Source organism: Nomascus leucogenys, chromosome 17, assembly GCF_006542625.1.
Source record: "Nomascus leucogenys isolate Asia chromosome 17, Asia_NLE_v1, whole genome shotgun sequence".
NCBI lineage: Eukaryota > Metazoa > Chordata > Mammalia > Primates > Hylobatidae > Nomascus > Nomascus leucogenys.
Genome location: NC_044397.1, coordinates 93,740,406 through 93,856,120, shown reverse-complemented (window position 1 = coordinate 93,856,120; position 115,715 = coordinate 93,740,406). Strand labels below are relative to the sequence as shown.

General features: G+C 57.7%; 3 protein-coding genes and 1 pseudogene across 3 annotated transcripts; 1 reads left to right on the top strand and 3 right to left on the bottom strand.

The window, feature by feature from the left end:
* The first annotated feature begins 7,845 nt into the window (after positions 1-7,845).
* Positions 7,846-44,056, top strand: CSNK1G2 (casein kinase 1 gamma 2). Its single transcript, XM_030795919.1, has 12 exons — positions 7,846-8,119; positions 31,750-32,201; positions 41,010-41,050; positions 41,146-41,215; positions 41,306-41,454; positions 41,578-41,812; positions 41,884-41,969; positions 42,040-42,124; positions 42,205-42,353; positions 42,460-42,543; positions 42,618-42,724; positions 42,842-44,056. Exons 2-12 carry the CDS (start codon positions 32,015-32,017, stop codon positions 42,894-42,896), a joined length of 1,248 nt encoding a protein of 415 aa, XP_030651779.1. The 5' UTR covers positions 7,846-8,119; positions 31,750-32,014; the 3' UTR covers positions 42,897-44,056.
* On the bottom strand, positions 19,383-20,295 carry LOC100585597 (annotated as a pseudogene).
* A 3,224-nt stretch (positions 44,057-47,280) lies between the features above and the next one.
* Positions 47,281-78,803, bottom strand: BTBD2 (BTB domain containing 2). The gene is made up of 9 exons (XM_030795916.1): positions 78,401-78,803; positions 59,295-59,414; positions 54,943-55,099; positions 52,661-52,766; positions 52,008-52,205; positions 49,629-49,821; positions 48,996-49,083; positions 48,668-48,814; positions 47,281-48,485 (listed from the first exon to the last, which is right to left on the bottom strand). The coding sequence occupies exons 1-9, from the start codon at positions 78,796-78,798 to the stop codon at positions 48,324-48,326; spliced, it is 1,569 nt and encodes a 522-aa protein (XP_030651776.1). The 5' UTR covers positions 78,799-78,803; the 3' UTR covers positions 47,281-48,323.
* A 25,318-nt stretch (positions 78,804-104,121) lies between these two features.
* On the bottom strand, positions 104,122-113,641 carry MKNK2 (MAPK interacting serine/threonine kinase 2). The gene is made up of 12 exons (XM_030795918.1): positions 113,268-113,641; positions 113,031-113,132; positions 112,850-112,947; positions 110,203-110,282; positions 109,824-109,897; positions 109,459-109,563; positions 109,300-109,355; positions 109,127-109,222; positions 108,541-108,735; positions 107,708-107,872; positions 106,803-106,846; positions 104,122-106,524 (listed from the first exon to the last, which is right to left on the bottom strand). Exons 2-12 carry the CDS (start codon positions 113,128-113,130, stop codon positions 106,281-106,283), a joined length of 1,257 nt encoding a protein of 418 aa, XP_030651778.1. The 5' UTR covers positions 113,131-113,132; positions 113,268-113,641; the 3' UTR covers positions 104,122-106,280.
* Between the last annotated feature and the right edge of the window lie 2,074 nt (positions 113,642-115,715).

Below are 115,715 nucleotides of genomic sequence, written 5' to 3'. Positions count from 1 at the left end.
CCTTCCTGCGAGGCATGAGTCTGGCCCCTGCCCCCGGGCTCCTGACCCTCCAGCCAACCCGGCCTCGGAATGAGTGGCCCTGGGCCACAGGGCTGTGGGGACACCTCCAGCTGTAACACGCCGCAGGACCAGGAGGTGAGCAAGGGGGGAGAAGCTTCCAGAAGGCTTCCCAGAGGCTGCGACCCTAAGGCTGGGCCTTCAAGGATGAATGGGGCTAGAGTGGGAGAAGTGCTTCCTGGACAGAGGATGTGGGACTGTCGGGACAGTGGCATCCCTAACAAAATACCGTAGGTGGGGCAGCTTAGACACAACAGAAATTTACTTCTCACAGCTTTGGAGACCATGGAGGTTCAAGACCAAGGTGTGGGCAGCTTCGGTATCTGCTGAGGGTCTGTTTTTGTTATTTCGTTTTTTTTTTTTTTTTTGAGGTCACAGTGCAGTGGCACAATCTTGACTCACTGCAACCTCTGCATCCCAGGTTCAAGCGATTCTTCTGCCTCATCCTCCCGAGTAGACAGGATTATAGGTGCCCGCCACCAAGCCTAGCTAATGTTTGCATTTGTTCTAGAGACGGGGTTTCACCATGTTGACCAGGCTGGTCTTGAACTACTGACGTCAGGTAATCCACCCGCCTCGGCCTCCCAAAGTGCTGGGATTACAGGCGTGAGCCACCGCGCCCGGCCCTCACTCTGTATTTTTAGCCTCGCTAAGGCTGATCTTGAACACCTGGTCTTACGAGATCCTCCCACCTCAGCCTCCCTAAATGCTGGGATTACAAGTGTGAACGTCTCTTATGTGAGTATAGGAATAGAACAGAAGGGGCCGCTTCCTGCCTGCCTCCTCCCCCAAACCTACAGCTGTTTGGGATTTACTGCGAGGCTGGGAGATTTTCTCTCTAGAGGATGGGACGGGAGGGGACAAGTTATCTTTATAATGTTCTTATTAGATTAAGACCTCCAAAGAGTGCCAGGCACCTTGGCTCACACCGTAATCCCAGCACTTTGGGAGGCCGAGGTGGGTGCATTGCTTGAGCTCAGGAGTTGACGAGCCTGGGGAATATAGCGAAACCCTGTCTCTACAAAAAATTAGCCAGGCATGGTGGCGCGTGTCTGTGATTCCAGCTACTGGGGAGGCTTAGGTGGGAAGATTGCTTGAGCCTGGGGAGGTAGAGGCTGCAGGGAGCCAAGATTAGATTGTGCCACTGCACTCCAGCCTGGGTGACAAAGTCAGACCCTGTCTCAAAAAAGACCCGGCTGGGCGTGGTGGCTCACGCCTGTGATCCCAGCACCTTCGGAGGCCGAGGCAGGCGGATCACCTGAGGTCAGGAGTTCAAGACCAGCCTGGCCAACATCGTGAAACCCCGTCTCTACTAAAGGTACAAAAATCAGCCTGGCATGGTGGTGGGCGCCTGTAATCCCAGTTACTCAGGAGGCTGAGGCAGGAGAATCGCTTGAACCCGTGAGGCGGAGGTTGCAATGAGCCGAGATCACGCCACTGCACTCCAGCCTGGGCAACAGAGCGAAACTCTGTCTCAAAATAAATAAATAAATAAATAAATAAATAAAAATAAAAACGATAAAGACCCTCAAAGGGGCTGGTCTCACTCCCCCACCAGCTGTCCCCAATGACGTCCTCATGATTAAAGCTGAAATGAATCAGGAACATGTGGACCACATTTGAAGTGGGTTAAAAACGAGAAAGCGAGGTTGGCCGCAGTGGCTTACACCTGGAATCTCAGCTTTTTGGGAGGCTGAGGTGGGAAGATTGCTTGAGGCCAGGAGGTTGAGACTAGTCTGGGCAATATGGCGAAAGCCCATCTCTATTAAAAAAAAAAAAAAAAAAAAAAAAAAGCCAGGCGCGGTGGCTCATGCCTGTAATCCCAGCACTTTGGGAGGCTGAGGCGGGTAGATCACGAAGTCAGGAGATCTAGACCATCCTGGCTAACACAATGAAACCCCCTCTCTACTAAAAATACCAAAATTAGCCAGGCGTGGTGGCACATGCCTGTATTCCCAGCTACTCGGGAGGCTGAGGCAGGACAATTGCTTGTACCTGGGAGACGGAGGTTGCAGTGAGCAGAGATAGTGCCACTGCACTCCAGCCTGGGCGACAGACCGAGACTCCGTCTCAAAAAATAAAAACAATAAAATAAATAAATAAAGCCGGGCGTGGTGGCTCACGCCTGTAATCCGAACACTTTGGGAGGCCGAGGTGGGTAGATCACCTGAGGTTAGGCATTCGAGACCAGCCTGGCCAACATGGCGAAACCCCATCTCTACTAAAAATACAAAAATTGGCCAGGCACGGTGGCAGGTGCCTGTAATCCCAGCTACTCAGGAGGCTGAGGCAGGAGAATTGCTTGAACCTGGGAGGTGGAGGTTGCAGTGAGCCGAGATCCCGCCACTGCAGTCCAGCCTGGGCATCAGAGTGAGATTTTGTCTCAAAAAAAAAAAAAAAAAAAAAAAAAAGCTGGGCACGGTGGCTCACGCCTGTAATCCCAGCACTTTGGGAGGCCGAGATCACGAGGTCAGGAGATAGAAACCATCCTGGCTAACACAGTGAAACCCCGCCTCTACTAAAAATACAAAAAATTAGGTGGGCGTGGTGGTGGGCACCTGTAGTCCCAGCTACTCGGGAGGCTGAGGCAGGAGAATGGTGTGAACCCGGGAGGCAGAGCTTGCAGTGAGCCGAGATTGCGCCACTGCACTCCAGCCTGGGTGACAGAGCGAGACTCCGCCTCAAAAAAAAAAAAAAAAAAAAAGATCCCAAATGATTAGAAATAGGTTTATTTGAGGCTGAGAGTCCTATGCTGGCAATTTCTTATTCATTCATTCATGATCCTGTGGGGGCTATTGTTAGCCCCTAATTTACACACAAAGATGAGGAGGATAGAGAGGGTGAGTGAGCTACCCACAGTCACACAGCTTCTGGCTAGCACAGCCCCAGCCTGGACCTCACTGTCTGCATTCTTTCAGTTACATTCTTTTTTCTTTTTTTTTTTTTTTTGAGACGGAGTTTCGCTCGTTACCCAGGCTGGAGTGCAATGGCGTGATCTCGGCTCACCGCAACCTCCGCCTCCCGGGTTCAAGCGATTCTCCTGCCTCAGCCTCCTTAGTAGCTGGGATTACAGGCACGTACCACCACACCTGGCTAATTTTGTATTTTTAGTAGAGACAGGGTTTCTCCGTGTTGGTCAGGCTGGTCTTGAACTCCTGACCTCAGGTGATCCGCCCGCCTCGGCCTCCCAAAGTGCTGGGATGACAGGCGTGAGCCACTGTGCCTGGCCATTCAGTTACACTCTTTTACGGGGGCACAGCCAGAACTTAGCACTAAGGTACACATACCTCTGAAGGTAAGGCAACAGTTCCCACGCCCCAAACTCCAGATGGAGAGTGAGAGTTTGAGAGCAGGTATCCCTGAAGGTCAAGAATGGGAGAGAAGCTGGGCGCGGTGGTTCATGCCTGTAAGCCCAGCACTTTGGGAGGCCAAGGCAGGTGGATCACCTGAGGTCAGGAGTTCGAGACCAGCCTGGCCAAAACGGTGAAACCCCGTCTCTACTAAAAATACAAAAATTACCCAGGCATGGTGGTGCATACCTGTAGTCCCAGCTACTTGGAAGGCTGAGGCAGGAGAATTGCTTGAACCTGGGAGAGAGAGATTGCTGTGAGCCAAGATCATGCCACTGCACTTCAGCCTGGACTCCTATAATCCCAGCATTTTGGGAGTCCAAGGTGGGAGGATCACTTGAGGCCAGGCGTTTGAGACCAGCCTGGTCAACATAGTGAGATCCCTGTCTCTACAAAAAATTAGCCAGTCATGGTCGTGTGCACCTGTAGTCCCAGCTATTTGGGAGGCTGAGGTGGGAGGGTTACTTGGGCCTGGGACGTGGAGGCTGCAGTGCGTAGTGATTGCGGCACCACTGCGCTCCAGCCAGGCAACAGAATGAGACCCTGTCTCAGAAACAAAAGAGTAGGGGAGAAGAGAACAGATAGGGCAGGGAAGTCTCAGGAAACAGAACTGGGATTCTGAAAATTCTGGGAGGTCTGTGTTCATTCATTCATTCACCACGTATGGCCACCGCATTCAGACTGAGTGCCTGCTGTGTGCCAGCCCTTCTGCTGGGTCCTACAGGCCTGGCTGGAGGAGACTGATATGAAACAAACACAGCCCTTCGCAGTGTGGATCTGGACAGAGAGGACCCTGACGCAGTGGCAAAGAATAGCAGAGCAGGTGCTTGCACTTCTCCAAGGAGTCACATTCCACCTGGATTGACGGAGCACAGGGGTGCAGTGAGGACTGTCTGCCTCTCACATTGCTGCAGGACAAGAGCCAGAACGGGTATCTCACAGGGTTCAGTGTAGCCCCGACAATGCTGCCACTCAGCCCTCCCATTCTGGTGGAATTCTCCTCCATTTTTCTTTGCATTCCTATCTGGCTATAATACCACGGGACTGTCATAGGAGATGATAAAATCTTCCTCCCAAGCTTATCACATCTGGTTTTGAGCCTTTAGGGTTCGCCTTCCCTCACCATCCCACCAGAGAAGGTGTCTTTCCCTCAGGCACTGTGCCACATACCATCTTTTTTTTTTTTTTTTCCGAGAGAAGTCATGCTCTTATCCCCCAGGTTTGAATGCAATGGTGTGATCTCGGCTCACTGCAACCTCTGGGCCTTGGGTTCAAACGATCCTCCTGCCTCTGCCTCCCAAGTAGCTGGGATCAAGTCGCCTGCCACCACACCCATCTAATTTTTGTATATTTTAGTAGAGATGGGGTTTCACCATGTTGGCCAGGCTGGTTTCGAACTCCTGACCTCAAATGACCTGCCCGCCTTGGCCTCCCAAAATGCTGGGATTACAGGCGTGAGCCACTGCGCCCGGCCTTTTTTGTTTTTTTGTTTTTGAGACGGAGTCTCACTCTGCTGACCAGGCTGGAATGCAATGGTGTGATCTCAGTTCACTGCAACGTCCACCTCCTGGATTCAAGTGATTCTCCTCCCTCAGCCGCCCGAGTATCTGGGACTACAGATGTGCACCACCAGGCCCGGCTTATTTTTGTATTTTTAGTAGAGACGGGGGTTTCACCATGTTGGCCAGGCTGATCTCGAACTCCTGACCTCAGGTGATCTGCCCACCTCGGCCTCCCAAAGTGCTGAGATTATAGGCATGAGCCACTGCGCCAGGCTGCCACGTAGCATCTTTTTTTTTGGAGACCGAGTCTTGCTCTGTCACCAGGCTGGAGTACAGTGGCGCAATCTCCGCTCACTACAACTTCCACCTCCCGGGTTCAAGTGATTCTCCTGCCTCAGCCTCCCGAGTAGCTGGGATTACAGGCATGTGCCACCACGTCCGGCTAATTTTTGTGTTTTTACTAGAGACGGGGTTTCACCACGTTGGCCAGGATGGTCTCGATCTCTTGACCTCGTGATCTGCCTGCCTTGACCTCCCAAAGTGCTGTGATTACAGGCGTGAGCCACTGCGCACAGCCCTCATTTTTAATTTTTTTTTTTGAGGCGGAGTCTTGCTCTGTCACCCAAGCTGGAGTGCAGTGGCATGATCTCAGCTCACTGCAGCTCCGCCTCCCGGGTTCAAGCAGTTCTCTGCCTCAGCCTCCAGAATAGCTGAGATTACAGGCACCCTCCACCATGCCCAGCTAATTTTTATATTTTTAGTAGAGTTGGGGTTTCACCATCTTGGCCAGGCTGGTCTTGAACTCTTGACCGTGTGATGTGATCCACTGCCCTTGGCTTCCCAAAGTGCTGGGATTACAGGCATGAGCCACTGTGCCTGGCCTAGCATCTTTTTTTTTTTTTTTTTAATTATTATTAATGGCTAGGCGTGGTGGATCACTCCTGTAATCCCAGCACTTTGGGAGGCCGAGGCGGGCGGATCACTTCAGGTCAGGAGTTCGAGACCAGCCTGGCCAACATGGTGAAACCCCATCTCTACTAAAAATACAAAAATTAGCCAGGCGTGGTGGTGGGCGCCTGTAATCCCAGCTACGGGGGAGGCTGAGGCTGGGGAATCGCTTGAATCCGGGAGGCGGAGGTTGCAGTGAGCCAGGATCGTGCCACTGCACTCCAGCTTGGGTGACAGAGCAAGACACTGTCTCAAAAAAAAAAAAAAAACTTACAGCTTTTTTATTTTTTTAGACGGAGTCTTGCTCTGTCACCAGGGCTGGAGTGCAATGGCGCAATCTCGGCTCACTACAACCTCCGCCTCCCAGGTTCAAGCGATTCTCCTGCCTCAGCCTCCAGACTAGTTGGGATTACAGGTGCTCACCACCACACCCGCCTAATTTTTGTATTTTTAGTAGAGACGAGGTTTCACCATGTTGGTCAGGCTGTCTCCAATTCCTGACCTCAGGGGATCCACCCATCTCGGCCTCTCAAAGTGCTGGGATTACAGGCGTGAGCCACCGCGCCCGGCCTTGGCCTTGGCCTTATTATTTTTTAAGACAGTCTTGCTCTGTCAGGCAGGCTAGAGTGCAGTGGTGCAATCACAGCCCACTGCAGCCTCGACCTCCTGGCTGAAGCAATCCTCCTGCCTCAGGCTCCCAAGTAGCCAGGGCCACAGGCATGCATCACCACGTCCCGCTAATTTTATTTTTTGTAGAGACAGGGTCTCTGTTACTCGGGCTGGTCTTGAACTCCTTAACGAAGCCTCCTCCTCCCGCAGCCTCACAAAGTGCTGTGATTACAGGCGTGAGCCACCGCGCCCGCCCCACACCCCACCTTATAACATCATCTGAAATCATTACACAGGGCTCTCTCCTCCCCCTAGGACCAAGGACTCCCTAGGAAACGATGCCAAGAGTCTAGCTCACTGTTCTATTCTCAGAGCCACTGGCAGGCACTTAATACATATTTGAATGAATGTGTCTCCTCCGACTTTAAAAATGCCCCCACCGGGAGGTGCGTGGGGGATGTGGGGAGGCCGGAAACCATTTCTGCAGCTGCCAGTCCCCTTCCAGGCCCTGTCATGGGGTGGAACAGGGCCTCACTGTGCAGCGCCTTGGCCTGTGGGTCCCCTCCCCACGTTTCTTGCCCGGTGCAAGCCGGAAGGCAGGCAGGTACAAGCAAGGACTCGGCTCTCCGCGCAGAGCCCCAGGGGAGCGGCCGGTGCTTGGCATGGCAGTCCCCGCAGTGCATTTGTCTAGCTGCCGGCCGCGGGTCCGGGGCCACTTCCCCTCTGCTCCTTGCTGATGTCACGGAGAATGAGGACACCGGGGCACCCACGCCACCGCTGTTCTCCCCCTGAACACGGAGCAGTTATTCTAGAACTGTTTTCACCTCCTGGCCCAAGAAAGCCAGATGGAAAAACCCTCTTGCCCTTAACCAGCTCATTTCCTGGCCAGTCGCCCGTTCCATCGCCTGTCCCGGAAACCTTGCGGCCTAGCGCGCCCAGCCCGCCGCCTCCCCGCGCCGAGCCCGCCACCGCCCCACGCACTGAACGCCCGGCGGCGCCGCCCGTCCGTGACGTCAGGTGGCGAGACTGTGACGAAACACATGGCGGCGGGGCGGTGCCAGGTCGACGAGCCACGCGTCGCCATGGCAACAGCGGGCGGGGAGGGGGGGCGGCGGAAGCCCCGCCCCTAGGAGGGTGTGGAAACCGTTCGACCCCCTTCCCTGCCCGCGCGCGTCCCCGCGGCCACGAGCTTTCGGTGTCCCCCGCGGGCAGCGGCCCGGCGGCCTCGTAGCGGCCGCAAAGCGCGGTGGCCGTCGCGCGGCGCCATGCGTTGTCGCAAAGCAGCGCGAGAAACGCCCGGCCGGGCGTTGGCCCCGCCCCGCGCTGTGACGTCGGCGGCGCGCGCCCCCGGCGCCCTGGCCGCGGCTGCGCAGTGGGGCGCGTATGGCCGCCGCCCCCCGCTGGCAGACGCTGGCGGCGTAAGGCGCGCGGGCCCCGGAGCGGGCGCGGCGGAGCGCGGTGAGCCCGGCGCCTCCCGTCCCGAACATGCGGAGGCCGGCCCAGGCGGCCCGGGAGCCGGAGCGGGGGCCCGAGCGGGCACCGGAGCCGGAGCGCGAGCGGGCGCGGGGCCCGGAGCCGGGGTCCGCGCTGCGCTGCTGAGGCCGGGCCGGCCGCCCAGACGCTGCCCCCGGGCCCGGCCACGGCGGAGCCAAGGTAACGACGCGCGCGCCCGCCCCGGTCCCCTCACCCCTTGCACCCTGGCCCTCGGCGCCCCCAGTGACCCCTGGAGCCCCCGCCCCCACACTCAGTGTCTACTGCCCCCCTGCGCCTTGCCGACCCCGCGCCCAGGACCCCAGCGCCCCCCAACCCGTCTAACTGCCCCCCACGCTGACCCCCACACTCAGGGCCCCACCGCCGCAACACCCCGCTGACCCTGCACTCGGGACCCCGGCGCCCCCCACCGCGCTGAACCCGCGCTCAGGACCTTCAGACACAGCCCCACGCTGACCTCCACACGCAGGAGTCTGCCGCCCCAGTGACCCTCACACTCCAGACCCTGCCCCGCCGCCCCAGTGACCCCCCACTCTGCACCCCGGTGACTGTCGTGCTCCAACTCTCCTGCCCTCCGCTGAGCCTTTAGTCCCCACCCCACCTCCCGCTTTCTTCCCCCACCCAGTGCTCAAGCCCACCGCCCACTCACCCGCGTCCCTCACGCCTCCCCGAGTTCTTGTCCCGAGGCCCCTGCCCACCTGGCCCCATCGCCTCCTCCTGTCTTGGCCTGGCCCCTCCCCACGCAGCTGTGTCCCCGTCCTCACTTTATGGTCCTAAAGCTCTTGAGGGGGAGAGCAGGGGGTGGTGGGGGGGAGGAAGGTGGTCTGATCCGCAGGGACCTGTTGCGGCACTGCCTGGGAACTCCCGGCTGGGCTCACTGCCCCCTCCCCCTTCCGCTGTGGCCACCGGCTTTGTTTTCCGGAAACGCACGGATCAGGGAGGGAGGGGGAGATGTCTGAGCAGGGCCTGCGGTGGCCTCACCGATCCCCGATCCCCGCCTGGCTCCTCTCTCCCAACTTTCTTAGGGGAAGATTTTCCGTCGAGGGGCGTGGGGACTGAGAGGACATTCGGGGACTGTTGCGTCTTGAGCTAGAATGGCTTTGGGACAGCTGGTTCTTATTCCTGTGGCCTCCGGATGGCATTGTTTGTAGGAAGCGGACCGGAGGGTTGTCTGTGTAGGTGGAGTCCAGCATCTTCTCCCCGTTACGCTCCACCGTGTGGCCCAGGGCTCCGGGGCGGTCCACAAGGCCATGTGGTGGGGCTCTGCCTCCCCACCCCAGGACATGCAGGAGCCTTCTTGGTGTTTCCTGGCTCCCGGAGGCCCTGGTAGCTCGTGGGTGTGGGAGCTGAGCAGGAAGGTACAAAGGCTCCCGTCTGGGGGAAAAACCCAGCCGTCCCGCCAGGGGAAGGCGCTCGGATTAGGGAGGGGGCTGGTGGGGGTGGCAGCTGGGGATGGAAGCACCCTGGGCTACTCTGCCCTGCACAGCCCAGCCCAGCCTGGGGTGCGTCTGTGCAGAGGACAGACTGTGTACCAGGGCCCCCAGGTTTGAAAGGGGGAAGTTCGCGGTTGTCACTGGTACTTTGTTTTGTTTTCCCCTGTGTCTCCACCAAAACGAAACGCTCTGGGCTGGGCTGACTGATGAGTTTCCCAGACAGGCAGCCCCCGGGAGTGTGTGCAGGCACGCGCACGCCTGCCTTGACGTCTCTAGGGCCCAGAGTGTTTTGCTCAGTCCCCCACAGTGAGCTCTGAGAGCCGCTTCTGCACAGATGGGAGGGAACGGGAGACCTGCATGCAGGGGAGCCGGGTCTGGACGGGGTCCCAGTGGGAGGGCCAGGTCTGTGGGTGAGAGGCCAGCCGTGTGTCCTGCAGGACCGTGCGGCGGGCAAATGAGGTGAGATGTTGGAGGAGCTGGCTCTGCTCCCTTCACCCCGGTGGGAGGTGAAACCCCAAGTGGTCTGTAGTGTCTGGATTTACTATGCCTGCTGTGCGTTCGGACCTCCTTGTGTGTATAGGGGCTTCCTGTCTCATTTGAACCTGCCTAGTTCCTCTGAAGAGGATGAGGGAGCAGCGCCTCATTGCCTGGGCTCTGGGCAGGTCTGGGAGCCAGGCCGTTTGCAGGACGGCCCACGATGGTGCAGCACTTTGTGCAGACAGATTTTGTGGAATTGCTGATTTGGGTTTCTTCTTTTTTTTTTCTCCTCCTTTTTAATAATGCAGTAATTACTCTGAGCTACAAAGGAAGTAGGCGAGGGTTTTTTTAATTGAAAGTTCCTGTTGCTCATCCCAAGCTTAGGGGAAGCCAGTACGCCAGCCATTAATTTGGGGATTGGGGTAGTCCTGTTGGTGTGCCAGGCACGGGGGGGCGGGGGGCACTGTGTCTGTTGGGACTGGTGGGGGGTTAATGTGAGCCTGAGTGGCAGGCCGCAGCGCCCCAGCAGATGCGTCCGCAGAGCCACTGGGACGGAGGGAAGCTGAGCTTAGGGACAGTCGGAGTTGCTTGCCCTGGGACATCTGGAGAGGGGGATCCTGTTGAGCGTTTGACGTTGCCTCCTTTCTGCATCCCCACCCAGCTGCCCGTCCGTCAAGGCCTTGACTGAGGCCTGGCAGAGGGCGGGTGGTGGGTGGAGGCAGTGCTGTGGGTGCTATTGGGGCCGAGTGCCAGTCACAGCCTGGCAGGGGCTGCGGGCCTCGGGTGGCGGTGGGCAGGCCAGCATGTGGGGCTGGCTGACTTTCTCTGAACCCATGTGAAGGAGGCCCTGGCCTGAGTCCTGGTTAGTGTCGTGGTGGTGGCAGGCAGCTGTGGGCTTCGTCCTCAGGTCAAGTCCCGTGTCCAGCTAGGGCTTGGTGGCCATGTGCGTGTTGGATCGAGCTCTGGTGTCAGGCATGCCGGGTCCGCCTCCCCCATCCCGCTGATCTGCAGATCTGCAAATGCTCCGCCGGCAGCCACAAGAGAGAACCTGTTGGTTGGCGGCCTCTGCAGTCTGGAGGCTCCCCAGGTCGGGAGGCTCTGCTTCTGCTTCTTCCTCATTCTGGAGTTTTCTTGGGGCCCGTGCTGTGGGGCTTCCTGGGAAGTGGGTGGAGCGCCCATTTCACAGATGAGGAAGTTGAGGCCTACCTGGCCTGCTTGGGTAGAGGAGGAGGTGGTGTTTCCCGAGGGCTGACTCCCACACCTGTGCTCCTCTGGTCACCCGCCGTGCCAGTGGGAGCAGTGACAGCGAGGGGTGGTGGCCCTGCGGCCGGAGGACGGGCCTCACCGCCTTCCCCATCCTTTCTGCTGGCTCTGTGTCTAGAGGGCTGTGCCGTCCTGTGACTGGCACGTGGGTGCAGCCGTCTGCTGGGTGGGTCTGTCCCGGGAGCTCGGCTGGCCTGGCTGGGTGGGGGGAACCCCTTTGTGCTACCTCAGCGAGGGCTCAAAGTGAGGGGCTGGGAGCACCAGAACGGCGTATTCAATGTACTGCGGGCAGCCCTGCAGTGGGCAGGGATTGAGTGAGGGGTGGGGCCTGCCTGGCTTCTGGCAAGCCCCCCTCTGGCGGGCGGAGCCCAGTGAGCCTCCTTCCCTTGCCCGGTCCTCCTGTGGTGGGGCAGGAACCTCTAGCACCCCACCCTTGCCTGCCCTTTTTCTGCCCCCCTTACCACCCACATCAACTTGTCACCAGCAAGGGCATGAGACAAGGCAGGACATGCCCTGGAGGGCCAGCGTGAACTAGCTGTGCCCAGGAGCATTGCCCATGCTGTCCCCCAGGCACTGTCCGGAAGCCCTGCTGGGTTCTGAGTCCTACACGCTCCGCAGCCCCTTCTCCCCCTGTCCAAAGTCTCTGGCCACCACCACTGCTTGGGGCCCTGCACCAGCCTCTGTGCCCGCAAGGTGCCGGGGCCCCTCTGCAGGTGCAGCCTGAGCTGTGTCCTGGGCCCACAGGGGAGCCGCGTCTCAGACCCCTGGGCCTTACCCAGGCTCCCCCTGCAGCACTCAGGAGGCCCTGGCGCCCGGTGTGGCTGACTGTTGGGGGCGCGCGTCTGAGGTGTGGGGATCGTCTCCCTCTCGCTCAGAGCCCCCAACGTGTCCCCTGCAGCGGGAATCGGGGCAGCCCCCTGCCAGCCCTGCCGAGGGATCCCTCCTGTCACCCTCAGGCGTGCTCCTGGGTGGCCCAGTGGCCTCCCTGCACCATGAGGCCTGAGACAATTTCACGTCACATCATGTTGAAAACAGCCAGCTCTGGCCAGGCATGGTGGCTCACACCTGTAATCCCAGCACTTTGGGAGGCCGAGGTGGGCAGATCACCTGAGGTCAGGAGTTCAAGACTAGTCTGGCCAACATGACAAAACTCCATCTCTACTAAAAATACAAAAATTAGCCGGGCATAGTGGCGTGCATCCATAATCCCAGCTACTTGAGAGGCTGAGGCAGGAGAATTGCTTGAACCCAGGAGGTGGAGGTTTTAGTGAGCCAGGATCGCGCCACTGCACTCCAGCCTGGGCAACAGAGCAAGACTGCGTCTCAAAAAAAAAAAAAAAAAAAAACCCAGTTCTCCCTTGATATGCATCTGCTGAACTTACGGGGCACGCTGGGGTAGAGCAGTGGGTCCCTCCCTGGAGAGGCTGTGGGGTGAGGACCGAGGCTGTGGGTGCCGAGTGGGGCAGGCAGCCCAGGGGAGTGGGGTGAGAGATGCTGGTCTGGCCGGCCTGACCCGTGGGGTATGACTCTTGTCACGGCAGATTCCTTCCAGGAGCGGAGGCCACGCGTGTGTTCCCGGGAGAGGTGGGAAGTGTGTTCCGCCGCCTGTCCTGGGGAGGTCACTCCCATTCCACACCTGCAGGGGGAGCTGCCTCACCTCTGTGTCTCAGGCTCCTCAGAAGAGGGGGTGCAGGTGGCGGCAGTAGGAAGAAAGACTGCATGAGGGTAGGGGTCACGGGCCAGGGCTGGCCCATCGCTATTTATTTATTTATTTATTTATATTTTTTTGAGACGGAGTCTTGCACTGTTGCCCAGGTTGGAGTGCAGTGGCCCGATCTCGGTTCACTGCAAGCTCTGCCTCTTGGGTTCACGCCATTCTCCTGCCTCAGCCTCCCCAGCAGCTGGGACTACAGGTGCACGCCGTCATGCCCGGCTAATTTTTGTATTTTTAGTAGAGACGGGGTTTCACTGTGTTAGCCAGGGTGGTCTCGATCTCCTGATTTTGTGATCCGCCTGCCTCAGCCTCTCAAAGTGCTGGGATTACAGGCATGAGCCACTGTGCCCGGCCTATTCATTTATTTATTTAGAGATGGAGTCTCGCTCTGTTGCGCAGGCTGGAGTGCAGTGGCATGATCTTGGCTCACCGCAACCTCCACCTCCCAGGTTCAAGCGAATCTCCTGCCTCAGCCTCCTGAGTATCTGGGATTACAGGCACGCGCCACCATGCCCAGCAAATTTTTTTGTATTAGTAGAGACAGGGTTTCACCATGTTGGTCAGGCTGGTCTCAAACTCCTGACCTTGTGAGCTACCGCGCCTGGCCTATTTATTTTACTTTTTTGAGACGGAGTCTCATTGTGTCGCCCAGGCTGGAGTGCAGTGGCATGATCTTGGCTCACTGCCACCTCTGCCTTCTGGGTTCAAGCAGTTCTCCCACATCAGCCTATTGAGTAGCTGGGATTACAGGCGCACGCCACCATGCCTGACTGGTTTTTGTATTTTTAGTAGAGACTGGGTTTCACCATGTTGGCCGAGCTGGTCTTGAACTCCTGACCTCAGGTGATCCACCTGCTTCAGCCTCCCGCATAGCTGGGATTACTGGCGTGAACCACTGTGCCCGGCCCTATCGCTATTTATAAGGCAGAGAAAATCTTAGAGGTTTTTTTGTTGTCACCAGCGATGTTTCGTTGATGTGTAATTGCCTTTGGAGGCTTGAAAAAAGTTGTGCTTAAAGGTAATCCCTCAATTATCTGGAAACTTCCATCCTCCGGAGTGAGGCACCCCAAGTCCCAGTCTGGATTCGTGGACAGAGTCCCCGCCCGTGAGGCCTGATGGCCAGTCCTCCCCCCTTGGCCATGGTGCTTCGGGCCCTGTTGCAGGTGGGACCCGCCCTCCTTAGGGACCTTGTTTCCCAGGTGACTCCAGGTTGCTCATGTAATCTGCGGTGACCTCTGCCCCTTCCCATCTGACCTCTGTCCCCAGGAAACATGGCAGGTGTGCGAGGGCTCGTCCCGTCCGCGACAGCTGTACCCCTCGGGCTTCTGCTCCAGTGGTCCTGGGGCAGGGCAGCCGGCGCCGGTGCCCAGGCTCTGCCTTCAGACAGTTCCCTGAACGGGAGCCTGAGAACAGCGCACGGGACCAGCGTGAGGACACGGACTGGCCCGTGTCTGCCCCTGACTTGCTGGGTGTGCCTTTGAGTTCCTCTGAGGGTGGGTACGCCGAGGGGGATCCAGCCGGGTCCTGGCCACGTGCGGGCCAGCCAGAGCCCTGGAGCCTGCAGGTGGGCTGGGACAGGGCTTGTGGCCGCAGGGGTGGTGTGCATGTGCCCTGGCGTCTGCACAGGTGTGTGTGTGCCGTGCCATCACGCTGGTCAGACCTGTACGCCGCGGAGGGGGGCACTGTGTGGGGCTTGCTGCCTGAGCCCTGGGTGGACCGTGGCTGCCCCATGAGAAGTTGTCAGGGACCTCCACTGCCCCTCGGACCTCGCCCGCGGCCCTGGGCAGTGGGTACGGTGACGTCCTCGGGCCCCCTTGAGTCAGCTCGTCCTCCTTGTGCCCGGGCGCTGGCCTCTCCTTCCTGTGGGCACACAGCCCTGGTTCCTATGAAAGCTTCATGGGCCGGGACCCCGGAAGAGCTGGTTAAACCCTGGCCCTGTGAGCAGGAGGTGTGGCTTCGGGGGGCGGCCGGGCCCTGGCCTCAGACTTGATCCTGCACCGGAGGGAGCCATTCTGGGAGGCCGCTGCCCCGGGCTCTGTCCCGCCCCCTCTCATCCCCAGGGTGCTGGCCAGAGCCAGGCTTGCAGCATTTCTTAAAATTAACCATCCCAGCCGGGCGCGGTGGCTCACGCCTGTAATCCCAGCACTTTGGGAGGCCGAGGCGGGCAGATCACGAGGTCAGGAGATTGAGACAATCCTGGCTAACACGGTGAAACCCCGTCTCTACTAAAAATACAAAAAAATTAGCCGGGCGTGGTGGCACATGCCTGTAGTCCCAGCTACTCGGGAGGCTGAGGCAGGAGAATGGCGTGAACCTGGGAGGCGGAGTTTGCAGTGAGCTGAGATCGTGCCACTGCACTCCAGATGGGCGACAGAGTGAGACTCCATCTCAAAAAAAAAAAAAAAGCAAAAAAAAAAAAATCGATCCTATCACACTGACCCAGCTCACTGTCCTCTCACCAGCCTGGTTTCGGGGTGGTCCTTAGAGCATGAGCCGCTTTTTTTTTGGTCGAAACATAATCCACATTTGGTAAACTTCAGCAACGTGTGCACATAAGTGGTTTTTGTACAGCTGACCCTTGCGCAGGGTGGGGTTTAGGCAGCAGCCCCTCATGCAGTAAAATCCCCGCGTATAGCTTTCGAGTCCTCCAGACGCCGCTGCCGACAGCCTGCTGGTGACCAGAGGCCTCGGGAGGACACGTGGTCCACACACACATCCCTTGTGTGTTGCGTTAGGTGCTGCTGCGTTCTCACAGTGAGGGAAGCTGGAGCCCAGAACGTGTGGAGAGAAGCAGAAGGAAGAGACACCCTGTTTGCTCTTCACGCAGTGGAACTGATGCTCATGGAAGCCTCCGTCCTCCTCGTGTTCACGTTGAGGGCTGAGGAAGGGAGGGTGGGTCTCGCTGTCTCGGGTGGCAGAGCGGGAGGGAGCCAGGAGAGGCCAGTGCCCTCAGGGCAACCTTTATTGGAAAAAATCCATCAGAGTGGACCTGTCAGTTCAAACCTGCCGTGGTCAAGGCTCCTCTGTGTGTGCAGCCACCACATCTAATTCCAGAGTGTTCTCATCACCTGCAAAGGGAGCCCTGGCCCCATCAGCAGTCAGCCTTCCACACCGTCCTTTGCAGAACCTTCCCAGCTTCCCAAATTGAGACGCTGTCCTGGTGAAACGTTCACTCCCTTGCCCTCTCCAGCCCCTGGCACCCCCATCCTACTTTCTGGCTCTGTGACTCTGAGGGCTCTAGGGACCTCCTAGGGGTGGAATCACACGGGATGAGGCCTTGTGTGTCTCGCGTCTCTCACTGAGTGTGACATTCTCGGTGCATCCGTGCCGTGGCCCGCGTCCGAGCCTCGCTCCTGTTCGTGGCTGAGTCGTGTTCCGGTGAGTGGGTGGTCATGTGATAGATGTTTGCATGGCATCCGCGTGTGGCTGCTGCGAGCATCCGTGTCCGGTTCCCATGTGGCCGCGTGATCGTTCTCTCAGGTGGACGTCTACCGCTGGTCACATGGCAACTCCCGGTTGGACCATTTGAGGAGCCGCAGATCGCCATCCACACCTGCACTGTTTGGGTCCACTGTTTGGGTTTTGGGGACTGGATCTCTGCACAGCGATGACCACTCCCCTCTTCCGGTGACTTGGTTTCTCCCAGCGTTTCTCTTGTCCTTCTGCCCAATGCCTCTGGCCTGCAGGGCATCAGGGACCCTGCTGTCCTGATCCCCACGCCATCTAGAAAGCCAGGGGTCCTGCATGTGCCTGGTGTCCCCACTGCCTTGTCAGGCACAGGGCCAGATCCTGCACCCTGTGACGAGCATGGGCAGTGGGACAGACAGACGGATGTGCTGCCCGTGACCTTCACCACAGCGAGTTCAGAGGCCGGAGGCATCCAGTGTCCATAGAGTGACCAGCAGGCCCCGGCTTCACAGGATCATTGAGGTGGCCCTGGCCTTTCGAGGCCACAAAAATCAATGTTTATTTTTATTTTATTTATGTATTTATTTATGAGACGGAGTCTCACTCTGTCGCCCAGGCTGGAGTGCAGTGGCGCGAGCTCTGCTCACTGCAAGCTCCGCCTCCCGGATTCACGCCATTCTCCTGCCTCAGCCTCCCAAATAGGTGGGACTACAGGCGCCCACCACCACGCCCGGCTAATTTTTTGTATTTTTAGTAGAGACGGGGTTTCACTGTGTTAGTTGGGATGGTCTCGATCTTCTGACCTCGTGATCCACCCGCCTCAGCCTCCCAAAGTGCTGGGATTACAGGCGTGAGCCACCGCGCCCGGCCATCAGTGTTTATTTTTAAGTAGCAAAAGAGAACTCAGCAATGTTGGAGAAGTTGAACATTACAGCAACATCTGAAGAAGGCGTTCTTTCACAAACCTCAGATTCCAGGAGATGAGCACTGTCCGCTTTTCAGAGAAAATTGTCCGAGGCCTCTGGGAGACAGGAGGGGGTGTGCTTAGAAACAGCCAAGGCCTCCTTCCATGTTGGGAGGGACGGGCCTCCCTGGGCGGGCCCGGCCTAAATCCGCTGCTGCCCACCAAACACCAAAGCGCCTTCTTGTGCCCCAGAGGCCACCAGCGCCCATCCCCCCGCCTCCCTCCCAGCCAGCGTCAGGTGGGGACCTGGCCGCTGGAAGGGAGGTGTCACCTGCTCTGGGGCATCGAGGAGGGGCGGGCTGTGGGAGTTTTGCTGGAGACCCTCCAGGTGGGGGTTATGGGGTATCGTGGCGGAGCGTGTTGGGAAGTTTTGGGTGAGCTGGGCATGTATTCGCCTTGGTGCCCCCCATAGGTCCCTGGGTGATCCACGTGCCCAGTTTTCAGGGGAGACCGTGGGGGTCAGAGAGCTGGCCAGGCGGGTGGTCTGTGTCTGTCCCCTGCTGTTGAAATGAGGGGAGGTGAGAGGAGATGCCGTGTGCCTGGGGAGGCAACATTTTCTGCCATTTGGCCGGTTTATAAAAATCAAAGATGGCTGGGCACAGTGGCTCACGCCTGTAATCCCAGCAGTTTGGGAGGCCAAGGAGGGCGGATCACGAGATAAGGAGATCGAGACCATCCTGGCTAACATGGTGAAACTCCGTCTCTACTAAAAATATACAAAAATTAGCCGGGCATGGTGGCGGGCACCTGTAGTTCCAGCTACTTGGGAGGCTGAGGCAGAAGAATGGCATGAACCCGGGAGGCGGAGCTTGCAGTGAGCCGAGATCACACCACTGCACTCCAGCCTGGACGACAGAGCGAGACTCCGTCTCAAAAAAAAAAAAAAAAAAAAAAAAAAGATGGGGGCCTGCTGGGACCGTTTGATTTCTTCCCATTTAGACCCTGGCAGATCCTGAGGCCGGCCGCCTGTGTCCCCTTGGTCCTCCGGGGCTCCTTGAGGCACCAGCTGTGGTGTGCATGATGGACGGGGGTCCCAGTTGGGGGGTGTAGCCTCCTGATGGGCCAGGACGGGGCTGCTTGGGTGCCCTCAGGATGTGCAGGCTGCCCGAGAGGAAGTGGTGAGAGTCCACCTCCCCACCTTCCTCTTCTCTGCTGTTTTTTTTTTTTTTTGACGGAGTCTCGCTCTGTCCCGCAGGCTGGAGTGCAGTGGTGCGATCTCGGCTCACTGCAAGCTCCGCCTCCCGGGTTCACGCCATTCTCCTGCCTCAGCCTCCCGAGCAGCTGGGACTACAGGCGCCCGCCACCACGCCCGGTTAATTTTTTGTATTTTTAGTAGAGACGGGGTTTCACTGTGTTAGTGAAGATGGTCTCGATCTCCTGACCTCATGATCCACCCGCCTCGGCCTCCCAAAGTGCTGGGATTACAGGCGTGAGCCACTGCGCCCGGCAATTCTCTGCTGTTTTCTGACTCAGCATCGTGAAACATGACCTTAAGCTGAGAAGTGGTGAGATTGGGGCCATCCTCATTTCCACATAAAGGCCGCGTTCCTGTTTACTGGGGGCTAGGACTTGGCATGTCTTTTTGGGGGATAGCCCAACCCTTCTGTGTGAAAGGGGTCGTGATGGTCATTGCAGGACAGCAAGGACACCTTGGCCCCTTGGTGGGCAGTGGGTGCAGGGCTGGACGAGGGCCCAGGGGGCAGAAGCTAGTGTGCCGATAGCGTGTGTCATCTGCGGCCTGTGAGCACTGAGAATGCCCGTGTGACGGAGGGCGGGGTGCTTCCTCGTGCTCAACTTTTTTTTTTTTTGAGACAGAGTCTTGCTCTGTCGCCAAGGCTGGAGTGCAGTGGCGCCATCTTGGCTTACTGCAGCCTCCACCTCCTGGGTTCAAGTGATTCTCCTGCCTCAGCCTCCCGAGTAGCTGGGATTACCGGCGTCCGCCGCCACGCCCAGATAATTTTTTATTTTTAGAAGAGACGGGGTTTCACTATGTTGTCCAGGATGGTCTCAAACTCCTGACCTCAAGTAATCTGCCCACCTCGGCCTCCTAAAGTGTACATATCTTTTTAATAACAATATATTTGACGATGATTTAAAAAACCCAATCCTTGAAGGCCCTTGATAAAAGCTGAGGTGAATAGAGGCCTGACTCTGAGGGGCACGCACCTAGCAAGCGTCGCCTGGCGCACAGGGCCAGGAGCCGAGTCGTGCAGGACTGGATGGAGGCCAGGGGATGTAGAAGACCTGGGCAGCTCCCCAGGACCAAGCCCTCTTGCCTGGGGCTCCACGGGGAATTAGGCCGAATCCCGCTGTGCCCTTCACGCTGCAGCCCTCGTGGGGATCACCACAGAGGCAGGAGCCGGCAACCGAGGTGACTGCCTTCGGGTGGAGGGAAACCGGGGTGGGACATCGCCTGGCGGCTCCCACACGATGAGGGGAGAAGGCACTCCAGTCTGGGTGGCAGAGCGAGACTGAAAAAAAAAAAAAATAGGAAATGTAGAAACGCAGCCCACCCAGGTTTTCCACGGCTGTTCACGGTTACGCTTCTGGAAGGACCAGTGTCCTCTCAGACCTAGCAGGATTCCGATGGGAGCCACCCCGGGTCCCACTTGCCCCCGGGACCTGCCGTGGGGTGCCTGACTGCCTGCATGCTCCCCCCACTGTGGCACCACTTGGGGCCGGGGACCCCTGCTCCCCTGGCAAGACCGAGTCAGCTCTGCCCCCGGGCCAGGGTGTAGGAACCAGAGCTGAGGCTGCTGAGGTGGATCAGGGTTGCCGTGGGGGCCTGTGCACCGTGGGGGCCTGGGTGGGGGTGTTCTCACTTCCCCCACAGTCTCGAAGGCCGTCTTTGTGTTGGATTTGATGCAGATGTGTCCACTTTGCATTTGTTGATGGCGTCTGAGGCTCTAGAGTCCATGGCACCCATGCCTCCATTTGCATAATCTGAACTTTGGGAAAAATGCCCCTGTGTGGAGAAGTTGCAGGGACAGTGCCCTCCGTCAAGGCTGCAGGTGGCATTTGCTATGTGTGTCCGGTGCTGGGTGAGTGCCAGCTTTTCCCTGGTCAGCTCTGCCCGTGGTCCTCACCTGTGGTCTGTGCCATCACCAGGGCGAGGCTGACCTGTGGGACGGGGTCCCTGCGCAGCCTCGCCGCCCCCGCATCCCCCCAACAGGGTCTGGTCCCAGCTGCCATTGCGCAGCCTTGCTGCCTCCCCCCAAGTCAGGGTCCGGTCCTGGCCACCTTTCTGCGGTTGCTTGTGGCCCTCCTGTGTTCTTTACCTGGATCCTTGCCTTTGCTGATGGCAGCCTGTGACGGCTCAGCTGCGTTCTCGGAGGCCAGCTCTCCTTGTGGGCGTCTCTGGTGCAGTCGGTGCAGTGAGGTTGGCTTCTGCCGTGGATGGGGCCTTCTCGTGGTGATGACAGTCGCCCTTGGTCTGGTGTCTGCAGTGCTCTGAGGACCGGCCCTGCCCGTCCCTGGCGTTCACTCCTCAGCCTCGTCCCATGGGGTGGGTGGCTTCCCTCCTCTCCCTGATTTGTGGGGTGTTTCTCTTTTGCACCCGATGCATTAAACCCATTACCGGCCTAGGTCAGCCTCAGGTTGGTTTGTCCCAGCCGCAACAGCTCCTGCGCCTGTCCATTGTGGAGGGCGCCCTTCCGTCTGCCCTGCGTCACTGGGCTGGGCCTGGCCCCACTCTGCTGTGGCCCTGGGACTGGAAGTATGTGCTGCCCTGGTGTTCGGGGGCTCGTGGGTCCTGGGGCGCTGCAACCCCTCATTCTCTTTCCTTGGGGTGCAGATGAATCGGGGTGGCAGGGAACTGAGCCCACAGTGGCCAGCCCCTGCGGCCCCAAGTCAGAGGGCAGGGCTGGCCTGGACAGAGGGCAGGGCTGGCCTGGACAGAGCTGCCCAGAAGGGTCTGCGGCTGGGTCCACATGAGTCTAGGTGCCTCTGAGGGCACTGGGACGGGGGTGGCTTGCACCTGCCCAGCCCAGTGAGGTCCCTGGCCTCCCTTCAGCTTTGCCCTGGGCTCTGGGCTGAGGGCTGTGTGGTGATGTCAGCCTAGGGACTGTGACATCACTCAGTGGAGACAGTCAGAGAAGGGGGCACCTGGGGCCCTTCCCGGGGAACTGGCCCTGGGCCCAGACCAGATGGAGGACCCCAAGAAGAACAGGGCAGGTAGCGGCCTGGGGCCAGGGCTGGGGAAGGAGGTGGGAGCTGACGGGGAGAGAGCAGCCCCTTGTGGGGATGGCTGCAATCCCCTCGTTGGCGCCCGGGAGCCATCCTTGGCGTGTGACCCGGAGCCGGCACTTGCCCCTTGGGACGGAATTGTGGCTGCGTGGGTTGGATGGAGGCTGGGTGAGGATCAGCATCCCTTCCTCCCTCCCTGGGATCATTGCTTTTCGCTGTGGCCCTCAGGCATGGCAGGGCAGGCCCCCAATCCCCAGGCCTGCGTGGGCACAGTGGGTGCCCAGCCTTCATGTCCCCACTTCCTTCCAGGCCCCGGCCTTGTCTGGCTTCCCTTGGGCACCCCCTGGGGTTCGGAGAGCCCCAGAAGAGGCCGGGCTCTTCCTCCTTGGTGATGGACGGGTGCTGGGCCCTGACCGAGTGGTGACCGCCTCCAGGGAGTGGTCTGCGCCCTCAGAAGCTGCTGAGTCTTGGGGTGGCGGCTCTTGTAGGGGCGGGGGAGCTGGGCACCCGCCCTGTGCCCACGGAACACAGTCCAGGGTGGCGGCCCTGCCTGTCCTCTGACTGTACTCCTGCTGCTGCTGCTGCTGTGAGGGCCTCAGGTGCAGGTGGTGACCGTCGGGGCCACTCCTGAGGTGGGGGACGTGGGCTGGCGGCCACCGTGGGCAGCAGGTATGCAAGCAGTGCTCCTGTTTTGCACTGGGCTGCCCTACACCGGCTGCGAGTCAGCACCCTTCACTGAGTGAGGCTCAGGCTGAGGCGAGGCTCCGTGGGGCGGGCGTGTGCCCAGGGCAGGGGCTTCTCCGTCCATGTCAGGCTTAGGGTGGGTGTGGCTGGGCCCTCCCTCTGGTGTCTGCCCATGACCCCCTCAGAGGGGCTGTGGTGAGGTGCTTGGAGGCGTGATCCAGCCCTGAGTGTGCAGGGAGTGCTCAGTGGACCCCCGTGCCACTGCTGTCACCAGAGAAGGCTGCTGCCCGGCCCCGGGCTCCATCTGCAAAGCCGGGTGTGCATCTGTGTGGCTCAGCTCTGCAGGGCACAGTGGGGTTTGCTCCCAGCCCTGAGGCCGGGCACAGGGAGGCCAGTGCTCGTCCAGGGGCCCAGAGAGAAAGTAGCAGCCCCCACCTGCCTGGGCCACAACTGCCAAGACCACTGTATCAGAACACACGCCAGCAGGGCAGTCTGCTTGGTAGCCGGGCGGAGCGGGGTCGGCACACAGCCTGGGCCGGCCTTCACCCCAGCTCCCAACGGTGTTGGGTCCCTGAGTGCAGGGCCTGCCCCTTTCTCATCCTCTTGCCTCCAGGTCATGGGGCAGGGGTGCCAAGAGCCCCTGCGGGAGCCAGGACCTGAGAGGTGACGGTCACCACCCAGACGAGTGGCCAGGGGTCGCACAGGGAGGCTTCCAGGGGAATGCCAGGAGCAGTGGGGCCCTAGACCCAGCAGTGGGTAGACCCAGCAGGGCAGTGCTCACGTCGCAGGTTCTGGAGGGTGGGGCTTGTTATCTGTGCAGGTGCAGCTGGGTTGGGGATTTGGTGCTTTTTGCTCTGCAAAAGCCGGAACGCGCGTAGCTGAGCCAAGATCAGACAGCATGGTGGCTCATGCCTTTCGCCCCGGCTTCTTGAGAGGATGAGGCAGGAAAATTGCTTGAACTTGGGAGGCGGAGGTTGTAATGAGCCGAGATCGCGCCACTGCACCCCAGCCTGGGTGATGGAGCTAGATCCTGTCTCAAAAAACAGAAAGAAGACCACACGTCCTAGCCCGCGAGGCCACTCTGTACTCAGACCCGGCAGCTGTGGCTGCAGCACAGGCGCTCACCCTGCGGCACTGGCCCTTTCAGTGGTTGGTGTTGACCCTCCACGGAGGGGCTGGGTGGGGTGTGTTCAGTCCCATCTGGGTGGACTGAATGTTGGGGATGGGAGAGTGTTTAAGGAGGTGGCCGTTACAGACTCCAGCATCAGGAGACATGGGGCCGTGGGTCATGCCCGCATCCGTGGGGGCTGTGAGACAGCCGTCCAGAAGCTTCTGCCTCCGGGCCAGAAGGACTCCCCAGAGAGCTCCAGGAGGCTCGTTCTGGAATTTAGGGCTCAGCCTCAATGAACCTGACCAGGTGGCGGTTGATTGGGTTAATTCAGTTCATTAATCACACATCACTCACGGTGTCTTAGCAGAAGGAACTGACCAAGCCAAGTGGCTCACCTGGAAGAGAGAAGGAGGGAGAAGGTGGGGATTCTGCAGAAGGAAGGCTGGTGGTGGCGCCTGCCTTTGACGGTCGTGCCCTGATGCTGCGTGGCTTAAAAGGTGCCACCCGGAGATTGGTGGGCGGGATTGGGCCTCTGGGGGACCCCAGCTGTGGAGAGGGCGAGGCAGGGACCGCTAGAAAGAAAAGCAACCTGGACGCAGGCCCCACCTCCCTCCAGGCAGCCCCACAGGCTCGAGGGCCACTGCGTCAGGAGGGATAGCCTAGATGGAGAGCAGGCAAGTGGCCCTGTGCCCAGGAGGGTGCCTTGCCCAGCCTGGAGGCCCGCGTGGATGAGAAGCAGTGTGTGCCCGGGAGGTCACGTGGGCACCACAGACAGAAGTGGAGCCGGGGGAGAGATGTCCCGGGATGCACCAGGCGCTTGTGCAAACCAAGTGCTAAGCAGAGAGCAGCCTGGAAGAGAAGGGGGCTGCCCCGAGCGGCTTGGGTGGCCGGGCTTGTGGGAGACCTTGGGTTTGCTGTTAGGAGGGACAGTGAGCACAGGCGCCTGTGTCTCTACTTCATGTTTGTCCTCACTGAGGGAGCCGAGCAGATGCCTTTGCCCCTGCAGGTCCCCCATGTCCCCTCGCCCGGGGCGCGCTCCACAGGCCAGGCCACTTTCACAGCTCACCAAACTGGCAGAGACTGGAGGGTGCGCAGGACCCCGGGGAACAGGAGCCCAGCAGGGCCATCTTGCAGGGCTCAGCATTGGGGGCTGTGGGGTTGGTGCACCAGGGCAGGAGAGCTGCCCAGCTCCTGCCAGATGTCGAGAGGGCCTCAGCTCTCCCAGGCGCTGTCCCCCCGTCCCCCTGTCCCCCCATCCAGGGCCACAGCAGCCGGTGTTGAGTGTGGGTATGAGCTTTGGCTCTGGGTCCTGAGCGTCCCCTCCCCAAGTTCCCCCGTGGCTTCCCAGCCTGCATCTCCGTCCGCTCCCAGGGTGTGAGTTGGTTTTTGTATTAATAACTGAGGTGTGACACCCGGGCTGTACCCGGTAGCTGTGTAACTCACGCAGCTCAGCGCCTTCAGCTCATCGTGAGGCCGTGTCTCTGTCCGTGCCCTCTAATAGAGGATATTTTCATCCTCATGGTGAGAAGGGATAGATTTGCTTTCCTCGTGAAGTCGGTGACGTTTGCTTTTCAGGTCCTGCTTGGTGGCCTCCAGCCTCTTGTCCTCAACGAGGGTTTTGGCAGCTCCCTCTCTGTGGCCTGTGAGTGTCCCCACTCCCTTGTCTGGAAAAGGGCCGGAGCTCTGGGGCTTACAGAGAGGGTGGGCGTGATGTCTTTCCTGACGCGGCATCAGGGTGTCTTACCTGCCTGGACACCTGCCTGCGCAGGGTAGCACAGACCCTACAGGCTGCGGCTCAGCCCCCAGGACCGGCCCTACCTTTAATGCCACCCTGGGTCGCCACATCCCTGGGTACACATTGTGGGTCCCACAACCCCGTTTGGGTTCACGGTCCTCCCACAGTACTCTCAGAACTGGGGAGTGAGAGTTTATTCCCTGCTGTTGTGAAGGGCGTAACCTGGGGGAAGCCAGGCAGGCAGAAGCCCCCACCCACGTCCAGGGCCCTATGTAGGGTCCGGAGCTTCCCTGCCCTCCCTGGTGCCAGTCCTGACCCTACCACAGCCGAGTGTCTGCCTCAGCACAGGGGCGTGTAGGAAGAAAAGGCGTTCTACTGCTTAGGAGATAGGTACATCCGGGACCTGGGGCCTTCTCGCCCTCAGCCCACAGGGAAGGTCCCCTGGATGGTGCCTGCCCCTTCCCCCTCCCTACCTGGCTTCTGCATGTACTCCCCCGAGATGGCCTACACGTCCTGCTGCTTTCTGGCAGGGGAGAGCTGAGGCCTGTGTCTCCAGGACGCTGCCTCTCGGGCAGCCTCCAGCCCTCGTCGAGAAAGGCAGACAGTGTGGCGCGAGCAGGCTGGCCTCGGGCAGGGTCTCCGGGCAGTGTCCCCTCGGGATGTTTGCCGTGCTGGATCTCACATCCGGCTCTGACACACTGCTGTGGCCCCTGCGTGCCTGCACCTGGGGTCTCCATGTGTCTCTGTACACCCGTGTGGTTTTGCTTTCTTGTGGGATGGAAAATCTAACAGTAGTCAGGGCGTGGTGGCTCACACCTGTAATCCCAGCAGTTTGGGAGGCTAAGGTGGGTGGATCACTTGAGGTCGGGAGTTTGAGACCAGCCTGGCCAACGTGGCGAAACCTTGTCTCTACCAGAAATACCAAAAATTAGCCAGGCATGGTGGCACATGCCTGTAATCACAGCTTCCATGGGAGGCCGAGGTAGGAGAATCACTTGAACCCGGGAGGTGGAGGCTGCAGTGAGCCCGAGATCGCGCCACTACACTCCAGCTTGGGCGACAGAGCGAGACTCTGTCTCAAAACAAAACAAAATGCAGGCACGGACATTTCAGCGCCCCCTTCCTGTGAATGCTGAGAGGGTTTCCAGAAGAAGGAGAATGTTCCCATGCCGGCGGCTCATCCACGTGTGGGCCGGCGTGCGGCGGGGCGTGGGCAGAGGAGAGGCGCTGGGCTGCAGCTTTCTCTCCTGTGGATGCGTCTCCCCGCAATGGTGGTCCTCTGCGGAAGTCCCCCTGTCCGTCCCGTTGGCAGCCACAGTGGAAGGACAGGTGGATGAACGGGCTGGGACCGGGACAGCCCAGTGTGACCCCAGCCCCGGCTGTTGCTGTTGTGGCATTCTCACTGTCAGGGGGCTGTTCCCTGTGGCTCTCGTGGCTGTGGAGGGGCGTGGATGGGGCAGTCCCTGTGGTCAGAACCTGGCCGTGGCGGGTGGAGGACTTGAGCCCCGCTCAGTGGTCAGAGCTGCTGCTCGTTCCCCACACAGAGGTGTCGAGTGGAGCTGCCTCCTGGCTGGGGTGTGCGTCACCCCGAGTCTCCAGCCCATGCTGAGGAGCCTCGCAGGCAGGGTCCAGCAGCCTATACTCCAGGCCATTGCTGCCCGTTTCTCCAGAAGGCCCCGCTGGTGGGTGGTCCCAGGAGCTGGGCCTCAGTGGGGGATCCCAGGACAGTGGAGCCTGGGAGGGGCCCCAGTGTTGAGGTGTAAAGGTGCTGTCTGGAACTAGGGGGTGTCCCCGAAGCAGCACGGCGCCCAGTCCCTGTGCTGGAAGAGAGATGAGCTGCGGTGGGGGGTGGGGGACTGCGTCTCACAGATCCCTCTCCCAGGGCACATGAGGAGATTCCTCCCCCAAAACGCCCAGGAAGGAAGTTAAATTTTAATATGGGTCTGGTTTAGAGAAACTAGGTTAGCCATGCGTGGGTGTTTCTGGATGTTTGGGCAGTAAGGAGAGTCGGTAGCTCAAGACATCCACTGGCTACTAAGCAGGGGTGAGGGGCACTGACTGCTGTCCTTTCTTCAGCCACTGCCACTCGGTCACATCAGTGTCTCCGGCCACCTCCCTCGCGTCCAGCATCAACACAGCACTGCACCCCTGACCCAGTCCAGTGGAGAAAACTCACATCCAAAAATAAACCAGGAATCAGCCAAAAAATGCGAATTAAAAGCACACCCTGGCCAGGCACGGTGGCTCACGCCTGTAATCCCAACACTTTGGGAGGCCGAGGCAGGCGGATCACCTGGGGTCAGGAGTTCAAGACCATCCTGGCCAAAATGGTGAAACCCCGTGTCTGCTAAAAATACAAAAATTAGCCAGATGTGGTGGCGGGTGCCTGTAGGCCTAGCTACTCGGGAGGCTATGGCAGAGAATTGCATGAACCTGGGAGGCAGAGGTTGCAGTGAGCCGAGATCGTGCCATTGCACTCCAGCCCGGGCAAAAGAGCGAGACTCTGTCAACAACAAAAAAAGCACACCCCCAGCATGGCTGTGCCCAGAAGCACAGAAGTGGGGTCACCACAGCTCACGCCTTTAATCCCAGCACTTTGGGAGGCCGAGGAGGGAGGACTGTTTGAGCCCAGAAGTTTGAGACCAGCCTAGGCAACACAGCAAGATCCCATCTCTACAAAAAAAAAAATGTAGCCAGACATGGGGGTCCATGCCTGTGGTCCCAGCTACTCGGGAGACTGAGGCAAGAGGATTGCTTGAGTCTGGGAGACAAGTTACAGTGAGCTGAGATCGTACCACTGTGCTCCAGCCTGGGCGACAGAGCCAGACCCTGTCTCAAAACAAAAACAAAACTCACAGAAGCACTGGGGTGGGTGTGTAGGAGTCAGACCCCCGGGAGCGGCAGGTGGAGGATGACTCGGTGCAGCCACTGTGGAGATGGCCTGCCGGCTCCTCAAAGACACATACAGAGCTCCCATCCGACCCAGCAAGACCACTCCCAGCTACGTACCCAGGTGGAGTGGAAACCCACGGCCACGCAGAAGCCCGTGCGCAAACACAGCCGCGGACTCCAGCAGCCGGACGGCGGCCACAGCCCAGATGGCCGTCAGCAGAGGAGGGGACGTAGCGCGGGCCTCCACGCACGGGAACACAACCCAGCCACGAAAAGGAAGAAGCTCTGACTCAGGCCACGGTGTGGACGCATCTTGAGGACGCCAGGCTCAGTGAGAGACGCCAGACACAGAGGACGTGCCGTGTGTAATCCCGTTTCTATGAAATGTCCAGGGCAGGCCCAGCCACAGAGACAGGGAGGAACACGGTGGTTTATTATAAATTTTCCATGAAAATAAAATATACATTACTCTCTTGGGAGTTTATTATAGCCCATTGATAATTTTGTTGTTGTTGTTGTTTTGCTTGTTTGTTTTTTGAGACGGAGTCTCCCTCTGTTGCCCAAGCTCTGCCTCCTGGGTTCACGCCATTCTCCTGCCTCAGCCTCCCGAGTAGCTGGGACCACAGGCGCCCGCCACCACGCCTGGCTAATTTTTTTGTATTTTTAGTAGAGACGGGGTTTCACTGTGTTAGCCAGGATGGTCTCGCTCTCCTGACCTCATGATCCGCCCACCTCGGCCTCCCAAAGTGCTGGGATTACAGGCATGAGCCACTGTGCCCGGCCAAGTCTTCGTGTTTTTGAGGCATGGTCTCACTGTGTCGCCCAGGCTGCAGTGGAGAAGCAGAATGACAGCTCACTGTAGCCTCCACCTCCCGGGCTCAAGCGATCTCTCACCTCAGCCTCCTAAGTAGCTAGGACCACAGATGCGCTCCACCATGCCTGGCTAATTTTGTTTATATTTTTGTAAAGATAGGGTCTCCCTGTGTTGCCCAGGCTGGTCTTGAACTGCTGGCCTCAAGCACTCCGCCTGCGTCAGCCTCCCAAGGTGTTGGGGTTACAGGCAGGAGCCACCGCACCCGCCCACGACTCTCATTATTGAGAAATACATTTGTAAGGCTCTAGGTGCCTGTAGGTGCTGTGGAGAGATTCTTCTGATGGAGCTGGGGAAACTGGGGAAATTGAAACCCCCGGAAAGGCTTTGCCGTTCTAGAGGCTGTGAAGGACACGCACGATCCATGGGAGGAGGTCACAGGTCAGGATTAGCGGAAGTTTGGAAGAAGTTGATCCCAGGCCTGAAAGATCACTGTAAGGGTTCAGGACTTCAGTGGAGGAGGAACTGCAGAGGTTTTAGAAGCAGCAAGAGAACTAGAATGAGAAGGACTTGGAGATGTGACTGCATTGCCGCCTTCTCACGAGAAAACTTTAAGATGTGAGGAGTTGCCTCTGAAGGGTGAGCAGGGGAGTTGCTTCAGCTGCGTTCTAATCCCAGTGAAGATTCCGTGAACCTGGTGGAAATGAGGACAAAGGACTTGGAACTGCCCGGAACCTCGTTTGCTGAAGCCGCGGCCGGGTTGAGAGGACCGACTGCAGTTCTGAAGGACGTTCTGCTGTGGGTAATCAATGCTGTCAGACAGCATCACACCCCACAAAGACATCTTTCATGAAAGGAAGAGTCCGTCGCTGTGGCCTACTCTTTTGTGGTCATACTTTAAGAAGTTGCCCCAGCCTCCAGCAGCCACCACCCTGATGAGTCAGCCTCCGTCCACATAGAGGCGAGACCCTCCCCCAGGGAGATTAGGGCCACTCACGGTTCCGATGATCATTACCATTGCTTAGCAGTAAAGTATTTTTATTTGTTATTTATTTAAGATGGGGTCTTGCTGTATCACCCAGGCTGGAGTGCAGTGGTGCGATCAATAGCTCACTGCAGCCTCCGCCTCCTTGGCTCAAGCGATCCTCCCGCCTCAGTCTCCCGAGTAGCTGGGACCACAGGCTTTCGGTACCACGCCCCGCTTAATTAAAGTGCGTCCTTTGTTTTATTAGACACAATGCTACTGCACGCTTCCTAGACCACGGTATACTGTGAACGTAACTTGTGTGCGCACCAGGAAACCAGAACATTCGAGTGGCTGTTGCCGTGCGGAACCCCAAGGCACACTTGCGATCACCACAGGGTGTTTCTCGTACTGGAACGCAGGGGCCACGTCCAGTGGGGCAGTGTTTGTGATGCCGGTTCCTTTGTTTCTGATGTGGCTTATTCAGCTGGGAGTTCATGTGCTAACATTTTCGGCGATGGCTGTGCACCCATGGCCCCTCCTCACCCGCGGCCCCCACGTCCTGCCAGTTGGCAGGAAACCTCTTCCCCTGCACATCTGGGGCACAGTAGCAAACTATGGTCCTGCTTCTTCAGTGAGGGTGGGGCTTCTGTCTGTCTGGAGCCCTAGAATGGGGCCGAGGGTGGCTGGGGCCTGGGTCAGGGAGGACCCGGCAGGATCTGTGCAGACAGGCGGGTGGCCTGTGGTGGCCCCGGGTGCAGGGTTCTTGGCCTCCTAGGCAGGTACCTGGCTTGAGGGCAACAGGAGGTGACAGCCACGTCCCTGGGGTTGCACTGCCCGAGTGCCCATTTAACACCACAGCCTCCACCCTTCAGTTCTGCAGGTGGGGCTCCCCCCTCCTCCCTCCTCCCCAGGCTGCCCCGACCACCCTTCAGTTCTGCAGGTGGGGCCCCTCCCTCCTCCCCAGGCTGCCCCAACCACCCTTCCGTTCTGCAGGTGGGGGCTCCTTCCTCCTCCCTCCTCCCTCCTCCCTCCTCCCCAGGCTGTCCCGAGGCTCCTTGCTGGGGACCGTCCTGCCTCCTGTCGGGGCCTGCGCTGAGACTGGGCTCCATGCCAGCCGGGGCTGGCTGGCCCCCTCGCTCTAGAGAGTGACCTGCACAGAGTCCCCTCAGCCCCCCATGAGCCCCTGTCCAGCCACGGCGTTTCTCTGTGGGTGGCAACAGGCTCTGGGGCCCTCAGTGGCCCTGGGCTCGGGAGCATTTAAGGTGGTGCAGACGCAGTGAGGGGCTGTGGGTTGGGGTCCCACCATCCCGGGAGCAGGGACTGCGGGTTCCTTCTCAGGACCAGAGGCTTCTGTCCTTTCCTCTGGGGTAGAAGTTTGCTGGCTGCCCCGTGCCCAGCCTTGCTTAGGTGGCTGTTGGCTCCGCTGGTCCCTCAGGCCCCGCCATTCCCTCCTCAGCTCCACTCTGCGCCGAAGGGGCTGGGTCGGACCCACCCTGGCATCGTCACAGCCCCGAGTGGCGTCCAGCCTGTCCTGCTCCACCAGTGGCTGCTGGAGAAGAACCCGAGCCTGGGTCAGGCCCTGGGGGCTCCTGCTCCTGCATCAGTGCCTGGCTCGCCAGGGCCTCCTGCCCTCTGGCCCGCTCTCCCCGCTCTCAGCGTCACCCAGTTGCCATGGGCAGGGGCAGCTCGGTGGCTCCTGTGTCCCTGCCTTGGGCCTGCCTGCTGTCATCTGCCTCCCTCCCTCCTTCCCAGAGCAGCCCTGGGCCTGGAGACGGGGACTGTTGTGTGGCCCCTCTGTGTCTGGGGGTGGGACTGCCCCCCTGGCTTCAGGATCCTCAGGGTCTCTCCCCGTGATTGGCAGTCATGCCCTCCTGGCAGTACACTCTCCCACCTGTGCCACCCACCCACCCATCCCGCTTTACAGAAAGCCCCCTGAGCCCTACCCTGTTTGTCCCCAGGCAGCCACGCTGAGACCTCTGGCCTCTGAAGTCACGTGGTATGTGCTTCCCAGCTGGGTTCCGGGCAGGGACGGTGCTTATCATGCCCCGGCCTTCAGAGCTCCATCTAGCCCAGCAGTCTCCTGGCTGCATCCTCAGTGGCCCCGCGGGGGCCTCGCCCGCGCTCACCTGTGCCTCTGTTTCTCCACAGCTGTGAGCCGTGAGCTTTGAGGTGGTGGGACCTGTCAGCAGAATGTCTCCTGCTCCCGAGAGTGACCCCGAGGCCACTGAGATGAGCACTGCGGCCTGGCCGGCCCGAGCGCCTGCGTCTCAGTAGCTGGGAGCCGCGGGCCCACGCCTGCCCACCGGCCGCGGTGATGTTCTAGCCACGGAGGAGCCAAGACCTCAGGTTTCCAGAGACTTGGGATTTGCACAGCAGCAGAGTCACCGTGGAGAGGCCAGGGTATCACAAACTTATGGATTTTGACAAGAAAGGAGGGAAAGGGGAGACAGAGGAGGGCCGGAGAATGTCCAAGGCCGGCGGGGGCCGGAGCAGCCACGGCATCCGGAGCTCAGGGACCAGCTCGGGGGTCCTGATGGTGGGCCCCAACTTCCGCGTCGGCAAGAAGATCGGCTGCGGCAACTTCGGGGAGCTCCGCCTAGGTGAGGCCCTGCTCGGTGGCAGGTGGGGGCGGGAGGCTGCTGGCGGGGCCGTCCGGGTCACCGGAGCCTCTGGCGGGGCCGTCCCGGGTCACCGGAGCCTCTGGCGGGGCCGCCCGGGGTCACCGGAGCCTCTGGCGGGGCCGTCCCGGGGTCACCGGAGCCTCTGGCGGGGCCGCCCCGGGGTCACCGGAGCCTCTGGCGGGGCCGCCCGGGTCACTGGCAGGTGTGTTGAATCATCAGTCCATCATGGTGCGAGTGCCACTTCCCTTCGAGGAGGTTCTGTGGGGAGAGTGGGTTTCTGGCCCTGTCACCTTTTTGGGAAACAGTTCTGTTGGGAGGCAGGTGGCCCAGAGCAGGCCAGGCCACGCCGCAAGGAGCCTGATGTTAAGTCGTGAATGACTTTCACGGCCCGTGTCCGCGCTGGGCAAAACCCTGGCCTTAACTGTAGGCGCCTGCCCGGCACTCAGCTCGTGGGAGGTCTCGGCCAGCCCGGAGCCTGCGTCAGGTGGCTGGAGTGACTGTTCTGTGGTGATGACACTGCTGTGTGCCACTCCCAGCTTCACCATGTAAAAGGCTGCACCTGGCCCACCTGGCTCCGTCCCTTCTGCTCACACCGACCTCTCCCAGGTTGGGGTCTGATTGCCCGGGCAGGCATGAGGAGCAGGGCAGAGGACTGAGCCTCTCACTGGCCAGGGGCGCCTTCCCTGGGGTGGGGGTGCCTGAAGATGACCACCAGGCCTGGGAGAGCTCTGAGCACCTTTGGGGCCGTTCCCAGTCCATGATTAGCTGTGCCAGGGAGTCGGATCATCCCCGGAAATGTGGTTAAATTCATTGCTGGTGCTGTCTGAACTGCGGGAGGGCATTTGGCGTCTGTTGCTGGGGTTGTCCGGGGGACCCAGGTGCACCCCCAGTCAGTGTCTGTTGTGGTGGGAATCGGGGTCCCTGGGAAAGAGTGCAGGATGGGCAGGTCCGGGAGGCCATGGCAGTGGATCAGCCTCACGTGGGCACCCACGGCAGGCGGTACCGGAATCCGGACCCTCAGCCCAATGAGGTGGTCAGATGAGGGAAGCTGAGGCCCAGGCAGTGGGTATGATGTGGCTGCATCTTCCAGAGTGGCTGCCCAGGGGCGCAGGAGCATGGGCTGTGGCCGTCTGGACCCCAGGCACGTTTTGTGGCCCCGCGTCCCACCTCCTGCCTCAGTTTGCCCACCTGTTAAATGGGGATGAATGGCAGTTGCCACTCACGGGCAGAAGTGGGGTTCAGCAGGCAGTTATGCGGCAGAAGTGTGTGTCCTATGAGTCAAGCAGCTTCTCTCAGGCCAGGGCAGCTGTTGGGGTCACTGTTGGCTGCTTCTGTGTCCCCATTGGTTGCACCCAGGGCCCCCGGAGACCGGTTTGAGACCCCACCCGAACCAGATCCCACCCAGCCCTTGGGGAGGCTGCTGGGATTCCACCTCTGTGCGCAGAGGCTGGGCCTGGGCCACGACGCCTCACTGCTGGTCCGACGGCCTGTGGCTCGGGAGGCCCGGGCTCCGTTTCTCAGCCAAGAGACTGAGCTTTTCCCGACAGGAGCTGTGGCCTCCCAACCGTGTGTGTGCATGCTCAGACACACGCAGACGTGTACACACGTGCCCACAAACGCACATGTGCACACTCAAGCACACGCACACAGGCACAGCCACAAACACGCGTACACGGGCACACAGGCACATCTGCACACACATGCCTGGAACAGCCCCGTGACCTGCAGCCTGTGGGGTATGGCCTTTGGGAACCTAGATGGCTGTGTGGGTCCTGTGCTTGGGTGGCGGTTGCAGGCCCCTGAACAGTGCAGGTCCCCGTAGGCAGATGAGAGTGACATGTGGGTGACGCCAGCTTTTTTTTTTTTTTTTTGGAGATGGAGTCTCACTCTGTCGCCCAGGCTAGAGTGCCGTGGTGCAATCTCGGCTCATTGCAAGCTCTGCCCCCCGGGGTTCACGCCATTCTCCTGCCTCAGCCTCTCTGAGTAGCTGGGACTACAGGCGCCCGCCACCACGCCTGGCTAATATTTTGTATTTTTAGTAGAGAGGAGGTTTCACCGTGTTAGCCAGGATGGTCTCGAGCTCCTGACCTCGTGATCCACCCGCCTCGGCCTCCCAAAGTGCTGGGATTACAGGCATGAGCCGCTGCACCCGGCCTGGTGACGCCAGCTTTTACTGAGTTGTGGTTTGCGCTCTCTTCAGCCTGGCATTTTGGGCGCTGTGTGCTTCGCGGGCAGCCGCATGTCGTGGTTTCTCGGGTGCCGGGAGGCCGTCCATCAGAGGACACACCAGCCCTTCTTCATCTGCTCCAGCGCAGGGACGCTTGGCTGTTTCTGGATTTGGGCCCTTCTGAATAGAACTAACTGCCCAAACAGAACTGCATAGCACTGGGCTCCTCGAGCACTCCACGTCCCCAGCACTCAGGACTGTCGGTGGCTTTGGTGTTGAGCCTGTTGTGTACTCCGGTTGTTGAGTGTTGTTCCATTGTCTAGAATGTTCTAGAATGTGTCTTTTTTTTGTTTTTAAGGTTTTTATCTTTGATTTAAAATCTTGACTGTGTTCTCCTTAGATGAGGCTTTCTGTTTTTATCCTGCTTAGGATCCACTGACTTCTTGGATCTCTATGTTGGTACTTTTTCAAATTAACTTTGGAAAAGTGTGAGCCATTATTTCATGAAACGTTTTTCCATCTCAGCTTTGTTTTGTTTTGTTTTTGAGATGGAGTTTCACTCTTGTTGCCCAGGCTGGAGTGCAGTGGCACTATCTCGGCTCACCGCAACCTCTGCCTCTCGGATTCAAGCAATTCTCCTGCCTCAGCCTCCCGAGTAGCTGGGATTACAGGCATGAGCCACCATGCCTGGCTAATTATTTATATTTTTAGTAGAGACGGGGGTTTCACCATGTTGGCCAGGCTGGTCTTGAACTCCTGATCTCAGGTGATCCACCTGCCTCGGCCTCCCAAAGTGCTGGGATTACACATGTGAGTTACTGTGCCTTGCCTGCTTTGTTTTGTTTTGTTTTTTTTTGAGACGGAGGCTTGCTCTGTCACCCAGGCTGGAGTGCAGTGGCGTAATCTCGGCTCACTGCAAGCTCTGCCTCCCAGGTTCATGCCATTCTCCTGCCTCAGTCTCCCAAGTAGCTGGGACTACAGGCGCCCGCTACCATGCCCGGCTAATTTTTTTTGTATTTTTAGTAGAGACGGGGTTTCACCGTGTTAGCCAGGATGGTCTCGATCTCCTGACCTCGTGATCCACCTGCCTCGGCCTCCCCAAAGTGCTGGGATTACAGGCGTGAGCCACCGCGCCCAGCCTTGCTTTGTTTTTTTGAGACAGTCTCACTCTGTTGCCTGAGCTAGAGTGCAGTGGCGCGATCTCGGCTCACTGCAACCTCCACCTCCTGGGTTCAAGCAATTCTCCTGCCTCAGCCTCCCAAGTAGATGAGATTACAGGTGCCCGCCACCACACCCAGCTAAATTTTTGTATTTTTAGTAGAGATGGGGTTTTGCCATGTTGGCGAACTCCTGACCTCAGGTGATCTGCCCGCCTCGGCCTCTGAAAGCCCTGGGATTACAGGCGTGAGCCACCACGCCTGGCCGACCCCGAAAGTTTTAGACCGACCCAGCCTTGCTCTCATTCCCGGGTTCTGGTTCTGCATGTGACAGGAGTGCTTTGCCCTGTCCCCAGGTCACTCAGTCCTGGCTGTTTTCCCTCTGCCTCTGTGCTCTCTTGGTGTCAGGCTGTGCGGCTGCTGCTGCTTGTTGTAAGTTTACTCTTTTTCTGCAGCCTCCAACCCCAGAAGTCCATGTGGTGAATCTTTGATTGCTTAGTGGCATTTTTCGGTGCCGTCTGGTTCTCCATTCGATCTCAGCTGAGATTTCCCATGTGCACATTCACTTTGGCCATCTGTTCCTTTAAATCTTTGAACATGTTTGTGCTGTTTCTTAGTCCGTTTTGTGCTGCTGTAACAGAATGTCACAGACTGGGTCATTTATTTTTATTTATTATTATCATTTTTTTTGAGATGGAGTCTTGCTCTGTTGCCCAGGCTGGAGTGCGGTCGTACGATCTCAGCTCACCATAATCTCTGCCTCCTGGGTTCAAGCGATTCTCCTGCCTCAGCCTCCTGAGTAGCTGGGTTACAGGTGCCCGCCACCACACCCAGCAAATTTTTTTTTTTTTTTTTTTTAGACGGAGTCTCGCTCTGTCGCCCAGGCTGGAGTGCAGTGGTGCGATCTTGGCTCACTGCAAGCTCCGCCTCCCGGGTTCACCCCATTCTCCTGCCTCAGTCTCCCGAGTAGCTGAGACTACAGGCGCCCACCACTTTGCCCTGCTAATTTTTTTTTGTATTTTTAGTAGAGATGGGGTTTCACCGTGGTCTCGATCTCCTGACCTCGTGATCCACCCGTCTCGGCCTCCCAAAGTGCTGGGATTACAGGCGTGAGCCACCGCGCCCAGCCTAATTTTTGTATTTTTAGTAGAGACGGGGTTTCACTGTGTTGGTTAGCCAGGCTGGTCTCGAACTCCTGACCTCGTGATCCGCCTGCCTCGGCCTCCCAAAGTGCTAGGGTTACAGGCGTGAGCCACTGCACCTGGCCAGGTCATTTATAATGAACAGAAATTGATGGGCTCACTGTTCTGGAGGCTGGTGAGCCCCATATTGTGGGTGGCATCTGGCAAGGACCTCTTGCCGTGTCATCCTGTGGTGGAAGGCAGGAGGGCAAGGACCAGAGGGGGGCTGGATTGGCCTTTTAGTCAGGAACCCATTGCCCTGCTGATGGCATTCACCCATCCATGAGGGCAACGACCCAGATCCTCCCACTAGGCCGCAGCCCCAGCAGTGCTGGATTGGGGACCAAGTTCCCAACACGTGACCCTTGGGGGGTGCATCACAGACATAGCACTGTGTGGAATGACGTCTGTGCTGCTGCTGACTTTCTCCCTTGTCACAGTCACAGCCCCTCACTCACCTGTGGGACAGCCTCACTGGGCGTGGCCGTGGTGTGTGCCGTGAGGTATGGAGGGTGTGGTCTCCCGTCTTGAGCGCTGAGTTTGTCCCCGTGGCTCACCTTGTTTCTGTCAGGGTTGGTTTCAGCGTTGCTGGGGCAAGGCTGAGGGTAAACATGAGTGACTCCAAGGCCAGGGAGCCCTGCGCCAAGGTGTGGACCTTTTGGGTTCTCAGCTGAAGTAGAGAATCCAGGGAGGACCCCGCACTCCAGCCGTTGGAGCCGTGGCGTCCTCCCGCCTGTGTGTCCCCTGGAACCTTCTGAGCCTCTCTGGAGCTGTTCTCTGCCAGGCCCCGTGGGCTCTCCTGCCCTCCGCATGCACCGCGAGTACTGCCGGAGGAGTCCCCTTCGGCTTTCAGAGCCCAGAGCACCCGACCTCCTCCAGGAGTCTGCAGATCCACAGGCCTCAGATGCTGCCACACCCACCCAGCGCACACCCAGGTCTCTGCCATGCCGGCCGCACACAGCGGCGGGGGTCAGGCGAAGGTTTCTTCCACGGTGCAGAGTAGAAGAGCCGGGAAAGACCCCATCACCATCAGATGCATCAGAGCTTCAAAGGCCCACTCGTCAAGACGCTGCCAAGAGCATGAGGCCAGCCAGGCGGGGGAAGATGTCGGCGAGCATCCGCCTGACCGTCAGGGAGCCACAGCTGGATGGTACATGGACAGACAGCAGAGGGACAGCGTAGCACACAGGCCAGGGCTCGGCCTCATCAGCCTGGGGGACAGACAGCAGAGGGACGGCGTAGCACACGGGCGAGGGCTTGGCCTCATCAGCCTGGGGGGGCGCAGCTCAGTGCTTGGTGGTGGTCAGCACGTGACCGACACTTTGCCGGAGAAGGGGACAGCTGCCCGCAAGAAGAGCTACACAGCCGTGTTCGCCAGAACTCCGCTCTGGAGAGTCAGAACTGGAGATGGCAGGGCATGCCTCAAGGGCGGATGGGCAAACCAAACCCCATCCTGTGAGTGGCGGTGCAGCACCAGGCGGGAACACGCAGCACGCCACGGCGAGGAGTCCACCGCAGGGGCAGCCTTTTGGGTGGGGAAGGGGGGATGGCTGGGGGGCAGGGGGCTCTCCCTCTCAACAAGACTGGGCTGGTATAGGAGCAGGCAGCTGCCATAGCGGGCAGCTGCCTGTGCTCGCCAGACAGGGCTCTGGAGATGCAGGCATCCCACTGTGAATCCCACCTCCGAAGGGCAGCGCAGGAAGGACACACAAACGCTGCACTGAACCTGCAGCTGATTCAGGGGGCAGCGTCCTGGGCTCTAAAACTTCCAAACCTGGGGCAGCGTCCTGGGCTCTAAAACTTCGAAATCTGACCAGGCGCAGTGGCCCACACCTGTAATCCCAGCACTTTGGGAGGCTGAGGCGGGCGGATCACCTGAGGTCAGAAGTTCGAGACCAGCCTGGACAACATGGAGAAAGCCCATCTCTAGTAAAAATACAAAAATTAGGCAGGTTGATGGTGCCTGCCTGTAATTCCAGCTACTCAGGAGGCTGAGGCAGATAAATCACTTGAACCCAGGAGACAGAGGTTCCAGTGAGCCATGATCGCACCACTGCACTTAAGCCTGGGCAACAGAACGAGACTCCGTCTCAAAAACAAAAAAAACTTTGAAATCTCTCTAAATATAAGATGGACCAGTGGATGGTAGCTGTGAGGATGTACCATGTGGCAGGTTTAGTTCTGGGGCCTCGGCAATGAGTGTTGGGTGTTTGGGGCACGGCTCCTGTTGTTTTACAAGAATTTCCTAATAACATGTTACACTGGGGAGAACATAGGAGGGGAGCCCATTTGTTCTGAAAACGCAGGGACCAGCCCTGGTCACCGGCTCAGGACTGGAGGGAGGCACCTGGTCATCCCTCATCCTCACGATCCTGCACCCTCCAGATGCCACGTTCTTGAGGCTGTTTAGGGAAATTGACAAGCTGATTGGAAACTCTGCTGAAATAAGAGCCCAGGCAGTGCTGCAGACAGGACAATGCCAGAAGGAGCCCCCGCGATTCCTGTGCTGCAGGGCACGCCCAGGATGGGGCACTAGCCAGGGGAAGAGGCTCTCGGCCCAGGTGGGACCCCAACCTCAGACTGTGAGGTCATGACCGTGTGCAGCTCAGCCACCAGGCTTCGGGGCTTTGCATTCACCTTAGCAGGGTTTCCAAACCCTTTGTCTCCACGGCCACCCTGCCAGTCCAGCTGCAGCAGGGCGGAAGGAAGTGGAGGCCTCTTTCTTTTCTTTTCTTTTCTTTTTTTTTTTTTTTTTTGAGACAGAGTTTCGCTCTTGCCCAGGCTGGAGTGCAATGGCACGATCTCAGCTCACCACAACCTCCACCTCCTGGGTTCAGGTGATTCTCCTGCCTCAGCCTCCCTAGTAGCTGGGATTACAGGCGTGCACCACCATGCCTGGCTAATTTTGTATTTTTAGTAGAGACGGGGTTTCTCCATGTTTGTCAAGCTGGTCTTGAACTTCCGACCTCAGGTGATCCGCCCGCCTCGGCCTCCCAAAGTGCTGGGATTACAAGCACAAGCCACCATGCCCGGCCACAGAGGCCTCATTCTGCAGCGTATGCTGCTCGGGCAAAGGCAGCTGACTGCAGACCCAACACGGTGACCCAGCTGGACAGTGCCTGAGAGACGGGGCTGCCCCACGTGGTGCCCTGTCATGCCGCGGGACAGGTCGCCCAGCAGATGGTATCTATGGCCCCAGTGCCATCCTGGGCTGGAGCCACATGGGTGCCAGACACGTTCATGCCTGTCGTCTGGCCCAGCTGCCGTGTGGAGCCCTCCAGGGCCGTGTGCCTGCAGGTACCTGGCCTGTTCACCGCCGGGCTCACCCCTCGGGTGCTGAGTCACCACAGTGGGTGGGGCCGTGCCCCCTCCCAGGCCGGCTTCCACAGCTGCCCCTGCAGAGCCCCCCTGTGTTGAGGGCTGGCTTCCTCCTTCCTCAGGGGGTGTAACAGGTAAAAAGCTGTACCCCGGGCCGTACAGGGGCTCCCGCCTGTCATCGCAGCCCTGTGGGAGGCTGAGGCAGGCAGATCGCTTGAGCTCAGGAGTTCAAGACCAGCCTGGGCAACTTGGAGAAACCCCATCTCTACTAAAAATACCAAAATTAGTTGGGTGTGGTGGTGCGCACCTGTAGTCTCAGCTACTTGGGAGGCTGAGGTGGGAGGATGGCGTGAGCCTGGGAGACAAAGGCTGCCGTGAACTGTGATCTCACCACTGCACTCCAACCTGGGCAACAAAGCGAGACCGTCTCAAAAAAAAAAAAAAAAAAAAAAAAAAGGTTATGGGCCTCGTACCTTCTGCGCTTTCATGGGCCTGAGCCCTGGAAGTCCTGTGTGGCTGGTGGCCCCAGGGGACAGGACCTGGGCTCCTCTCTTCTAACCGATGTGGGTCACAGGCCCCTGTCCAGCTGTGCTAGGACTCACCTGGGGGCCGAGGGCATGCGGGAGATGCTGTCTTTGAGAAAGGGGTGGAGGAGTGTGGAGCCCCTGGGGCTCCCTGCAGGCTGTGAGAGACCTCCCCAATGCCACTTCTGTCCTGGGCTAGGGAGGAGGGGGGCGGGGGAGGAGGAGTGGCGGACACTGAGGCGGTGACCACAGGGGCAGGGTGCAGTTGTCGGGGCGACTTGGCAGGCCCCAGTGCAGTGCTCGGGCAGGCTGGGCCATGGTGCCCTTTGGAGGGTGGTCCTTCGGGGACCCCCTCCTGCCTCCTGCCTCGGAGGTGGGCTGGGGAGGTGGGGGCTGGGTGGGCCCTGCGCGGGCGGTGCTGATGGTCTCTGTCCCCACAGGAAAGAATCTCTATACAAATGAATACGTGGCTATCAAATTGGTGAGTCGGTCCCTCCACCCCACCCCCGCTGACGTGCCCCCAGGGATTTCAGGGCAGCGACCAGGTCCCCTGGTGACTCGCGCTTGTGTCCCCAGGAGCCGATCAAGTCCCGGGCCCCGCAGCTGCACCTGGAGTACCGGTTCTACAAGCAGCTCAGCGCCACAGGTACCCGGCGGTCCGTGGGTGGGGCGGGGGCTGCGCAGGGGCGGGGAGAGGGCTGCCGCTGCACGCCCGTCCGTCTGTCCTCCGCCGCAGAGGGCGTCCCTCAGGTCTACTACTTCGGCCCGTGCGGGAAGTACAACGCCATGGTGCTGGAGCTGCTGGGGCCCAGCCTGGAGGACCTGTTCGACCTGTGCGACCGGACCTTCACGCTGAAGACGGTGCTGATGATCGCCATCCAGCTGGTGCGCGGCGGGCAGGGAGGGGCCGGGCCGGGAGTGGGTGGGCCTCGGAGGGAAGAGGGTGGCCCTGGAGGTGAGCGCGTGGGCCGGGGAGGGGCCCGGCCGACACCGCTGTGCCCCCTGCAGATCACGCGCATGGAGTATGTGCACACGAAGAGCCTCATCTACCGGGACGTGAAGCCGGAGAACTTCCTGGTGGGCCGCCCGGGGACCAAGCGGCAGCACGCCATCCACATCATCGACTTCGGGCTGGCCAAGGAGTACATCGACCCCGAGACCAAGAAGCACATCCCGTACCGCGAGCACAAGAGCCTGACGGGCACCGCGCGCTACATGAGCATCAACACGCACCTGGGCAAGGGTGAGCTGCGCGCGCGCGCGGCGGGGGGCGGGCGCCCGGACCCCGCTGAGGCTGCGCCCCTGTCCCCGCAGAGCAGAGCCGCCGCGACGACCTGGAGGCGCTGGGCCACATGTTCATGTACTTCCTGCGCGGCAGCCTCCCCTGGCAGGGGCTCAAGGTGGGCGAGGGGGCCGGGCAGGCGGGCGGGGGCGCAGGGCGGGAGCAAGGCTGACCACAGACCCCCGCAGGCCGATACGCTCAAGGAGCGGTACCAGAAGATCGGGGACACCAAGCGCGCCACGCCCATCGAGGTGCTCTGCGAGAACTTCCCAGGTAAGGGGTCCCTGCGTCCCCGCCCCCGCCCCGTGCCCCCACCTCCGCCCCCACCGAGGCCCCGCTGGCGCTCTCTGCAGAGGAGATGGCCACGTACCTGCGCTACGTCCGGCGCCTGGACTTCTTCGAGAAGCCCGACTATGACTACCTGCGGAAGCTCTTCACCGACCTCTTCGACCGCAGCGGCTTCGTGTTCGACTATGAGTACGACTGGGCCGGGAAGCCCCTGGTAGGTGGGGAGGCCGGTATGTGGGAGCGGGGGACCGGGAAACCGCCCCGAGGGAGATGGGAGCCGGCGCCGCAGCCCATCCTGACCCCTGCTCCCTCACCCACAGCCGACCCCCATCGGCACCGTCCACACCGACCTGCCCTCCCAGCCTCAGCTCCGGGACAAAGCCCAGCCGCACAGCAAAAACCAGGTGAGGCTCGGGCGGGACCGACGCCCCAGGGAGGGGCACGGGCGGCCAGCGTGACCCCCTACTGCCCCCGCCAGGCGCTGAACTCCACCAACGGGGAGCTGAACGCGGACGACCCCACGGCCGGCCACTCCAACGCCCCCATCACGGCGCCTGCAGAGGTGGAGGTGGCGGATGAAACCAAGTAAGGCTCTGGGGTGGTGGCTTCGGGGAGGTGGGGGTGCCCTGGGTCCCCACGGGGGTGGGAGGCTGCCCCCGCCCTGCACCCTGGTCCTCCTACCTGAGCCACCGCCCTCCCCAGATGCTGCTGTTTCTTCAAGAGGAGAAAGAGAAAATCGCTGCAGCGACACAAGTGACCCCGGGCGCGTGCAGCCCCCTGAATCTTCTCCGTGCAGCCCCTTGGGGCGCGAGCTTGTGCGAGGCCCTCGGGGCCCACCCACAGCGGCCCAGGGCCAGGCCCTGGCTGGAAGCCAGAACGCAGACTGCAGGGGCCGCGCCTGGCTCAGGCGGCGGCCCCACCCCCAGGACGTGGGGTCACTTCCTTCACGTAAGACTTTGGCCGAAATTTCTACACCTGTGTCTAGTCCTCCCCCCTCCAAGAGCATTAACTATTTAAAACAAGGAAAAAAGGAAAAAAAACAGAGGCCCGCCCTACCCCCACTCCTGCCCCTCCGTTTCTTTGCTGAAGTGAGTAGTGTGATCCTGGAGGCTCCCTGGCTGAGGCCCGGCCTGGCCCGGCCCCGCCAGCCGCCCCCGTTAGCGTCATAAAGTCCAGCTTGTCTCCCTCGATCCAAAGGCCGTTTCCTCGAGGGGAGGGCAGGCCCGGCCTGGAGGGGTGCTGTGGAGCTGTCTTGCCCAGGCCCTCCTGGGAGGGGGACAGGCATTGCTGCCAGGGGTGAGGCCGCGCCCCAGGTCTCCCCAAAACCAAAGGGGAAGGCAGGGGTGGGGCCGCGGCTGAAGCCGGCCCCCCAACCAAAATGCTGCACCAAAGCTCGGGCGCCACAGGCACGGCCACTGCAGTTTCTTCCCAGCCTGGCCCTGGCGAGGGGCGGGTGGGCACTGCCAGGTGGGTGCTTCTCGATGCACTTGCTCCCGGAGGCTGTGCCCCGGCGCCTGGAACCCGAGGTGGGAGGACCGGCTGGTGTCACCCTGCTCGGCCCTGGGCCCTGCTGCGTGGGGCGCGTGGGGCGCGTGGGCACGGGGCTTCCTGCCTCTGTGCTCCGAGACCCGGCAAGCAGCCGGAGACAAAACGCCTTAAAGCCCCCGGCCCAGCCTTGCAGGTGAATTGCAGGGGCCTGGGGGCAGCCCTGGACTGGCGGGCGGTTCCCCAGCGGGGTGCCCTGGAGGCTGCCGGGCGGAGTGGAGCAGCTTGGGGCCGTGCCCAGGGCGGTGGCTGTGAGTCTAGTTTTTGCTTTACCAAGTGTACAGAAATGGCATTTACGTTTCTCTGATGCTCCCTTGAAGCCATAGAATTTAGGGGCTTTTTTTAAAAAAATAAAAGAAAAATGAAACCAAACCCAAGTGTAGTGTCTGGACTTTCCACGAAGCTTGACCTGGAACGGGCATGGCCTCCATCCCCATCCTGCCCGTCCGGGACAAGTCCGGGAGCAGCCGGCGGCCTCCGGTAACAGAAACCGACTGATGAGGCGGAAGGTAAGGAAGACGGAAGCAGAGGGCAGAGCTGGGCTGTCTGGGGAGAGGGCAGGAGACGAGTGTTCATGTACCATGGAAAGGGGAAGTCACACACATGCGACTTGGCCCTGGGGGTCCCGTTCCCCGACGTTACACAAATACACTCGAAAGCCTCAGCGCCGGGGCCCAGGCGGGATGGTCCTGGCTGCTCTGACAGCGGAAGGCCTTGACTCCCTCTGTTCACGCAGCAGGGCAGAAAACATCTCCATGGGGGCCACGACACTGTGAAGGGAATCAGCAGTAACTCCCGGAAGAACAGCGGAAACTGCAGGCAGGTGAAGACCGTGGCAGCGCCAGCCCCGGCTCCGCCCCGTGCCTCCTCCCCAGACAATATCCCATACCCGGCAGCCGGGAGGAGGCGCTCGTGCACGCCCACGCCGACAGACAGGTCCCTTCCAGGAAGCACTGAAGACTGGAAAACCATCCTGAATCAGAGACTGAGAAACTAAGCACAGAAATGGACAAACCTCCGAAAATGAATTCAGGAAGGAAACGTCAGAACAGAACTGGTTTTGGAAATGAAGAAATTGCAAGGTGCCTGAGACCCCCAGGAAAATCAGAGGAAAAGCACTGAAGGCAGGAAAACAAGATGAAACAAGACGCGAAACTGCCGAACACGGCACAGAATCCGCAGCATGGGCCAAGAAGGGCTGGTGTTCGAGTCTTTGAAGAGGTGAAACAGGCTAGCATTTAAGACCCTTGTCCAAGGAAGCTTTGCAGAAAAAAGACCTGAACCTCCACATTGAACGTGCATCTGGGAAAATTAAACCAGAGCAGTCGGCTGGGCGCAATGGCTCACACCTGTAATCCCAGCACTCTAGGAGGCTGAGGTGGGCGGATCACCTGAGGTCAGGAGTTTGAGACCAGCCTGGCCAACATGGTGAAACCCTGTATCTACTAAAAATACAAACATTAGCCGGGTGTGGTGGCATGCACCTGTAATTCCAGCTACTCAGGAGGCTGAGGCGGGAGAATGGCTTGAACCCGGGAGGTGGAGGTTACAGTGAGCCCAGATTGCGCCACTGCACTCTAGTCTGGGGGACAGAGCAAGACTCTATCTCCAAAAGAAAAACCAACAGACAGAGTCTGTCTGTTGCCCAGGCTAGAGTGCAGTGGCGCAATCTCAGCTCACTGCAACCTCCACCTCCCGGGTTCACCCCATTCTCCTGCCTCAGCCTCCGGAGTAGCTGGGATTACAGGCACCCGCCACCATGTCTGGCTAATTTTATTTTTGTATTTTTAGTAGAGACGGGGTTTCACCGTGTTAGCCAGGATGGTCTCCATCATCTGACCTCGTGATCCGCCCGCCTTGGCCTCCCAAAGTGCTGGGATTACAGGCGTGAGCCACTGCGCCCAGACAAAATAATTTTTTTAAAGGTGAGACCAAGGGTGGAAGACCAGTACCAACATAGTATGTTGTGACAAAGCAGAAATAATGCACCTGTGAGAGTCAGATGGCAAGAGGGAAATAGAGTGAGCTCATCGATGGCTTTCCTGGCAGTAGCTTGGGGATAAGGATTACCTGTCATGTGTTTTATAGATCTACCCACATGTTAACCTTTTCTGATGCTCATTTCTTCCTGCTGATCAGAAATTACATCTGGGGCCGGGCGCGGTGGCTCACGCCTGTAATCCCAGCACTTTGGGAGGCCGAGGTGGGTGGATCACAAGGTCAGGAGTTCGAGACCATCCTGGCTAACGTGGTGAAACCCCTCTCTACTAAAAATACAAAAAATTAGCTGGGCACCTGAAGTCCCAGCTACTGGGGAGGCTGAGGCAGGAGAATGGCGTGAACCCGGGAGGCGGAGCTTGCAAGTGAGCCGAGATCGCGCCACTGCACTCCAGCCTGGGCGACAGAATCCTAAAATTACATCTGGGATAATTTCCTTTCAGCCTGAAGAACTTCAATATTTCTTACAGTACAGCTTTTTTTTTTTTTTTTTTTTTTTTTTTGAGACAGGGTCTGGCCCAGGCTGGTGTGCAGTTGCACAGTCATAGCTCCCTGGAGCCTCCACCTCTTGGGCTCAAGCGATCCTCCCACCTCAGCCTCCCAAGTATCTGGGACCACAGATGTGCACCACCACACTCAGCTAATTGTCTTGTTCTGTTTTGTTTTTAGGTAGAGATAGGGTTGCCTGTCTGGCACTTCAGGAGGACGAGGTGGGAAAGTGACCCTGGGATTAGAGGCGTAAGCTACCATGCCGTGCCGAGTGCAGCTTTGTCGGTAACAAATTACAAATTAGCTTTTGTTTCGTGAAAAAAATATTTATTTCACCTTTCTTAATAAGGATGTTTTTGCCGGGAGTGGCATTCCAGGTTGACAAAGTGTTTGGGACAGTCTCGCTGTCACCGAGGCTGGAGTGCAGTGGCGTGATCTCGGCTCACTGCAGCCTCCACCTCCCGAGTTCAAGCAGTTCTCCTGCCTCAGCCTCCCCAGTAGCTGGGATTACAGGTGCATGCCACCATACCTGGCTAATTTTTGTGTTTTTAGTAGAGATGGGGTTCACCATGTCAGCCAGGTTAGTCCTGAACTCCTGACCTCAGGTGATCCGCCTGCCTTGGCCTCCCAAAGTGCTATAATGACAGGTATGAGCCACTGCACGGCCTTGCTGCCGGGTTTCTTGATGTCTTGCCCTGCACGTGTGCTCCTGAGGCAGCAGCCAACGGCTTGACTCCTCTGGCCATTGAGGCCAGAACTGGGCACTCCCTGCTTTCTCTCCGTCCCTCACATCCACGGTCCCCCAGCAGCCAACAGGGCCTCCCCACGGGTAAATCGGCACACACGTCCATTGCATTTGGGTTTGTGGGGAGGTGTTGAGTGAGGGTCTTGCTCTTGCCCAGGCAGGAGGGCAGTGGCGCAATCACTGCTCACTGCAGTGTTGACCTCCCGGGCTTAAGTGTGGGCTGTGGGTACTTAACGAGGGTCTCGCAGCACTGGCGAACCAGACCCAGGGTTCAGGGCCCCTCTCAGTGCACAACATCCCTCACCCACTGCAGCCCAGACGACAGGACGGAGAGTGAAGGGGAGCGAAGCAGTGTGCGCTCAGGGCAGGTGCGTTTGTTTCTTTATTTAAAAAAATCATCTGGGGGCGTGGTCTGAGGAGGACACCCCTCCCATGGCTTTGGGGAGGACGCAGGTTCCAGGAGTCACAGGGCAGAAACGCGGGGCGGGTGGGGGTGTGGCTGGGGTGGGGAGGGGCTGTGCCCCCAGCACCTGGGGGTGGCTCCCGCGCCACCAGGTGAGCTAGGGCAACAGTATGTACAGGCGAGCAGTGCCCCTGGACCCGGTTGGGGCCGGCTGGGGCCCCATTGTGTGGCAGGGGAGCTCTGGGGCGCAGGGTCTGAGTCCCATCTTGGGCTGCAGGGGCCGCGAGCGCCGTCCAGGCAGGCTGGACAGCGGGGGCCCTTATCTGGGCCCATCAGGTGGATGAGAACGGACACTGCCAACTGCTCATCACCTGGCCAGGGCTAGGCCTATCCGGCAGGGGCCGTCCCCACACTGAATCCCGCGCGCGCAGAACTCAAGCCGGCACCCAGGCAGTGGGAATGCCCTGCAGGCTGGGCTTGGGAGGCCTCGGGCACGGGACAGGTGGGGCCCATGTCCCGATAAACGGACAGGAACAAAAGGAACGCAAGGTCTGGGACCCACGGCTCTGGGAGCGGCGCCACCCAGGCTGGCTCCTAGCAGAGAAATGGGAATCGCAAATGCATTGCAATGTGCAGTGAAGAAACGTGGGGAACGCCCGCCGCGCACCGCCGTCAGACGACGTGGGCAGGCGCCCTGAGCTGCGGGTCCGTGGGCCCTGGTCCTGGCCCAGGTCAGCACAGCCCTGTCCCCAGTCCTGAGGGATTGTCTCCACAGGGCCTGGCCACTGGCCCGGCCACCTCCCCAGCTGCCCTGATCCAGCAGCCGCACTTGTGGTGAACACAGGGCAACCCCTTCCTGATGCTGAGAAAGGTAGCATGGAGTGGACAGATGGCCCCGGGGACACTGGGCCTGGCACCGCGTGGCGGGGGAGCCCCAGCAGCGGATGATGGCCTGGGGCCGCGGCTGTCCCCACGGAGGGAGGGTGGCGTCGGTGTCGGGCAGCCTAGGTATAGAAGATGACCTCGGGGATCTGGCCGTCCTCCACGGATGTGCCATTGTTGTTTCCGGCCGCGTAGCAAAAGGTGAAGCAGGTCTTGGCGCCCGTGGTGGGCGACTCATGTGTCACCTTGCGCAGGCCTTTGGTGCCGTAGTGGGAGTCTGGGCCCTGTAGGGGACAGGGGGGTACAGTGAGGTCAAGGACCAGCAGGCTGGCATGCCCCAGGTGCGGACAGGGCAAGGCCCCGACTGGGCCAGGGTGGCTGCCTCTGGAGAGTGTCTGCTGTGCCCTGGGGGCCTCAGGATGGGCGAGAGACTCCCACAGAGGGACCCTCGTCCCCGGCGGCACACCTTGAGCGTGGCACAGGCCGTGTAGTTGACGTTGGGCAGCACCTCCACTGGCTCCTTGAACATGACGCGGAAGGTGCTGGCTGAGCCGTCGCAGCTGAAGCCCGTGTCGTTCTGGCCCAGAACCGTGTTACTATCGGTGTGAATGATCTGCGGGGAGGTGAGAGGCTCAGGCCTGGGGAGGGCTGATGGGGACCCCTCAAGGCCCAGCCCACCTGCCCAGGGTTGGGGGTTCAGCCAGGGTTCCATGGAGGTGGGGAGAGGACATGGGCCTGAGTGGGGGCTGGGGAGGCAGGAGAGGCGGCCTGGGGATGAGGCCTGGGGCTGGTACCTGGATGTTCACTTGGTAGTCGGTGGGCCCGTGGATGGATCCATACAGCCCAAATCCCACCACGAAGATGCGCTTGTTGACTGAGAACCTGCCGTGGTAGACGACAGGCGGCCGTGTGGATACCCAGGGACAGCCTAAGGTGAGCTGGGGCGAGCCCACCCCCCCGCCTCCATCATCCCTGAGTCCTCCACCCCCATTCCCAGACCCCCCCATCATCCCTGAGTCCTCCACCCCCATGCCTGCCTCCCCCCACCTGCATCATCCCTGAGTCCTCCACCCCCATTCCCAGACCCCCTCATCATCCCTGAGTCCTCCACCCCCATGCCCGGCACCCCCCCATGCCTGCCCCCCATCTCCATCATCCCTGAGTCCTCCACCCCCATGCCCGCCCCCCATCTCCATCATCCCCAAGTCCTCCACCCCCATTCCCAGACCCCCCCATGCCTGCCCATCTCCATCATCCCTGAGACCTCCACCCCCATGCCCGCCCCCCCCATGCCTGCCCCCCCGTCTCCTTCATCCCTGAGTCTTCCACCCCCATTCCCAGACCCCCCCATGCCTGCCCATCTCCATCATCCCTGAGTCTTCCACCCCCATGCCCGCCCCCCCGCCCGCCTGCACCCCAGTCCCCACCTGATGCGGTCACTGGTCCCACTGTAGCCCCAGCGACTCTCCACCTGCTGGAAGCGGTTGATGCTGCACTCCTTCCCTCGCAGGCAGCAGCGGGGCCGGTCAATGAACTCCACTCGTGGCTTGGGGTTGACGGTGAAGTGCAGGAAGAGGCTGACCACCTCGCGGTCCACCAGGATGCCCGACTGTGCGGGGCCTGCGGCACAGGGAGGGTGTGGGGGAGGGCCGGGCTGCACCCCGGGACCCCGAGTGCCTGGGAGGACACGCTCCTTCCCCCTAAGATGTCTGTGTCGGACTTTCAAGGTGCAGGGACCTGGGCAGCCCCTCCCCTGGGAACTAGCCACCAGCCATGGCTCCTGCTGCCTGGGCTTTTGGGGAGAGGTCCCAGGGCACAGACCAGAGGCTGACAGATGCGCTCACTCGGGCGATGTCTCAGGGTCCGGCCCACTATAGGGACCGCCCATCACTTCACTGTGGGTGGGGGGGCTCCACTGCCTGTTCTCTCAGGGCCATTGGCTGGGAGGGGTCTCTGTGGCTCCCCGTCCTGGCTTCTAGAAGCAGCCTGGGGGTTCCTCTCCACCGTGGGCCCTAGGCAGCCAGCTTCCCAAGCGCTTACACCCCTAGGGGTGATGGCTAGCAGACCCCAGGCAGGCTCCAAGAGCCAGGCTGTTAATCCCGGTGCAGAGATGTGACAGGCGGAGGGGCCGTGCATGGGATGTGAAGGGGCTCTGGGCAGGGACAGGTGGCCGGGAGGGGCAGAACTGGGGGTCCACCATCCACCCCAGGAGTGTCGGGGCACGGTGAGCACGCTCTGCTCTGATGAGAGCAGCCCTGCCCACCTGAGACCTAATCACTCATCAGCCAAGGCGGGCTCAATTCTGCATCGCTCAGCTGCAAGCCAGCCCAGTGTAGACAGTTTAATAACCATTATGGGTTAAGTGAATCAGGAAGACTGAGTATCGAAACTCAATAAACAATGTTAATTTTTTTTTTTTTTGAGATGGAGTTTCGCTCTTGTCCCCCAGGCTGGAGTGCAGTGGCGTAATCTCAGCTCACTGCAACATCCGTCTCCAGGGTTCAAGCAATTCTCCTGCCTCAGCCTCCCGCGTAGCTGGGATTACAGGCATGCGCCACTGCGCCCAGCTGATTTTGTATTTTTAGTAGAGACGGGGTTTCACCCTGTTAGTCAGGCTGGTCTCGAACTCCTGACCTCAAGTGATCCCCCCCGCATCGTGGCCTCTCAAAGTGCTGGGATTACAGGAGTGAGTGACCCAGCCTGGCCAATAATTGTAATTTTTTTTTTTTGAGACGGAGTTTCATTCTTGATGCCCAGGCTGGAGTGCAGTGGCACAATCTTGGCTCACCACAGCCTCCACCTCCCGAGTTCAAGCGATTCTCCTGCCTCAGCCTCCCGGGTAGCTGGCATTATAGGCATGAGCCACCACACCCAGCTGATCAACAATTGTATTTTTAAAAAGTATATATCTAGCCAGGCTCGGTGGCCCATGTCCATAATCCCAGCACTTTGTGAGGCCGAGATGGGAGGATGGCTGGAGCCCAGTTCATGACCAGCCCGGGTAACATAGCAAGACCCTGTCCCTACAAAAACAAATATAAGCCTTGTGTGGTGGTGGCACCTGTGGTCCCAGCTACTCCGGAGTCTGAAGCAGGAGGATCACTTGAGCCCAGGAGGTCGAGGCTGCAGTGAGCTGTGATTGCACCACTGCACTCAGCCTGGGCGACAGAGTGAGACCCTGTTGCTAAATCTGGTGACCTTCAGCTAAGCGAGAGCAGGGGCTGCGTGGACCTGGGGAAGGCCAGACAGCGAGTGTGCACCAGCCACAGCGCTCTGTCCCAGCCCCTTCTGGAATGTTCCAGACCTGTTTTGCTCCAGAGCTGGATGGTGTCAGGCAGCGAGCAGCCACATGAGGGCAGGAGGCATCGTTAGGGCTGCCCCTCACGTCACCCCAGAGCCCAGGCCCTGCAGCAGGGGACCCCAAGGCCCACTCATGGGCACACGACAGCCGCCCTGGCCGTGTCAGAGCCTTCCTGGGCTCGTCACGGACACTGGTACCTGCACCAGCAGGTAGCACAAGGGTCCGAGACGGGGACTCCCTTCCCTCCTGGGGAGATGCCACCAAAACAGCTGGACAGACACAAGAGGTGGGGTCTGGCAATGCACACGGTGGGGACAGCCGGGCTGGGGCTAACAGATGGCCCTGCGGACACGCCCTCACAAGTCAGGTTTCTTCCCATCTTTATACTCCAGGCATCTGCCAGGCTTTCCGCAGTGAAATCGGGGGCACTATCCTCGGTACCCAGATGCCCACCTGTGTGCCACTCCCCTCCCAAGCCAGCCCCTGGGCCCCTGAGCTCTGTTACCTGCAGCGAACTCCTCGATGGTCATGAGTGGGAAGCGAATGAGGCCCAGGGCCTTGCCCAGAACCTTCCGCCTGTTCTCTGGCGTCACCTGCAGCTGCTGCCGCTGACACTCGGCCTCGGACCAGCGGACAACGGCATTGAACAGCCGCACCTCACGGATGCCCAGTGTGTCACGCTCCAGGACAGCCACCAGCGTGTCTGCGGGGTGGAGGAAGGGGCTGCGTGAACATGACACCCGCGTGCCCACCCTGCAGGAGGCACTGAGACTAACGTGAGGACCAGCAGTTAAAGCTGGGCTGGCAACTACGGCCCGTGGCCCAAACCTGGCCCTGTGCTTGTGTTTATAAATAAAGCTTTATCAACACAAGACCATGCCCCTTCATTTTCCTAGGCAGCGGTTGCTTTTAAGCCACAAGGACAGACTTGAGTAGCTTTGACAAAAGCTGTTCAACAGCAAAGTCAAAAACCATGGACCATTGGAGGACAAGATGGTCACCATCAGCTGGGATGGTGGGGGTCTGGCCTGTGGCCTCCCAGCCAAGGCCTCAGGCTCCCCTGGGGCTGTGCTGGGACCCGAGCTCCCAGTGTCAATCCCCGGGCCCTCCCGCCGAGGCCCCGCTGGGATTCCCACACCCGGGCTCCTGGGCCCTTACCCAGGTCAATGTCGGTGAAGCCCTCCGCGGTGATGGCGTCTGCAGTGTTTTTGTCGATGTTCTCCAGGCACAGGCTGGCCAGCTGTGGTTCATCAAAGAGTCGCGCCTGGCAAGAGACATGGACGAGGGGCGCGGGGGGGACATCAGCACCCAGCCCTCGGCAGATCCGCAGTGCGGAGCTGGCTCAGATGCAGCCCTGACCACACGGGCCTTCCTGAGTGTGGCCAGGAGCCACCAGGGTCTCAGCCGCCAGGCCGGCCCTGTCTTGGGCCCAGAGACCCCCCCATGACCGCTGACTGGGGTGGGAGAGTTGGGGAGTTCCCTCTCAGGACCTCAGAGGCTAAGGAAGGAAGAAAAAGATGCTCAGGTCCCTGTCAGCAGGACCTGCTGCTTTAGGCAAAAGGGGCGCTGCAGCTGCACTCGGGGGGCAGGGCCCAGGACCCCAAGTGGCAGGCAGAGCTGAGGTGGCCGGGGTCGATTGGTGAAGCTTCCCGACCACAACATGCCCTTGGCCACTTGTGGTGGGAGGGGCCGTGTCCCCGGCAGCTCCATCCCAAGACACAGCAGACATGACTTCTGACAGTCAGGTGACAGAGCTGGAGATTGCCTGTGCTCTTAGGGAAACAGAGGCTTAGTTCGTGGAAGGTGCTGGAAGGGCCTATGCCAGCAGGGACCCAGGCAGGCCTTTCTGCAGGCATCCTCCCGAGGACACATATCAAGCAGGTTAGTAGCGGTTTTAGGGGCAGGGAGGCTGAGGCGGCCACAAGATGAAGCCCAGGGAGTGAGTTCCAGCCTCCTCTCAGGTCAGGCAGAGGCCTCTCCGGCAAGGCGACCAGATGACCCGGACAAGAAACCCCTCCCTCTGGGAGTCCGGGATCCCCTGCATCTGACCTGCCAGGATGGAGGGGGAGAAGGTTCTGGGTCCTTTCCAGGATGCTGGACCCCCAAATCCCATTGGAGGACCCAGTGCCGCTGTCCCCTCTGGCCACCCCTGACCAGGAGCTCACGGCTCCCAAGCGGCCGTCCACCCATCCTGGCCCCACGTCCTCCTCTCAGCCTCCCTGGCCTGCACGACCTCCCCAGCCCCCGCCCTTTGGGCTGCACAGAGCCCAACCGGGGTCCCCTGAGATCCCCGGCCCTGCTCTGTCTACCTGACATTTCCTTAGAGAGAGAGGGAAAGTTCTCTCTTGTTTTTTTTTTTCTTTTTGTTTAGCCAGGCGTGGTGGTGGGGGCCTGTAATCCCAGCTACTCTGGAGGCTGAGGCAGGAGAATCGCTTGAACCCTGGAGGCGGAGGTTGCAGTGAGCCGAGATCGTGCCATTGCACTCCAGCCTGGGCAACAAGAGAAACCCCGTCTCAAAAAAAAAAAAATTATTTTACTTTTTTTTAGAGACAGAGTCTCACTCTGTCACTCAGGCTGGAGTGCAGTGGCACCATCTCCGCTCACTACAGCCTCAACCTCCTGGGCTCAGGCAATCTTCCTGTTTTGGTCCCCCAGGTAGCGGAGATTACAGACACGCACCACCGTGCTTGAATAATTTATGAAATTTTTTTTTTTTTAGTAGAGATGGGGTTTCACCATGTTGGCCAGGCTGGTCTCAAACTCCTGACCTCTGGTGATCTGCCTGTCTCAGCCTCCCAAAGTGCTGGGATTACAGGAATGAACCACCGTGCCCGGCCTGAATCTTTTTTTTATTTTTTGTAGAAACAGGGTGTCTCTCTGTTGCCTAGGCTGGTCTAGAACTCCTGGCCTCAAGCAATCCTCCCTCTCTGGCTTCCCAAAGTGCTGGGGTTACAGGTGTGAGCCACCGCACCCTGCCAATAATTTTTTAAAGTATCACAGAAAAGTCCAATACACATTTTTTTTTTTTTTCAGGTGGAGTCTCGCTCTGTCACCCAGGCTGGAGTGCAGTGGCGCGATCTCGGCTCACTGCAACCTCCACCTCCCGGGTTCATGCAATTCTCCTGCCTCAGCCTCCCAAGTAGCTGGAATTACAGGTGCCCGCCACCACGCCCGGCTCATTTTTGTGTTTTTAGTAGAGATGGGATTTCGCCATGTTGGCCAGGCTGGTCTGGAACGCCTGACCTCAGGTGATCTGCCCCCCCTCAGCCTCCCAAAGTGCCAGGATTACAGGCATGAGCAACCACGACAGGCCCAAAACACATTACCAGGCAGGAGCCTGCTGCCTCCTGGGCCCGCCCCCGGCCCCGCCTCCGGCACGGGCCCGCCCCCACCCCTGCCCCGCCTCCAGTCAGGCCTGGCCCCGCCCCTGCCCCGCCCACCTGCGTGAGCAGCATGAAGGCGTTGTCTGCGCGCAGGTTCTTCTTCAGAAACTCCACGCAGTGGGCCTCGAGCGCTGGCACCGCGTACTTCTTGGCGGTGTACAGCGTGGTCATCACCGTCTCCGGGCCAATCTGCACCTCGTCCGAGTAGAGAAACCTGCAGAGGCAACGCAGGTGGCCGTGAGGTGGGACCGCCATGCCCGCCCCCAGGGGAGAGCAGTCAGGGGACCACTCAGACCTTTAGACTCGGCCACCTGCCCTTCAGCCGGCAGGACCCAAACACCCACATCAGGTTCCCCAAGGAACTTTCCAGAATTAGCCCTTGTCCGTTGCCCTCTGACCTAGGGACACGACTTGGCAAGGTGGTCACCCATGAAAACGAGCAAGAGGCTGAACCCATCTACAGAACACACACCCGGAAGCGTCTACATGGCCTGTCTCGTTCTGCCCGGGAAGCCCCAGGAAAGGGCACTGGGAACTGGGTGTCTCCTCCTTGGGCGCCTTTTCCATGAGGCACTCTTGGTTCCCCACCTCGGGCACCACCGAAAACCTCAACCACTTCTGGGTGGATCACAGAACCCAACACACTAATTAGGATCATGGATAATCATGGACGCTATTACCGTCTGCCAGCGAGTGGCCCACACCACACTGAGCACGATGCCAGCGAGGGGCCCACACGACACTGAATACAGATCAGAGGTTGGGCCAATCAAAAATAGAAGCACAGGCCGGGCCTGGTGGTTCACGCCGTAATCCCAGTACTTTGGGAGGCTGAGGCAGGCAGATCGCCTGAGGTCAAGAAGTGCCAGACCAGCCTGGCCAACATGGTGAAACCCTGTCTCTACTAAAAATACAAAAATTAGCTGGGCGTGGTGGCGGGTGCCTGTAGTCCCAGCTACTCGGGAGGCTAAGGCAAGAGAACTGCTTGAACCTGGGAAGCAGAGGTTGCAGTGAGCCGACATCATGCCACTGCACTCCAGCCTGGAGACAGAGCGAGAATCCGTCTCAAAAAAAAAGTACATGGCCGGGCGCAGTGGCTCACGCCTGTAATCCCAGCACTTTGAGAGGCCGAGGCGGGCAGATCACTTGAGGCCAGGAGTTAAGAGACTTGCCTGGCCAACATGGCAAAACCCCCTCTACTAAAAATACAAAAATTAGCCGGGTGTGGTGGCAGACACCTGTAATCCCAGCTACTTGGGAGGCTGAGGCACAAGAATCGCTTGAACCCAGGAGGCACAGGGTGCAGTGACCCAAGACTCTATCACTGCACTCCAGCCTGGGAGACAAAGTGAGACTCCATCTGAAAAAAAATGAAATAAAAAATAAAAAATGTCTCCAGCCTGGAGCAGTGGCTCACATCTGCAATCCCAGCACTTTGGGAGGCAGAGGCGAGAGGATCGCCTGAGGCCAGGAGTTGGAAACCAGTGTGCGCATAGTGAGATCCTGTCTCTAAACACATTTTTGTTTTCCGCTGGGCGCGGTGGCTCACACCTGTAATCCCAGCACTTTGGGAGGCTGAGGCGGGAGGATCACGAGATCAGGAGATCGAGACCATCCTGGCCAACATGATGAAACCTGGTCTCTACTAAAAATACAAAAATTAGCTGGGCGTGGCGGTGCGTGCCTGTAGTCCCAGCTACTCGGGAGGCTGAGGCAGGAGAATCGCTTGAACCCGGGAGTGCAGTGAGCCAGGATCGTGCCACTGCACTCCAGCCATGGTGGCAGAGCACTACTCCATCTCAAACAAAACAAAACAAAACAAAACAAAACAAAAAAAAATTCTTTTCTCTCCCAGCCTGTCGGTGGCATTTTCACTGTGCCGGTATTGTCCTTTGAGGTATACATTTTTAACATTTTCCCTAAGTCCAATGTCTTTGTTTATTCTTTTCTTGCCTGTGTCTTTGGTGTCATATCCAAGTAATCATGGGCAAATCCAATGTCATGAAGATTTGATTCTGGTTTTTCTTTTTTTGCTGTTGTTGAGACAGAGTCTCGCTCTGTCTCCCAGGCTGGAGTGCAGTGGCGCGATCTTGGTTCACTACAACCTCCGCCTCCCAGGTTCAAGTGACTCTCCTGCCTCAGCTTCCTGAGTAGCTGGGGTTACAGATGCCTGCTACCATGCCCAGCTAATGTTTGTATATTTGTAGAGATGGGGTTTTGCCATGTTGCCCAGGATGGTCTCGAACTCCTGACCTCAGGTGATCTACCCACCTCAGCTTCCCAAAGTGCTGGGATTACAGGTGTGAGCCACTACGCCTAGCCATACTTTGGATTTTTTTTTTTTTTTGAGAGGGAGTCTCGCTCTGTTGCCCAGTCTGCAATGCAGTGGCACGATCTCGGCTCACTGCAAGCTCCCTCACCTGGGTTCACACCATTCTCCTGCCTCAGCCTCCTAAGTAGCTGGGACTACAGGCGCCCGCCACCTCGCCCGGCTAATTTTTTGTGTTTTTAGTAGAGACGGGGTTTCACCATGTTAGCCAGGATGGTCTCGATTTCCTGACCTCGTGATCCACCCACCTTGGCCTCCCAAAGTGCTGGGATTACAGGCGTGAGCCACCGCGCCTGGCCACTTTGGATTCTTCTAAGTATTTTACAGGTCTAGGTCTTACATTTTGGACTTTGATCTATTTTTTTTTTTTTTTCGAGACGGAGTCTTGCTCTGTCGCCCAGGTTGGAGTGCAGTGGCATGATCTCGGTTCACTGCAACCTCCACCCCCTGGGTTCACGCCATTCTCCTGCCTCAGCCTCCCAAGTAGCTGGGACTACAGGTGCCCGCCACCACGCCCGGCTAATTTTTTTATTTTTTATTTATTTTTTGTATTTTTAGTAGAGACGAGGTTTCACCATGTTAGCCAGGATGGTCTCAATCTCCTGATCTTGTGATCCACCCGTCTCAGCCTCCCAAAGTACTGGGATTACAGGCATGAGCCACCTCGCCCGGCCTGGACTTTGATCTATTTGAGTTAATTTTTATATACAGTAAGGTAAGGGTCTAACTTCATTTTTCTGCATGTGGATTTCCAGTTGTGTCTGTGCTATTTGTTAAACTCTCTTTTCTGTTGAATGGCCTTGGCACCCTTGCCAAAAATTATTTAACCCGGCCGGGCGTGGTGGCTCAAGCCTGTAATCCCAGCACTTTGGGAGGCCGAGGTGGGCGGATCACGAGGTCAGGAGATCGAGACCATCCTGGCTAACACGGTGAAACCCCGTCTCTACTAATAATACAAAAAATTAGCCGGGCGCAGTGGCGGGCGCCTGTAGTCCCAGCTACTCAGGAGGCTGAGGCAGGAGAATGGCGTGAACCTGGGAGGTGGAGCTTGCAGTGAGCCGAGATCGCGCCACTGTACTCCAGCCTGGGGACAGAGTGAGACTCTATCTCAAAAAAAAAAAACCGAAACAATATTCCCTTCAATCTATGGACATGGGATGTGTTTCCATTTATTTGTGTCTTTTTAAATTTCTTTCACTGATGTTTCCTGTTTGTTTTTTGTTTGTTTGTTTTGTTTTGTCATTGTTATTTTTTGTTTGTGTATTCCAGCTTGGGCAACAAGAGCAAAATTCTGTCAAAAAAAAAGAAAAAGAAAAGCAGGGAACTGGCCGGGCACGGTGGCTCATGCCCGTAATCCCAGCACTTTGGGAGGCTGAGGCGGGCAGATCACCTGAGGCCAGGAGTTTGAGACCAGCCTGGCCAACATAGAAAAACGCTGTCTCTACTGAAAACACAAAAATGAGCTGGGTGTGGTGGTGAATGCCTGTAATCCCAGGTACTCAGGAGCTGAGGCAGGACAATCACTTGAACCAGGAAGGCAGAGGTCTCAGTGAGCTGAGATCATACCACTGCACTCCATCCTGGGGAACAGAGCAAGACTACGTCTAAAAAATATAAAATAAAAAGGGTGCCTCTGGGCTGGGCACAGTGGCTCAGGCTTGTAATCCCAGCACTTTGGGAGGCTGAGGTGGGTGGATCATGATGTCAGATGGAGACCATCCTGGCTAACACAGTGAAACCCCATCTCTACTAAAAATACAGAAAAATTAGCGGGGCATGGTGGCATGAGCCTGTAGTCCCAGCTACTTGGGAGGCTGAGGGAGGAAAATCACTTGAACCCAGGAGACTGAGGTTGCAGTGACCCGAGATCACGGCACTGCACTCCAGCCTGGGCAACAGAGCGGGACTCCACCTCAAAAAGAAAAACAAAAGGTGCCTCTGGAACCCCTCACTGCGCAGGAACGTTCTAGAAATCTCCACCAAGCCAGGGCATCTGAGCTGGTGTCAGACAGGGTCTACGTTCTCTGAGGTCCCCCTCCCCCGGCCCAGCTCCCCAGCAGGAAGCATCCGGAAGCATTACTTGAGCAGTGCGAGGAAGGCAGCGGGTTCCACGTCGGGCAGCTCGATCTCCGTGGATGTTGTGGCCATTCCCCCGTTGAACATGGCATCAAAGACGGCGCTGCCCACGGCCAGCACGAACCTGGCACAGGAGAGAGGAGGCCCTGGTTAACCCCGTGGCCGCCACCACACGGCCAGGAGGTCCTGCCCAGTATCCTGGGTGACCACCCCACTAGGGCTCCCTGCCAGCCCCCAGCAGGCATGTACCAGGCCCCCCGATGGCAGAGGCTTCTGGAAGCGGCCTGGGACAGCAGGAGGGTGATGCAGATGGACCCACGGCAAGGACAGGCAGGGCTAGGACCATGCCCTGGGTCACACAGGGCCTCACGCTCTGCCAGCCCCCACCATCCTCTTTCCTTCCAGGCGTCAGGCACGCACTCATTCACTCATTCCCATATGCATTGCATGCATTTATTCATACGTGTTCATACGTGTTCATTCACACATGCATTCACACATGCATTCATTCACACGTGTTCATTCACACATGCATTCATTCACACATTCATTCACATATGCAGTCACTCGCTCATTCAGACATGCGTTCATTCACACATGCAGTCACTCGCTCGTTCACATGCATTCCACGTTCATTCACACATGCGTTCATTCTCACATGCGTTCATTCACATGCATTCATTCACACATTCACACATGCGTTCTCACATGCGTTCATTCTCACATGCATTCATTCACACATTCATTCACACATGCGTTCATTCTCACATGCGTTCATTCTCACATGCATTCATTCACACATTCATTCACACATGCGTTCATTCTCACATGCGTTCATTTGCACATGCGTTCATTCACACATGCAGTCACTCGCTCATTCACATGCATTCATTCTCACATGCATTCATTCACACATGCGTTCATTCTCACATGCATTCATTCCACATTCATTCACACATGCGTTCATTCTCACATGCGTTCATTCGCACATGCGTTCATTCACACATGCAGTCACTCGCTCATTCACATGCATTCATTCTCACATGCGTTCATTCACTCGCTCATTCATTTACATATTCATTCATTAACTCATTTCCATGTACATTCACTCATACACATGCACTCATTCATTCATCCACACATGCATTCAATGACCCACTGATTCATTCCCGTGGGCATGCATTCACTCACTCATTTATGACACATGCCTTCATTCATTCACTTTCTCATTCATCGCACACTCATTCACTCATTCATTCACCCATTCACACACACACATTCGTTCATTCCCGCATGCACTCATCCACTTAGTCTCATTATTTATTCATTCATTCACACACTCATCTACTCTATCACTTTCCTGCTCACGCATTCCCTCATCGGCACACGCTTTCCCAGGGAGTCAGCTACAGGCACAGGGCCTGGCCTCACCGAGGGAGACAGACCGGGACCAAATGGCTGAACAGCCCCCACTGAGTGAAGGAAGAGAGAGGAGCGTGGTCCTGTTGGGAACACAAAGCCCAGGGAAGGCCTGTGGGGTCATCTGAGCCGCCACGCCCATGGGGAAGGGCATGGAGGCCCAGGGAACCGCAGGAGCGTGGGAGGAGCGTTAGAAGGCACCAGGGGTGGCCCCAGCTGGGAAAGCAGTGGCTGTGAGGACGCTGTGAGTTCTGCCCCGTGTGGAGCACAGGCTGCCTATGGGGCCCACTCAGTGGCTCAGATCTTCGGTATCGCAACAGGCAGGAGGGTGCGGTGGGCACAGAAAGGCTGCTGGTGCCTCCCTAGCCTCCCCAAGAGCCGGCTACGAACCCACGTTTGGCCAGGTGTGTAAGGGGCGGGGAGGACTCCACGGCTCCCAGGCTCAGGACGCCACTCTGTGCTGTCCATGTGCGGTCCCCAGGGCCTGCCCCCACAATGGCCTCCCAGGGGGCTGAGACCACACACAGCATAGGGGGGTCATGGACACTCGGCAGGGGCACAGACACGCGGGGCGGGTTCATAGACGCTGGTGGGGCGGCTTCGTAGATGCTCGCAAAGTGGGATCATAGACACTCGGCCTGTGCGCGGCGGAGCACCTGCCCCCGGACGTTGCGGTCCCTGCGTCACCTCTTCCCCACCTGTCCGCTTCCAAGGCTCCCACCACAGCAAGTGCCAGCTCTCAACAGCCTCTCCATGCCCGGAAAGCTCCAGAGCTGCAGGTGGTTCCCCATGGATGGGACCTGCTTCTCACTCCTGCACGGCTCCACCTCCAGGCCTGGCTGCGCAACCTCCACACAGCTCCCGGGAAAGTCCCCGTCTTCCGAGGAGAAGCTCCTCGCTCTCCTCCCACCACACGCGCCCCGGACCCCCGCAGGCCCTCAGCCCATCCGGTCCAGCCCAGGGCTTGACTGCGCCCGAGAGTCAGGTCAGAAACCAACGCAGTGGCTTCCACACGGACCCCGACCACAGCGTCCACATCTGCCCCGAACCTTGGAATGTGAGGCTCCATGGAAATAGGCCCGTGCTAACGTCATGAGTCAGGACGAAGGCGACGAGGAAGGTGGGCCCCAACCAGTTGCTGGCGTCCTTGGAAGAAGGAGAAACAGGCCAGGCATGGTGGCCCACGCCTGTCATCCCAGCATGTGGGAGACCAAGGCGGGAGGCTCGCTTGAGCCCAGGAGTTTAAGACCAGCCTGGGCAACACAGTGAGACCCCGTCTCTGGAACACTGAAAATTAGCCAGGCATGGCCGGGCGCGGTGGCTCACGCCTGTAATCCCAGCACTTTGGGAGGCTGAGGCGGGTGGATCACGAGGTCAGGAGATGGAGACCATCCTGGCTAACACGGTGAAACCCCGTCTCTACTAAAAATACAAAAAATTAGCTGGGCGTGGTGGCGGGCACCTGTAGTCCCAGCTACTCGGGAGGCTGAGGCAGGAGAATGGCATGAACCTGGGAGGCGGAGCTTGCAGTGAGCCGAGATCATGCCACTGCACTCCAGCCTGGGCGACAGAGCGAGAGACTCCGTCTCAAAAAAAAAAAAAAAAAGAAAAAAGTAAAAGAAAATTAGCCAGGCATGGTGGTGAGCAACTGCAATCCTAGCTACTCAGGAGGCTGAGGCAGGAGAATCGCTTGAACCTGGGAGGTGGAGGTTGCAGTGAGCAGAGCTCACGCCACTGCACTCCTGCTTGGGTGACAGAGCAAGACTTCATCTCAAAAAAAAAAAAGAAAAAGAAACAGAGTGGGCGGCTGCATGGAGACGGAAGCAGGGACTGGAGCGATGCCGCCACAGATCAAGGACGTCTGGAGTCCCCAGAAGCTGGGTGGGGCAGGAGGATCCTCCCTTGAGCCTCCAGAGGGAGCGCCACCCTGGGACGCCTTGATCCATGGTCCTGGGCTCTGGGACTGGCAGAGGATGAACCCACTGAGTTTGACTCCCCAGTGTGTGGGCATTGGGACTGCTGCCCGCCCGTCTGCCCTCCTGGCCATGTCCTCAGGGGCCCAGGCCTCAGGGCCCTGCACCACCATCACCTACAGCCGGTGCCCCAGGACAAACGCTTCCCTCCCACGTGATGTTCCAGAAATAGGGTACCTGTGCGTGGGACTTCTCTTTCTTGATTTAAAAACGCATCTTGGTCTCCTGTGGGGAAAACCTTTGAGGAGGGTTCAAAAGCAGAAAGCAGGAGGCACTGAAGTGGGCCCAGCGTGGGCCATCCATGCACAGTTTGGAACCAGGGAGCCCCTCTGACATGGGCGGGTCCCCAGGCAGCTCTGCCGGTCTCCAAGGCAGGGGCACCTCCAACACCAAGCTCCTCCCTGGAGACACCCTCATGGGCCTTCAGGATCCGACCCCTGGACACCGCTACTGCCTCCTCTGCCCACCATGGGTCCCCAGCCCCACTCCCGGCCATTCCCCACTTCATGTATCCATAACCCCTTCCCCTTCCAAACAAATAGAGAACACACGGCCACAGAAAGACACATCCACAATTGCTCACAGCAGCACGATTCCCACCTCCGAATGGGGGAAACAACCAGTGTCCGTTGACAGACACGGCGCGACCACCCACGCGCCAGAACATGACCCAGCCGCAAACAGGAATGAGGCTCTGATGCACGACCCGGCACAGATGCACCTTGAGGATGTCACACTCTATGAGAGACGCCAGGCACAGAAGTACAAATCCTGTGTGATCCACTCCTAGGAGGTCCCCAGAGTCCTCAGATTCAGACAGAAAGTACGATGGGGGACAGGCACAGTGACTCACGCCTGTCATCGCAGCACTTTAGGAGGCTGAGGCGGGCAGCCCACCTAAGATCAGGAGTTCGAGACCAGCCTGGCCAACATGGTGAAACCCTGTCTCTATGAAAAATACAAAAATTAGCCAGGTGTGGTGGTGGACACCTGTAGTCCCAGCTACTCAGGAGGCTGAGGCAGGAGAATCACTTAGAACCCAGGAGGTGTCGGGCATGGTGGCTCATACCTGTAATCCCAGCACTTTGGGAGGCCGAGGCAGGCAGATCACGAGGTCAGGAGATCGAGACCATCCCGGCTAACACAGTGAAACCCCGTCTCTACTAAAAATACAAAATATTAGCCGGGTGTGGTGGCACCTGTAATCCCAGATACTCAGGAGGCTGAGGCAGGAGAATTGCTTTAACCCTGGAGGCGGAGGTCGCAGTGAGCTGAGATCGTGCCACTGCACTGCAGCCTGGGCTATAAGACTGAGACTCCATCTCAAAAAAAAGAAAAAATAAATTAAAAAAAAAAAACCAGGAGGCAGAGGTGGCAGTGAGCCGAGATCTGCACTCAAGCCTGGACAGCAAGAGTGCAACTCCATCTCAAAAAGAAAAGAAAACAGGTTAAAACCGAAAGAACTGTAGGTGCACAAAGGGCCAATGATTCCGTGATTTAACCTACACAACGGAACCTCCATGAAGAGCCCTAAACCACAGAGCTGAGCTTCCAAGCTGGTGACTTTGTCCACGTGCCACGAGGGTGGCCATCCCGAGCCCACAGGACACAGGTGCAGGTGCTCTGACACCCTCTGGGCATGGGAACCTCTTCATCTGGCTGCAGGATGTCCTTGTTGTTGTTTTTGTTTTTTGAGACGGAGTCTCGCTCTGCTGCCCAGACTGGAGTGCAGTGGCACAATCTTGGCTCACTGCAACCTCTGCCTCCCGAGTTCCAGTGAATCTCCTGCCTCAGCCTCCCGAGTAGCTGCGATTACAGGCATAGCACCACCATGCCTGGCTAATTTGTGTATCTTTTAGTAGAGACGGGGTTTCACCATGTTGGCCAGGGTGGTCTCGAACTCCTGACGTCAGATGATCCGCCCGCCTCTGCCTCCCAAAGTGCTGGGATTACAGGTGTGAGCTACCACGCCTGGAAGAGATGTCCTTTATTAAATCTTTCATTTATTTTTATTTCATTTTTATTTTTAGTTTTTACAGGTGTGGTCTCACTCTGTCACCCAGGATGGAGTGCAGTGGCACAATCATAGCTCACAGCAGCCTCAACCTCCTGGGCTCAAGCAATTCTCCCACCTCAGCCTCCCAGTAGCTGGGAACACACACACACAAGCCACAATGCCCAGCTAACTGTTAAATGTTTTGTACAGACGGGGTCTTGCTATGTTGCCCAGGCTGGTCTCAAATGCCTGGGCTCAAGCGATCCTCCCAGTTCAGCTGCCCAAAGCGCTGTGATTACAGGCAAACTGGTAACTGTATTTCTCGAAGTTCTGTGGGCTGTTATGGCTAACCATCAACCTCAAGGACGGAGATGTGGGACTCCTGATTTTAGTCAGAGAGAAGTGTGGGTCACCTGGGGACTCGCCCTTGCAACAGGCATCTGACGTGGGTGGCACGGGGCTCAGCTGACCACCTGTGGGGTCTGCGCTCACTCTGGATGGTGGGTGTGAGGGTTGAGTTAAATTGTAGGATGCCGCCGGGCACGGGGGCTCACGCCTGTAATCCCAGCGCTTTGGGAGGCCGAGGTGGGCGGATCACGAGGTCAGGAGATCGAGACCATCCTGGCTAACATGGTGAAACCCCATCTCTACTAAAAATACCAAAAAAAAAAAAAAAAAAAATTAGTCAGGTGTGGTGGCGGGCGCCTGTAGTCCCAGCTACTCGGGAGGCTGAGGCGGGAGAATGGTGTGAACCCGGGAGGCAGAGCTTGCAGTGAGCCAAGATTGCGTCACGGCACTCCAGCCTGGGCGACAGAGCGAGACTCTGTCTCAAAAAAAAAAAAAAGAAAAAAAAATTGTAGTATGCCCAGTTTGTATCCACAAGATGAGGAATTACTTGCTGTGGAAAACCCACACACGGTGCCAGAACTCCTGTAAGGAGTAAAAACAGATTTTCCTTTATATCTAAACAGAAACCATGAGAGCTGGAGTGGCCACGTCAACATCAAGACGCCACTTTGGGAGGCCAAGACAGGAGGATCGTTTTAGCCCAAGAGCTGAAGATCAGCCTGAGCAATGTAGCAAGACTCTGCCTTGCCTGTTTTTCTACAAAAAGTTTAAAAAATTAGCCGCACATAGGCCGGGTGCAGTGGCTCACCCCTGTAATCCCAGCACTTTGGGAGGCCGAGGCAGGCAGATCGCAAGGTCGGGAGTTCAAGACCAGCCTGGCCAACATGGTGAAACCCCGTCTCTGCTAGAAAAGTACAAAAATTAGCCAGGCATGGTGGCGTGCGCCTGTAATCCCAGCTACTCGGGAGGCTGAGGCAAGAGACTTGCTTGAACCCGGGAGGTGGAGGTTGCAGTCAGCCAAGATCGCATCATTGCACTTGAGCCTGGGCGACAGGGCAAGACTCCGTCTCAAACGAACAAACAAAAAAGGCCAGGCGCGGTGGCTCACACCTGTAATCCCAGCACTTTGGGAGGGCAATCACGAGGTTGGGAGTTCAAGACCAGCCTGACCAACACAGAGAAATCCCGTCTCTACTAAAAATACAAAATTAGCCGGCTGTGGTGATGCATGCCTGTAATCCCAGCTTCTCAGGAGGCTGAGGCAGGAGAAGAATCGCTTGAACCCGGGAGGCGGAGGTTGTGGTGAGCCGAGATCACGTCATTGCACTCCAGCCTGGGTAACAAAAACAAAACTCTGTCAAAGAAAAAAAAAAAAAAGAAAGAGACAAAGAAAGAGAAAGAAAAGAAGAAAGAAAAGAAAAAGGAATCTCTGGACCCCAAAATCTATGCCAAAAGGAAAAATCAAGCTGGAACCGCTTAGGGCAAACCAGCCTTCTGTTCTATTCTTTAAAAAGACAGCTACTAAGATAAAAAAGCTACATACCTCCCTCCCAATCTGTCCACAAGGAAATTCCTTGCACACAGAGGACAGAGAGAACTCAGCCATCCCTCTGCTCACTGAGATAAATGGGTATCTGATTGCTGCCTTTGGAAAGGCTCATCAGAAACTCAATGCAATGGTCTGTTTCTTACCTATGACCTGGAAGCCCCTCCCTGCTAAGTTTCCCCCCTTTCTGGACTGAACCAATGTTCATTTTACATATATTGATTGATGTCTCATGTCCCCCTAACGTGTAGAAAACCAACCCGTGCCCCGATCACCTTGGGAACATACCATCAGGACCTCCTGAGGCTGTGTCATGGGCACGCGTCCTTAATGTTGGCAAAATAAACTTTTTTTTTTTTTTTTGAGACGGAGTTTCACCCTTGTTGCCCAGGCTGGAGTGCAATGGCGTGATCTCAGCTCACCACAAAATCTACCTCCCAGGTGCAAGCAATTCTCCTGCCTCAGCCTCCCGAGTAGCTGGGATTACCGGCATGCATCACCACGTCCGGCTAATTTTGCATTTTTAGTAGAGACGGGGTTTCTCCATGTTGTTCAGGCTGGTCTCAAACTCCCGACCTCAGGTGATCCACCCGCCTTGGCCTCCCGAAGTGCTGGGATTACAGGTGTGAGCCACCGCGCCCGGCCAGGCAAAATAAACTTTCGAAATTGACTGAGACCTGTCTCGGATATTTAGGGTTGACATAACAAACCTTCATATATACCCACTGAATCTAAAATAAAATCAGGCCAGGAGTGGTGGCTCATGCCTATAATCCCAGGACTTTGGGAGGCTGAGGCAGGAGGATCACTTGAGCCCGGGAGTTTGAGACCAGCCTCAGCAACAACAGAAAGACCTCATCTCCACAAAAAAATTTTTATTTTTATTTTTTGAGATGGAGTCTTGCTCTGTCGCCCAGGCTGGAGTGCAGTGGTGCCATCTCGGTTCACTGCAACCCCTCTCTCCCAAGTTCAAGCAATTCTCCTGCCTCAGCCTCCCAAGTAGCTGGGACTACAGGCGCCCACCACCACGCCTGGCTAATTTTTTTGTATTTTTAGTAGAGGTGGGGTTTCACCGTGTTAGCCAGGATTGTCTCAATCTCCTGACCTCATGATCCGCCCGCCTCAGCCTCCCAAAGTGCTGGGATTACAGGCGTGAGCCACTGCGCCCGGCCAGGAATTCTTCTGACTGCCAAATTCCATGGAATCTGTGAACCGCGGTTTGTTTCTGCACTCACTGGCTAGTCTGCGGGTTTTCCGGTTTTGAGCTACTGTGAATCATGCCGCTCTGAGCATTCATGCACAAGGCTGTGTGAGGCCATAGATTCTCCTTCTCTTGGATAAATGCCTCGGAGTGGAATGACCCTGACGTTTAACATTTTCTTTTTTGAGACAGGGTCTCACTCTGTCACCCAGGCTGGAGTGCAGTGCTATGATCACAGCTCACTGCAGCCTTGACTTCCTGGGCTCAAGTGATCCTCCCACCTTAGCCTCCTGAGTACCTGGGACTAGGGGCGTGCACCACCATGCCTGGCTAATTTTTAAAATTATTTTTTAGCCAGGCGCAGTGGCTCATACCTGTAATCCCAGCACTTTGGGAGGCCAAGGCGGGCGGATCACCTGAGGTCAGGAGTTCGAGACCAGCCTGACCAATATGATGAAACCCCATCTCTACTAAAAATACAAAACTTAGTCAGGTGTGGTGGCCGGAGCCTACAATCCCAGCTACTCAGGAGGCTGAGACAGGAGAATTGCTTGAACCCAGGAGGCAGAGGCTGCAGTGAGCCAAGATCACACCACTGCACTCCAGCCTGGGAATAAGAGCGAAACACCGTCTAAATATATATATATATATATATATATATATATATATATATATATATATATATTCTTTAGCAGGGAGCAGTGGCTCACGCCTGTAATCCCAGTGCTTTGGGAGGCCAAGTTGGGTGGATCACCCTAAACCCACAAGTTCAAGACCAGCCTGGGCAACATAGCAAGACCCCATCTCTACTAAACAGAAAAAAATTAGCCGAGCATGGTGGTGCATGTCTGTAGTCCCAGCTACTTGGGAGGCTAAGGTGGGAGGACTGTTTGAGCCCAGGAGCTGGAGGCTGCAGTGAGCCATGATCGAGCCACTGAACTCCAGTGTGGGTGACAGAGTGAGATCCTGTCTCTAAAAAAAAAATTTTTTTTTATTTTAAAAAAGTCCAACAGTCCAAGGGGTCAATACTAGCCACACATGGCTATTTAAATCTAAATCCAAATTCAGCTGAATTCAACATTCAACTGCTCGGTCACGCTGTCCACATTTGTAGTCGGTACTGGCCACACTGAGTGCCTAGTATTGGACAGCACAGATGCAAACCATCCTGGTTACTACAGGATACTCTACCGCAGAGCACAAGACCACAGAACCCACAGAAAAACTGTTAAACCTAATAAGGCTTCAGGAAGAAACAGTCCAAACCAGATAAAAGTAAACATGCCAGCTATTTGGGAGGCTGAGGCAGGAGAATCACTTGAACCCGGGAGGCGGAGCTTGCAGTGAGCTGATACTGCGCCACTGCACTCCAGCCTGGTGACAGAGCGAGACTCCGTCTCAAAAAAAAAAAAAAAAAAAAAGTAAACATGCAAAAATCTAAAATCTACAGCTTTCAGACCAGCCGCGGTAGCTCACACCTGATATCCCAGCACTTTGGGAGACTGACGTGGGTAGATCACGAGGTCAGGAGTTCGAGCCCAGCTTGGCCAACATAGTGAAACCCCATCTCTACTGAAAATACAAAAAATTAGCCTGGTGTGCCGGCAGGCTCCTGTAATCTCAGCTACTCAGGAGGCTGAAGCAAGAAAATCACTTGAACCCAGGAGCCGGAGGTTGCAGTGAGCCGAGATCGTACCATTGAGCTGTAAAACAACTAAATCAGGCCGGGCGTGATGGTTCACGCCTGTAATCTGGGCACTTTGGGAGGCCAAGGTGGGCAGATCACCTGAGGTCAGGAGTTGGAGACCAGCCTCAACATGGAGAAACCACATCTCTACTAAAAATACAAAATTAGCCAGGCATGGTGGTGCATGCCTGCAATCCCAGCTACTTGGGAGGCTGAGGCAGGAGAATTGCTTGAATCTGGGAGGCGGAGGTTGCAGTGAGCCCAGATTGCACCATTGTACTCCAGCCTGGGTAACAAGAGTGAAACTCCATCTCAAAAACAAACAAACAAAACACCCAAATCAAAACCTTAACAATAAACGTACAAGAACTGTATTAGAAAAATCACCCAACTTTATGTCCTTAGAAAGACCAATCTCCTCGATAAATTAATTTATCACTTCATGAACTGATTCTCAAGATCATCAGGCACTATTAGGCCAGGGCTGGCAAACTATGGCCCTTAGAGGGAATCTGACCCACCACTTGTTTTTGCAAATAAAGTTTTGTTTTTTTTTTTCTGAGACAGAGTTTCACTCTTGTTGCCCAGGCTGGAGGGCAATGGCACTATCTCAGCTCACTGAAACCTCCTCCTCCCAGATTGAAGCGATTCTCCTGCCTCAGCCTCCTGAGTAACTAGGATTACAGGTGCCCACCGACATGCCCAGCTAATTTTTTTTATTTCTCATTTTTTTGAGACAGTCTCACTCTATTGCCCAGGCTGGAGTGCAGTAGCACAATCTCGGCTCACTGCAACCTCTGCTGCCCAGGTTCAAGCAATTCTCCTGCCTCAGCCTCCCAAGTAGCTGGGATGACAGGCGCCCGCCACCACGCCCGGCTGATTTTTGTATTTTTAGTAGAGACAGGGTTTCACCATCTTGGCCAGGCTGGTCTCAAACTCCTGACCTCATGATCCACCTGCCTCGGCCTCCCAAAGTGCCCAGATTACAGGCGTGAGCCACTGCACTCAGCCAATTTTTGTATTTTTAGTAGAGACGGAGTTATCACCATGTTGGCCAGGCTGGTCTTGAACTCCTGACCTGAGGTGATACTCCTGCCTCGGCCTCCCAAAGTGCCAGGATTACAGGTGTAAGCCCCCACACCTGGCCAATGAAGTTTTATTAGAACACAGCTATTCTTGCTCAGTTGCTTGTTGATTTATGGCTTTTTGTGCTGCTATGGCAGAATTAAGTAGTTGCAACTGAGACAGTATGGCCTGCCAAAAATATTTACTATCTGACCCTTCACATGAATTTGCTGGCACCTGTGTCTTTCATCTGTTTTGGTTTTGTTTTACACAGGCAAGGTCTCACTATGTTGCCCCACACTGGTACCAAACTCTTGGCTTCAAAAGATCTTCCCACCTTAGGCCAGGGGTGGTGGCTCACGCCTGTAATCCCAGTACTTTGGGAGGCCAAGGATAGCCTGAGGTCAGGAGTTCGAGACCAGCCTGGCCAACATGGCGAAACCCCGTCTCTAAAAATACAAAAATTAGCCGGGTGTGGTGGTGCACGCCTGTAATCCCAGCTACTCGGGAGGCTGAGGCAGGAGAATTGCTGGAACCCAGGAGGCAGAGCTTTGCAGTGAGCCAAGATCGTGCCACTGCACTCCAGCCTGGGCAACAGAGTGAGACTCTGTCTCAAAAAATAACAATAATAAAATAAAACACAGAATATAAGTTCCATGAGGAAGGAGATGTTTTTCTGTCATATTCACCTCCTGTAGCCAGGACTGTATTTCAGTGAGTATCTGTAGGGTGGACAGATGGGTGGATGTGGGTGACGGATTCTAGAAGAGTAAATGTGTCAGACCAGCTGAGAAAGTCTTTTTTTTGTTGTTGTTGAGACAGAATTTTACTCTTTTTGCCCAGGCTGGAGCGCAGTGGTGCGATCTCAGCTCACTGCAACCTCCACCTCCCAGGTTCAAGCAATTCTCCTGCCTCAGCCTCCCAAGTAGCTGAGATACAGGCACCCGCCACCATGCGTGGTTAATTTTGTATTTTTAGTAGAGACAAGGTTTCACTATGTTGCCCAGACTGCTCTCAAACTCCTGACCTCAGGTGATCCGCCTGCCTCAGCCTCCCAAAGTGCTGGGATTACAGGGGTGAGCCACTGCACCTGGTTTTTTTTGTTTTGTTTTTAGGCAGAGTCTCGCTGTGTTGCCCAAGCTGGAGTGCAGTGGTGCGATCTCAGCTCGCCACAACCTCTGCCACCCAGGTTTAAGTGATTCTCCTGCCTCAGCCTCTCAAGTAGCAGGCGCACACCACCATGCCTGGGTAATTTTTGTATTTTTAATACAGACAGAGTTTCACTATGCTGGCCAAGCTGGTCTCGAACTCCTGACCTCAAGTGATCTGCCTGCCTCGGCCTCCCAAAGTGCTGGAATTACAGGCATGAGCCACTGTGCCTGGCTGTTTTTTTTTTTTTTTTTTTTTTTTTTTTTGAGATAGAGTCTCATTTTGTCGCCCAGGCTGGAGTGCAGTGGCACAATCTTGGCTCACTGCAACCTGCACCTCCTGGGTTCAAACGATTCTCCTGCCTCAGCCTCCCCAGTAGCTGGGACCACAGGCACACGCCACCCACCACGCCTGGCTCATTTTTGTGGTGTTTTTTTCCTTCTTTTTTGAGGCGGAGTCTCAGCCTGTTGCCCAGGCTGGAGTGCAGTGGCGCGATCTTGGCTCACTGCAAGCTCCGCCTCCCAGGTTCAAGCAATTCTCCTGCATCAGCCTCCCAAGTAGCTGGGATTACAGGTGCCCACCGCCACACCAGGCTAATTTTTTGTATTTTTAGTAGAGACGGGGTTTCACCATGTTGGCCAGGCTGGTCTCAAATTCCTGACCTCGTGATCTGCCTGACTCGGCTTCCCAAAGTGCTGGGATTACAGGCGTGAGCCACCGCACCCAGCCAGATTGTTCTACTTCTGGACCTCGCTACATTGCTGACAGTTCCATGATAGAGTGAATAAAGATACTTTAGGCTGGGCACGGTGGCGCACACCTGTAATCCCAGCACTTTGGGAGGCCGAGGTGGGTGGATCACCTGAGCTCAGGAGTTCACCATCACCCTGGGCAACATGACGGAAATACCGTCTCTACTAAAAATACAAAAATTAAGGCCGGACGCAGTGGCTCACGCCTGTAATCCCAGCACTTTAGGAGGCCAAGGTGGGTGGATCACGAGGCCAGGAGATCGAGACCATCCTGACTAACATGGTGAAACCTCATCTCTACTAAAAATACAAAAAAATTAGCCAGGCGTGGGTGGGCGGGCGCCTGGTAGTCCCAGCTACTCAGGCTGTAGTCCCAGCTACTCAGGAGGCTGAGGCACCAGAATCACTTGAATCCAGGAGGCATAGGTGGCAGTGAACCGAGATCTCGCCACTGCACTCAAGTCTGGGCAACAGGGCAAGAGTCAATCTCAAAAAAGAAAAAAAAAGGCCTGGCGTGGTGGCTCATGCCTGTAATCCTAGCACTTTGGTAAGCCGAGGCGGGTGGATCACAAGGTCAGGAGATCGAGACCATCCTGGCTAACATGGTGAAACCCTGTCTCTACTAAATGTACAAAAAAGTAGCCAGGTGTGATGGCAGGCGCCTGTAGTCCCAGCTACTCGGGAGGCTGAGGCAGGAGAATGGCATGAACCCAGGAGGCGGAGCTTGCAGTGAGCTGAGACCGCGCCACTGCACTCCAGCCTGGGCGACACATCGAGACTCCGTCTCAAAAAAAAAAAAAAAAAAAGGTATTTTAGATACTAACTTCACGGGACCGGCCAATGTGTACATCCACAAAAGTGCAACCCTGGAGATCTTCAGTCCTCCCCTCGAGCCCCACGAGAGAATCAGATGTTTCATTCCCACAGATCATTCAATGCACAATCACTGCATGTCCACTGTGTGCCAGGCTCCAGCGCGCTGAGACGGACGGGTGCTCATCCAGGACCGGGGAACAGCCCAGAAGCCGCGTGCAACCCCTGGCCTCCTCCCCAGCACAAATGCCGACCCCTGCGTTACGGTCCCAGACACTGGGGCCACCGCCAAGGCCTGCTCCCAGCCTCCTCTCTGCCATGTCTCAGTTCGCCCTGCACCCCAGCCAGGGACCACGCCCAAGCCCAGGCCACCTGCTCTCATCACAGCTGGCAAGGCCCGGCCCCTCTCTGCTCATCATCATCATCAGTAAACTCCAGACTTTATCCCAGCACCCCCAGTTCTTCCAGACATCCCCCCACCTTTTTTTTTTTTTTTTTGAGACAGAGTCTCGCCCTGTCACCGAGGCTGGAGTGCAGTGGCGCGATCTCGGCTCACTGCCATTTCTGCCTTCCGGATTCAAGCAATTCTCCTGCCTCAGCCTCCGAGTAGCTGGGATTACAGGTGTGTGCCACCGCGCCCAGCTTATTTGTGTATTTTTAGTAGAGACAGGGTTTTGCCATGATGGCCAGGCTGGTCTCGAACTCCTGATCTCAGGTGTCTGACCGCCTCGGCCTCCCAAAGTGCTGGGATAACAGGCGTGAGTCACTGCGCCCAGCCTCAGCTGCTGTTTTCTATCTGCTGTGTGGCCTGCGGCTGTCAGCAATGCATCGGGTCCGTTTGTTCCCACAGCCCCAGGACAGACGTGTCTGAGTGACCGTTTCAATCATGGAAACTGAGGCACAGGGCACTTGGGACACACTGCTCTGCGGACCTCTCAGCCCCGGGTGCTGCCAACGCATCCAGGCCAGTACTTGTCCCTCCTCAGCCTGTCCTGGCTTGTGATGCTCCAGCCAGAAATCTGGGGACCCCCGCCACAGCCTCCCACGCCCTCACCTGCCAAGCTGCCTCCTCTCCTGGCCACAGGAACTCGCTTCCTCCAAAGAGGACCTGCACCCTCTACCACTCATTTCTGCCGTCCCCACCGAGCCCCCCGCTGTCTCCTGCCTGGAGTCGGCAGCTGCTACTCCCCAGTCTCGCTCCTGGGCCCGTCCACGGCGCATTCCACCCTCAACGCGGATCTGGTCATGCTGGGCCACAGGGCCCCCCCTCCCTCCTCCTGCTCCGGCCTTGCCATGGCTTCTACCTGCCCAGCCCCTCTGGGCTCTGGGCCTTCCATCCCTGAGCCTGGGGCACTGCATTCTCCATCAACATCACTTGCTCAGGGGGTCAATCTGGACCAGATCAGTGCTCCCTGTCCATTTTCAGCCCTCCTGAAATGCTAAGGAAATAAGATGACCCCAGTTTTGAACTGCACGGGCCCACTCGCACATGAATTTTTTCAATAAAGGTTGCCCCGAGGGTGCCGGCCTCTCCTGCCTCCCCTTCCACCTCTGCCACCCCTGAGACAGACCCGCCCTCCTGCTCCTCCTCCTCCTCCTCAGCCCTCAATATGAACACAAGGACAGAGGCCTTCATGATGGTCACTTTCACTGTGTGAACAGCAAACAGGATTTCTCCTTTTTTTTTTTTTTTCCTTTTTTTTTGAGACAGAGTTTTGCTCTGTCGCCCAGGCTGGAGTGCAGTGGCGCAATCTCGGCTCACTGCAACCTCCGCCTCCCAGGTTCAAGTGATTCTCCTGCCTCAGCCTCCCGAGTAGCTGGGATTACAGTTGCACATCACCACACCCGGCTAATTTTTTGTATTTTTAGTAGAGACGGAGTTTCACCATGTTGGCCAGGATGGTCTCGAACTCCCGACCTCATGATTCGCCCGCCTCGGCCTCCCAAAGTGCTGGGATTACAGGCGTGAGCCACCGCGCCAGGCCTGTCCTTTATTTTTTTGAGATGGCATGTCACTGTGTCGCCTGGGCTGGAGTGCAGTGGCGCAATCTTGGTTCCCTGCAACCTCCACCTCCTGGGTTCACAAGATTTTCCTGCCTCAGCCTCCTGAGTAGCTGGGATTACAGGCGTGTGCCCCCTCGCCCAGCTAATTTTTGTATTTTTGTAGAGACAGGGTTTCACCGTGTTGACCAGGCTGGTCTCGATCTCCTAACCTCGTGATCTGCCCGCCTCGGCCTCCCAAAGTGCTGGGATTCCAGGCGTGAGCCCCTGCACCCGGCCCCTTAGACTTTTCTGGATATATTTTCTGGTCTCCAGCCTCCGTTATTGTGAGAACAGGAAGCAGGTGTGCATGGACCAAGTGTCCTCACAAGGCCTCCGGTCAGCGAGAAGCCATTCCTAGTTAAGTTTGTGGGAGTCAAAAGTTGTACTTGGATTTGAGCTGAGTGGGGGTCCACGCCCCTAACGCTGCATGTCGAGGGTCCGCTGTCCCAGGCCCGCCCACCTTACCTCGCTGCCATCTCCCGCTGGACCTCACTGCCCTCTCCTGAGCCCCCAGGGACAGACCCCTCACCTACTTTTCTCCAAGGGGTCCTTGTCCTGCCTCCATCCTCTTCACTTAGCAACCGAGCCAGCGGTCCCTCAAGTATAATTGCGTACATGACCCAAGGTCAGCCAGTGCCCAGGGGGCCCCACCTGCCCCTCAAACAGAAAGCCTGGGATTCTCCAACTGCACCTGCTGCTGGGTGAGTTCCAGCTGCATCCAACCTACCCCTCCCCAAAGAGCAGGAAGACCGCCCAGGTGGAGGGAGCAAACCCACCGCCCCTCACCCCAAGCTAGGAGAGGCCCAGCAGCTAAGGACGACAGAGACAGGACGGCGACAGGGACGGCACGAGCCGCAGGAGGCCCCGGAACCCTCCAGGGGAGGAACCTCTGCTAAGTACCGCCCAGGGCAGGACCCCACCAGAGGAGACCCAGCTGCCCATACACACCCAGGAGGAAGCCAGAACAGGTTAACAAAAGCACCCGAAGGTCAGAAGGTCAGCAGGACCCTCCTCCTCCAGGCCCCGCAGCAAGAAAACCCAGCCCCTGCCCCCCGACCAATGAGGGGCACGGTAAGAGGGACCGGGGAGTGGAGGGAACCTGGGGCCTGGGGCCAGTACCCGGCACACTGGCAAAGACAGATACTGGGCCAAACCCGCTTCTTTCCCAGAAAAGAGGCCTGGGGGCTGGGGAGGGAAGGACTCCGGAGCTGGGGGTCTCTGGGTTGGAAGGGCTCGGAGTCGAGAGTCTGGGCGGGGGTCTAGGGTGGTGGCCTGGTGGCAGGGGGTCATAGGATGGGGTGCAGGGGGTAGCAGGGCCCAGGGGAGGCAGCCTCCTGCAGAGTCCAGGGTCGGGAGCCTGGCAGCGGCGGAGCTGGAGGCGGGTGGTCACTGAAGTGGGAGGTGGCAGGGCCCAAGGGTCTCTGGCTGAGGTGGGGGTCCGGGACTGGAGGGGCTGTGGATGGTAGTCTATGATCTGGACTGCAGGGCGGGCAGGGGGTATCCCTGGAGGGGAACAGCATGGTTTGAAGGTCTCTGATCCAGATCATGCGCTGAGCCTGGGGGTCTCTGGTGGGGGTCAGTGGGTCTGGAGGCAGCGGGGAGGACGCAGGGAGCAAGGCCTAGGGGTCTTGGGGCACAGGGGTGCGGGTGGGAGTGGCAGGATGGTGGGGGAAGAGGGAGGGGTCTTGTGGGTCATGGGTGGGGATGGAGGAAATAGCAGGACCCCTGGAGGGAGGGGTCCTGGAGTTCAGGGGTCATAGGTTGGGGTTACGGACTGAGGTGGTGAGGACTGGGGATGGCGGGTGTCTCAGGTGCGAGTGGAGGAGTCGCACCATCCTGGGGTGCAGGGGTGACACACCTGAGTGTAGCGGGGTCCCAGGGGGCCCCGGGAGTAGAGAGTGGAAGGGCAGCGGGCAGCGGTGAAAGACCTGGGGAAGGAGGGGTCCTGGAGAGTCCCCGGGCACAGGGATGGAGGGGTCACCGGTAGGGGTCCCAGGGGGAGAGGGGAGGCAGGCAAGGGTGCAGGGCCTGGGGATGGAGGGGTCCTGAGGGTCCCCGGGTGCAGGGATGGAGGAGTGGGGCATGTGGGGTCATGGGTCCTATGGACAGTGGGCTGGGGTCCTGGGAATGGAGGAGATGGGGGTACACGTCCCAGGGTTGGAGGGTCACAGGAGTCCCAGGGGTGGCGGGTGGGGTGCAGGGCCAGAGCATGGAGGGGACCCAGGGATGCAGGCTGGGTGGGGTCCAGGGATGGAGGGGCCTGGGGTGCAGGCAGGGGTTCCAGCCGTAGGTGGAGGGGCCCAGGGATCTGGGGGCAGAGGTGTCTGGGGGCCTGGGGTGCAGGGAGGGGTGAGGTCCAGGGGTGGAGGGTCCTGGGGATGGAAGAATGGAGGGTCCTAGGGTGCAGGTTGGGGGTGGTGGGCCCTGAGGATGAAGTATCTGGGGTCCTGGGGTGCAGGCCCAGGCTGCAGGGGCCTGGGAGTGCAGGCAGGGGGTGGAGGGACCTAGGGTGCAGGCAGGGGATGGAGGGGCCTGAGGATGGGGTATTCAGGGTCCTGGGGTGCAGGCTGGGTGGGGTTCGAGGATGGAGCGGCCCAGGGACTCCAAGTGCAGGCCGAGTTGGAGGGTCCCAGGAACGGAGGGTACCGGAGTGCAGGCTGGGTGGGTCCAGGGACGGAGGAGAGCAGGGGTCCCAGGGGTACAGGGCCTGGGGTCTCGGGGAACAGGCTGGGGGTGCAAGCCAGGGGTGGAGGATCCGGAGGTCCTGGGGATGGAGGGGTGCAGAGGCCCAGAGTGCAGGCCTGGTGAGGTCTGGGAACAGAAAGGTGCAGGGGCAGGGACAGAGGGGTGCAGAGCCCAGGGAACTGGGTGGAGTCTGGCGATGGACGGATGCAGGCCCCGGGGTGCAGGCTGAGTTGGGTTCGGAGCCTGAGGATGCAGGGGTGCAGGGGTCCCGGGGACAGAGGGGTGCAGGGCCCGGGGATGGAGGGGTGCAGGAGTCCTGGGGCCAGAGGGGTGCAGGGGTCTCGGGGACAGAGGAGTGTAGGGCCTCAGGTGCAGGGCCCGGGCAGCAGGCTGGGTGGGTCGGGGCCAGGGCTGGCGGGGTCGGGGCGCCCACCTGTGCGCGGGGATGCGCTGCGAGCTGAGCCCCTTGCCCACCAGGAAGTGCACGTCGCACAGCACCTCGTTGTTGAAGAGGAAGGCGAAGCGCTCCTGCACGGTGGGCTTGCTGGCCTGCCAGTTGTACGCGGCCTCGCGCTGCAGCGCCGCCGCCCCCGGGCCCGCCGCCTCCTCCGCCCGCTCCGCGCCCGCGGCCTGCGCGTCTGTCCCGGGGCCCGGCGGGGCGGGCGGCGTCGGTCCGGGGGCGGCGGCGGCGGCGGCGGCGGCGGCGGCCGCGTTGCCGGGGGCCGGGGTGGCGGCGGCGTTGGCGCTGGGCCCGGGACTGCCCCCCGCGCCCGGGCCGACCCCGACCCCCGGCGGGCACGACGCGCGCCCGCCGCTCCCACCCGCCGCCATTTTGTCGCTGCGGCGCGGGCGGGGGATGGGAGGAGGGACAGAGGGAGGGGAGGGGAGGGGAAGGGAGGAGGGAGGGAGGGGAGGAGGGAGGGAGGGAGGGGAAAGAAGGAGAGTAGGCGGAGGAGGGGAGGAGGGAGGGGGAGGAGAGAGGGGGAGGAGAGAGGGGAGGGGAAAGGAGGGGAGGAGGGAGGGGAGGGGAAGAGGGAAGGAGGGAGTGGAGGAGAGGGAGGGGAGGAGAGGGAGAGGAAAGGAGGGGAGGAGGGAAGGGAGGGGAGGAGGGAAGAGAGGGGAGGAGGGAAGGAGGGGAGGAGGGAAGGGAGGGAGGAGGGAGGGGAGGGGAAAGGAGGGGAGGAGGGAGGGGAGGGGAAGAGGGAAGGAGGGAGGGGAGGAGAGGGAGGGGAGAAGAGGGAGAGGAAAGGAGGGGAGGAGGGAGGGGAGAAGGGAGGGGAGAGGGGAGGTGAATGGGGGAGGGTGTTGCAGGGGAGGGGAGGGAAGAGTAGGCGGGGCCTGTAGAGGGGCGGGGCTGGTGGAAGACCTCTTGCTCCACTCCCTAAGCATCCTGACCTGAAGCCCAGACTCCAGACCGAGGTCCAGAATTTGGGGTCCAGGCCCCAGACTCCAGACCGGGGATCCTAAACCCTGGATCCTAAACCCTAGAGCACAGACCTCAGTCCAGGACCCCAGGCCTCAGACCTTGAATCCTAGATCCCAGACTCTGAACACCAGACTTCAGACCCCGGATTCCAGATCCCATACCTCAGACCCGAACCCCCAACCCAAAGACCAAGCGCAAACTCCAGACCCTAGACCCTAGACCCTGGACCCAGGTGGCGGGCCTGCTCCCTGGCGCAGGCTCCACTGTACAGAGACATAGCCTGAGGCCGGGAAGCTGCGGATGAGCGGGCGGGGTGCAGGCCACGTGCACTCACACTCAGCAGAGGCCTGGCACCCTCTCCAGGCCAGGTGTGGGGAGTGGTCAGTGTGGACGGAGCTGGGACTCCCCCAAAATGCTTACTACATACATAATGTCAAGGTAGACAAATGCCACAAAGATTGAGGAACCAGGTCGGGCACAGTGGCTCACCCCTGTAATCCCAACACTTCTGGAGGCCGAGGCGGGTGCATCACCTGAGGTGAAGAGCTCGAGACCAGCCTGGGCAACATGGCAAAACCCTATCTCTACAAAAAATACAAAAATTAGCCAGGCACGGTGGCTCACACCTGTAGTCCCAGCACTTTGGGAGGCAGAGGCGGGCGGATCACGAGGTCAGGAGATCGAGACCATCTTGGCCAACATGGTGAACCCCCATCTCTACTAAAAATACGAAAATTAGCCAGGCACGGTGGCTCATGCCTGTAATCCCAGCACTTTAGGAGGCTGAGGCGGATGGATCACAAGGTCAGGAGATCGAGACCATCCTGGCTAACACGGTGAAACCCTGTCTCTACTAAAAATACAAAAAATTAGCTGGGCGTGGTGGCAGGCGCCTGTAGTCCCAGCGACTCAGGAGGCTGAGGCAAGAGAATGGCGTGAACCCAGGAGGCGCAGCTTGCAGTGAGCCGAGATTGCCGAGATCGTGCCACTGCACTCCAGCCTGGGCGACAGAGCGAGACTCCGTCTCAAAAAAAAAAAAAAAAAAAACGAAAATTAGCCAGGCGTGGTGGCCGGTGCCTGTAATCCCAGCTACTTGGGAGGCTGAGGAAGGAGAATCACTTGAACCCGGGAGGTGGAGGTTGCAGTGAGCCAAGACGGGGCCATTGCACTCTAGCCTGAACAACAAGAACAAAACTCCGTCTCAAACAAACAAACAAAACAAAATAAAAAAACTAGACGTGGTGGTACACACCTGTTGTCCCAGCTACTCAGAAGGCTGAGACAGGAGAAGCATCACTTGAGCCTGGAAGGTTGAGCTTTTGATGAGCTATGATTCCACCACTGCACTCCAGCCTGGGCAACAGAGCAAGATCCTGTCTCGAAAAAAAACAAAGAAGAAAAACAAAACAGGGTATTAAAAAAACCCAAGTGATAATGCTATTTTCAATTCTCCAGGGTGGGTGGTTGAGGTAATTACAATTTTTTTTCTTTTCTCTTTTTCTTTTTAGAGTCTCCCTCTATTGCCCAGGCTGGAGTGCAGTGATGTGATCTTGGTTCACTGCAATCTTGGCCTCCTGGTTCAAGCAATTCTCCCACCTCAGCCTCCTGAGTAGCTGGGATTACAGGTACCCGCCACCATGCCTGGCTAAGGCTAATTTTTTTCTTTTTGAGACAGTCTTGCTTTATCGCCCAGGCTGGAGTGCAGTGGTGGGATCTTGGCTCACTGCAAGCTCCGCCTCCCAGATTCATGCCATTCTCCTGCCTCAGCCTCCCGAGTAGCTGGAACTACAGGTGCCTGCCACTACACCCGGCTAATTTTATATGTGTATATATATATATATATATATATATATATATTTTTTTTTTTTTTTTTTTTTTTTCTTTGAGACAGAGTCTCCCTCTGTCGCCCAGGCTGGAGTGCAGTGGCGCCATCTGGCTCACTGCAAGCTCTGCCTCCCGGATTCACGCCATTCTCCTGCCTCAGCCTCCCGAGTACCTGGGACTACAGGCGGCCGCCACCACACCTGGCTAATTCTTTGTATTTTTAGTAGAGACGGGGTTTCACCGTGTTAGCCAGGATGGTCTTGATCTCCTGACCTCGTGATCCGCCCGCCTCGGCCTCCCAAAGTGCTGGAATTATAGGCGTGAGCCACCGCATCCAGCCAGTTACAGTTGCTTTGAGTTATAATTTACAAGATCGTTATTTTTACTTTATTTTAGTATTACTTTTTTGAGGCAGAGTCTGGCTTTGTCTCCCAGGCTGGAGTACAGTGACACAATCTCGGCTCACTGCAACCTCGGCCTCTAGGGTTCAAATAAATCTCCTGGGCCGGGTGCGGTGGCTCACGCTTGTAATCCCAGCACTTTGGGTGGCCGAGGCGGGCGGATCACGAGGTCAGGAGATCGAGACCAAGGTGAAACCTCGCCTCTACTAAAAATACAAAAAAATTAGCCGGGCGTGGTGACGGGCGACTGTAGTCCCAGCTACTCGGAGAGGCTGAGGCAGGAGAATGGCGTGAACCCAGGAGGCGGAGCTTGCAGTGAGCCGAGATTGCGCCACTGCACTCCAGCCTGGGCGACAGAGGGAGACTCCGCCTCAAAAAAAAAAAAAAAAAATTCTCCTGCCTCAGGCTCCCGAGTAGCTGGGACTACAGGTACCTGCCACCACGTTGGGCTAATTTCTGTATTTTCAGTAGAGATGGGGTTTTGCCATGTTGGCCAGACTGGTCTCGAACTCCTGACCTTAAGTGATCCACCCACTTCGGCCTCCCAAAATACTGGGATTACAGGTATGAGCCACCACACCCAGCCAATTTTTACTTTAATTTTTAATTTTAATTTTTTTTTTTTTTTTTAATAAAGTCTCGCTCAGTTGCCCAGGCTGGAGCACAGCTGCAGGATCATGGCTCACTGTGGCCTTGAACTCCTGGGCTCAAGCAATCCTCCCCCTTGGATTCTCAAAATGCTGGGATTACAAGCATGAGCAACTGCACCCAGCATTTTCCTTCCTTCCTTCCTTCCTTCCTTCCTTCCTTCCTTCCTTCCTTCCTTCCCTCCCTCCCTCCCGCCCTCACTCTCTCGCTCTCTTTCTTCTTTTTTTTTTTTTTAAACAGAGTTTCCCTCTGTTGCCCAGGCTGGAGTGTAATGGTGTGACCTCAGCGCACTGCAACCTCCGCCTCCTGGGTTCAAGCGATTCTCTTCTCTTGCCCAGACTCTTGAGTAGCTGGGATTACAGCCATGCACCACCATGCCTGGCCAATGTTTTTTTTTTTTTTTTTGGAGACAGAGTTTTGCTCTTGTTGCCCAGGCTAGAGTGCAGTGGCACAATCTAGGCTCACCACAACCTCCGCCTCCCAGATTCAAGCGATTCTCCTGCCTCAGCCTCCTAAGTAGCTGGGATTACATGTGCCACCACGCCCAGCTAATATTGTATTTTTAGTAGAGATGGGGTGTCTCCATGTTGGTCAGGCTGGTCTCGAACTCCTGACCTCAGGTGATCCGCCTGCCTTGGCCTCCCCAAGTGCTGGGATTACAGGCGGGAGCCATCACAGCCGGCCTCTAAATGTCTACTTTCTTATCTCTCATCTCATACATTTGCAAAGTGACATCTTTCCAGCCAAATCCTAAAAAGGGCATCTGTGCAGTCCCTTCTAGATGAAGTTCCGGAACAGGCATACCTGCCATGGTGATGGAAATTAACAAAATGGTAGGTTGTCTGAGGAAAGGGTGAACTTTATGGAATGCTGAGATGTTCACAATTTTTTTTTTTTTTTTTTTTTTTTTTTTTTTTTGAGATGGAGTTCGGCCTCATTCTGCCGCCCAGGCCGGAGTGCAGTGGCACGATCTTGGCTCACTGCAAGCTCCGCCTCCCGGGTTCACGCCATTTTCCTGCCTCAGCCTCCTGAGTAGCTGGGACTACAGGCGCCCGCCACCACGCCCGGCTAATTTTTTTGTATTTTTAGTAGAGACGGAGTTTCACCGTGTTAGCCAGGATGGTCTCGATCTCCTGACCGCGTCATCTGCCCACCTCGGCCTCCTGAAGTGCTGGGATTACAGGCATGAGCCACCGTGCCCGGCCAATTTTTGTATTTTTAGTAGAGATGGGGGTTTCTCCATGTTGGCTAGGCTGGTTTCGAACTCCTGACTGCATGATCTGCCCACCTCGGCCTCCCAAAATACTGAGATTACAGGCGGGAGCCACCGCACCCAGCCCATGTGATTTTGAGAGGAGCATCTGCCTAAATTAAGCAAACTACACTTAAGATTTGTGCATTCGCTGTAGGTAAACCATACCTCTCCCTAGACCTAAACATATTACAGATGGAGATTATCTGTGAAGGCAGAAACATGAGTCCACCTCAGCCCCAGGGGTGGCAAGGGAAGCTTGTGGAGCCTTCTTGTCCTTTGTCACTGCTTTTTTTTTTTTTTTTTTTTTTTGCTGGCTATTGAGCCAACACCTGCCCCTGGCAGTGCGTTTTGAGCGTTTTTGAGTTTTTCCGCAGGTTTCTGGAACCAATCCCAGCCCTGTCTATACGGTGATGGCCTCTAGAGGGCGCTCGTCACCAAGCTGATTGCTGGATTTCCATTCATTTCTAGAGACGTGTGCAATTCACATAATAAAACTATCCTTGGCCAGGAGGGTGGGATGTCATTTTCTTCCCTCCCACGGCCCCCTTTCCTCTCCGCTGACTCCAGGACACTCAGGCTGGCTGGCTTTCTTTCTTTCCTTTCTGAGACAAAGTCTCACTCTATCTTCCAGGGCTGGACTGCAATGGTGCAGTCACAGCTCACTGCAGCCTCCACCTCCTGGGCTCAAGTGATCCTCCCGTCTCAGCCTCCTGAGTAGCTGGGACCACAGGCACGCACCACCATGCCTAATTTTTTTTTTTTTTAAGAGCCTCTCGAGGCCAGGCGCAGTGGCTCACGCCTGTAATCCCAGCACTTTGGGAGGCCGAGGCGGGCAGATCACGAGGTCAGGAGATCGAGACCATCCTGGCTAACACGGTGAAAACCCATCTCCACTAAAAATACAAAAAATTAGCCGGGCGTGATGGCGGGCGCCTGTAGTCCCAGCTACTCAGGAGGCTGAGGCAGGAGAATATTGAGAACTCGGGAGGCAGAGCTTGCAGTGAGCCGAGATCATGCCACTGCACTCCAGCCTAGGCAACAGAGCACGACTGTCTCAAAAAAAAAAAAAAAAAAAAGTCTCTCGCTCAGTTGCCCAGGCTGAAGTGCAGTGGTGTGGTCTCAGCTAACTGCAACCTCCGTCTCCTGGGTTCGAGCAATTCTCCTGCTTCAGCCTCCCAAGTAGCTGGGATTATGGGCGCCCACCACCACACCCGGCTAATTTTTGTATTTTTAGTAGAGACGGGGTTTCACCATCTTGGCCAGGCTGATCTTGAACTCCTGACCTCGTGATCCAGCCACCTCAGCCTCCCAAAGTGCTGGGATTACAGGCATGAGCCACCGCACCAGCCAACACTGGGACTTTCACTCCGGAATATTATGCACACCAGAAAGGCCTGATGTGGAAGAAAATATTTAAAGAGCTCACAAAAAATTTAGAGGGAGCAACTGAAGGAGATTAGAATATGCCATGTCAAAATATGCCACCTTAGGAGCTGGGCACAGTGGCTGGCGCCTGCAATCCCAGCATTTTGGGAGACTCAGGCAGGTGGATCACCTGAGGTCAGGAGTTTGAGACCAGCCTGGCCAACATGGTGAAACACCGTCTCTACTAAAAATAAAAAATTAAGGCCAGGCACGGTTGCTCACGCCTGTAATACCAGCACTTTGGGAGGCCGAGGCAAGCGGATCACGAGGTCAGGAGATCAAGACCATGTTGGCTAAGGCACTGAAACCCCATCTCTACTAAAAATACAAACAAAATTAGTTGGGCGTGGTGGCGGGCGCCTGTGGTCCCAGCTACTCAGGAGGCTGAGGCAGGAGAATGGCGTGAACCCGGGAGGCGGAGCTTGTAGTGAGCCGAGATCGCGTCACTGCACTCCAGCCTGGGTGACAGAGCGAGACTGTGTCTCAAAAAAAAAAAAAAAATTAGCTGGGCGTGGTAGCACGCACCTGTAATTCCAGTTACTCGAGAGGCCGAGCCAGCAGAATCGCTTGAACCTGGGAGGCAGAGGCTGCCGTGAGCCAAGATCACACCACTGCACCCCATCCTGGGTGAAAGAGGGAGGTTCTGTCTTATGAGATAAGAGAAGATAAGATGATGGGATAAGCCAAGCCTCAGGAGGAAATAAGGAAGAGACCTTTGGATTGAATTGTGGCCAGGACAGACAGTGTCTGTCTCACTGGGCTCTCCTTGCCCTTCAAGTGCTGGCCCCAAGTCCCCTTCTCTGCAAGCCCTGCCCACCAGCCCCTCTCCCTGGCTGCAGAGAAAAGCCAGTGGTGGCGGATGCCTGGGGACAGCCATGTCCTGGCCACCTGGCTCAGCCCAGGCTGGGGCAACCAGTGAGGCTCTTCCTTGTGGATTTCAGGCACTCTCATTGGCAATGAAGGGCTGTGTGCTTAGTTCCTTACAGCTGTGTCACCTGAACAGTTCTGCCCAGTGAGTTATGAACAGAAGGGGTGTGACTCTTCTAGCCTGTGGCATTTAATGGCCAGGGCAAGACCCTCCAGAGACCTGTCCTGTGTGCTCCATCGGAGATGGTAGCTGTCAGCCAGGAATGAGGAGATGGGGCAGAGCCACAGCCACCCAGCAACAGAGCTGGAAATCAACCTGTGCGTGGTTTATACTTCATTTCTTGTTGTAGTGGTAAATAAAATACACATAATGTAAAATTTGCCTTTTTTTGTTTTGAGATGGACTCTCACCCTGTCACCCAGGCTGGAGTGCAGTGGTGCGATCTTGGCTCACTGCAACCTCCGCCTCCCAGGTTCAAGTGATTCTCCTGCCTCAGCCTCCCGAGTGGCTGGGATTACAGGTGTGCACCACCACGCCCAGCTAATTTTTGTACTTTTAGTAGAGACAGCATTACGTCATGTTGCCCAGGCTGGTCTTGAACTCCTGGGCTCAACTGATTCTTCCTCTGTCTTGGTCTCCCAAAGCGCTGGGATTACAGGTGTGAGCCACTGCGCCTGACCCTTAATCTTTTTTGTTTTTTTGGTGGGGGATGGAGTCTCACTCTGTTGCCCAGGCTGGAGTCCAGTGGCACGATCTTGGCTCATGGCAACCTCTGCCTCCTGGGTTCAAGCTATTCTCCTGCCTCAGCCTCCTGAGTATCTGGGATTACAGGAGCCCACCACCACACCTGGCTAATTTTTTTTTTTTTTTAGTAGAGATGATATTTCACCATGTTGGCCAGAGTGGTCTCGAACTCATGACCTCTGATGATCTGCCCACCGCAGCCTCCCAAAGTGCTGGGATTACAGGCATGAGCCGCCACACCTGGCCAGCTTGCTTTCTGTCTCTTTTCCTTTCTTTCTTTTTCTTTTCTTTCTTTCTATTTATTTATTTATTTATTTATTTATTTATTTATTTATTTTTGAGACAGAGTCTTGCACTGTTGCCCAGGCTGGAGTGCAGTGGCGCAATCTTGGCTCACTGCAAGCTCCGCCTCCCGGGTTCACCCCATTCCCCTGCCTCAGCCTCCCGAGCAGCTGGGACTACAGGCGCCTGCCACCACGCCCGGCTAATTTTTTGTATTTTTAGTAGAGACGGGGTTTCACCGTATTAGCCAGGATGGTCTCGATCTCCTGACCTCGTGATCTGCCCACCTCAGCCCCCCAAAGTGCTGGGATTACAGGCGTCAGCCACCGCACCCGGCCCTCCCTTCCTTCCTTCCTCCCTCCCTCCTTTTCTTTGTCTTTTCTTTCTTCTTTCCTTCTTTTCTTCTTTAATTCCTTCCTTCCTTCCTCCCTCCATCCATCCCTCCGTCCTTTCTCTATCTCTCCTTCCTTTCTCCCTCTCTCTCTTTCTCTCTTTTTACTTTTTTTTTTTTTTCTCCTGAGACAGGGTCTTGCTCTGTCACTCAGGCTGGAGTGCAGTGGTACAATCATGGCTCGCTCACTGCAGTCTCGACTTCCTAGGCTCAAGCAATCCTCTTGCCTCAGCCTCCCAAGTAGCTGGGACCACAGGTGCACACCACCACGCATGGCTAATTTTTTTTATTTTTTGTAGAGACGGAGTTTCACCATGTTGCCCAGGCTGGCCTCAAACTCCTGGGCTCAAGTGATCCTCCCACCTTGGCCTCCCAAAGTGCTGGGATTATGGGCATGAGCCCCCGTGCCCGGCCTCACGTGTTAAGTCCTTTCAGGAGAGTGAGGTGTGTGCAGGTAAACCAGATCCCAGGCGGGCGTCTCCCAGTTGAAGTCTAAATGACACTGCCTGAACACACCTGGCGGTAGCTTGCTTCCAAGAAGGCAGCCGTTGGTTTCTTCCCTCCCATGAGGAGGCCGAGTTCATTCTTCCAGCTCCTTGAATCTGAGCTGGCTTTGACCAAGAGAAGATGATGGAAGTGACTGTGCCAGTCCCTGGCCTCAAAGTTCCTGCTTCCTTTCTCCGGGGTCACTTGTGCTTATGGAAGCCATGTGCCATGCAAGAGATGTGACCGCTGGGCATGGTGGCTCACCCCTGTAATCCCAGCACGTTGGGAGTCTGAGGTGGGTGGATCACCTGAGGTCAGGAGATCAAGACCATCCTGGCTAACACAGTGAAACCCCGTCTCTACTAAAAATACAAAATTAGCCGGGCGTGGTGGCGGGCGCCTGTAGTCCCAGCTACTCGGGAGGCAGAGGCAGGAGAGTGGTGTGAACCCGGGAGGCAGAGCTTGCAGTGAGCCGAGATTGCGCCACTGCACTCCAGCCTGGGTGACACAGCGAGACTCTCTCAAAAAAAAAAAAAAAAAAAAAAAAAAAAAAAAAAAAGAATTGATTTGGGGCCGGGTGCGGTGGCTCATGGCTGTAATCCCAGCACTTTGGGAGGCTGAGGGGGAGGATCATGAGGTCAGGAGATTGAGACCATCCTGGCTAACACAGTGAAACCCCGTCTCTACTAAAAAAATACAAAAAATTAGGTGGGCGTGGTGAGCACCTGTAGTCCCAGCTACTCAGGAGGCTGAGACAGCAGAATTGCTTGAACTCAAGGGACGGAGGTTGCAGCAAGCCAAGATCACGCCACTGCACTCCAGCCTGGGCGACAGAGCGAGACTGTCTCAAAAAAAAAAAATTTTTTTTGATTTGGGGTCAGGCACAGTGGCTCATGCCTGTAATCCCAGTGCTTTGGGAGGTTGAGTCGGGGGATCACTTGAGCCCAGGAATTCCAGACCACCCTGGGGAACATAGCAAGCCCCTGTCTCTACAAATAATTTTTTTTTTTTTGAGACGGAGTCTCACTCTGTTGCCCAGGCTGGAGTGCAGTGGTGCGATCTCAGCTCACTGCAAGCTCTGCCTCTCGGGTTCATGCCATTCTCCTGCCTCAGCCTCCTGAGAAGGTGAGACTACAGGCGCCCGCCATGATGCTCGGCTAATTTTTTGTATTTTTAGTAGGGACAGGGTTTCACCGTGTTAGCCAGGATGGTCTCGATCTCCTCACCTCGTGATCCACCCGCCTCGGCCTCCCAAAGTGCTGGGATTACAGGCGTGAGCCACCTCGCCTGGCCTTTTTTCTTTCATTCCTTCCTTCCTCCCTCCCTCCATCCCTCCCTCCTTCCTCTCTCTCTCCTTCCTTACTTCCGCTCTCCCTCTTTCTTTCTTCTTCCCTTTTTTTTTTTTTTTTGAGACAGGATCTTGCTCTGTCACTCAGGCTGGAGTGCGGTGGTGCAATCATGGCTCACTCACTGCAGCCTTGACTTCCTAGGCTCAAGTCATGCTCTTGCCTCAGCCTCCCAAGTAGCTGGAACCACAGGTACACACCACCACGCACAGCTAATTTTTTTTTATTTTTTGTAGAGACGTGGTTTCACCATGTTGCCCAGGCTGGCCTCAAACTTCTGGGCTCAAGTGATCCTCCCACCTTGGCCTCCCAAAGTGCAGGGATTACAGGCGTGAGCCATCGCACCTGGCCTCTACAAATAATTTTAAACATTAGCTGGAAGTGGTGTCATGCGCCTGTGGCTTCAGCTGCTTCAGAAGCTAAGGTGGAAGGATTGGTTGAGCTGGGGAGGTTGAGGCTGCAGTGAGCTAAGAGCAGGCCACTGCACTCTAGCCTGGGGGACACAGCAAGACCTTGTCTCAAAAAAAAAAAAAAAAAAAAAAAAAGAATTGATTACAGGATCTCTGATGTTAGACTCATAAAACTCTTTTTTTTTTTTCAGACAGTCTCACTCTGTCACCTAGGCTAGAGTGCAGTGGCTTGATCTCAGCTCCCTGCAACCTCTGTCTCCCAGGTTCAAGTGATTGTCCTGCCTCAGCCTCCCGAGTAGCTGGAATTACAGGCGTGCACCACAAGGCCCAGCTAATTTTGTTTGTTTTTGTATTTTCATAGAGATGGGGGTTTATGGCTGGGCGCGGTGGCTCACGCCTGTAATCCCAGCACTTTGGGAGGCCGAGGCAGGCGGATCATGAGGTCAGGAGATCGAGACCACCCTGGCTAACACAGTGAAACCCTGTCTCTACTAAAAATACAAAAAATTAGCCGGGCGAGGTGGCGGGCGCCTGTAGTCCCAGCTACTCGGGAGGCTGAGGCAGGAGAATGGCGTGAACCCCAGGGGCGGAGCCTGCAGTGAGCTGAGATCGCGCCACTGCACTCCAGCCTGGGCGACAGCGAGACTCTGTCTCAAAAAAAAAAAAAAAAAAAAATCGAGATGGGGGTTTCACCATGTTGGCCAGGCTGGTCTTGAACTCTTGACCTCAAGGGATCCTCCCAATGCGGCCTCCCAAACAGCTGGGATTACAGGTGTGAACCACTGCCCCTGGTGCCTATATTTTCATTCTGGAAATTAAAACGGTTCCTGATACACAGTATACCAAATATATGTCACTTCCTTTATGATAGGAGGGCAGGAGGAAGGGAGAGAGGAAAGGATAAAGAGAGTGAAGGAGGTCGGGCATGGTGGCTCACACCTGTAATCCCAGCACTTTGGGAAGCCAGGGTGGGCGGATCACCTGAGGCCAGGAGTTCGAGACCAGCCTGACCAACATGGTGAAACCCCGTCTCTACTAAAAACACAAAAAAATTAGCCAGGCATGGTGGCACATGCCTATAATCCCAGCTACTGGGGAGGCTGAGGCAGGAGAATCACTTGAACCTGGGAGGCAGAGTTTGCAGTGAGCCGAGATGGCGCCACTGCACTCTAGCCTGGGCAACAGAGCATGTCTCCATCTAAGAAAAAAAAAAAAAGAAGACAGGAGGAACCCCTATCCTGGTACAGTGACCCCCCCCAACACACAACCCATTTTACAGATGGCCATGGTGAGGCCCGGGCGGAGAGAAGCCTGGGTTCACATGGAGTGTCTGGAGTCCAGAGTCCCGGATCCGGAGGCCACCCACTCAGCCTCCTGGATTGCATGGTTCAGTTTGATGCACTTTTATTTCCAAGAACAAAGGATAAAGGGAATGTTATTAAATTATACCACCAGTGCCCTGCACAAGCACACACACCAGACACACACACACACGACACACACACACACACACCCCAGACACACACACACACACACACACCCCAGACACACACACACACCCCAGACGCACACACACACACCAGACACACACACACGCACACACCAGACACACACACACACACACACCAGACACACACACACCAGACACCACACACACACCCCAGACACACACACACACCAGACACACACACGCACACACCAGACACACACACACGCACACACCAGACACACACACACACGCACACACCAGACACACACACACACACACCAGACACACACACACACACCAGACACACACACACGCACACACACACCCCAGACACACACACACACCAGACACACACACACGCACACACCAGACACACGCACAGGGCCACAGGTGAACCTGGCCAGGTCTGGCTGGGCATGGTGGCTCACGCCTGTCATCCCAGCACCTTGGGAGGCCGAAGCAGGTGGATCACCTGAAGTCAGGAGTTTGAGATCAGCCTGGCCAACATGGAGAAACCCACATCTCTACTAAAAATACAAAAATTAGCCAGGCGTGGTGGCGGACACCTGTAATCCCAGCTACTTGGGAGGATGAGGCAGGAAAATCGCCTGAACCCGGGAGGTGGAGGTTGCAGTGAGCCGAGATCACGCCATTGCACTACAGCCTGGGTGAAAGAGCGAGATGAGAGCGAGCGAGAGAGAGAGAGAGAGAGAGAACGAGACAGAGAGAGAGAGAGAGAGAAAGAAACTGGCCAGGTCTGAATAAAGTGGGTGAATTGTATCAATGCCAACAGCCTGGTTATGACATTGTAATAGACTGTTGCAAAATGTTACCATTGGGGGAAACTACACAAAGTGGTATTTCCTTTTTTTTTTTTTTTTTTTTTTGAGACGGAGTCTCGCTGTCGCCCAGGCTGGAGTGCAGTGATGCGATCTCGGCTCACTGCAAGCTCCGCCTCCCGGGTTCACGCCATTCTCCTGCCTCAGCCTCCCGAGTAGCTGGGACTACAGGCGCCCGCCACCGTGCCCAGCTAATTTTTTTATTTTTAGTAGAGACGGGGTTTCACCGTGGTCTCAATCTCCTGGCCTGTGATCCACCCGCCTCGGCCTCCGAAAGTGCTGGGATTACAGGCATGAGCCACCACGCCCGGCCAGTGCTATTTCTTTTAACTGCATGTGTTTCCAATCATTACAGCAAAAAATTCTATTACAAAATATATATATTTTTTGAAACATGATCCAGAGTGCAGTGGTGTGATCACAGCTCACTGCAGCCTCAAACTCCTGGGCTCAATTAATCCTCCTCCCTCAGCCTCCTATGTAGCTGGGACCACAGGCACACACCACCACACCCAGCTAATTTTTTATTTTTTGTAGAGACAGGGCCTCACTACATTGCCCAGGCTGATCTCAAACTCCTGGGCTCAAGCAATCCTCCAGCCTTGACCTCCCAAAGTGCTGGGACCACAGGCATGAGCCACCAAGCTTGGCTATTATTATCTTGGGGAATGAGGCTGCTGGTGACCCCCTGCTTACATTTTGTGCCCAGGCAAGTGTCCTGCCTGCCTCCCCTGTGTCCTGGCTGGAAGTGGCGGCTATGAAGGTTTCTTGATGTTGCCTGCCTGGCCCCAGGCCCACAGGGAAGGGATAAAGTCATTTCTGGGAGGGCGTGACTGCTGGGTGAAGGACCAGGGGCTCTGCAGAGGTGAGTCAAGTTGGCCAACGAGCCCCAGTGCAGAGTGTCCAGGGCTGGAATCCACACCACTATGTAGCCTCCTGCAAGGGGTGACACTTTTTTTGGGTTTTGTTTTTGTTTTGTTTTTGAGGCAGAGTCTTACCCTGTCTCCCAGGCTGGAGTGCAATGGCATGATCTCAGCTCACTGCAACCTTCACCTCCTAATTGCTTGAACTCCTAGAGTTCAAGCAATTCTCCTGCCCAGCCTCCCAAGTAGCTGGGACTACAGGCATGCACCAACACGTCAGGCTAATTTTTGTATTTTTGGTGGAAACGGGGTTTCACCATGTTGGCCAGGCCGCTCTGAAACTCCTCACAAGTGATCCGCCTGCCTTGGCCTCCCAAAGTGCTGGGATTATAGGCTTGAGTTACCGTGCCTAGCCAGGTGACACTTTTACCATGCAGATAAAATGCTAAAACACAGCCCTCAACCCTGTTTGTGAATCTGACGGCTGGGGGGCAGGAGGGACTCACTGACTCCAAGCTGGGCAGTCTCCGCAGGTCTATGGAAGGGGATTTGGGAACCTGAGGCCTCTGTGGCCCCCAAATCAAGGCTGTGGGGGTTGACAAACCCCAGTTTCTTTTCCTTTTCTTTATTTTTTTTTCTTTTTTAGAGATGGGGTTTCACTATCTTGCCCAGGCTGGTCTCGAACTCCTGGACTCACTCAATCCACCCACTTCAGCCCTGTAAAGTGCTGGGATTACAGGCGTGAGCCACCGTGCCCGGCCGACAAACCCTCTTTGTTGGTGTCTGTATCTTCTGCCATTTCACAAAAGGTGCTCACAAAAGGGAAACCGAGGCAGGGCATGGTGGTTCACACCTGTAATCCCAGCACTTTGGGAGGCCGAGGCAGGAGGATCGCTTGAGCCCAGGGGCTCCAGACCAGCCTGGGCAACACAGTGAGACCCCATCTCTACAAAAAAAGTACAAAAATTAGCTGGGCCTGGTGGCGCACACCTGAGGTCACAGCTGCTCAGGAGATTGAGGTGGGAGGATGATCTGAGTGTGGGAGGTCAAGGCTGAAGTGAGCCATGACAGCACCACTGCACTCCAGCCTCGGTGACAGAATGAGACCTCATCTCAAAAAAAGGGAAACTGAGGCAGGGGAGCGCTGCAGCTGTTGCCCTCACACTTCACACGGGGAAACTGAGGCTCCCTTGGGGTGGTGGGATGCATCTTCCCGAGGCTGCCCACAGACCCCAAGCCCTGCATGGCAGGGAGTGAAACGTTAGCTTGATAGAAGGAATGAAGACGGCCAGAAACGGAATGAACAGGGCAGGCACCACCGGGGAGTCAGTGAGGTTCCAACACCGGGGTGCCAGCCAGCTTCTATCCGGCCACCCAAACCCTGGGTGGGAACATTAGTGTCAGTGGGTCCCCCAGCTCACCCAGGCATCCTCGACACAGGGAGCCGTCCCTCCCACCCTCTCTCCCTTCCTGTCTCCCCCACGCTTACCCCATCCCAGCTTTGACCAGGGAGGTAGGTCCTTCCTCACGTCTGACTTGATTCCATCACACTTCACTTTAAACAGGTTTCTCATTCTTCACAGTGAGTCAGAGACCAGGACAGGCCACAGGGTTGCCTTTGGCAAGGGGACAATTAAAGGCCAGAATGAAAGGGGCTGATCCAGCAGGAGGGATCCCAGTGGTTAGTGACAATGGCAGGAAGTAAAATTTGTGTGAGTCCTTCCAGGCTGCAGAGGGAGGAGACACATCCTGCTGGCCTCCTCCCAGCCCGGGGGCAATAAATCAGTCCTCAACACATTTTGTTTCTGTTTTGAGACGGAATCTCACTCTATCGCCCAGGCTGGAGGGCAGTGGTGCAATCTCGGCTCACTGCCACCTCCACCTCCCAAGTTCAAGTGATTCTTCTGCCTCAGCCTCCCAAGTAGCTGGGATTACAGGCGTGAGCCACCACACCTGGCTAATTTTTGTAGTTTTTTTTTTTTTTTTTTTTTTTTTTGAGACAGAGTCTCGCTCTGTCGCCCAGGCTGGAGTGCAGTGGCGCAATCTCGGCTCACTGCAAGCTCCACCTCCCCGGTTCACACCATTCTCCTGCCTCAGCCTCTGGAGTAGCTGGGACTACAGGCGCCCGCCACCGCGCCCAGCTAATTTTTTGTATTTTTAGTAGAGACGGGGTTTCACCGTGGTCTCGATCTCCTGACCTCGTGATCCACCCGCCTCGGCCTCCCAAAGTGCTGGGATTACAGGCGTGAGCCACCGCGCCCGGCCTATTTTATTGTTTTTTTACAATAGAGACGGGGGTCTCACTGTGTTGCCCAGGCTGGTGTCAAACTCCTGGCCTCAAGCGATCCACTGGGCTCAGCCTCTCAGTGTTGGAATTACAGGCATGAGCCACTGTGCCCAGCCATTATTACTATTATTAATTGAAACAGGGTCTTAGTTTGTTGTCCAGGCTGGAGGGCGGAGATATGATCTTGGCTCACTGCAGCCTCAAATTCCTGGGCTCAAGGGATCCTCCTGCCTCAGCCTCCCGAGTAGCTGGAACTACAGGTATGTGACACCACACCTGGCTAATTTTTGTATTTTTTGTAGAGATACGGGTCTCACCATATTGTCCAGTGTGGTCTTGAACTCCTGGGCTCAAGCAATCCTCCCACCTCAGCCTCCCAAAGTGTTGGGATTACAGGCGTGAGCCATTGCATCCAGCCTAAATAAAATTATTATTATTATTATCCATCCGGGCATGGTGGCTCACACCTGTAATCCCAGAACTTTGGGAGGCTGAGGCGGGCGGATAACCTGAGGACAGGAGTTTGAGATCAGCCTGGCCACCATGGTGAAATCCTGTCTCTATTAAAAAGACAAAAATTAGCCAGGCATGGTGGTGGGCACCTGTAATCCCAGCTACTCGGGAGGCTGAGGCAGGAGAATCGCTTGAACCTGGGAGGCGAACGTTGCAGTGTGCCAAGATTGCACTACTGAACTCCAGCCTGGGCGACAGAGCAAGACTCTGTCACAAAAAAAAAAAAAAAAAAAAAAAAGTCCACGTGCAGTGGCTCACGCCTGTAATTCCAACACTTTGGGAGGCTAAAGTGGGTGGATCACCTGAGGTCAGGAGTTCAAGACCAGCCTGGACCCCATGGCAAAACCCGTTTTCCACTAAAAATACAAAAATTAGCCGAGCGTGGTGGCACGTGTCTATAATCTCAGCTACCCAGGGGGCTGAGGCATGAGAATTGCTTGAACCCAGGAGGCAGAGGTTGCAGTGAGCCGAGATCTCACCACTGAACTCCAGCCTGGGTGACAGAGTGAGACTCCGTCTCAAAAAATAAAAAAAAAAAAATAAAAACGATGGCGCTGTGAACGGGTCTGCTGACTATTTCTCAGTCTCATGGTTTATCTCCTCCCAGCTCAGGCTTGCCCCTCGCCACAGTGGGGCTCAAGGCAGTTACACCTTGGCACAATTTTCTTTTTTTTTTTTTTTTGAGACAGAGTCTTGCTGTCTCCCAGGCTGGAGTGCAGTGGTGCAATCTCGGCTCACTGCAAGCTCCGCCTCCCGGGTTCACGCCATTCTCCTGCCTCAGCCTCCAGAGTAGCTGGGACTACAGGCGCCCGCCACCACGCCCGGCTAATTTTTTGTATTTTTAGTAGACACGGGGTTTCACCCTGTTAGCCAGGATGGTCTTGATCTCCTGACCTCGTGATCCACCCGCCTCGGCTTCCCAAAGTGCTGGGATTACAGGCGTGAGCCACTGCGCCCGGCCACCTCGGCACAATTTTCTTCGTGGTTTTAGCTTTTTCTGGAAAATCGACTTAGTCCGCCTACCACAGCCACTCTGCTTCCTGTGGTAAGGCCACTTTCCCTGGGCACAGAGAGAGTCCTTGCTCCTCTAGCGCCACCTCGCTTTGTGGGATTGGCGCTGGCCACACTTCTTACAGAAAGGCTCTTGGGGCTGGATGCAGTGGCTCACGCCTGTAATCCCAGCACTTTGGGAGGGTGAGGTAGGCGGATCACCTGAGGTGGGGAGTTTGAGACCAGCCTGGCTAACAAGGCGAAACTCCGTCTGTACTAAAAATACAAACAATTAGCCGGGTGTGGTGGCGGGCGCCTGTAGTCCCAGCTACTGGGGAGGCTGAGGCAGGAGAATGGCGTGAACCCGGGAGGCGGAGCTTGCAGTGAGCCGAGATTGCACCACTGCACTCCAGCCTGGGCGACAGAGAGAGACTCCATCTCAAAGAAAAAAAAAAAAGAAAAAATAAGAAAGGCTCTTGGGGCCGGACGCAGTGGCTCACGCCTGTAATCTCAGCACTTTGGGAGGCCGAGGCAGGCAGATCACCTGAGGTCGGGAGTTTGAGACCAGCCTGGCCAACACGGAGAAACCCCATCTCTGCTACACACACACACACACACACACACACACACACACACACACACACACACAGAAAAAGTTAGCTGGGCGTGATGGCCTGTGCCTGCAATCCCAGCCACTCAGGAGGCTGAGCAGGTGAATCGCTTGAACCCAGGACATGGAGGTCGTAGTGAGCTGAGATCGTGCCACCACACTCCAGCCTGGGCAAGAAAGGGAGACGTCGTCTCAAAAAGAACCTGTGTTTTCGGAACATTCACCATGTTTGCAGGAGCACTATTGGTACGGAAAAAAAAATGTTTTGTTTTGTTTTGTTTTTTCTTTTTGTTTTTGCCAGAGTCTTGCTCTTGTTGTCTAGGCTGGGGTGCAATGTCAGCTCACTGCAATCCTCCTTCGCTTTTTTTTTTTTTTTTTTTTTTTTTTTTTTTTTAGAGTCTTGCTCTGTCGCCAGGCTGGGTCATGCGCATCTGCTCACTGCAACTCCGCCTCCCGGGTTCACGCCATTCTCCTGCCTCAGCCTCTCCGAGTAGCTGGGAGTACAGGCGCCCGCCACCACGCCTGGCTAATTTTTTTACTCTTAGTAGAGACGGGGTTTCACCATGTTAGCCAAGCTAGTCTCGAACTCCTGACCTCAGGTATCTACCCGCCTCGGCCTCCCAAAGTGCTGAGATTACAGGCATGAGCCCCCACGCACAGCCAGTATTTTTTTAAAGAACAGCTTTGGGGTTTCAAAGAAATTGGGAAGGTCACAGGGATTCCGCACAGTCCACACCCCACACCCGGTTTCTCTGACAATCTGTGCCGTGCAGTAGCGGGTGCTGCTGTCTTTTCAAAGGATCCCCGAATCACTGCTGCGATGTAGAGGTGATTTTGCCATGAAGGACTCAATTTGCTCCCGCCCCTGACCCGGTGGGACACGTGGGCGGACCCTGGCCTGGGCACCTGTGAGCCAGAGCTGGTGGTTCCCTTCACAGAGGGGCAGACTGGGCTCTAGAGGCTGGAGGTGGCCTCGGTCACAGCCTGTGAAAGACTCCCAGTTCCTCCAGCTCCAGAATTTTCCTGCCACTCTATGAGAAGAGACTGGAAGAGGGCGGGATTGGCAGAGAGGAAACCACAAAAACAGGATTGAGAGCAGCAGCTCAGAAGACAAGCTGTTCCTGGCAGGCGGCCGGGGGCAGGCAGCGGTCAGCGGGGGGGCCTGGCAGGGCTGGGTGGGGCTCAGTGCCACCTGGGAGGGAAGTGACTCGGCCTATGGCACCTCCCACACTTCCTACACACAAGCCAGGCTGGGCAAGGGACAAGGGCAGCAGGCCAGGGAGCCCCGAGGATGGCCGGGTGGGGCTGTGTGCCTTCATTCATTCATTCATTCATTCAATCTGTTATGTGCGAGGTCACAAACTAGGACAAAGGAGGAGACAGCTGAGCTCAGCCCGCCTTCGAGTGTGGCGGATGAGTAACCCGGGGCGAGGAACGTTCACGGATGGGCATGCGGCTGCAACGCGGCCCGAGCTTCTAGGGAGCACCTCCGGAAGTGATCCCAGATCTGGGGGCTGAAGGGTGCAGAGGAGAAACCAGGTGCAGAGGATGTTGGGGAGGCCCCACTGGAAGGGGGAGCAGGTGCATAGGCCCGGCGTCCAGAATGAGCTGGGGCTGGAGAAACTGAGAGGAGGGCAGAGTTTGAGGGGGAGGCTGGGAGGCTGGGTGCCCTGAGCCTTGAACTCCTGGGCTCAAGCAATCCTCCCACCTCAGCCTTCCAAAGTATTGAGATTACAGTGTGGGCCACTGCACCCGGACTAAATAAAATTATTATTATTATTATTATTTGAACCTAAACTAGGTGGTACTTTGTTTTTGTGCTATGGGCAATGGGGAGCCATGGGAAGTGTTAGAGTAGGGGAGGGCTGTGAATGGTTTTTTTTTTTTTTTTTTTTTTGAGACCGAGTCGCGCTCTGTCGCCCAGGCTGGAGTGCAGTAGCACAGTCTCAGCTCACTGCAAGCTCCGCCTCCCGGGTTCACACCATTCTCCTGCCTCAGCCTCTCCGAGTAGCTGGGACTACAGGCGCCCGCCACCACGCCCGGCTAATTTTTTTTTGTATTTTTAGTAGAGACGGGGTTTCATCGTGGTCTCGATCTCCTGACCTCGTGATCCGCCCGCCTCGGCCTCCCAAAGTGCTGGGATTACAAGCGTGAGCCACCACGCCCGGCCTGTGAATGGTTTTAAGTCACTAGGAGAAAGGAGGCAGAGGCAGGAATGGGGGCTGGAAGGTCAGCAAGGAGTCTGAGGCCTTGGCCTGGGGTAGCAGTGGGGGGGAGGACAAAAGTGGGGGTGATTTTGAGAGGAGACTTGGGAGTTGAGATTCAAAGGGTGTGATAGGGGGAAAGGAGGAGAAGACAGGGAAGACCAAAGCCAGAGAGGAGAGACCCTAGGGATGGGGCTAAGGAGGGAGAGCCATCCCCAGCTCCGATGAGGCTCAGCCAGGTTGGCTGCAGCACCCAGAGAAAACCTGGGGGCTGGGACCCTCTGGGTTTCTGCGGGCTGCCACTGTCCAGGGTAGAGGTCTGGCCAGGCCCCGCCCTGTGGTCATCTGACTCAGCCCTCTGTTCTCCAGATGGGGAAACTGAGGCCCGGGTTGGCAGTCATCTTGCCAGCCCCATAGCCCCTGCTCCAGGTGACAGCTCGGAACCTGGATTTCTAGTGTGTGCCTTGAGGCTGTGGGGGAAGCTAGCGGAGGACCCTGGGCCCCTCCCTCCCACTGCAGCTGCAAAACAGGGCTAGAAGGACTTCATGGGTCATGGGGTTCAGTCGGGACCGTGGGGTAGCCACGAAGTACCCTGCAGGGGGTGACCGACCCCCGGTGCCCAGCCTACCCTTCACCTTCCCCAGCAGTCAGCCCTGCAGGGCTGGGTCCCTCCTGGCCATGGCCATGGTCTTTGCTCCACCTGGGTCTCCCTGGACCCTTCCTCTTCTAGGCCCTGCTGGAATCCACCCCAGGGCCATTCACATCAAAAGTCCAGAACAGGCAAATCCCCAGAGACAGTGCACTAGAGGCCACCGGGGGCTGGGGAGGTGGGGAAAGGCAGTGACTGCCGGTGGGCCAGGTTTGCTTTTCCGGGTGATGAGAGTGTTGCAGAATTGGATTAGAGGCGAAGGTTGCACAACTTTGCATGTGCTAAAACCATTGAATTTTAGAAGAAGTGGGTGAACAGCGGTGCTGAGATTTTTTTTTTCTTTTTTTAGAAGGAGTCTCGCTATGTTGCCCAGGCTGGAGTACAGTGGCGCAATCTCGGCTCACTACAACCTCAGCCTCCTGGGCTCAAGCAATTCTCCTGCCTCAGCCTCCCCAGCAGCTGGGATTACAGGCACCTGCCACCACGCCCGGCTAATTTTGTATTTTTAGTGGAGATGGGGTTTCACCATGTTGGCCAGGCTGGTCTCAAACTCCTGACCTCAGGTGATCCTCCCGCCTCGGCCTCCCAAAGTGCTGGGATTCCGTGAGTGAGCCACCGCACCCGGCCAGGTGCTGAGTTTTACCACAGTAAAGCTGTTATCTGAAAAAATAAAATGCTGCCTAGGTTCCCTGTTGCCTTTGGGGTGCAGCCCCCTCCCCCGCCGTGGTCGGGTGTGTCCCCACACGGTGCTTACTCTCGCGCTCCAGCCTCTCGGTGTGCAAGTACCATAAGCTTCCTTCACTTCTTCACGCCTTCTCCCATGCAGGCTCCTGGGGCAGGGCAGGGAACCCTCCCGTCCTGAGCGCCATCTCTCTTGCCTCCAGCCCCCTCCAGGCCCAAACCCCGCCCCTCCAGACAGGAAGCCCCGCCTTTCCAGGCCGAAACCTGGCCCCAGACACAAGCCTCACCTCCACCTCCAGTTCGTGAGCCCCGCTCCCTCCAGGCAAAAGCTCCGCCCCCCAGGCCATAAGTCTCTGCCTTCCAGGCCTCAAACCCCACCCAATACACAAGCCCCGCCCCCTCTGGGATCCTCCCCAAGCCCCGCCCCTCCAGGCCACAAACCTCGCCCCAGACGAGGCCCCCGGTCCCTTCAGATTCCAAGCTCCGCCCGCCAAGTCCAAGGCTCCGCCCCCATATAACAAGTCCCACTCCCAGACGCCAAGCCTCGCCCCCTCCAGCCCTCAAGTCCCGCCCCCTAAGGCGACGTCATCGGTTTCTTTCTTGCTGGGTTTTGTCCCTACACTGCGCTACCAGCCCCTAGCTCACCTGGCTGCCCTTGGCTCCCGCTTGATGGATCCGGAAACTGAGGCACACAGTAGCCTGGATACGGCTGGGATTTCAGCCCAGGCTGGCCTCCTTAACCACCAGGCTTGGCTGTCTTCCTTCCGCTCCCGCCTCCAGGAAGCCCTTCCTGGTCTACACCCAACTCCAGGATCTGAGGTCAGCCCTTGGCTGTCCAGCCGATCTTCTCTGCCACCAGCCCCAGCACAGCGTTCTGCCTGCAACAAAAACTTAATAATGGCTGAGGGGATGAACCCTAAAGCAGGCAGGGGCCGGCCATGTGCAGAAGGTTAGAATTACTAGGACTTGTTAGGTTGCACAGTCCCAAGGCAGCGGCAACAACGTCTCTCACCCTCTCCCAGGAGGAGACCCTGCCCTTCCCCTTCCCTTGAACCTGGGCGGGCCTCGCGTCTCCTGTGAAACCAGAGAAGGTGGCGGGGGTGGCGCCGCCTGGCTTCTCAGAAGTCAGCCTGGCAGCTTCTGCTTTGTTCGCTTGGAACCCTGCTTACTGGAGACCGAGCTTGGGAACACAGCTGCCATGTTGTGGGGAAGCCCAAGCCACACGGGGAGGCTCCCTGCAGGCGCTGGCCCTGGTTAACAGCTCGCAGCTGAGCCCTGACTGGGTGTGGTGGCTCGCGCCTGTAATCCCAGCACGCTGGGAGGCCGAGGCAGCTGGATCACTTGAGGCCAGGAGTTCCAGACCAGCCTGGCCAACATAGCGAAACCCTGTCTCTACTAAAAATACAAAAAATTGGCTTGGCGCGGTGGCTCACGCCTGTAATCTCAGCACTTTGGGAGGCCGAGGTGGGCAGATTACCTGAGGCTGGGAGTTCAAGACCAGCCTGACCAACATGGAGAAACCCCGACTCTACTAAAAATACAAAATTAGCCAGGTATGGTGGCACATGTCTGTGATCCCAGCTACTCGGGAGGCTGAGGCGGGAGAATCACTTGAACCTGGGAGGCAGAGGTTGTGGTGAGCTGAGATCACGCCTTTGCACTCCAGCCTGGGCAACAAGATCGAAACTCTGTCTCAAAAAGGAAAAAAAAAATACAAAAAATTAGCTGGGCTGTGGTGATGCACACCTATAATCCCAAACTACTCGGGAGGCTGAGGCAGGAGAATCGCTGAACTCAGGAGGCAGAGGTTGCAGTGAGCCGAGACAGCATCACTGCTCTCCATCCAGCCTGCGCTGTGAATGAGATTGTTTCAAAAAAAAAAAAAAAAAAAAGGACAGGGTCTCACTCTATTACCCAGCCTAGAGTCAGTGGCATGATCACGGCTCACTGCAGCCTCTACCTCCTTGGGCTCAAGTTGTCCAACTGCTTCGGCCTCCCATGCAGCTGGGACCACAGGTGTCCACCACCATGCCTGGGTTTTGTTTTGTTTTGTTTTGTTTTGTTTTTTGAGACAGAGTCTTGCTCTGTGTCGCCCAGTCTGGAGTGCAGTGGTGCGATCTCGGCTCACTGCAAGCTCTGCCTCCCAGGTTCACTCTATTCTCCTGCCTCAGCCTCCTGAGTAGCTGGGACTACAGGTGCCCGCCACCACGCCTGGTTAATTTTTTTTTTTTGTATTTTTAGTAGAGATGGGGTTTCACTGTGTTAGCCAGGATGGTCTCGATCTCCTGACCTCGTGATCCTCCCACCTCGGCCTCCCAAAATGCTGGGATTACAGGCGAGCCACTGCGCCGGGCCTGTTTTTTTTTTTTTGAGACAATCTCGCTCATCGCCCAGACCGGAGTGCAGTGGCACCATCTCGGCTCACTGCAGCCTCCGCCTCCCAGGTTCAAGCAATTCTTGTGTCTCAGCCTCCGGAGTAGCTGGGATTACAGGCATGTTGCACCACACCGGGCTAATTTTTGTATTTTCAGTAGAGGCAGAGTTTCATCATGTTGGCCAAACCTCAAGTGATCTGCCTGCCTTGGCCTCCCAAAGTGCTGGGATTACAGGCATGAGCCACTGCATCTGGCTGATATCCTGTCTTTAAAAAAAAAAAAAAAAAAAGGGCAGGGTGCAGTGGCTCACACCTGTAATCCCAGCACTTTGGGAGGCCGAGGCGAGCAGATCACAGAGGCAGGAGTTCGAGACCAGCCTGGCTAATATGGTGAAACCCCATCTCTACTAAAAATACAAAAATTAGCCAGGCGTGATGGCACTTGCCTGTAATCCCAGCTACTTGGAAAGCTGAGGCCAACTCGCTTGAACCCAGGAGGCAGAGGTTGCAGTGAGCCAAGATCTCGCCACTGCACTCCAGCCTGGGCAACAGAGCGAGACTCCATCTCAAAAAAGACAAAACAAAAAACAAAAGTAGCTGAGCCCTGCATTGGAGTCGCCCCAGCTCGCAGGAATGAGGCCACCTATGAAGAGCTCAGCTTTTGTGTGTGTGTGTGTGTGTGAGATGGACTCTCGCTCTGTCATCCAGGCTGGAGTGCAGTAGCGCAATCTCGGCTCATTGCAACCTCTGCCTCCCGGGTTCAAGTGATTCTCCTGCCTCAGCCTCCTGAGTAGCTGGGATTACAGGTGTGCACCGTCATGCCCGGCTAATTTTTGTATTTTTAGTAGAGACGGGGTTTCACCGTTCATTAGGCTGGTCTAGAACTGCTGACCTCGTGATCTGCCCGCCTCTGCCTCCCAAAGTGCTGGGTAATTACAGGCGTGAGCCACCGCTCCCAGCCGAACTCAGCTTTTTGCCTGTCTTCCCAGCAGTGCATCCAGGTATCCTGGAGCAGAGACAGACCCCACAAAAGCGCACCCCCTCAAAACTCCTGACTCACAGCATCACCAGCAACAACGTGGTTTTGCACCAATTGGTTGTGGATGGCTCCTTATGCGGTGACAGAAAACTAGAACTCAGGCACACACAGCAGGTTTTTTGACTTTTATTAAATCTTTACAAAACAGAATACAAAATTCCGGCATTGACAGTTGGTGTAAAGGGAAACTTCTGAGCTCCATCAGTTCACCTGGTACAACGGAATTAAAGTGCTTGGATGTTTCTCCCCCACTTTAAAAAAACTTTGAGTTTTTTTTTTTTTTTTTTCTTTTAAAAACATCGTAACATTAACACATGGCCGTTCACCGTCCCCCAGTGCTGGGAGCTGGCCTGGGGCCCACGGTCCTCCAGGATCTTCACTCATTCACAGTAATGGTTCTGACCAGTCCTCCAGGTCGCACAAGGATGCGACAGGGGTGGGGAGGGAGGAGGAAGTGACTGTCCCACCTTCAGAAAGAAAGAAAAAAAAAAGGCTGCTAGCTGCTCAGCTTTGGAGACCCGATGGCTGTGGGCGCCTGCAGCGGGCGGGGGTCCATTTGCTTGTTCTTTGATACAAAAAGGCAGAGAATCCCCCGTTACAAAACATGGAATCACCGACGGGAGAGATGGGGGAAAGGGGTGGGCGGCCTGCCCCACCCCCAGGGGTCTTTGGAAGGGGTAGTCCACAGATATGGGCAGCGGGGACCAGGGAGGGTAGAGCACCCCCATGGCCACCGGTCTGTGACCATCGTACGAGATTCAGGAGGGGCACCAGGGCTGGGCAGACGGTCTCCGAGGCCCCCACCCCCAGGCCCCCCCAACATTCAAGTATTCTTCAAGAACAGGGAAGCAAAGTCAACTGATGTTTTTGTTTTCCTTAAAAAAAAAAAAAAAAAAAAAAAAAAAAACCTAAAAAACTAAACACGACGAAGAATCCGACCGCGGATTTAGAAGCCAGAGGGACTGCCCCAGCTGTGGAGTTCGGGGGGCTGCGCTGGGAAGGGCGGGCGGTGACCCTAGCTGCCCCCACAGCACAGCCCCGCGCACTTCTAAAGTGGAACCCTGTATTGCATAGAACGTCCCCACCCGCGGGGAGAGGCGGCAGGCTCCGCAGCCCTCGGGGGTCGGAGCATGGAGGGTGGGGGGACTGAGCAGACCCCCCCATTCCTGGGTGCCCGAAGGGAGGCCGAGGCCGCGGCCATTTTCCTGAAGGTGGCAGACCAAAAACACTGCCCTGAGGGTGGGATTCGGCCAGACCCTGGGGTCTGGGCTCAGCTCTAAGGACAAGGACGGAGCTGACGGAGCTTCCAGGCCAGGCCTGAGGGGCGGCGCGAGGCAGGACGTGGCTACGGTCAGACTGAGCCCTGAGAAGGGGCACTCGGGTGCCCCAAGGGGGTGTCTTCAGGACCCCCCACATTGGCTGACAGTGCCTATCCAGCCCCTCTGCCTGCTGCGGTGGAAATGGCTTCGGGCTGGGCGGGGCTCCTGCTGTCTCGGGCCCTGGTGTGGTGGGGAGGGGCAGCGGCTAGCCCCTGGGGTCAGCTGCAGTTTAAGGTCAAGGTCGGAGGCCGAATCTGGCCACCAGGAGTCCTGGACAGACAGACGGGCCTTGCAGGAAGACCCGATTGTCAACTAGCATGGGGACAAGGCAGGCGCAGGTGAAGGGCTGGGGGATCCCATGGGGTGGGTGGGTGAGCTGCCCGCCACCTGCCTGCCTGGCCCCTCTGGAGACAGGCACCCCCTCCCCTCCCCAACCAAGCCACCAGGGGTGCTCTCAGGGTGAGGGATAGAGGGGAAGAGCCTGTCCCTGAAATACTGGGGGCTGGGAGGGAACACGGGGACAGGGTCCTGTGCCCCTCCCTAGCTCTGCAAGATGGCAAACGCTGTGGGCCTGCTCTCCTGAGTCACTGCAAGCCATGTGGGCAGATGGCGGGCGGCACAGGTGACCTGGGGGCACCTTCACAGTAGAGGTGAACAGGGCGGGGGGCCGGGGAGGGGACAAGCCCAGCCACCTACCCTCTGCTCACCTCACCGGGTGCCTGCGTTGCTTTTAACCATCCAAAGGAAAAAATAACGGGGAGGGGTGGAAATGGGAAAAAAAAACCCAAAAGCAAAAACCTTCTAGAAAACGCCCCCCTGAGCTGAGCTTAGTGCCTGGGAATCCAGCCAGAGGAGGGGCAGCCCGCTGGACACCGGCTGGCGATAGCTTAAAAAACCTTTAGATTTGATTGGGGGACGGGCAACCTATGTACAGAGGGAAGACGGGAGGGTCAGGCACGGTCTCCCACCAGGACCACGGGGGCCGAGGACAGGCTGGCCCTTTGCCGCCGCTGCGCCAACTTGGACTGGGAGGGTGGAGACAGCTGCAGGCAGCGTGAGGTAGCTCGGACCAGGACGGGCTGGCCCTGCCCCGCGGCCTCCTCCTCCGCCAGGTCCTCGTCATGCTGGGCCAGCTGCCGGTTCACGGCGATGGCCTCGGCCGCGAAGGACGTGAGGTCTTTGGCACAGCTGTTCCTGGGAAACGGGGTGCGGGTAGGTGGTCACCGAGGAGGCACCCCTTAGGGGACCCCTGGAGTCTGTGCAAGGCCCTGGGGGGAGGGGCTTCATGCTCCCATCCCAGCCCCCACCCTGAGGCTCCTCTGAGGGCCAGGGCCCCACTGGGAGCGCCACTGAGTCACCAGGCTTGCCTGCCTCCCCGACCCCAAAGCAGCTCTCCGGGTCTTTCACAAGTGTCTTAACCTAGCAACCCCGCCCCCTGGACTCAGGGGTCCCGAGCACCCCTGCGGCCTCACCTCTGCAGGACCATGGGAGTGGGCAAGGTGTTCTCCGGGGCACACTGCAACGAGAGTGGGTGGGGGCAGAGCTGGAGAGCAGCTGGGGCCGCCTGGGGCGCTGAGTGGGGTGTCTGGCCCAAGGGATGCCGTGCCCATCCCATCACCAGGACCCCACCGGAGACCAGGAGTGCACCCAGGTGCCCTGGGAGCCAAGCGCCCGCCCCGAGGTCCCTATGGCGAGGCTCCGTGTCCCCCTGCCCAGGGAACCCGAGGCTGGGCCAGGCTGAGGCCTGGTGTTACAGGACCCAGTGAGGGTGGAGGCAGAGCCCCAAGCTCCACCTCTTCCGGCTGTTCCCAGCCCAAACCCACCTCCGCCCCCTCTTAACCCACGGGTCTCTGGATGCTTCCGGGAGGAGTTTGGAGGCCCCCAGCCCCTCGCCTGGGGACATACAGTGACCCCAGCTTCTATTTTTAGTAAATCCTCACTCCCTGGGGTGGCAGCTCAGCTCAGATGACCTCTGGCAGGAGAAACACCCGACTCCTCCTGGATCGCAAGCCACACAGGGAGGGGTGGAGGCAGAGCCTGGGCCTGAGACTGACGACAGGCTGGGCTGGGGTCTATGTGAGCTGGGCTCGCTGCCCGCTTCACTCCAGCTTGCTGCGGGGTATAGGTCCCCACCACCCTTCAGGAAGGTTCTCTGAGTAGCTGCTCCTGGGAGCTGCCTGCCTGGCTAGTGGGCACCGCGCACAGGCGGGCGGTGGGGATTTCAGCTGCACCCCTCATCCTAGGGCAGAGCCTGCGCTCTCAGGCCTCAATGCATCTCAGGGTGTCCAGGCTACACCCTCAGGGCTTCCCACGCTCGCTCTGAGGCCACCCTGCAGCCCCCCATGCCCTCCCTGGTGCCCGTGTGGCTGACACTCACCCCCTGAACCCAGGGGTGTTGCAGGACTTGGGCGGCACTCAGCCTCTGCTTGGCGTCACGGACGAGCAGCTTGGAGATGAGGTCTTTGGCAGCGCAGGAGATGTGGGCCCAGTCCTTGTCAGGGAACTCATACTTGCCCTCCTGGATACTCTCAAACAGCATGTTCTGGCGACACAGGACACAGGGGAGCTTAGACCTGCCCAAGGACCTGGATACTGTACACTGACACGTGGCTCCATCAGGACCCCAACCACCACCAGACCCTACACCACGCATGCCTGGGGCGGAAGGGACTGGGAGCCGGACCAGGAGAGTCGGCTCTACCCAAGTGGAGCTGGATTTACAAAAAGGCACCTCTGGGGGACCTGGTTCCAAGGGCCACAGGCCACAGATGCTGAGCCTTAAGCCGTGGGCAGGCAGCCTGAGCCTGATGCCCCCAAACCACCTCTCACTCCTCCTCTCAGCTCTCTGAACCCTGTCTGGGTTTTCCTTTGGGCAGGCAAACCTGAAAAGCCTTCAGGAAACTGGAGGACAGGGCGGCACTGCCCTGTGGATGGCATCAGAGAGTAAGGCACACCAGGCAGGTCCCCAGGGGTTAGGGGGAGTACAGAGTAGGTCCCCGGGGGTCTGGGGAGCACACAGAGCAGGTCCCCGTGGGTTAGAGGGCACACAGGGCAGGTCCCCGAGGGTTAGGGGGTGGAAAGGGGGCAGGCCCCCTAGACTTAGAAGGTGCGCAGGGCAGGGCAAGGCAGGTCCCCTGGGGTTAGGCGGTATTCAGGGCAGGCCCGGGGGAGGAGGGTGCCCAGGAGGGGAGGGTGCGCGGGCCGCCGCACCTGGCAGGCAGGGCAGGCCTCGCCGCGGTCCCAGCCACAGTCGCTGCCACAGCGGCCCACGAAGGGCGGGTAGCCGCTGAGCAGGATGTACAAGATGACGCCCAGGCTCCACAGGTCGCAGCGCTTGTCGTAGATGCTGGCCTCCTCGCTGAAGGCCTCCACCACCTCCGGGGCCATGTACTCCGCCGAACCGCACTGCGGGCGGGGGAGGGGCGCGTCGGCCGGGATTTCCCAGCATCACGTGGGAACCGAGCACGGGTAACTGCAGGTCACCTGCGCCAGCCGGCTCGGACCCCGCCCCGCCCGGCCCGCCCAATCAACGGCTGCCGGGAACGCGCCCCGCCCAATCAGCAGGTGCAGAGCTCGCCCCGCCCCCGCCGCGGCCCCGCCCCACCAGGCCAAACACCGACGGGTGGGGGCGCCTGCTCGAGGCTCCGCCGCGTCACCCCGCCCAACCAATCAGCGGCTGTTGCTAGGCGGAAGCCCGAGCTCCGCGGCCTGGAGCTGCTGGGTGGCCCAGGCTCCACGAGGTTATGCAACCGCAGAGCAAGCGGCCGAGCCCCCAGCCCTCCCCGCGGGCCCTCACCGGAGTGAGCAGCTCCGGGGTGGAGATAGGGGAGCAGTCCCCGTTGAGTTTGATGCCGCTGCCCAGGTCGAAGTCACAGATCTTCACGGGGGAGACCTGGGAGGGGCCAAGAGGGCCGTGAGCCTGGGGTCCCACGCGGCCCGCCCCTCCCGCGGGTGGCCCCACTGGCCTACCTGGTTGGGGTGCTCACAGAGGATGTTTTCCGGCTTTAGGTCCCTGTGGGCGATGCCTGGGGGAGAAGCCACAGAATCACGAGGGGGTGAGGGGCTGGGGGTCTTCCAGGAGTCCTTGGCAGGCGGCCCTAGGAGACTCCGGGCGGGGTCACCACCTACCTTTGTTATGCAGAAAGTCCAAGGCACTGGCCACGTCCTGCACCACCACGCTGGCCTCCAGCTCGTTGAAGTGCCGGCGCTTGTGGATGTGGCTCAGGATGGAGCCTGGACAGGGCAAGGCAGGGCGGCGCAGGACAGGGGGAACACGCAGGTCATCTCCGAGTCCCCGCAAGGCCAGCACCCACCTCCACTTTGGCGGGGACGCCCCCACACCGGCTTCCTCCGGCCCAAAGGCCTCACCCCTAAGCCACCATTTGGGCAGGACACTCACCCCACAAGCCCCCTTCTGCAGGTGGCACTAGGCCCCCATCCCATAATACCTCCCAGCTCCCTCCCCCTCCTCACAGCCTGGAGCCCCCAGGTACCTCCCCGCATCTTCTCAAACACCAGGTAGAAGCGGTCCTCCTCCTCGAAGAACTCAATCAGCTCTAGAACGTTCCTGGGGTGGGGATGGGGGGCAGGAGAGGAGCTGAGGCTTCCTGAGGCCCCTGGGTACCTGCTGCCCGGCCTAGGAGGGACCCACCCTCTTGGTGCTGGCCCATCCACCAGAGGCTGGGACTGGGGCAATAGGCCAGCTTCACACTGCCTGCCTGGGGCTGTCAGCCAGCCTGCTTCAGGGAGGGGAATGCAGGGCCTGGGAAACTGGGTGCTCTACAGACGCTTGCTGGGGGTGATGTGACGCTAGGCCCTTCATCCGCTGAAAGACGGCTCAGGCCAGTGCTGTGGCAAGGGTGGCTCACCTACCTGTGTCCCTGGCACTGGTACAGCATCTCCACCTCCCGGAAAACCCTGCTCCGAATGTGGCCTGGCTGCTTCTCAATGATCTGAAACAGGCGAAAGGACACAGCACCTCAGTTGGTGGCACGCTCATAGCCGAGAAGGGGCCAGAAACTCCACTGCCACGGCTGGAATTCACCACACTTATGCCCTGCAACTCTAGAAAGCAGGGCTCACGCCTGTCATCCCAGCACTTTGGGAGGCTGAGGCGGGTGGATCGTGAGGTCAGGAGACTGAGACCATCCTGGCCTCTACTGAAAATACAAAAATTAGCTGGGTGTGGTAGCGCGCACCTGTAATCCCAACTACTTGTGAGGCTGAGGCAGGAGAATCACTTAAACCCGGGAGGTGGAGGTTGCAGGGAGCTGAAATTGTGCCATTGCACTCCAGCAGCCTGGTGACAGAGTGAGACTCCGTCTCAAAAAAAAAAAAAAAAAAAAAAAGCCAGTGGGGGCTGCTCTCCACCTGTGACCCTGACAGCCCTCAGAGACATATTTGGGACCTGTGACTTCTGCAAAATACCCCCACAGGACGTCAGGGTTCCCTGCCCTGGGCGGCCACCCTCCCTGACCCAGAGACAGTCAGCTGTAGTCCTCTGTCCCCACAAGGCGAGTCCCTGGTGACCCATAGAACTAGGGAGGCCTCAGGACACCTGGCTGCCAGCCCACCAGGCCCCACCTCACATGTGGCCACAGCACCAAGTCCTGCTCCCCAGCTCCGTGCCAGCCTGGGCGGACACTTGCCCGCCGCCTCAGCCAATATCTGTTTCGGGCCCGCCCTGGTTGGCTGCCCCAGCCACTGGTGGATCCAGCCTCCCTGAGCCCCAGAGCCTCAGGAAGCCACCCTACTGCCCCCAGCAGCTCCAGCTGCTCCCTGCCACCTTCACTCACAGAGGTGGGGTGAGGAAGTATCTGCAGCTTCCCCTGGCACCTGCTGGGACCCTCCTCCCAGGCTGGACATGTTAGCCCCTCTCACTGGGCGGGTGGCTGGCTGCATGAGCACTCTGCCCAGGTTTCCCTGCCCACTGTGATGGTCTGGTGGCAGTGGGGATGTGGCATTCCACCTGTGAGTCCCTGGCTCCTGCCTCTGCAGTCCCGTGTCTATACTGACAAACAACACTGTCCCAGCGAGGGGCAAGAGAACAACTGGACGTCAGGGTGTCCTGAAATACCACCATCCAGGCCGCTGCTGAAAGCTGTGCCCAGCAGGCACTGCAGATGGTTCTGGATAAAACTGAACCTCGTCCTGTCCCTTGGGTGGCTGGCTAGAATGCTGCTTCTAGGAGGGGGCGCAGCCTCTCCTGGCATGGAAGGGGCCTATTCTGAGGTCCCAGCATGGGGGCTCTGCATCCAGCCAGCAGCCTCACAGCACCAGGTGACCCCAAGGCGGCTTCCCGCAGCATGACCCCCTGAGGGCAGAGGGCCCACACCCCAGTCCCCATAGAACGCTCCTCAGACCCACAGGCCCAGCGATTCGCCTGATTCGCCCAGAACACCTCCTCCTCCCACTGCCACCTGGCCGGACCAACTCCTAGACGCCAGTGGCCAAGAACACCTCCGGCAGGAAGTCCCCCAGGCTCTGCAGATCCCAGCACTGACCACACCAGGTCAATGTGGCCAGGGAGGTGCTCTGAGACACCAGTTAGGAGCCCCAGAGGCCACACAGCATGAGTCAGGCTACCTAACCCCCCGAACCTCAGTGTCCCTATCTGTCAAACAAGGACAGGAAGCAAGGCTGCCTATGGGGCCACCAGGAGAGGGCTGTGCTCAGAGGGACGCCTGCTGTGCAGAAGTGCTTCCAGAGGGGCCTAATGCTCCTGCACCATCGCCTTGGCCTGCCTGGGGCTCCCAGGAGGCAGGGACCGTCCGTACAGTGTCTGTCCCTGCCTGTTGCCGCTGTGGTCCCAGCACCTGGCCAGTAACCTCCCCAGGCTGGCCACCCCTCTTCTTCCTCCTCCTCCTTCTCAGAGGAAAGCTCTGGCCTGGCCATCCACCAGGACCCACAGGCTCCTGGCGAGCCCTGCTCACCAGGGCACACCTGGCCCTCTTTCCCAGGCAGCCAGCCCTCCCAGGACCCCACCCAGCCCGGGAGCCGGATGCCAGATCACGAGGGAAGCCTGGAAGATTTCTTGGAACACAGGATCCAACCGGCCCGCAAGGTCAGAGGGTCACAACCAGGGCCTCAACAGGGCTCCTGCTCCCAGCCCTTCGGCCACACCCTGGGTTCGGCAGCCACCAGGGGCTAGGGTGACACGGGGGGCTCTCACGGGCCTGCACTGAGGTTCCCCAAACGCAGAGCCCCTCTGGGCCCTGGGATATGACATTGCATTTTGATCCTTGAAACCAAACTGTCACGTACCCTCAGGGACGGCTCAGAGGCAGGGACAGCCCAGGGGACCCAATGGGCACAGTGCCTCTGACTGAAGCCCCCACCCTGGTACCAGAGGGGCCACCCCCGCTGTCATTCCCGACTGGACTTGGGGCCCGGTGGCCGCTTTTAGACACGGGTCTTCCCGGCTGTAAGACGGGGAGCCGGAATGCCACACACAGTTTCCACCCCCGCTCAGCACCGATCCCAAGGCGCTGGGTTCCCCAGGGCGCGGCCGCGGGCCCACCTTGACGGCGTACTCCTGGCTGGTGATCAGGTTGATGCAGGTCTGCACTCGGGCATGAGCGCCCTCCCCCAGCACATCCTCCTGCAGCTGGTAGACGTCTGCCGGGCAGCGGGGCGGGCATGAGAGGGACCCCGGCTGTTCCCCACTCCCGGCTCCCCCACTGCCCGCCATCCCCGCTCACCTTCAAACCTGCCGGAGAAGCTGTCGGTGGCCCGGCCGCGCTTCTTCTTCTTGCCCCTCTTCTTGGCGTCCGGGATGTCGATGGGCTGGCTGGCGGGCATGTCTGTTCCAGGAGGCACGCCCAGGGGGCTCAGGACATGGCCCTGGCCGGCCGGCCCCCACCCCCCTGCAGGGGCTGGCCATTGCCATGGCGGCGACAGCGGCTGCCGTGTGCCCTCCTCCCCCTCGGGCCCCTCACCAGGGCGGGCTGAGCACTGCAGGCCAAAGTCAGAGTCTCCGTGGTGGGGCTGGTCTAGGGAGAAGGCCAGCTCGAAGGGGTTCTGCCCCTGCAGGGGAGAGGAGAGGAGAGGCACTCAGGCCCCATCCCTCCCCACGCAGCAGGGAGACCTATCCCGCCCCAGTGCCACGGCGTCCAGGCTGACAAGCCCTGTGCTGAGCATTACGGAAAAATCGACTCGGTCCCTGCTCACATGTCACCAGGATCAACTCCCAACGGGGCAGGCAGCATAAACCAGGGAACCCCCAGCTCCTGGGATTCACCTCCTCACTGCCCCACACTCAGTGTGTGTGTGGATTTCTCTCTTTTTTTTAATTTATGTTTTGTAGAGATAAAGTCTTGCTAGATTGCCCAGGCTGGTCTTAAACCCCCGGCCTCAAGCGATCCTCCTGCCTCGGCCTCCCAAGGTGCTGGGATCACAGGTGTGGGCCACATGTGGAAGGTGTGCGGCCTGCTAGCACCTCAGCAAGGCAAAATCAGGGGACGTAGAGTCTCTTCGGGGTCCATGGAATTTGCCAACCTGGGGGGTGATTCTGTTCCCCAGGAGACACTGGGCCATATTTGGGGACATCCGTGGCTGTGACTGGTTGGGGGAGCTCCTGGCATGGAGTAGGTTGGGGCAGGGATGCTGCTCAGCACCCTGCAGTGCCCAGGACGGCCCCACCCCAGAGAAAGATGGGCCCCAACCTCCACAGGGCCGTGGGGAAGACCTCCTCCCACCCACAGAGCCCTGGGGGCCTCTGGGAAAGGGGTGCATTGTGGGGAGGGGACAGACACAAGCAGCTGGCTCTCAGGAACCCCGCCTCTGATGCCAGGGTTGAGTCACTGTGGGGCCCAAGCCATGTCTTGCACCTCCATCTGCTTGTCCACAGAATGGGGACGGCTGACCTCTGGGGCAGGTCGTGGGGATCAAAGGCAGCGGGGCAGTGGGAGGGAGGTGAGTCACCGGGCGGGCTGCCAGCCTGGTGGCTGTGCCTGCTTTCCCACGGCCTCCTGGGCCATCTCAGAGCAGCTCAGTCCTCCCTGGGCCTCAGTTTACCCCATGTAAGATGGCACACCACCACCTCTCCTTCCCCTACGCTGCTCCCCTCCCTTTCGTTCAGTGCCTGGGGCTGGCAGGGTAAGAATTCAGTGCCTGGTGCTCTGGGGCCTGCTGAATGTGGGGGCTCTGCCTCCAGCACCCCTGCCTTCTGCCCCTACCCGAGCCCAAGCACCTGCACTCCTCCGCCCATATCCCGCAGCCGCCCGGCACACCTTTCCCCCGCCACCCACCAGAGGCTCATCTGCTTCCAGCCCCCCAACCTCGCAGCTACCAGTTACTGAGTCAGTATAAACAGTGCTGTACCAGTCCTGGGGGCTCACGGGAGAGGCACCCACAGGCGCGAGTGTGCCAGGCCCTGCCCAGACCACATCCTGCACTCTCCCATTTCAGTGCCAGACACCCCCAGAGGGAGCCCCTGGTGGGCCCTGGTACCCGGCTAAGGAACCCGCCTTGGGCCCTGGCGGCCAGGGTTCAAATCCAGGCCTGTTGGACTGGGCCGGCTGGGGCTTCTTGACCCAGCCCCAGGACCGTGGGAGCAAGACCCTGACCAGGGGGCAAGGAACAGTGCAGATTAGAGTAGGCTTTGCCCAGCCCCCATGGAAGATGGTGGAATACATATGTACGTTTCCACAAAGCAAATGGCCCAGCGCAGGGACTGCCGGCCCTTTACCAGGGGCCAGGCCTTTGAAGTCGGGGAACCGAGGCCCGGTCAGTTTCCTTGTACCACTGAGCTCTCACTCAGCCTCACCTGTTCGGGTGAACCAGGCGGGAGGGGCCTGCAGAGGTGGTGGGGGTCCCAGTCCCAGTGAGGATGCCGGGTGCTCTGGACCAAGTCACTGCCCCTCTCTGGGCCCCAGACAACCTGAGTGCGGCTCTAATAAGAGAAGCGAGACTCCAGTGGAGCCCGTGGGAGACCCGAGGCCAGGAGATGGGTGGAGGCCAGAGGGCAGAGTCTGGGAGGGGCCGTAAGCCAAGCTGCCCTCCTGCCTCCCCACCCACCCTGGCTCGGCAGATAACTACCAGGAGGCTGCTGGGGGAGAAGGGAAGGAAGGCGGGCTCCAACTAGCCCTCATAGGGAGTCACCATTCCCACAAGGCTCCTGTCCAGAGGCCCCTGGTGGCCCCGGGGCAGCCACCACAAGGCGGGTGATCAGGATCTAAGGCCAGACTGGTGTTCACCTGCTGTCTGACCTTGGACTAGTGACCTCGCCCCGGGGTCTGTCAGGGGTTAGATGGGAGGCAGCTGCCCCCAACTCGTGGGAGCTCACAAGAGTGAAATGACCTGAGGGGCCACAGAGCCCAGCTTGAGCCCCTGGCCTTGTCTGGCCACCGTTTCCCTGTGCCAGCCACAGCCTCCAACTCAGCAAA

Excerpts from the sequence above, each read along its gene's own strand:
- CSNK1G2 (XM_030795919.1), top strand. The coding sequence starts at position 32,015 with ATGGATTTTGACAAGAAAGGAGGGAAAGGGGAGACAGAGGAGGGCCGG. Across the intron at positions 41,216-41,305 it reads CAAGCAGCTCAGCGCCACAG|AGGGCGTCCCTCAGGTCTAC; the intron begins GTACCCGGCGGT and ends CCTCCGCCGCAG. Across the intron at positions 42,544-42,617 it reads AGCCGCACAGCAAAAACCAG|GCGCTGAACTCCACCAACGG; the intron begins GTGAGGCTCGGG and ends TGCCCCCGCCAG.
- BTBD2 (XM_030795916.1), bottom strand. The coding sequence starts at position 78,798 with ATGGCGGCGGGTGGGAGCGGCGGGCGCGCGTCGTGCCCGCCGGGGGTC. Across the intron at positions 59,415-78,400 it reads CAGCGCATCCCCGCGCACAG|GTTCGTGCTGGCCGTGGGCA; the intron begins GTGGGCGCCCCG and ends CTCCTGTGCCAG. Across the intron at positions 55,100-59,294 it reads GCCTTCCTCGCACTGCTCAA|GTTTCTCTACTCGGACGAGG; the intron begins GTAATGCTTCCG and ends TTGCCTCTGCAG.
- MKNK2 (XM_030795918.1), bottom strand. The coding sequence starts at position 113,130 with ATGCCCGCCAGCCAGCCCATCGACATCCCGGACGCCAAGAAGAGGGGC. Across the intron at positions 112,948-113,030 it reads CTTCTCCGGCAGGTTTGAAG|ACGTCTACCAGCTGCAGGAG; the intron begins GTGAGCGGGGAT and ends GCTGCCCGGCAG. Across the intron at positions 106,847-107,707 it reads AACACCCCTGGGTTCAGGGG|TGTGCCCCGGAGAACACCTT; the intron begins GTGAGTGTCAGC and ends CTCTCGTTGCAG.